The 125,548-nt window shown below is 48.4% G+C and overlaps 5 protein-coding genes across 8 annotated transcripts; 4 read left to right on the forward strand and 1 right to left on the reverse strand.

Moving 5' to 3' along the window:
• Positions 1-2,656: 2,656 nt before the first annotated feature.
• Positions 2,657-16,021, forward strand: FOXRED1 (FAD dependent oxidoreductase domain containing 1). Its single transcript, XM_061561549.1, is given in 11 exon segments — positions 2,657-3,296; positions 3,298-3,417; positions 4,891-5,001; positions 5,694-5,812; positions 6,325-6,419; positions 7,555-7,656; positions 8,775-8,833; positions 9,921-10,135; positions 10,935-11,064; positions 13,015-13,119; positions 15,084-16,021. Coding segments are annotated over 11 exon segments (1,617 nt in total). The 5' UTR covers positions 2,657-2,990; the 3' UTR covers positions 15,339-16,021.
• Positions 16,022-18,463: 2,442 nt separating this feature from the next.
• On the forward strand, positions 18,464-38,681 carry LOC133348627 (fucolectin-3-like). Of its 2 annotated transcripts, none has more exons than XM_061561551.1 (6): positions 18,464-18,587; positions 21,539-21,618; positions 25,679-25,979; positions 29,472-29,626; positions 32,063-32,336; positions 33,022-38,681. In XM_061561551.1, the coding sequence occupies exons 2-6, from the start codon at positions 21,543-21,545 to the stop codon at positions 33,191-33,193; spliced, it is 978 nt and encodes a 325-aa protein (XP_061417535.1). In that variant the 5' UTR covers positions 18,464-18,587; positions 21,539-21,542; the 3' UTR covers positions 33,194-38,681. The 2 variants fall into 2 exon arrangements, with proteins under 2 accessions (XP_061417535.1, XP_061417534.1); XM_061561550.1 differs by lacking the exon at positions 18,464-18,587 and adding an exon at positions 20,298-20,325.
• Positions 38,682-59,651: 20,970 nt separating this feature from the next.
• Positions 59,652-76,831, forward strand: LOC133348628 (uncharacterized). Its single transcript, XM_061561552.1, has 6 exons — positions 59,652-59,791; positions 63,066-63,145; positions 65,830-66,091; positions 70,901-71,055; positions 72,647-72,920; positions 76,389-76,831. The coding sequence occupies exons 2-6, from the start codon at positions 63,070-63,072 to the stop codon at positions 76,408-76,410; spliced, it is 789 nt and encodes a 262-aa protein (XP_061417536.1). The 5' UTR covers positions 59,652-59,791; positions 63,066-63,069; the 3' UTR covers positions 76,411-76,831.
• A 7,329-nt stretch (positions 76,832-84,160) lies between these two features.
• Positions 84,161-106,287, forward strand: LETMD1 (LETM1 domain containing 1). The gene is made up of 9 exons (XM_061561556.1): positions 84,161-84,299; positions 87,127-87,284; positions 89,547-89,662; positions 91,095-91,177; positions 92,196-92,382; positions 93,552-93,653; positions 94,521-94,673; positions 95,307-95,403; positions 96,148-106,287. The coding sequence occupies exons 1-9, from the start codon at positions 84,172-84,174 to the stop codon at positions 96,264-96,266; spliced, it is 1,143 nt and encodes a 380-aa protein (XP_061417540.1). The 5' UTR covers positions 84,161-84,171; the 3' UTR covers positions 96,267-106,287.
• A 2,165-nt stretch (positions 106,288-108,452) lies between these two features.
• LOC133348629 (uncharacterized) lies at positions 108,453-120,714 on the reverse strand. Of its 3 annotated transcripts, XM_061561554.1 has the most exons (9): positions 119,609-120,714; positions 118,522-118,689; positions 116,898-117,284; positions 114,752-114,873; positions 112,018-112,241; positions 111,247-111,319; positions 110,645-110,770; positions 109,419-109,658; positions 108,453-108,523 (listed from the first exon to the last, which is right to left on the reverse strand). In XM_061561554.1, exons 1-9 carry the CDS (start codon positions 120,033-120,035, stop codon positions 108,488-108,490), a joined length of 1,803 nt encoding a protein of 600 aa, XP_061417538.1. In that variant the 5' UTR covers positions 120,036-120,714; the 3' UTR covers positions 108,453-108,487. The 3 variants fall into 3 exon arrangements, with proteins under 3 accessions (XP_061417538.1, XP_061417539.1, XP_061417537.1); XM_061561555.1 differs by lacking the exon at positions 108,453-108,523 and having other exon boundaries at positions 109,261-109,658; positions 118,540-118,689; XM_061561553.1 differs by lacking the exon at positions 108,453-108,523 and having other exon boundaries at positions 109,261-109,658.
• Positions 120,715-125,548: the final 4,834 nt, after the last annotated feature.

Here is a 125,548-nt window from a genome sequence, read left to right on the forward strand (position 1 = left end):
AGCATCCACATACTCTAAACGCGTGTTGATTCTAAACGTGGAGCGAAAAACCGGAAGACCCGGAGATAAATCCACGCGACCATGGGGAGAGAGATCACGCAAACTACAAATATATAGTGACTTTGATTGTCACTGTGTGGTGCCGGGCTTACGAAGCCACGGCGGGTAATGTGTTGCCATTATGTGTAGTCCGCTTACTGGGCGTAGTACCAGCCCTAGCGGGGCTTGCGTGAGCGCTGGTCATCGCGGAAGCACCACGTAGAGTGTGCGGTGCGGGCTCCCGGTGAGGGAGCAAGAGGGAATGTCAGCCAGCCAGGGTTACGTTGGGGCATGATACGCTGGTTGACCTGCCGACAAGTGACCGAATGATATTGGAGGGGGGCCACCGGTGGACGGGGGCCGCTGGGCGGTCACGTGGTCTAAAAGAGCTCTCGGGAGCCTTCGGGAAAAAGCTCGAGAGATCTAGAAGGTGGGCGGGGCGAGGGACGGAGCCAGCCCCAGCCCAGGCCGATATAACAGGGGCCCCGTGTGGGGCTCCGGGGGTTCTTCTTCGTGTTGCTGAAGATCCACGTCGGGTAAAAGAAGCCTCTAGCCACGTGGTCCGGGACCCAGCTTGTGGTCCGGGCCGGGATAGCGAACCGTGTCTAGTTTGGCTAGATGAGCATTCAACACCCAAATGTAGGTTGTGTTATGTTATGTTGATTTATTGAATAGTGTTGCTCCCAAGACAAAGTCTACGACTCAGTTGGACTCACTATAGATATAACAGATCGAAACCAGGACCTCCTGTAAAGCAGGCGAGGTAGTTAAAACCTCGAAGCCCATAGATAAAGGAATTTCACAACATGTATGCGATCCACCAACAAACCCTCTTCACAACACATAGAGAGGTTGAGCTTTGGGGGGGAAGGACGGGGTGGGGGGGCATTGTGAGCTAAGGCTCTGCACAAGAGGGCTCTACTCTACTTTATAAATGACAGCAGCTAAACTTCCCTCTACAGGAAACCCCCCTTGCCCCCCTACAAATGATTTGGGGGTCGGTGAGAGCTTCAAGGAATAAAACAAAAGCCACGTGACAGTGAGGAGGCAGCTGCTGTGCCACGTGGTGGCCAACCAGATGGCCGTGCTGCAGCAACATCCATTGTTGTACCTATGTTGGATTTTAAAATGTTGCAGGTTTACTCTGGAACACACCGGTGTGCCGAAGTATTAACTAATTGGCACGTTCTATTTACGTCACAAACCTTACTAATTGTCCGTGTCGGATGGTGGCGGGTTTAACGAGACATTTATATTTACGTGATCTAACCCCAAAAACAACTTTATTATGGATGACCTGTGTTCTACTGCAGTGGCATTATCCCACGTTCTTTCTGCATATCCAACACCTTTAACGAACCCGCGTGGCGAAGTGAAGCATGGTTAAATTAAAGCCTCGACGACCCGCAACGGCGTGGGAAGGTGCTCATCCAGCAGTGGATAATCCGGTACATTCAATCATTCGGCGATGTTGCTGCTGCGTTGGCAGTGGTGCGCATATAACAAAGACAAAGACCCCCCGTGTAGCCTTAACATGCTGTTGGGGCAAGTGCCGTTTGCGAGTAGCACCTATGCGGCGGTGGGTGGCCAGAGCCACACCCGGCCGTCTTTGTCTCCCTATAGTGGTGATGTTTACACACCGCACTAGGTACTCGTTTGAGGCTGAGTCGACATAGGGGAGGCCCAGGACCGGTTCAGATAATCGTCACACCTCAACACATTAGTCAACAACACTGTGGCCTTAAAAGGGACAAAAACATGTGGTGACGTTTCAGGCAATGGCCCTTATATTTTTTGTTCCTTTTGAGGTCACTGTTATTTACAAATGTGTTGAGTCCAGCTCAGTGTAATCGGGAGATTTCGGTAGTGACCCTAACCCTACCACTGGGTGGGTTGGGGCGGGGGGTCAATACATTTAACATGGTAAGATTAAAACATAGTTTCGCTTTATTTGTATAGTTTTTAAAGCGATTTGTTTACCCTTTCCTATACTTTGCACTGCTATTGTGATTTTGTATTTTTTGTTGTTGTTGTAACGTTCTGACCCCGTTCCCCTACTGGACATCTGTGAACAAAGAGCTTTATAGTTCATCGGATTCCTCCAGGATAAATATTCTGATTCTGGGTGGGTGGGAGGTTCAATAGCTTTCCATTGTAAAATACAAACAAAAATGTGTATCGATTTTTTAAAAAGTAATTTGTTTACATTTTCTATATTTTGCACTGCTATTGCGCTTTTGTATTTGTTGTTGCTGTGACGTTCTGACCCCGTGCTCAACTGGACGTGTGTGAATAAAGAGCTTTATAGCTCATCGGATTCCTCCTACAGTCTAAACATTCAGACCCAATGAGGTCAATGGGCCACGACCACGCCTCCCGCTCCGTGTGAAATCGTCGCATTGTGATCATCGATCCAGGCAGCGATTTCCTCTTACATCAATCGCAAATCCTATCCGGTGGTCAACATTGCAATTGTTATTTGATGTAAAGCTGGCTTAAACGATGCTAACTACTGTGTGTTTGCGCGGAAGCGTGTTCAAATTGTATGATAAAAAATGTGTAAGAAAAAAAAGCAATCGAATCCGAATCGCGCTGTGCAAATGAGATTCGATTAACGATTCCCAGGCATTAAATGTCCTGTACAGTAACACACATGGCCGTGCACACACGTGTTGTGTTGTACTGTCAGTAAAACACACGTGTTGGTGTAGTGCTGTCAGTGAAACACACGTGTTGGTGTAGTGCTGTCAGGAGTAGTGTACAACTAAATCACATCACGGCTGCAACAAACACACAAACAACTACAAGCGGCCAGCAGCAACGATCACCAACTTCACAAGTTGCAACAACACAACCAGTTGCACCCAATACGTCAATAGTTGACATCGATACTTTAATGCGTAACGCGTTGTAACACGCATAATTGCGATATCAACATCCACGGCACCGCCATGAGCTGGGCCATCGCGAGCGCGGTGCGCGGCACCGCCCGACCCGCCACCCCCTTCGGCCTCCTCCTGCCGCCGGGTAGGGTGGCCCCGAAGCCTGCGGGGCGGCTAGGCAAGCCCGTGTTCTCCTCCCCTCCTCCTCCGCTCGCGGGTCGCGTGTCCCGCCTCAGCTCGTGGCGACGCTTCCCCGCCGGCGTTGGCGATGCCTTGGACAGCGTCCGCACCAAGGTGGGCGCCCTGCTGCCCGAGGGCGACGTGCCGACCCTGTGCAGCGACGGCAACCTGCCCGAGCTGCCCCCCGAGGAGACAGGACGTGGTGGTGGTGGGCGGCGGCGTCATGGGCTGGTCCACGGCCTACTGGCTGGCGCGCAAGGGCGCCACCGCGCTGCGCAAGCGCCAACGCGTGCTGCTCGTGGAGAAAGACCCCCAGGTTGGAAGCGAAGCCCAGGGGGGGGGGGGGCAGGGGGGGCAGGGGGTCGAGGCTGATAAGGAGGGGGGGTCACGCAGGGGTCAAGATCCCCGGCCGGACCCGGAGGGGTTGACCCCCCCGTGACCCCCCCGGCCGGACCCGGAGGGGTCAACCCCCCCGTGACCCTTCCGTGACCCCCCCGTGACCCTCCCGTGACCCTCCCGTGACTCCCCCGGCCGGACCCGAGGGGTTGACCCTGCCGGCCAGACCCTGGAGGGGTCAACCCCCCCGTGACCCCCCCGTGACCCCCCCGTGACTCCCCCGGCCGGACCCGAGGGGTTGACCCTGCCGGCCAGACCCGGAGGGGTCAACCCCCCCGTGACCCCCCCGTGACCCCCCGTGACCCCCCCGTGACTCCCCCGGCCGGACCCGAGGGGTTGACCCTGCCGGCCAGACCCGGAGGGGTCAACCCCCCTGTGACCCCCCCGTGACCCCCCCGTGACTCCCCCGTCCGGACCCGAGGGGTTGACCCTCCCGGCCAGACCCGGAGGGGTCAACCCCCCCGTGACCCTCCCGTGACCCCCCCGTGACTCCCCCGGCCGGACCCGAGGGGTTGACCCTCCCGGCCAGACCCGGAGGGGTCAACCCCCCCGTGACCCTCTCGTAACCCCCCTGGCCGGACCCGAGGGGTTGACCCTTCCGGCCAGACCCGGAGGGGTCAACCCCCCCGTGACCCCCCCGTGACCCCCCCGGCCGGACCCGAGGGGTCAACCCCCCCGGCTGAACAGGCAGCGCAACTCAATTCCATTCTGTGTTCCCTCGTCTATGCTTCCATGCCTTCACAAACCCGCACTGAATCATTATGATCAAATCTTTAGAAAGGGCACCCCCAGTGGCAGCTGTGCCTATGGACATTGCTGGCGGGGGATGATGATTCATCCTCTGTTATTATCGCACTTGAGTGATATGTGGACGTCCAGAATAGACGCCTCATTCGAGATGGTTGCCGATGTAGCCACCAACTGCATCGGAGCATCAACAGACCGATGCACTCAGCTCCTTCATGATCGTAAAATTGAGGACAAGCCACGGTGGGATTGTGGCCGTACAACCATCAACTATGGGCCGTATCGTAGACCCATAGAGACGTAGAGATAAATAGACTCGTAGAAATGCATAGAGACACAGAGATACATAGAGACCCGTAGAAATACATAGAGACCCATATATTAGCGTATTTGCCTCTGATTAGCACGGTTGGCTATGTATGGTGTGAGAGAAGTTCAACATTTAGATCGAGATATGTTGAAGATGACCTTGTATAACATCACTATAGGCCACGCACCGTCAACAGAGGAATAGAAAAACTACACAAACTCCTGAAGCCCTCTCGTCGTGGCTATAAGACCTCAACATTGGCATTTATATCTTGAACATATTGCTGCCATGCAAAAGAATATCCTGAATGCTCTGTCTCCACGCTTTTGCCTCCAGTACAAGCGTGCGTCGTCCGTGCTTGCTGCGGGTGGCATCCGGCAGCAGTTCAGCCTGCCCGAGAACATCCACATGTCCATGTACGGGGCTTTCTTTCTGCGCAACATCAAGGTACACAGCTGCCCAATAAAGATACGTCAAACTTAAAGCGAATTTGCGAAAATGTAAGTTTTTTTCCGCTCGACCTTCTGCGTGAGTGTAAAAATCCACCCGCTCATGAATATTAATCACGGGGGTTGCGGCATGTGGAGTGAGCGACCTTCTTGTGCGTTAGTGTAAATTTTCACGAGGGCATGAATATTAATGAAGAGGGGGGGGGGGGGCTCTTTTGCAGTGACGTCACATACGGATATAGCACTGTGCTGCGTATATTTATTTATTACCGTCACTTTCTATAAAGAAACGTCATATTTCAGGCGATTTTGAGTAAAAAAATATTTAATTCAGCTTGACCTTCCTCTGCGTTAGTGTAAAAATCCACCCACTCATGAATATTAATGAGAGGGGTGGGCCTCATGTGGAGTGACGTCACGTGGGGGGGTGGGCCTCATGTGGAGTGACATCACGCACGGGACACACATCCTTGGCTTATTATAGTAGTAATGTTTGTGTCAGACCGTTGACTTGTTCCATAAATAAGGCATATTTTCGAAAACTATAATGACCTCCAAATGACACCGTGTACGTACGGTTAGAATGATTTTCACATTTTCCCCCGCGAGGTTGCCCAATTTGTGGAACTGTCCCTTCCGTCGCTTTCCACTGCTGCTGCCATCGAGTCCTGTGTCTGTCAACTGCTGCAGGACCACCTGACCATTCCGGGTGAGGACCCCCCCGAGGTGTTCTTCAACCCATCCGGATACCTCATGCTGGCCGGCGAAAAGGAGGCAGCGAACATGGAGGAGAAACACCGCAATCTGCTGTGAGAGAAATTGTGGCCTGCAGAGACAGGCAGTGGCCACGTGGCCCAGCACAGGGCCTCTCCCGTGCGTGGCTGTGGCTGCTGCAGGGGACTTGTGTGTGTGCTGCGTTGCCCCCTCGAGTTAACAGTCTTGTTTCTGCGCTGCCGTTGATGCAGAAATGCCTGTATAGTGGTCCGTAGAACGTTACTTCATGATGGTTTAGATGAGTTTTTAAAAAAGACAGGACGAGTTAAATTGCCTCCCTGCCCAAATGGGCATTGAACAGTGCTTGCCTTACTGAGCTAATAGTAGAACAGTTTACATTCCAGTGGCAGATGCCAGTTTGTTGATTTGGTGATTCACTGTTGATTTCTCATAAATTACATAATCACTTATCACCGTGAACCCCATGAGATGACTGATAGGCTGAGTAGACTTCTGTAAAATATTTGTTATTATTAGTTTATTGCGGCACCGAGGAAACTACGGGGCTGGTATGCGTCGCCTTATCATGCTGTGTCGGTGCTCGCAGGAGAGAGAACTGCAAGGTGGATCTTCTCTCACCTACCCAGCTCAAGACAAAGTTCCCCTGGATCAACACAGAGGGAATCGCCTTGGCTACATATGGTAATGCACTGCCTGCTTCGCTTATAACAAGTTCATCAGTCCACTGATTAACATTGATCCTGGAACATGTGGTATGGTCACCAATAATCTATAATTCATGCAAATTGTATGTCAAATATTTGACATTTTGACCTTTCGACTCATGGAATGGCTGAAAAAAAAACGATTCAAATGATTTCGATTTAAAGCTTTCGTGACTGCAGGGATTCATCTTCTTGTTTCTTTCGGTAAAGTCACGTAGAAGGGAAGTAATAAAATAATAAAAATAAAACATAATAAAACAATTCTCACGACGTTTCGGCTACAACGCAAGCAGCCGTCTTCAGGTGAAGACGGCTGCTTGCGTTGTAGCCGAAACGTCGTGAGAATTGTTTTATTATGTTTTATTTTTATTATTTTATTACTTCCCTTCTACGTGACTTTACCGAAAGAAACAAGAAGATTCAAATGATGATGTAAATATGCAACTTTTTTTATTCATACTCTGCATCATGACCCCCAAGTGCCAATAGCTGCCCCACCGGTGACCCTCAAACGTAACAGTCAAATGGCGTGCAAGGGCTGGATCGTTACGCATGCCAATCAGCAGTCCAACTGTCCCTCCCTCTCCGCAGCCCACTCAACTTGGTAACTTAGCAGTCAGCCAACTGGCTGCTGGGCGAGTTTGTTAAACAGTAATATGTTGCAGAATTAATTTAAATCGACAAATGTATCCAGGAAAGCCTCACAGAGTCTCACGACCCTTTTTTTAGGAGGGTTGTCTTCTCCTGATTAAATTTTTAATGACAGTTTGCATATGCATGCCGGTGTCAGGGTCCAAATTTGCCAAATGTAATTAATTACAAATTACATGGGAAACGCCACAGAGCTACAACAACGCCTGCTCCTGGCAGACTAATTCCATAATTCAGGCTGGCGGTGCGTTCACCGTGTGCCGCACAGGGTCAGCTGCCACCAGGAGTTCTCTCGGCTAGATGACTGCAGGGCATCGGCGTGGTTGCGATGAGACATTGATGCAAGGCGCTTTGAGTTGTTGAGGCATTTAATCAACGCGCCCTAGGAATGCAAAGGTCATCCCCAACGGGAATTCGCTGATGGTGATATGGCTGTCACTACGGTGCGGTGCCTCGGCCAGGGCTGGAGAACGAGGGCTGGTTCGACCCCTGGGCTCTGCTGCAGGCGCTGCGCAGGAAAGCGCTTTCCATGGGCGTCTACTACTACAACGGCGAGGTCACCGGTACGTCCCCACATCGCCGAGTAACTCTTCATTGGATTACACGAAGCTCTAATAATCATAATCGTGCAATTTGTAATGCGCGCAATATTTCACGGACACAAATGACCGTGACTCTTGAGGCGCACAGTCAAGCTCAGGCAAGAGCCAGTGGGGCCTTTTAAGTATCTAAGATATTGGCACTCGAAATATATTTCTACAGAAGGATGTCGACCCAAAGTGACCAATGTAGAAGTAATAAAAAGGTTGCACATAGAAGAAGACTTGATGCAGGCAGTGATGAGAAGGAAATTGGCACTAATTTGGACAGATATGTAGGATGGACAACAACAAGAAAATTTAAAGTGTGTTGTTTGGAAAAATGGAAGGAACGGGAAAAAGAGGAAGATCTAACAGCGAATGGCTTGATGACGACATAACAGATTGGTGCTAGAAAGATGTGGCACTACCTGAGGATTTTGGTACAAGAAGTGGAAATAGATGACAAAATGTGCAGTGGGCACCTGCCCATGGATCATGACGATGATGATAAATGTTAGTGTAGATTGAACGCTGCTGGGAATGTGCAGCGGATGATGGCCGTGTTGCAGACAGCGAGGACTGCCACAGAGAAACGACGCCCGGCAGTGCGGGTCCTGGTCCTTGGTGTGGCGAGAAGGAAGGGTGCGAGTCCACGCTCCTGCACAGAGTTCCACCTTGAGCTGTATCGCAGGGTGACAGGAGCGAGCAAACACACGGTGGATGACCTAGAGTCGAGGCGCGGTGGTGGCACAGGCAGCAGGTGATCTTGTAGCCGATTCTGCTGGGGCGGACAGAAAACCAGTGGAGGAGGGACTGGATGCAGGACATCTTGTAGATGACCCTGCTGGCGATGGTCATTGGTGATCTCCTACAACATTATCCTCTTGCAGGAGATCACCAATGAACAGAATATTTCACAAGGTGCCCACACATGCCTGTTGTAGTGATATTTCTCCTCTGTTCACATGCCCCGGTTGGCTGCTTGCCTTAGTTTGGCGTTTAGAGCCTTCGTCAGTCTCACATGAAACCCGACTAATGGTGAACGCAGTGAGTCTCATGCGTAATTTTAGAAATTGTTCATCTCTATCCCCATGTCATAGGGTTTAAGTTCTCCAATTGGATGGGAAACAGCAGCACTCCGATCATTCACAAGGTCTATGTAAGTCTATTGCCTATCCATTCACCAGCTTACCTACCCACTCACCTGCCTATCTATTTACCTACCTACACACCTACTGATAAGTCAGCGTACCCACCTACCAACCTACTCATCTGCCTACCCATCTACCTACCTACCTGCGCTAGCACCCACCTATCTGTCCACCTATACGCCTAGCTATATGCATACCCACACACTACCTACCCCCACTACCTACCTACCCACCCATCAATAATACCACCAACCTGCCTACTCCTCTACATACTTACAAACGTATTCACCTGCCTGCCCACCTACCTATCCACCTACACATCTACTTATCTGCCTGCTCACCTTCATGAGTGTATGCTTACCATGGTACCTTCAGATGCAATTCCCTACCTAGCTATCAGTACTAAACTAAGCACCTCTAAACACACATTTGCATTATGTCCATACTATCTACAATTTTACAAAACCAATGCATTGGTACATACCGAATACCAACCTACCTAATTGTATATCTAGCTTCCTGCCTATCTGACAGTCACCAGTTTACCTATTTCTACATCAATCTACCTTGCCATCCACCGATCTAGCTTTTTACCCACCAACACACATACTTCCCTACCTGCATACACACCTACCGATCTACCTGGCTATCTACCAGTATCTATCCACCTGTGTTTGCATGTGTGCATGTGGGGAGTGGTAGTGTAGCGGTTAGTGCGCTGCACTACGAACCTGGCTACCCGGGTTCGATTCCCGCTTATGGAAAACACCAGTGACGATTATCTGAACCGGTCCTGGGCCTCCCCTAGGTCGACTCATCCTCAAATGAGTACCTGGTGCAATGTGTAAACATCGCTGCTAGGGAGACAAAGGGGGCCGGGCGTGGTGTTGGCCACCCACCCCCTCATGTGCCGTGCCGGCATTTATAGGTGCTCGCTAACAGCACTTGCCCCTACAGTCTGTTAAGGCTATACGGTGGATTTTAGTCTTTGTATATACAAGTGTTTTTGTTATGCGAGTGTGTGTAAGTGCGTCTGTGTGCATGTGTATACGTGTGTGTTGCGTTGTGTGTGTGCGTACGTGCACGTGGGTGCAGGTGATGGCGCCCCACAGCCGCGTGTACCAGCCCGTGGACTGCTCGATGGTGGTGAACGCCACGGGCGCTTGGATGGGCCAGGTGGCGCGCATGGCCGCCCTGGGCTCGGACGCGCAGGGCCTGGGCGCGTACGGCCGTGTGACCCACACCCTGCCAGACACGCGGCCCGAGTTCGGGCCCCTGCTCCCGCAGCTGCCCATCGGGCCTAGGAAAAGGTGACAGTGGTGAGGGGGCGGTGGCAGGGGGGTTTTGATCGTAGCTACAAGGTGGCGTGAGCGGCTGTGAATGTGAGGACATCTTCAAATAGTTTTGAGCACATTGGAAGCCGTGGTATTTAATGAGCACATCTCCATAGTCAAAAAATGTGAACATATCAATTCTTTCCGAATTGCAGTGTTGATTGGTTGACATACTCTGTCCGATCGCTGGGGGCAGTAGGAGCACTAGAGGCACTTAGCAGTCCTGGGGTGCGGCTCATGAATCTGCGGAGGCCAATTGAGGCTGGTGGAGCGCTTCACGCTTTAGTGTTTCCTCAAGAGTAAAAAAAACAATTTGAGAGACAATGGTTTGAAATGTATTTACGGGTTCTCTTTGCCCTTGTGAAGTTACGCAACTTTGTGTGTATAAATGTACAAATCACAAATAAAAAACTATAATGGCATTGGCAGCGGTACACAAGCACGAAACATTCAACGGCATTTGTCATTAAAGGCAAAATGGTGAGTTAGCGACACGACTTCCAGAAGCCACCGGTTCAGTCTCCTGGCGCTGCAGGAAAAAAGGAAAAAAAAATTCCCACTCCAGCCTCTCTCCACCGACTCGCAGCATAATTGATACACGTAATGTTTGGCCAGCGTGGAAAATTAGGCCAAAATAATCTTCTGGAGGTGGCAAACTTCTGCAAGCGTTGGTGGGATGAAGTATTTGCAGGGCGTTGCTTTTATCTTGACCTGACGGTGGTGTAACTGCGGCGTGGTGATGCCGTGGTGGTGGTGCCGCCCGCCGCGTGCCCAGGTACGTGTTCGTTTTCCACTGCCCCGACGGGCCGGGCTTGGACTGTCCCCTCGTTGTGGACCCAAGCGGGGCCTACTTCAGGAGGGAGGGCATCACAGGCAACTACATCGGGGGCATGTCTCCTCCACCGGTACGCGCACATGTTTTAACTAACACCCGTGCATTCATCCTCATCGAGCTCGTGACCATAATTCAATAGAAGATGAATGAAACAAAATAAATGTTTAGTTCGGTGCAGACGCAATACTGTTACAAATGTGAGGAGAAATCGGTCATTGCAATCGCTTTGTTCCGTTCTCCGACCATCTGACATTTCTCCGCGTCACTCTCGATCTCACTCTCTTCTTTGACATCCATATCAACCTCATTTTTGCAATTACCATCTCAGGGCCCTCCGCTATTTACGTCCGCTCTTCACCTCCAACATCGCGAATACTCTTGCCTGCAGCATCGTTGGGTTGCCGCTCGACTACTGTAACTCAGTCCTCATCTGGTCCACTCTAAGCAACAAAAATAAGCTGCAACGCCTCCAAAATCACATTGCCCGAGTTGTCCACGGCCCCTGCAACCCTCGCCCTGACTCCCTGTCCATCCTTCGTGCCCTTCATTGGCTGCTCATTTCAACCAGATTTATCCGGGGACCCGCCATACCTAAGTTCTCTGCTGACGCCTTACGCTTGAATTGTTAAAATCTTCGCGGTGCGACACAGAACCTCCTTGAAACTCCCAGGGCAAGGACTGTAATTGCTTGTTGTCGTTTCTTCGTTGTTAGCCCCCGTCATCTGGAATGCCATCCCTATTCTCATCCGTAAAAGAATCTTCGTTCAAAAAGCATCTAAAATGTATCTCTTCAGCTCAACATTTAATGGAGTCTCCCTGGAACCGCGCGATGCAATCTGACACTGAGCTCGGCTCCGAATTGCGTCTTCGATCCACAACATTGCGTGCGTTATGAATTGTATTATTCTTTTTAGAGTTGGCTATTTGGAACGTCGCATCAACGTTTTAAATTGCCTCTCAAATGACGAGGGTTTCCTGTCTGTTCAGCTGCTGTGAGAATGTGGGGCGGTTTTAGGCTTGAAAAACGATCCACCAGTTAAAATTTCTTAATGTCAGATCTTTGAAGCTTATCATGGTTGAGCTTGGATTGTGCTTGAATGGGTGACCATTGCACCTACAATTAGCACGGTTGGCTACGTACGGTGCAAAAGAAGTTCAACATACATAAAAAACTAGCTGAAGGCTGGTGTGGTGGCTGCGTTGTCAACAAAAGGCAGTGTAGCAATATCCATTTGCTATAATCGACTTCGATGCTTTTACGTGTATGCTCCCCGCTTTCACCAACCCGCCCTGACCAGCGCGGTGAATTATAATCGTACAACTCCCACAATGTTGTGCGACGTGGGGAGGCCCTCATCCAGCAGTGGATTAACAAAAAGACTTGCACGTGTTGATGTACGATTTCCATCCTATTGGTGAAGGAAACACTGGCCTGAAAGAAATATATACGAGGTGACATTGTGATAAATGGCCCTGCTTTATTTATGTGCAATGAAAAATAACCATTGCTCGAAACAGCACCTATTACATATATTAAAGCAGTGTTATTGACGAACGTGTTAATTTTTTTGTGATGGACAAAGCAATGTTTTGGCAGTGGTGGCTATGCACGTGACCTGTAATCCAGTACTGTGGAAACTCCCTTCCCATGGGCGTCAAGGAGGAGCCATACCTTGGCTCACCAGAAGAATGCCATACAACAAGTGGACTAATCTCCATCTGTTTCCATCTGGACAACGATAGAGTGTTGCCCCCCCCCCCTCCACCTCTTGCACGCTTGGGTTTCCTACGGGTGCTTCAGTTTCCTCCCACGTCAAAACACTCATCAATAATTGGCTTTAAAGATCTTCCAATAAAAACCCAACACAGGGCCCTCTTTAAAAAAAAGAACTTAGTGTGGCTCTCCAGGGTATATAAATTAATATATTTTAGATCATAAGGTTGGCGATGCGGAATAGAGCGTAGAGAGCTTGCGCCGGGCGAATCCGTGATTGGGGCCGGGCTGCGTGGGGTTGTCTAGGACGAGGAGCCGAGCGTGGACAACCTGGACGTGGACTACGACTACTTCCAGGAGAAGGTGTGGCCACTACTGGCACACCGTGTGCCGGCATTCCAGTCGCTCAAGGTGAGGCTAGCACGCGCGACAAAGGCAAATATCTCCCCCCCCCGTTTAACCTTTAACAGACTGCTGTTAGTGAGCATCTTATATATGTCATTTTTCGTCTGTCTGTCTGTGTGTGTTCACGCGCTTGCAATAGATTTGGCTCTCAAACGGTGGGGTTTCCGAAAAAAAAAATTTGCCAGGTACCACGCCGTAAGCCCGGCGGTTGGCAAGCGCAATTCTTTTTTTCACGTCCGTCGCCTTTAAATTAGTTAAATTAGCGATTTAGTGAGATTTTTCTTTATTCGATTATTTAATACGCGCGCTCGACCACACCAACTCATGCATTTTTGGTGGCGGGGACGGACCATGCCAAGTCACACGCGTTCGGTGGGGGTGAGGGGAAAATTTTGTTTCGCGTTAAAAATGCTACAAAAAAACACAACGTTGAGGTACATTCTTCACTGTGTGATGTCCTCTTCTCCCCCCCCACCCCAATGCGTACAGTTACTACTATGAAGTCCGTACATATTAATATAGCGCTTAGATCATATTTTTGTTGCGCGGCCGGGGGGATGGTGGTGGGGGGGGTAGCGGCCCAGCCCCCAGCCTATTGGCTGGGCAATCTAGGCAAGGCCGGGGGCTCTGCACGGGACTAAGCCTCACCACGCCACTCTGTCAGGTTCGTGGTTTGTGGTTTGTGCTTTCCAGTCGATATATACTGCTATAGAGTCAGCATGTACTACTGTTGTGATAGCACGTACCACCACAGTCAGTATGCACTGCTGTAGTGATAGCAGTGCATAACGTCGATCTGTGTGTTAGTCAATGTGTGTGCGTGGTGTGTGTGTGTAGACAACTACTAATGAAAAATTAACTTACTTATTTTAACAATAATAATGCGTGTGTCTACGTCCATGTGTGCGTGTGAGTTGATGTGCGTGTCTGCGGTGATGTGTGTGTGTGTAAGTCGATGTGCGTGTGTCAGTCCATGTGTGTGTGGCTCTATGTGCGTGTGTCAGTCCATGTGTGTGCTTGTGTGTGTCTGTGTGTCAGTCGATGTGTCTACGGCAATGTGTGTATGTCTGTGTCCATGTGTGTGTGTGCGTCGATATGTGTGTGTGTAAGTCCATATGTGTGTGTGTAGGTCCATGTGTGTGTAAGTCTATGTATGTGTCTGTGTCTGTGTGCATCGATATGTGTGTGCATGGGTCCATGTGTGTGTGTAAGTCCATGTGTGTGTGTAAGTCCATGTGTGTGTGTCTTAGTCGATATGTGTGTCTTTGTAAGTCCATATGTGTGTGTAGGTCAATTTGTGTGTGTGTGAGTGGATATGTGTGTGTAAGTCTATGTGTGTGTGTTAGTCGATATGTGTGTGTAACTCCATGTCTGTGTCTCAAGTCGATGTCTGTGTGTGTCAGTCCATATTTGTGTGTAAGTCGATGTGTTTCTATGTGTGTGGGTCGATGTCTGTGTCGCCCGGGCAACGCCAGGTGCTTACCGCTAGTCACCTATAAAGGCTGGCATAAAACACGGGGAGGGTAACACCATGCCTGCCTGCCTTTGTTTCTCCGGTGCTCATTTGTTGCCACACAAGGTACCCATTTAAGGTCGAGTTGATCTAAGGGAGGCCTAGGACAGGTTCAAATATCCACCGCCAATGTTAGCTGCGAGCAGGAATTACATTCATGTCGCCGGGTTAGTAGCACAATGTGCTAACCACAGCACTACTTTCAGAATTGATGTGTACGTTTTAAAATCGTACCAGTGTCACAGCCCACATACTCATGCTGCATTTCCCATGACCACTGAATTCAAGCTGGTCTGGCTCATGAACCATGCAGGTTGGCGTGGTCCAGATTCCCAAGGCAGCTTTACCACAAACCACAAGCGGCAAACGTGTTACCGCTGCGTCGTTTTACTACCACCCCTCGTGGCTCACGTCCCATTGCGCCTACACATCCCTTCCCTCGCATTCCCACTGCCAGGTGCACAGCGCGTGGGCCGGATATTACGAGCACAACGAGTTTGACTCAAATGGGGTGATCGGCTTCCTGCCCGAGGTGCCCAACCTGTTGCACGTGGGCGGCTTCAGCGGGCACGGGCTGCAGCACGCGGCTGCCGCGGGGCGAGCTGCCGCCGAGATCCTCGCCGACGGGGAGCTCACCACGCTCGATCTGCGCCGCCTCACGCCCACGCGCATCCTAGACGGCGAGCCGCTGCTCGAGGACTATATCGTGTAACGCTCGCAGAGGGAGTTGGGTGCAGCGGTAAGGCTTGAGTGGGGTCTTTCTCAGGGCTTGGATAGGAATCGCCACACGTGAACTCGCACCTTAACCACTTGTATCATGGAAAGATGGATGGGGGGGCAGCCTTTCCCTTATGGCCGAATAGGGCTTCCAGGGAAGCGTGATGACAAGTACCTTGCCCACTCTTACATGCCGTTTGATCATTGCTTGAGCATTGACGTGGCCCTGGGTTAATATAAATAGATTTGGAATGTTATTAAAAGTGCATTCACCCATGGTAGATCTTGCCTTTACATTGTTTTGATGCCCCGAACTGTACTTAAATTGCATTTGATTTGTGTTGTTCAAATCCAGGTTACTGTGTTGATATCAATTCATTTCATATACGACTATGGGAGATTGATTCTAGCCTTGCCTTGTTCTCATGGCCCGTGTCATTTATGTTGCCTAGTTACCCTCTGAGAGCTTTGATTACAACGATGTGTTTCTTGTGCAAACTCGTTGGTACTTGTCTTCCCTGGCCTTGGACATTTGCCCTGTAATTTGGTGTTATCCTGACAGGTCTGCTGCTATACACACACCGGGACAAGATTTTCCTCCAAAATTCGTATTTATTTAATTGATTTTACATTGTGAGAGAGAGTGTTGAAGGATAAATAAATGGAAAATACAAGGTATGTGACTGGGCTCCTCCTCGATGTGACTTGTTGCCTGCTGTTTGAGATCGAGGGTCCTTCGGATACATTTTGATCGAGGCCTCTTGGTGGTTCTCTACATATTCTGTACCGGAGGCGTGAGCCGAGATCGACCCTCACACTCTGTAAGCCATACCTCCCAAGCACAAGGCTACAGATGCCCACGGTGCCCAACTAAAACCACACTTGGCACTGTAAGAGCACGTAGCGTGTACTCACTGGCAGCAGAGTCGCCCAGTGAGTATAGTTGGCCGCCGACAGCCAGAGTTGTCCGGATGGCTCTCCACATAGTTCGGCTCCTCCAGCTGTTGCACCAAGGTTTGGCAAAGGTGGCAATGGTGCACTTCCGGTCCAGGCCAGGCTTGACCCTACAGCCCCGTGCGTCGAGGATCAGCCCGAGGGTGGCATGGGCGGGCGTGTTGTTTGGTCGTCTCCTGTGACGGAGCGAGTTTCAAATAGCCCCTCTAGACATACGGGGTGTGAGTGATATAGGAAAGAAAATATTTCTACAGGGGGCATGGGTTAACCACGCTAATTCTACAACTTCACAGAAAGAGGAAACTGGGTGAAAATTTAGCGTGAGGCACGAGAGAGGCAACGTGGGGAGAAAGGATAAAACCACCACCATGCAGGTGGTGTCTGAAAACGAGGGCTCCTCCGATGGCTGAGATCTTTTGCAAGCTGAGATGTCATCTCATCGTATATTATCAAGTTCCATCAATATGCTAATGATACACAATTGTACACTGCAGTGAAGTCAAAGTTAGATATGGAGAGCTTCGGTAACCCTGAAGATTGCACGCGAGCAGTGCTCGTTTGGTTTGCATCGAACTAAATGCTGCTTAATCCAGGAAAATTGGAGGTCCAAACCAGTTTTCTTTCAATTCATCTATGGGACCCTTTTTCCAGTATTAAGATGGTAAAAAGAAATAAGTATAACCCGTAAAAACAAAGTTTTTCACTCTAAATCCTTTATATGCGTGGCGGCTAGAGTCCTCTCGTCCTCTGGCTTGAGATGGCTGCCACCTATGGGTCAGATGATTGTCTGCAGTATTAAACAATTGGTAATTAAATATAATATTTTTGTCCTATAAAGTGTAACATTTTGGAAAAAAATTTTCACGAACATTAATTGTCACGCACAACGAGTCTGTGTGGAAAATGTCAACTCGATTGGATCATGGGAAGTGGGTTAAAAAACGACCGAAAGATTTACACGGTCGTAAGCAAGCAAGCACGCAAGCAAGCAAGCGAACTTAATATAAAGGATTTAAAAAGAAAATACAGGTGTTAAGATGTTCTTTATGATTGCAACTCATTGGCAAATAGTCATTGTCAACCCACCAATACCAAAATCTCTTCAGCAGTTTTTATTCACCATCAACCAGGCTTATCCACTGCTTGATGTCTATCCACAGCAGTTTTTATAACCCAAGAAATGCACTTTACATACATGATGTAAACAAATAATTTTACTTAAACGGTTGGTAATTGCCAAATAATTGGTAATTACTGTACATTGGAAAACTAAATTAAAACGATTATCACACATTAATTGGGTTTTAAAATAAAAGATTACATCGGAAAATATGTTCCTTACATTGTTAAACGTTGACAATTGTAAGCAGCTGTGAGCATGTTATCAAACACCCGGCAAAGATTGTTGTCTCACTTTTCATGAAGGAAACGAAGACGCATTTAATTACTGTATTATCTGGCTATCTCGCTGCCGCCCTGTGACATTTTGCTGGTCACTGTTTTCTCCCCGCTCGTGTTCGCATTGTGGTGGTGCTCTGAGCAAGAGACAAACATATCACATTGCTACAGCTGAGGCGAGTAGCCTCATATAGACAGTCATCGACTTACGAACTCCCGACTTACGAACATCCACACTTATGAACCAGCTTCCATTAAAACATTTTAAACACAAACTCGCACTTGCGAACTGAACCGCAGAAATATTTTGTTCAGTGGAGAGATCCTCTGCGATATGTAATGAGTCAACCTCGTTTCTGGAGTGAGTGTTTGTCTTTGTGCGCGCACACTTGTGCCTGTGTGTAAGTGTGTGAAAGTGATTGGAAAGCATAGGCCAGATCAGCTCAATAACATCACTTAGTGGCGAATGACAGTTGTTGTTGTTGAAAGTGAATGTGTGGGGAACGGTTGTGTAGCGGTTAGCACGCATCGTTACCAAAGTGGCGACACGGCCAACACCAGTTACGATTTTCTGAACTTGTCCTGGGCCTCCCGTAGGTCGACTCAGCCTCAAATTAGTACCTGGTGCGGTGTGTAAACATGCCACTGGGGAGAAAAAGGTGGCCGTGTGTGGTGCTGGCCACTAGCCCCCTCATGTGCCATATCGGTCTTCATAGGCGCTGCTCGCTAACAGCACTTGCCCCAATAGTATATGTTAAGGTTATATTGTATACGGGGGATGTTTGTCATTAGTGTGTGTCTCTTTGTGTGCACGTGCACATGTTCTGTGTGTGTGAAATTCTGGCTACTCATTGCACCCCTTCCAACAAGCAAGCCAGCATCAGGACTTAAGGTAAGTGACAATAAAACAAATTTTTGTTTTCCCTATTTGTTTATTTTATACTTTATATACTCTATTTTTACAGTGTTACATGGAAATGTGCAATATTTCTTCTTGTGAGTTTAACAATGCTCGTAACATTTTATAACACTGACTGTATGGTCATTTGAATAGAGTGCATGATTTTCTTCCGACTTAGGAACCGATTGACTTACAAACGGTTCTCGGGAACGAATTGTGTTCGTAAGTCGATGACTGTTCGTACTTCACACTTACGCTATGCGTTTCACAGTTACGCGCTAAATAAGTAAGAAAAACATTTTCAATGATCAAATTTTTAAGTTAAAACTATGCATTTCCCAGGTTAAGCTACTAAAATATAAATGTGATAGAGTCACCACGTTATGGCAGCGCTCAGTGTTGCCACGGGCTGGGCGTAGCCACCTTATTAAGTCATCTTTAGAAATATAAGTATTTTAAAAGCCTTATTAAGTAATTATTGTAATGTTCATATTATTAAGCATTACAGTTATACGTACAGGAGCGTCTCGCTTAACGAGCGAGATACGTTCCGCAAAACATTGCTCGGAAAACGAAAACTCATTTAAGCGGACATCGTTTTTCCATTGACTCTCGTGTTAAACGCTGAGTTACGTTTCAGCACCGACATTTTCCACTCTTAACGTTTTTAACGTGAGAAATACAAATAATAATAAAAAAAAAAGTAAAAAAATAAATATAGCCTTAACAGACTTGAGTCAAGTGCTGTGGACAAGCACCTATGAAGGCCGGCACGGCAATCAAGGGGGTGGGTGGCCAGCACCACACCTGGCCGCCTTTGTCTCCCTAATAGCGATGTTTACACACCACACCACGGACTAATTTGAGGCTGAGTCGACCTAGGAAAGGTCCAGGAGCGGTTGAGATAATCTTCACTGGTGTTGGCCGTGATCAGGAATCGGATTCGGGTCGCCGGGTTCGTAGTGCAGCGCGCTGACCATCACACCACCTACCTATTACAGTGCCACCACGAGGCCCCCCGTCTCCCACACCACAAAAAACGCGGGGCATTCAGCACAGCACAGCTGGTAAACAGCTGCGGGCCACCGTGCACACCCTGCCGCCACCGGACACAGATTTATTGATCGGTCTCTGCTCAATAAGCGAGCATTTTGCTCGTTTTGCGAACCAATTGGTCTAATTTCAAATTGCTCGTTATTGCGAATTCTCGTAGTAGGAATGCTCGTAACGCGAGATACGCCTGTATTTTGGAAATCCAGGGCTACAATTATGAAATGATTCCTAATTTTCTTCGGCAACATGTATGTTTATGGGAGAATAGGCTTTAGACAGTGCGATTCGACTTGTGTGCTGTTTTTCAGGAACACATCACGCGTTATGCGAGGGACGGCCGTACATTGTAAAACATGAAATGTAACGGTGATCACACAGGCAGCTGTATTTAAATGAAAGGTTATATTCAGTGAATATTTACCTTGTACTATTACACATTCATGTGCACGCGCAGCTGTGAGCATGTTACCAAACACCCAGCAAATGTCTTTATGAAGGACGTAATTACGTAACGTTTTTCCGTGAGAGAACAATGGCAGAATAATGAGAAAAGATATCCTATTGTCCAAAAACAAACACCGTTTGAAAGCGTTATTTGATTGAGGGTAAGAATAAAAAGGTTGGAACAAACCCACAGACACTCAGTCAGCAGACTGCATGATTGACGGACCACCAAGTAAGTGTACTCCAATTTTGTACTATAACACAACAACACAGGTAAATGTAATGCTCAGGTCTTCGCGATCGATATGCTTCATGTAAGATTTCTGGTAACTGCCGAACGATGCCGTGTGTAACTTACTCGTGACACGTCTGTACCCAATAGTTCAATGTCTGTGTGGATTTCTCTCCAACATTACTGGTCGTGCTGAATCAGCAATACATTGACGCATTTTTTTCACGTGACAACTTCAGGTGGAGGAGAGTTTAGGACACACGTTTCAGTTATGCGATCTTAGCCAACAATCAATAATGAAACTAAACGGGTATTCGTATTTTAGTCATAAGGCTGAAGATAAATTCAAATGCTGACGTCGCCATCTGTAGATCGTGACATATGCCCAAGCAGCAGTAGCAAGGTTTGTATATCTGAAACAGGAAATGTGGCGTCTCTCGTCGGGTGCTCAACGTTTAAATACCCGAGTGCCGCCTTGCTTGAACTCACAATAGGATGGTGGCACTTACGTCGTCTTCCCTGAGCCAGCAGTGGAAATTCCACATTCACGTGGCACAGGGCTAAAGTCTGTATTAGGACATCCGCCATTGACTTCCCACAAAGTGGAACTCGTTTTATCGACCGAGGAAGGATGATGGGCAGTGTCACACACCGACCTGGATTTGAACTCGTAACCTTTTGATTGTAGTTGAACATTCTTGATATAAAAGTGCGTTGTTTTTTGCAAGGTAACGAAAATACCTTGCGTTTGTATGCTATTATCTGAGAGTTCAATCAGTAACTACTTGGACTGAGAATTGACAGCGACTTCGTGAGCAACGGTTTATGCATTTCATACTGAACGCTCCTCCAGTTATTACTTGCAGTTATTGTGTCAGAGAATTTGGGTGAATTGGATCTGTGAGACTAATGCCACATCGATCTCACCTTATTCCGTGGGGCCATGCACCTGTTTATAAACCTGTTCATAGGATTATAAGAATATATGGTAGTATTGCATAGAAATCGTATTATGATGAGGGATATACTTTATTGTACTGTCGCGGTAGTGCTTTACACCGATAATGCATAGTACAAGCCAGCCAGCCTCACAGCGATCAAGGATATATCGAGTGGGAAATGTTGCCCTGCCTACAGGTCGAGTGCCCCCTTGCTCCAGGTCAAAGCTGCCTGTGCCCGTCACGCAGGCTGATGGTGCCGTTTTGTGTTTCAGGACAATGAAGCTCGTGCTCGTGTTGGCGGCGCTGGTGCAGCTTGGGGAATGTGAGGACACATCCACATACCCCACGATACGTGAGTATTGAACACAATTCTGTACTTCATCCAGCCCGCCTCTTTTCCATACACGTGTATTACCTGGCCTACAGCAGGCAATGCACTTTTGTAAACCAATGACTTGGAGGTGGGAAGGTTTGGTGGATCATGAATGAGCGTCTTGATAAGAGCAGCTTTCTGTGCGGGGTGATGGTGTTGACTGCATTCAGACACGCATCAGTATGCATTTTCTGTTTATTAACACGGCCTGACAGTAACACTTACTGACTAAAGTTCCCAGTCAAGGCAGCTGGTAGACTGCCTGACTGGCGACGCCGAGATGGTGAAGACGGAGACAGCGGCGAAGACTCCAGCAGCACGACGGGATTCCACTCGAAACGACAGCCACGAGGTCCCCCCCCCCCCCCCCCCCCCCGGGGCCTCTCTTATACTGTCAGCGTGGCCCGGCTCTCCGGCTACTAACTATGGATTTTAATGGGACATCAGGTTTGTGAATTTCTAGCAGCCCATAAAGTCTTGGTGGTTTTGATGCCCTTGATTTGATCAGGTATTGCTCTTCCTTGGAAATTGATGACTTGGCATGATTGCCACTGATGAAACTATCAACGGCATTAGAACATCAACAGGCCAATGCACAAACATTTTCATGAATGGGAAATGAAAGGCAAGCCATAGTAGTGTGACTCCGAGACAAACTATGGACTATACAGTAAACCACTGTGGCATGCACTCCTTCAACAGAGGAAACAGGATAACTACCCAAACTCTCTCCTGAAGTCGTCTTGTGGTGAATATAAGACCTCGACATTTGGTACGTGTAGTGACGTAATTGATGTTACTTCTCTGTGTTAGCGCCAGCCACTATCATAGGAGTGCTGCTGAGCGCCGAGAACTTCCCTAGGAGGCTCGAGGGACACGTGACAAGGAGCCGGGAGCTCCTGACTTGATCCTGGAAGGGGCGTGGCCGAGGGCGGGGGCGAGGCCGTGGCCAGGGAAATAAAGGGGGAGCCCCGACAGGGAATGGGGATCGTTTGTGGGGATCGTCCTGGAGTCTCTTCGCTCTTCGGTTCGTCGGGTTGAGTCTTAGCTCGGCATCGTGGGTCAGGCAGCGTGTGTGCTGACTGGCCCGTTCGTTATAGTTGACTCCCACACACATAGCGGACGGTATAGCCACACCTAGCTATAGAACCTGAAGTGGTTAGAGAAGTTGTTAATTGATGTGTTGCCTCCAACTCTAGTGTGTGCATCTCTGTAACTCACACTTCACATGGCTTTTGAACATTTTTCTGCCATATGCAATAGAAAATAATTTTCCACACACGACTGGACGAAGACCAACTTATGATATTGGCATCCTTCCAGTGATGGTATAACATTAGAATTTATAATTATTCTTCATCCAATAACAATTATAATTGTTCTTGTCGGTCACTGTGTGTCGACTGTGCAGCAGTTGCAGTGTCTGGCAGAGGGTGCAAAGTGTTGGCAATGAGGCGTGGTGGCATCAACGGCTTTGGCTGTGATGGTTGAACTTGTCCAGAAAAGCTTCACTGAATCATTGTTTTGAAGGGATGGTTGTCAGCAGAGGTCCTAAACGGGTTTTGATTTCTTACCCGTACCTGTACCCGGCCGCACCAGGGTCGCAAACGGGTACCCGTACCCGGCCGTACCCGTACCCTACCCGTACCCGGCCAGGTACGGGTAGGGTACGGGTATCGGGTACCTGATTGCGACCTCTGGGATGAAGCCATGTTGCAGGCGCGGGTGGGTTGATTCTAGGAACTTGAATTGTGAGAACAGACAAGACGTTGAGAAATGAGTGACAAACAGTTACTCACCAGTGACTCACGGCCTACCCGTACCCGGCCGCACCAGGGTCGCAAACGGGTACCCGTACCCGGCCGGGTACGGGTAGCCGGGTATCGGGTAGGGTACGGGTATCGGGTACCCGGTTGCAACCTCTGGTTGTCAGGTTCACAGAAACCATTGCGTTCGTGGGACACAAAACCGACAGGGTTACGAGGTGCCTGAAGGTGGCAGTACCGAGACTAGGCTGCTGATCTACCCACATGAAATGTTTCGGTTTTTCTGCGGTTTATTCCCACGAGCATGAATGTTCAGTAACGAGTTGGTAAATTATTTCAAGCAGGGTCCTCCCAGCAAAGGGTCTTATAGACTAAGAGACGCTTTCTTGGGTAAAAAAACACACGTCTAAAGTCCCTTCACGTTGAAACAAACATCAACATCTGTCAATGCAAATGTATATATACACACACACCTCATTTTTACCCGAAAAGCACCTGCCACACTATTGTGTACAGCGTCTAAAGAGGCAGTTGTATTTAGGCGTCCTGTAATCCAAAGTGAGCAGTCACATGTGCTGAGCTTTCATTGTGGTCGTTCATCAGACCATCATAAATCGGAGACCGCCTGTACTCGTCTACGCCTCAGATAATTAAAGAAAGGCGGCAGTAATGAGGCTCCGAAAAAGGAGACAGGGAGAGGCAGGGAACCTGAAGGGGATATATTTGGCAGTAAACGAGAAATGAGAGCTGAGAGGAATGTCGGGAGAGTTCCTAAAATATTCGGAGAGAGAGTAAGGGGTGTGTGTCATGGGCTTGTGGCTCCCAAGGACGATATATAAGGAACAAATCAGGAGGACCTCTCCACAAATATGGCTGTCGCCTGATGAAGCTAGTTCTAATTACTGGCGAAACGTCGTACTCAGATTGTAAATGTTGTGGCTTGGCTCTCCAACACACCGGTTAGTGCTGTACTAGTATACTACACTATACACTACACTACTATACACTATACACTACTATACACTACACTACTATACACTACACTATACACGACTATACACTACACTATACACTACTATACACTACACTATACACTACACTATACACGACTATACACTACACTATACACTACACTATACACTACACTATACACCAGGGGCGGTTTCTTCATTAGGGCGATTGGGCGACGCACCACCGATGTTATTCAACCACAGAGTCACGCTAGCCGTCACTGTGCCTCTGGATATAGTCCAATCAGCGTCATGTCACGTTCTGTGGAGTACCGCCTCTTTTTGGGCGATTTCACTCCGGCTGAGAATCGCCCCGAGTAGCCCCATAGACTTACATTCAAAGATGTTTTTTTTCGACCGGGAGGGCTCGCCCTAACGTGCTTACGTCATCATACGTAAGCACGTTTCATCCAACAATATAATTTTGTCGCCACCTAGTAGAATCTTTAATAAAAGAAACTTGAGTGGATTGCATTAATAGTGAGTATAGAAACAAACAAGATGTATTGTAAGAGTCACTTTATTTTTCATTAATATTAAAGAAGTGAAGTTGCCTTTACATGCTTAAGCTGTTAATTTATCCATTGCATGGGTAGACCTTATCCTTATCAATCATCCAGACATTTGCCCCCCCTGAGAGATTTTGCAGGAGCCGCCACTGCTATACACTACACTACTATACACTTCACTATACACTACACTACTATATACTACACTATACACTAGTGCTATACTAGTGACGAATTGGCACGTTGGCTGTGTCGGGTGGTGGCGGGTTTAACGACACATTTATATATTTACGCGATCCAAAAACCCTCTATTATAGACGAGGCTTGCTGTGGGTGTGTCGTGGTGTAAATGGTGTGAAGAAGAGAATAAAGACTTACGGGAAGACTTCGGTCGTGTGGACTCCAGTTCAATTGGATAAATAAAAGACTTAAGTTGTTTATGTGCGATATAATTTAGAAACCCTGATTAAACATACTTCACCCTGGTCGTCGCTATAATAGACAGCACAACATCACGTATCCGACTCGCTGAGGAGGCATAGGCCAACGTTGTAATAAGATCGCATAAGTTAATATTTATTGAAAACGATAGTGATACAGAACTGTGTTTGGTTACACTGCATTGGGTGTGGCCTGTGTATTGGTTAAATTGGTGAGTGATATGTAGAGCGGTAGGGCACCGCTCCACATATCACTCACTCTCCTACAAACTGCAAATAATACACAAGTGCTCTCTCTCTTCTTCACCTTCTAGGCACAAACGTGGCCATACACGGTATAGCGACGCAGTTCAGCACCTTTTGTGACCAGAGTAACTTTTGCGCAGAAGCTTCTCTCGCCATTGACGGGAACACGGACATGAACTACACCAACAGCAAGTCATGCGCGAGCTCGAAGGGTGGTTCTTATCAAAGTTGGTGGAAACTGGACATGAAGGAGGAGGTCCCTGTCCACGCTGTGACCATAACGTTCCGGAGTGACTATTGGGAAAATGCCATCACATCACATACAATCTACATTGGACAATCTTCGGACACCACAACCAATAATACGATGCAAGTATATCACATTTGGAATATGAACATTGCCTGCTGTTCCTCGCATTCAACATTATCGGCATTCATAACAGTCTACACAAACCTCGCCACCATCATTATGACTTGATTATTGAACCAAAAAAATAGAGTATGCTAACCGTTTGAGCAGTGGTCCATGTTCAGTGGCCAGAAAAAGGCCCTTACCAAAAACATTAGCTGACCACCTGCTACTGAACCCTTAACAAATCTACTAGAAAAAGGCGTCTGGCCTTAGAGTACAGTTGCATATAGAAGATGCAAGGATGTTTATGGCAGGATGAGATAAACAACATGTAAGTTCCAAATAGAACATGGAAGGAGAGTGTAATAGTTGTAATCAGGAAGAGGTGGTTGTGATGGAGCATATGTGCAAGATCGGGAAGGACAGGTAACTGAAACAAGCCCTGGAGACACCCAGAGCGTGGGAACTATTTGGGAAGACGTAACGCCAGATGGTGGTGATGGAGATTGTAAGAGCAGTCCTCAGAGGTTGGGTGCTGACTGCGCAATTGTTTTGGGGTGTTACAGAAGGAAGCAATGGAGAGCTATAGTGGCATCAACGACATGTCCTTGATGACCTCTTGATCTGAATATTGCGACTGAAGATTGGCTGATTTCCTGAGAAACACAGGAGGCTAATACAATTCCTAGCGAGAATTCTGAGCCAAAAACCTGGAAATTTTGGGTTAGAATAGCATACTGTAGTGATGTCACGAGCCGATTATGATAATACAATTAAAGATTTATTAGAGGAAAGTACCTACATTAAAATTAAACGAGATCCAACTAATACATTGGAACGTAAGACTACTGCAATCATTGCAAATTCATTAATCCCAAAAAATGAGCAATTCCTAATTAAGCCAAGGGCTTCAAAACCACCTAGACTGTATGGGCTACCAAAGATCCATAAAATCGGCATCCCATTACGACCCATAGTCAGTACAATTGGCTCTGCCACATATAAATTAGCCAAATATGTAACTAAACAAATACAGCCCTACATCGGTAGGACATCTTCATTCATAAGAAATTCAGAACATCTTGTGAATGTGATCAAAGATATTAAACTTAACCCTAATGATATTTTGGCGAGTTTTGATGTGATTTCGCTATTCACTAAGGTTCCAGTGAGCGAGTCGCTTAAATTACTTGATACACTGGTAAAGAATACAGGTTTACCAAAAGATATTCCGAAACTCGCTGACCATTCTTTAAATAACACTTACTTCTTATGGAGAGGCGAATTCTTTAAACAAAGGGAGGAAGCAGCAATGGCCTCTCCTTTATCTCCTGCTATAGCAAATTTGTACATGGAAAACTTTGAAACCAGAGCACTTGCCTCGAGCACATTAAAACCATCCTTTTGGTTTAGATATGTAGATGACACTTTGGTTGTCTGGCCACATGGTAAAGATACACTTAACGATTTTCTAAATCATCTCAATACACAAAACCCGGCCATTCAGTTCACTATGGAAATGGAGGTGAATAATACACTCCCGTTCCTCGATATTTTACTTGGGCATGGCCTAAATGGTAAAATAACACACAGCGTTTACAGAAAGCAAACGCACACTGATGCCTATCTGAATGCAGATTCGCATCATCACCCAGCTCAGAAATCCTCTCTTATCAAGACGCTCATACATCGGGCTAAAACAGTGTCAGATGGTGAAAGTCTAGTGAGAGAGATTAAACATGTTAAAGAAGCACGAAGACAGAATGGCTACAATAATGCTCAAATTAACAGAGCACTAAATGCCAAATCACGATCGCAAAGCAACACTGCTGAAAGCGATCAGATTGTTAAAACAATAAAACTACCATTTATCTCAGGAGTAACTGACAAATTAGCCCGTGTTTTACAAAAGCAAAACATTACAGTAAGATTTGGTACAGTACACAAAATTCAACAACTAGTAACTTGCACTAAAGACGAATTACCTAAATTATCAACAGAAGGTGTATATATCGGATTAATTGTTTATGTGGCAGATGCTATATTGGACAGACGGGGCGTAACATTAGTGTAAGACTAAAAGAACACCAGAGAAATATTAAACTATCGCAAACACAACTGTCGGCAGTGGCAGAACATGCATGCCAACAAGGACACTCAATTAATTTTGACAACGTTGAAGTGTTGTGTAAAACTAGTTACTACTGGCAAAGACTAATTAGAGAATCCATTGAAATTGAGAGAAACAAAAATAACTTTAATCGCTCAGACAGCTACAGGCTTAGTGCGGCCTGGAAGCGTATTATTAAATAAGATACATTACAATTCCTTATAAGGGAAACAAACACTAACTGATTACTAACGTAGCATAATTACAATAAAACATATTCCAACTGATTATTATCTACAACTCGCATCGTAACAACTGCCTGATTACTAATCTAGTATATAATTACAATAACCCCTCCCCCCCCGCCTCAAATCTTTGCACCTGATGAGTTAATGAGTTAATGATGACGTCACCCTGCTGCTACTCTATATAAGAACGGGAGACAGAGCAGAGCCTCACCATTCTGGCGAATTGCCCGATGATGCTGGATGCAATTACCAGCGAAACGTCGTACTCAAGAATTGTAAATGTTGTGGTTTCACGCTTCAACACACCGGTGAGCTAAAGCAGTGAACTATTTTTATTTTGTCAACGTGACACTTTTTTACTGATTGGCCCTGTCGGGTGGTGGAGGGTTACGACACGATTATAAATAATGCGATCTAAACCCAAAAACGCTGATTATAAATAATATTGGTCGCGAAAGCCTACGTGTTAAACTAGAATAGCAGCCTTTCAACGAACACACACAATCTTACGTGGAGTGCATATTATGGTCTCTCGTCTGACTGCGCGAAAAACCCATCACAAATATTTCGTCATGCCCTGAACCGAGGCAAGGTCACGTGTGGGTGGACACGTGGGGGCCTCATAGGAGCCTCACGACAGCGCGTGCGGAACACAGTTCTCCTCTGTGGGGATGTAAAAAAGATGTGCTGTCTGCAATAATCACCATCAGTGACTCTGTGACAAGAGTAGGGCACTGTGTTCCTGTAATCGTACCACAAATCATATGGCTGAAATCTCAGATAGAAATGTATTCAGGGCCACAACTGGAGTGGCACTCATCATCAGTGGTGCCAATTCTACATTCCCAATGTAGGGGTCAATATTCCTATAGGATAAACACTGTTAGATTCTTAAAAAGTGGAGCCTATTTTATTGGCTCCAGAGGGATAATGGATCAAATTGACTCCTGATCAGGATTTGAACTTTTCATGTTTCGACTGTGGATCGCATATTTTTTCCAGTATCTTCCCGCTGAATTTTACCAGAAAAAAGATGACACTGGAACAACATAAATACTAAATGTCTAAGTAAGCATCGAACTGCTGTGTGGATATGAAGTGCATAGCCAGAGTTGATGTTAGTAATCGCAACGGTTCTATATTTGTTGCAGGTGTAAAACTCTGGAGGAGGCTGCCCAATCCACCGTGGTGACATTTAACTGTTCAGGAAAGAAGGGACGCTACATCTTCATCAACTCCTCGCGCTATGCGTGGTTGAGTTTATGTGAGGTGCAAGTCTCCACTGCTCCTCTCTTGAAAAATGAAAGTACGTGACGCAATTCTTTGGAGTTTATTCCTCCATACCAACCTGAACAGGCGGTTGTTGGCCGTAACCTTTTATCATTCTTGTATTAACTGTGTTAAATTACACAGCTTTGCATTAAGCACTTAACACTGAGCCAGCACTGATGAAATCCCAAGTCCACAGATAAAGCCAAGGTGTTGAGTGAAGTCTTAGCAATCGAGCGATTCTTAACGGGCAGGTCATAGCAATGAGCTGCTGAGATACTGGGTTCGAATTTTAAGCTTTAATAAGATTAAACCAAGATCAGACGTGTGGTGAGTTGTTGTTCTCAACCTGATCACCAATGACTGCACCAAAAGTCTTATTTTAAATTTAGATTGCGGATAACTATACGTATACCAGATCCGTGAACTGTAGATGTGAGTTTTGTCATGCAATGGACACTTTTCAGGGCATAGTGGTGACTTCAGAAGTCATTCAGGAACATCATCTATCGGGGCCACTCTCGCAATCAATCGCGATGTTGCACTGCTCACCGCGAGCTCTACAAATAAAGATGTTTTTTTCCCCGTAAAGACTTGTTTCACACAATTAAAATCTAATTAAGATCTTTATAAATCATCTTCTTGATTGGAAGCTTTCGTGACTGCAGGAATCCATACTCTTTGGTTCTTTCGGTAAAGTCACGTAGGTAGACAAAATAATAGATCACGACGTTACGATCGCAACGCAAGCGACCGTCTTCAGGTGAGAAAGCCGGCTGCTAGACACGGCACTATATATATAGACCCGGGAGGGGGGGGGGCTGGATCGGCAAGAGGGCGGGGCCAGAGAACTGACTCTGGTCGTGAACCGAATTGGTCGTGAACCGAGGCACATCTTCCCATAGGGTTCAATGTAAATCCGGTTAATCCGTTCTGACCTTTTTTTTTGGTTTTTGAAGCACAAAAATATGAAACAAATGACAATAGACATTACTGTAGTACTGTACAGTATAGTAATGTATAAAGAGAGAACACTAACCTTGCTTGAGATGACTTCTGGCATGGAGGAAGGCAGGTGGGAGGCGGGTGGGAGACAGTAAGCACTCAAACAGGTGAACTGTACAATACAGTAAGTACAGTATTGTACAGTACAGTAGTATAGTACAGTACAGTAGTATAGTACAGTACTGTATGTGCTAAAAAGCACACCAAAAATCAAAAAGTCACTGAAAGTGTCTTCACAGTACCCACAGTACTTCCTTCTGTGTCTCTGCTTCTCTCCACGATCTTCCTACAGGAAGTCACGACCATGTGACAGCCTGGAATTAGCATAAAAATCGCCGCGGCTCCTGTTCGTGAACCGAAGCGGAGTTCGTGAACCGGAGCATATTTTTATGAAATTTTCTGTTCGTGAACCGAGTTGTTCGTGAACCGAAGTGTTCGTGAACCGAGGTATCACTGTACTGCACAGTCCCTGGAGGGGTAGAGGGGGGAAGGGGGAGCGGCCGCCGCACCTGGCAAAAGGGTGGGGGCCAGAAACCCGCACAGACGCGCGGAAGAGAGAGAAGTGCACCGACCGCAACACAGGTGACCGTGAGAGACACACAGAAACACCACAGCCAGTCACAGTCCGCCACAACACGAGCGTCACAGCCACATCAAGGGAAAGGAGCAGCGGCGGCCGTGCCGGTGAGACATCCAACCTGGCAATGCAACTCAGAGAGTCGGAAATAACTGCTAAAACTCGGCAGGTAGGAAGGAAACATCACGGCCAGTTAAGACTTTACCTACTTAATAACGTCCTTCCAATGATTGCTCAGTCTGTACCCGTCTTCTCGGTTGAAATTGTGTCTGTGTTTATATATCTGGATGGCTTCATGGACAAATCTTTGATCGTAACCCGAAAGTTTGCAGAGTACCTTGGTCTCGGAAAAAACAATATCGCGTGGGCCTACCGCGTTAAAACAGTGATCAGCTACAGCAGATGTATATTGGTTCTGCCGTGTTTCAAAATTGCCTTGTGTTCGCGAACACGGTCCGAGACATGTCGTTTCCTTTACCCAATGTAACTGCTGCCGCAGACACAACTTAGTTTGTAGACACCAGGGTATTGGAGTTCCCACTGTTGAGGATGCAACAAAGTCCCGCGTAACCTTTCCCAGTCTCAGGCAAAGCATGCAGGTTGCTTTATTTAAACCAAAACGTGTGAAAATGTGAAATCATGATGAATCAATGAATGCCGCCTTCCCACCAGAACGGTTCTGCTGGGTAAGCTGCACGGGCTGCCGCGTGTCCATCCAGTGGAGAAAGCTCTGACGAGGCCACCTCAGCCATTGCATTCCAGTCACTAAACAAATCTACCTGCATACGTGAGGCCTGAGATTTCGACAACCTGAGACAGAATTTGTAGCCGCCTCAACATGGAGTCATGAGCCGTCGCTGACTCCTTGTCATGAACATTTTCTTTGACCAGTGAGCGTGGCGTACGGGGAGGCGATGCAGTCGAGCACAGCCGGGCCCGACCACAAAGCGTCCAAAGCCATCGACGGTACAAACGGCACCAACTTCTGCAGTGGGATGTGCAGTGCCACCAGCTACGAGTGGGAGCCCTGGTTCTGCATCGCGCTTGACCGCGTGTACACGGTGGACGCCGTCAGGATCACCAATCGAGACGACGCACAGGGCATTCGTCTCTTTGGAGCGCACATTAAAGTGGGAAATTCGTCCAATCACAGCAAGAATGCATTGTAAGTAACACCAATACCGATTATTTACCCAGCAAAGCCTCGCCTGGTCACCCAAATATTTCAGAAGCGTCCTACATTGGGACAGTTTATCCATTTCCATGAATGAGTGTTTTGGTATTTGGGTAGTACCTGGAGAAAACCCACACATTCGAGGTGATACTCAACATTATCATCTCCTGGTCACCTCACGATCCAACATCTGCATAAACTGGCCATGTGTGGTGATCTTATCCATTCCAAGTACGAACCAAACTTAAACCTGCTTGATTTCTGAGGGCTGGCAACTCGTAGTGAGTCACCTGCGGGATCTAGCAGAAGTAAGGAAGCGATGGTGAGTCATGGTGGTATTGGTCATAGTTACCTCTTTCACGTGAACGTAATTGTTACTTCAGCCATTACGAGGTGGGGGTGGGGGAGGGGGTACAAGCCCCATAGGTTAATTTATAGAATTGTCACTGCTGAATGTGCCACCTACACTGTTTTAATTTAAAGGGTTTTTTTTGTATGAGAGTGGCCACAAAAACAATACTTCAGATTTTTACGATTCAAATGCTTTCGGAGTGGAGACATAACTGCGGCTTTTGGCGAATTCTGAAGCGTCTTGCTGCCACGTGTCCACTCGTGCTGTGTGCTCCTGGGTCGTGCGTTGCTCTGATCGCTGTCGCACCGCTGCGCTGTCTTGCAGGTGCGCAGAAGACATCTTTGTGACTCCGGGCCAATCGGCGCGCTTCCTGTGTCATTCACAGCAGGGCCGATACGTCTTCATCGTCATCCCTGGGAGGAAGGACTCGCTGAGTCTGTGTCAGGTTAAGCTCGACGTGAAAGCCTATAACTTTAATGTGAAAATGGTTTACTAGCCTCAACTTTAATATAAAAGTGCTTTCTGGGCGACATCGGTACATCAGGTAAGGGGCGCCATGGTGGCGAGATGTTAACTACCTCGCCTGGTATACAGGAGGTTGTGGGTTTGATCCCGACCCGATGCCTGTATATTTGGAGTTTGCATGTTATCCCTGTAGTCACGTGGATTTTTCTCCGGGCTCTCCTGTTTTTCCCTCCAAATTTAGAAACATTATTTTCAGAGCGTAAAGAAGAGCCGACACCAGGTTGCAGGGGGTTCGTCTTTTATTGCTTCCCCCAGTTCACACTCGTCCCCAGCCTTCTCTTTCCATTTCCCACCAGTTCTTCCCCTTTCCCACTAATTCTCTCTCATATCTCCTCACCCTCACCTGCTCCTCCCCCTTCCACTGTCCCTGCTCCACTGTCCCCCTCCTTTTGGCGGGAATCCTTCCCCTGAAATCCCTTACATCACCACCCCCCCCCTGGAATAAAAAAAACGTCCTCGGTTTTGCCAACCCCATCGACCATTTCAGTCTCCCCATGAGCCCCCCCCCCCCCCCCCCCCACTTACAGTGACAACAGCCCTTAACCCCCCCGCAATCATACAATTCAATGTAACACAACAACAACATCAATTGAACGGTCTGCCTGGGTCTCCAGCCAAAGCCCCGTCTCTATAGCCCCTGCGACCTCTGGTCGTGCCGCCTCTCCATCAAGCCTCACATGGGGTGCTGTAGGTGACAAGGGAACACAGGTCAACGAGTGGTGGCCGGCGACCTCGGCCTGGGTAGGGGTGATGATGATGGCGGTGACAATGGCGGTGACAATGGCGGTGATGATGGCGATGATGGAGGTGGAGAGATATATGGCTTAAGGTGGGTGGGGTGCACAAACCATCATCGCTTACCCAGTTGGACCTGGACGCACTGAGGTTGGAGTGCTTAAGGAACCAGGGTCGGTGCAATTTCGGTGAGAGGCCAACCGGCACCTGAGGACAGTGTCGCCATGCCTGGTCCCCGACTTTAAAGGGCTTGGCTGTCACTGTTCTCTCACGTATCCGTACATTGCTCCATTGGCTGGTGGCCGATGTGGCCTCAGCTGCTTGGCGGGCTTCCCTCAAGTAAATGAGGGAGGCCTTTAGTGCCTTTGGCCATGCAACGGCTCTCGCGGGAATGTCCGTCAGCTGCATCTCAATAGGCGGGACGGGATCTCGTCGAGAACCCCATCGCTGCGTGTGGGGCCACCCTGTATGCCGCTAAGACCGACGGGATGTGGAGGTCCCAATCGGAGTGGTTCTCGTCCACCACTTTGGACAGCATGGCCGCTATGGTGCGGTTAAGCCGCTCGACCATCCCATCGGTCTGGGGATGATAAGGAGGTGTTCAGACCTTTTTAGTGCCCAGGATAGAGCAGACATCCAACGCGACCAATTCGTTGACCCTGGTCACCATGATGGGCTGCAGGGGCGTCCGGGTTACCTGGGGTGGTGGCTTCCGCCGCGCGCATTCGACGCAGGTTGTGACCCATCGGTGCACGTCAGCGGTCATGCCTGGCCAGAAGTACCAACCCTGTAATGTGGACAGTGGCTTCCACCCAGCCAGGTGTAGCAGCTGGCAGCAGTGCACGTCCATGACCAATTGTCGACGCAGCGACTCCGGAACCACCCGGCATCACTGGCGTTCCGCCGGGTCTAATCGCATGAGGAGGTCCTCCCAAATGACATACTCCACTCCCCCTACCTCCTCCTGCTGTAGACATCTCCAACCGGCAAGGTAGACCTCAGGTCGTGGTCGAGATGATTGTGGCCGATGCCCCCAGTTCAACCAGGATGTGTGCCGACACTTCCGCGATTGCACCGACCAGGACCGAGATTCCCGACACGGCCGCTACCACCCACCTTGCCAGCTTCTTCCATTGTGTGGCTGAGTCTGGCCACTGACCAGGCGGCGGCTCGCTATCCTGCGGTGTATGGCGAGGTGACGGGGATGTATGTGAACAGGCCGAACATGTGGTTTCCTCTTTTGGAGTGTGTCACAGCAGGGTGAATGCACCCTTGTTACGTGGGGTGGGCTCCCCACTGGGGTGCGGGCTGGGCTCACTGTGTAGTGTGAAGTGCCCCCCCTTGTGGTGTGGGGTAGCCCCCCCATTGTATTGGGAGGTGGGAATTGGGGGGTGAGCCTTCCCGTGAGCTCTTCCCCACCCCCTCCCCTTCCTTTGTTGCGGGGCGTGGGCCCCCTTTATGATGTGGCCCTCCCGGTCCTGTCTCGCTTCGCCGCATTGCGAGGGCGAGGCGGTGCGCGAGACGGCTCCATGGCACACCGGCGATTGCGTGTGCTGTCTCAGCCCCGGGGGGGGTGCCCCTAGAAACTCGCCGGCATTGCAGGTAAACAGCGACGTCACCGCGCGCGGCGATGTCACTTTCGACCATGACGTCACTTCGGGCCGCGACGCCACTTCCGGCCGCGACGTCACTTACGACCGTAACGCCACATCCGGCCGTGACGCCATGTCCGTCCGTGACCCGATTCCCGCTCGCGACTCGATTGTCGACGTGATCCCCAGCCCCGTCGCAATCCCCGGCCCCGTCGCAATCCCCGGCCCCATCGCAATCCCCATCCCCCAACCAGGACGGTGGTGCCCGGGGCCCGACACCGATGGTGCCCACCCCGAGCAGGCCACCGGTGAGGTCACGGTGTCGGGAGTGTGGATTGCCGGCCCGGCCAACCAGGCCGACGCTCTCGTGTGCCAAGTGATCAGGATGGCGTCACTCGCCTGGTTCCTGTCGGTGTTTAGCCCCAGTGGGTTCCAGGTGGAGTTGGCTGCCTCCGGCTCCGTGCGGCTCCCCCTTGCCACATGCCCCTCTCGACCGCAATGGTGGCAGACCCATGGGGCGTTTTGTCGGGGCGGCTCGGCGCGGTGTTCTAGAGGCAGCTGTCAGTGGCGCGGCGGCTGGTTGCGCCCCTGGTCTCTCTGCTCCGCTAGCCCCCGGATCGCTGCGTAGATCTCTCGCAGCGATGGCTCCATTCCCAGCTGCCACGTAGACAGCATGTGGCTACGGTGCAGGTTCGGCGATTGGCGTCGCTGGCCCTGGTAGCGCCAAGTTAACGGCCCAGCTGCTCCCCCCCGCTACGTTAGCCACCTGGCCCACGGTTAGCGCCCGGCCCATGACCTGTTCATGGGCTTGTAGGATCTGGGCGGCCTACAGCGAGGTACATTCATCCAGCATCACCACTGGCTTTATGACGCTGGCACGGCAAGCATAGGCAACGAGGTGCTCGACCACGAGGTTTTCCAGCGCCTCGTTGGCCAGGCGAGGGAAAGCCCTACTCGCCAACATGAGCAGCGCACCCCTGTAGACTACAGGGGACTCTCTAGCCCCCCGCTGGTGGTCTTGGAACCGTCTAAAGGCGCCCTCAGCTAGGGAATAGATCTCCCCCAAAACCTCGTAGGCCGCCTGTAGCGTTGTCTTGCTGCGAGCGCATCGTCGTCCAGAACAAATGGCAGCGCTCGTAGCGCCTCTTCGTCCGACCATTCGAGAGCATGGAAGGCAGCCTCGAATCTGTGGACAAACGCCTCCCAATGACCCCCCTCGGCCTCAAAATTTTCGACAGGCCCCAGCCGGTGCACCCGTCCTGCCACCTGCTCCTCTCATTGGGTGTTTAGCCCTGGCGGCTTCGGCTGGAGCGGCGGTGGCGGCTGGCGTGACGGGGCTGGTTGCGGCTCATGCCTGGCTGGCTGATCGGCCGCCGGGTCCCGTGGCGCCTCCTCCCGTTGTACGAATGGGAGAGAGGGTCCCGGCGCCAGCGGGCCCCCCATAGGGAGCCAACGCAGTAGCTCCTGGAGTGCCCTCTCCACGCGGGCCATGCGGTCCTCCATGGGGTCCTCCATGGGGTCATCCATGGGGTCTGGGGCCCCTGCTGCTGCTCCTGGAAGCAGACCCCCTTGTTGCCCTGGACATGGGAGATCCCCAGACCCTGCTTACTCTTCTGTCGGCTCTTTTCTGCGGAGGTTCTTCCTTGTAGCCATTGTTGATCCCACCACTGCCACCAGATGTAAAGGAAAGCCGACATCAGGTTGCAGGGGGTTCGTCTCTCTCTTATATCTCCTCGCCTGCTCCTCCCCCTTCCACTGTCCCAGCCCCACTGTCCCCCTTCTTTTGGGGGAATCCTTCCCCTGTCATCCCTTACAAGAGTATTTGGCTGCTATAGATTTCCACATAAGCCACTTCGTTGAGCTATCATTTTTGTCCAGCTCACTTCTGAAAAAGAGCTATAGCTCAGGTGGGCCTTATTTAGTAAGATTAAATATCGATTTAAAGCTTTCGTGACTGCAGGGACTCATATTCTAGGTTGTTTCGGTAAAGTAACGTAGAAGGGAAATAATAAAAGAATAAAAATAAAACAATAAAATTCTCACGACGTTTCGATTGCACACAAGCAATCACCATCAGGTGTGAAAACCACGGCAATAAAAAAAATACATTTTGAAAAAAAAAAAATTCTTGCTGTGGTTTTCACACCTGATGATGATTGCTTGTGTTGCAATCGAAACGTCGTGAGAATTTTATTGTTTTATATTTTGTTATTTCCCTTCTACGGGACTTTAACGAAAGAACCAATAATATAAGATTAAATCGTTTAGTTTAAAATAAATAGTTGATAGTTTTAGTATACAATTGTAGTTGACATTGCCGGTCTCAGTGATGCTGAAGAATACGCAAAAAATCATGTCCAGTCGATTATAAACTATTATAATGGATTTCTAAATTATTTTTGGGTCAGATTGCATAAATAAAATGTATGTTGTACACCGTCCACCCGACAGAGACAATTGTCATGTGAACAAGCGTGCCAATGTATTACTGCTTCAGCACAACGGAGAGCGTTCAACACAAATTTTACTCTCGCGGTCTGACCCAAAAATGTATTACGAATCATAATAATGGTCTCGACAGGCCACGTGTTAAATCATTTAATCATGTACTTTATTTCATAATTTACAGTCCCTTGTCAATTCACTGCTGGATGGAGGCCTCCCCACGTGTGGTCATACTCACGTTATTGGTTGATATGGGTCGTGAGAAGGTAACTCCCAGGACCGGTTCAGATATCAATCGCAGCTGGTTGTTTGTCATGTCCGGGAATCAAACTCGTGTAACTTTGATTGCTAGTGCAGTTCGCTCACCACTGCACCACTATACCACCCGTTTGTACTATTTATTTGCATTGTCATAGAATGAGGAGTCATTTGCGCACTGCGCGCTGAACCCATCTCCTAGGTTTGAGTCCCAGCAATGGCTAACGTCAGTGGTGAATGAGAGAGATCTGCACCAATCTTCGGCCTCTCCCCTTCTCAAAGAATCCCCACAACCAACGTGGAAGTGGATTGTCAAAGGGATGTAAATTACATTGCATGCATGTATTCAAAATATATTATGGAAATAAATAACGATGTTGTATTCAACCAATAAAATGTCACTCCTTTTGAGGAGAGTCGTACGTATGACCAGTTTTGTGTTGACGGCGTGTTGTTATTCATTGGACGTGACCATCCATCCTTTAAAATCATGAAGAAATTACTCCCTTATAAAAGCATAAAAAAATTGGCTTTTTTTGGGTGGGACAAACGCAAACACGTAGTAACTTAAAACGTATAACGGTAATAGTTCACACTCAACTGTGGTATCGACGGACACAGAAATAGATTGTTCATCCTAACATGAACCCTGACACACTATACAGTGCATTTCGGCTCGATACAGGGCTGACAACATATCGTGTGGGTGATTTCAGGGTAGTCCATGTTCTGACATAGCCTGACCAATGGGAAACTGTTTTGTATGCGGTCCCCTTCAACATGCATAGCACCAGGTCCAAGACTTTCACCCCCACCTTTGAGAACTGTTAGAGCTAGATTCCCATCTATATACTGTACATCAATCAGCCAAAACCTCCCGTAAATCATGTGACTTCTGTGTGGCCACTCCCACTCTAAATCCCTCCCCTCTCCCCGCAGCCCCCTGTGAAAACAGACGCTACTCCGTGCAGCAGCGTTGAGGCTCATATGTAGTCTCTTCCTCGCTAACCTCATCTCTCCTGACCCCTTTTACCCTATTTCTCTGTTCCCTTTCCATCCCTTTTTCTTATTTCTTACCTCTTTATTCTCTATTCCCATTCCTATTTCTTTTTTTCCAATATGCGTTCCATGGGTAAAATGTGGCCGAAACACATTGTTTGGACGATTTTCGCCATTCTTATTCAAGGAGACATCTGCTCTATTCACATGCACAGCAAAGAAGGCACATGTCACAACGCACCACTCACGCCCTCTACCAAACAACACTTCGTGTCACTCCCCTCTTACTCTGTGCTTTCAATTTGCTACATGCTTTACGCTCATTCTGCTGCTACCTTTTATCTGCGATGCATACGACGATGAATGATAATGATTCTGGTGATGATTGTCGCTGCTGATAATGATGGTTGTTGCAAATAATAATTGCTGCTGTTGGTGATAATGATAATTGGTACTGCTACTGATCATTTCTGATTTTGGTGATTGTTTCTGCTATTATGATCGTTGTTGATGGTGATTGTTGCTGCAAATGATAGCTGCTGCTGATGATGATTGTTGATGATGATGCTTGCTGCTAATGATGATGATTACTGCTGTTGATGATGATGGTCGCTACAAATTATCATTGATGGTGCTGACGATCATGATTGCTGCGAATTATGGTGTTGCTGGTACTGATTATTTTGATTTCTGCTGAAGCTGCTCTCCAACAAACCATATGATTATGATGCTCCGACTCAGCTGGTAATACATCAAGGATATAATTATGATGATGATGACGGTGATGATGATGAGGAAAATCCTATTGTAATAAGATTTAACAGCACTTAAATTTGCAAATACAGTAAGCCACGTTCCTGAACGGCATGATATTAAATCCGCGTATATTTATATTTAAATCTTATTAGATAAACAGGTTAGAGGACGTAAACATTTTACATCTAAAAAAGAAAAGGGATATATTAATGAATACATATGTAGTGACACAGCGCTGCCTGCTGTGCAGCAGCTGCAACTGTAGGTGGACACTTAACACACGCCATTGAGCCACACACACGGGTGTGCCGGCAGGGCAGAGGAACTGGGACAAGGGTCACGGTAGACCTCATAGGGAGGCCCCTGGAACCTTCTGGTGCGTTGGAGAAGGGAGGCGCTGCTTGGGCGGAGCCAAACTGCACCGAGGGGAATAAAAGCAGCGGAGAGCAAGAGCTCCAGGCTGCCGGTTCTGGGAGTGGACTCGTCTCGTCGTCGTTGTCGCCGCATCCGTCGCTCCCGCCTTCGCCCAATCATTGCGCGGCCAGACAGTAGTAGGCTGATTAGGTCGACACCGTGGGTGCAACGCGGACAGGGTCGTTTTTGGGCCAGGCCGTACAGCATCGTGGTCGTGAGAGTCGGGGCGTCTAAGTTGGTGGTGTGAACCTAATAAACGACGGTGCCTCCTGCGACTACCTCGTCTCCGACTCAGTGTGTGCGCCGCACGCCACCCGCACAAATACGCCTCGAGAAGGGGGAAGACGAAGAGACCTATCTTGATTTGAAGCTTTCGTGACTGCAGGAATCCATACTCTTTGATTATTTCGGTAAAGTCACGTAGCAACACAAGCCATCGTCTTCAGGTGAAAATCACGATAGCCGCGATGTCTGCTGCGAGCAGCGCGATGTCTGCTGCCTTGTGAAGAAAGCTGTTACCAGCAAGAGTTTATATAAGTTTTGAGAACAAAGGTAGCCGAAGTAGTGTTAATGGGGTATATTATAGTGTCAAGGTAATAAATAGCGTGGCATGTTAAAGGAAATGAACTTAGATTAGCATGTTGGATTATAGTGCAAAGTTAATGAGCTTCCGTAGCGCATAAGAGCTCAGATTAGCATGTAGGATTAACATATGTATATTGATGAGAGAAGCATATAAAAGTTAATGAAAAAATTAGCAAGTTAATGTCAGTCTATGTGTAACAAAGAGTAGCATGATAATTCGTTTTTTACCCTTCTATCTGGCAACAAAACTGACACCTTTTTACAAGGAGTCATGTTTGCATAGACCGCAATACCTGCAGTCATAATGCAAACAAAAAACACAACTTTGATAATGTGCACTGTCCTTGAAGTTGATTGGTCCATACCAGAGACAGCTTTCCTTAGAGCCTAGTCTCACATGGGTTGGACCATATGACGCCAAATGGCGCACAACTCAAAGACAATGCACCATCAGAGTATGAGAGCTCGGGGTAAGCATTTACACCATTGGAACCTCATTTTCCAGTAAAAATACGATAATTGTTTTTTTACCCTTCTATCTGGCAACAAAACTGACACCTTTTTACAAGGAGTCATGTTTGCATAGACCACAATACCTGCAGTCATAATGCAAAAAAAAACACAACTCTGATAATGTGCACGGTCCTTGAAGTTGATTGGTCCACACCCGAGACAGCTTTCCTTAGAGCCTAGTCTCACATGGTTTGGACCAGATGATGCCAAAAGGCACACAACTCAAAGACAATGCACCATCAGAGTGAAGTACCGGTGAGGACGCTTGACGCCGAGGTTGAGGCACACGTATATTTATTTTCACAATACGACAGTGGGCATATACACACTCGAGGGGGTATCGGCCCCCTCACCCGTATAACTCGGGATACACCCCTAGCTAACTCTGTCCTAGCCCCGAATCCTCCACTAATGGGCTAGGGGAGGCTAACTGGCCCGACACTGGTAAGTCGGGCCCGGTACCCGGAGTTCCAGACCAGCTCTTACAAGAGCACCGGCTCTGGCTTTCGGGACCACGCCGCTGGCTCAGTCCTGTCCGGCCCTGAAAAGGACATCGAACTAGGGGAGTCCAGGGCTCTATCTAAGACGTCTTCAGTCTTCTTCCCTTAGCTTAAACATAACTGACTCGAGCCCTTTGAACATCCCCTTTTATACCCAACCCCTCCCTGAGGGGTGGGGCCCCGGGGGATCATAACGTTCGAACCAGCCCCCCCCAGGGTGTCTGGCTCGGACGTCGTAGAGGGCACCTCCTCGTGCACTTACGTAGCCCCGCCCACTGTGTTTGTTTTCCATAGGCTGCCATGCATAACGGGCCCTCTCTTTAACACCCCTACATCACCCCCCCCCCCCCCCCCCCCGCATAGCTTGCAGCCGTCCCGGCTGCCAACATACAAAAATGACAATAAAAGTGCATTTACACCTTGACCGCGCGTGTGCCTCACTATTTTTCAACAATAACAAGAACAGCAACAAGAACACAACAAAATGCAACAGCAAGAAGAGAAAACAACCCGACGCACCCCCCCTTGAATAAATACGAATTCCGTAAAAAAAATAACCTATATACAATTTGCAGGGAACCCACCATACACACAACACCAGGTGAACCCAACGTATGTACATTTCAATGGGCAGGGAACACACCACCCACACAACACACAATGAACCCAACATATGTACATTCAATGGGCAGGGAACACACCACCCACACAACACACGATGAACACAACCTATGTACACATCTTCCGGCCTCATAACAGTCTGCGCATTTTTGCGCGCGTCCTTGCAGCGGGCCCCTCACACGGGGTAACCCCGGGTGGCGGACCGTCAGGTGGCAATTGTCCGTCCCGGAGTGAGTCCTCATCCGATGCCGCGCGACCGTCGGTATCCCCAGGAGGGGTGGTCGGGCGTGAGCCCGTCAGTCCTGATGCACCTGGAGGTGGCCCGGCCGGCAAGGCATTAGGTGAGAACGACGGAGACGGACCCAATGAGTTGGTCGACCCCCCACACGTTTGGCCACGCATGTGTGAAGTGGGTTTGTGTACCGCAACGAAGGGTTTTAACCTAGAGGGGTGCACGAACCATCGCCGCTTCCCCCATTTAATGCGCACGCACTGTGGTCGCAAAACTTCGACCACCTCCACAGGGCCCCGCCACGGCCGCACCAGCTTAGAGGAGGTAGCCAGTGGCACTTGGGGACAGTGCAGCCATGCCTTGTCCCCCGGCTTCCACTGTATCATGTGCGCCCGACCCAGCCTGAGGCGCTCATTCGCCTTTTGACGGAGTTCCGAGTTTAGCATTGCAGCATCCCGCGCCTCTGTTAATTTGGCCAGATTAAATTTGACGTGGTCAGCCAATTTAGTTTTCCCTTGCGGCTCGGGGATCTGCAGCTGGGCGCGAACAGGCGGGTCGGGTTCGCGACCGTACATGAGGTAAAAGGGGGAAAATCCCGTAGCTGCATGGGGTGCCATCCGGTATGCCGCCAAGACCCCTTGAATATGCAGGTCCCAGTCAGTCTGTGAGTCCGAGACCTGCTGTGACATCATTGACGTAATGGTGCGATGCAGGCGCTCGACCATCCCGTCAGTTTGCGGGTGATACGGGGAGGTACGAATTTTCTTCGTGCCTAGGAGGTCACAGACTTGTTTGAGTAATTTACCGGAAAAATTTCTGCCCTGGTCGGTCAGCAGCCGCTCCGGAGCACCTTTGTCCAGGACATATCCCTGAACAAAGGCCTCCACGATGGCTGCTGCCGACTGGTTGGCAAGGGGCCAGGCCATAGGCCAGCGTGTAAAATACTCGACACCAGTCAACAAATACCTATTGCCCCTGGGGGTGGCGGGAAATGGGCCCAAAATGTCCAGCGCGACAAGCTCATTTATTCTGGACACTTTGATCGATTGCAAGGGCGGGTTAGACTCCCGCGCCGGCGGTTTCCGTTGCGCACATCGAGGGCATGATCCCAATAGATCCCCAACATCCCTCGTCATGCCAGGCCAAAAAAAATCAAGTTGTAGCAGTGCAAGAGTCTTTTGGGTCCCCAGGTGTAATAGGCGCTCATGCGCGGCCCACACCACCTTGCCTCGCAACCCAGAAGGGACCACCAGCCGATGTCGCTGGGATTTGCCGTCCCAATGCATCAGCAGACCTTGCACCATTTCCCATGCATCCGAATCACCCTTCACACGCCCAGCACCCCCGACGCGACGACGCCACCCGAGGAGGGAGGTATCCTCCATCTGGAGGCGCCCCCATTCAGTGACGGGCAACCCCAACAGGGAATCTCTTCCCTGTTGTTCGATCGAATTAGTAATTAATGTTTCGTCGTCGTCGGTGGCTGCCAAGACCGGAACCGATGCGTCCCCTGAAGGCCTGCAACGTCCCGACCCCAGGAGGCATGCACATTCGGAGGTGGTTGGCATGCGCGACAGAGCGTCCGCATTCGTATGGCGAACGCCCTTACGGTAGGTGGTTTCAAAATCAAAGTCCTGGAGAACCTCCAACCATCGAGACAACTGTCCCGATGGTTGTTGAACTCGCAGGGCATACTGTAGTGCCGCATGATCTGTGCGGACGGTGAAATGCCGACCGTACAGATATAGGCGATACTGTTGGATGAAATAGACAATTGCCAACAGTTCCCTACGGGTGACACAATATCTTTTCTCCGCAGGAGACAACACCCGACTACCGTACGCGACCACCCGTTCCACGCCATCAACCACCTGGGAAAGCACACCCCCAATACCCGTGTTGCTCGCATCGGTGTCGAGCAAAAAGGGCTTAGAAAAATCGGGGTAAACCAAGGGAGGGGCTTTTACCAGGGCGTCCCGAAGGGAGCAGAAAGCAGCCTCCTCCTCTTGACCCCAGTGGAACCGAACCCCTTTAGATGTTAAAGCGTGCAGGGGTTTGGCAATTGTCGCAAAATCAGCGACGAACCGTCGGTAATACGACGCGAAACCAATGAAACTCCTGACCTCTCCCACCGAGGTGGGAGTCGGCCAGGAGCTGACACACTGCGTTTTGGCGGGATCGGTAGCAATACCTGAGCGTCCCACGATGTGCCCCAAATAACGCACCGAATCGCGCAACAAATGGCATTTTTGGGGTTTGAATTTCAAATTAGCAGCCCGCATCTTTAGGAATACCGCCCGCAACCTCTGGAGATGTTCATCAAAAGTTTTACCAAAGACGATAACGTCATCCAAATAAATGAGGCACGACTCCCATTGCAATCCAGCCAAAACCAATTCCATCAAACGCTGGAAAGTTGCCGGCGCTGAGTGTAAGCCCATCGGCAACCGGTTGAATTGGAACAGGCCGTGCGGTGTACGGAAAGCAGTTTTAGGCTTTGAATCATCGTCCAGAGGAAGCTGCCAGAATCCCGAAAGTAAATCGAGTGTGGAAAAGAATCGCGCTCCCGCCAAGGCGTCCAGCGATTCATCCATCCGAGGGAGCGGGTATGCGTCGGCAACCGAAATTTTGTTAAGGCGCCGAAAATCAACGCAAAACCGCAACGATCCGTCCTGCTTTTTAACCAGGACAATCGGCGCTCCCCAAGGGCTGGTGGAAGGAGAAATGATGTCGGCGGCCAACATGTCATCAATAGCCGATTTGACATGGTCCTTTTCGGCGGGACTCAACCGAAACGGATTTTGGCGAATTGGCGCGCTGTCACCCGTGTCAATATGGTGACGCAGCAGGTGAGTACAACCCAAATCGTATTTATTCCGACTAAAAACGTCGGAAAATTCCCGCAGTAGTGTTTTAAGTTGTTGACGCTCTGAATCTGACAGGTCCGTCGATCCCGCACAAAGCGCCTCGAGCCACCCTTCATCGCTGTCCAAATGCGGTCGCGGCGCAGGGACAATGCTGACGTGATTTGCGACGGTTTCCTCACATGGCACCGGCGTTGCGTGAGCAAGCACGGTTCCCTGTGGGACCACCACCGTCTGCGAGCCCACATTGAGGACCGCGATGAAGGGTTCACCGTCCCCTCTTACTATGGTCTGGGCCGGAAGTAAATGAGGTCCACTAACCCCGGCCCTAGACGGCCCCAGCAGAACCCCTTGGGCCGCAATACCCTTAGCGGAGGGTCGCCGAAGTTTCAAGGGAATCAACATTTGTGCCCCTGGAGGGACGCGCACCGTTCTCTCTACGAATGCCGGCACCGTCGCGAACGCCGTCCGAGTCGTAACGGGTGATGGCAAAAACGCCATGCGTCTGCCCGACGGGAGCTCAATGCATCCCTGGTCGATTAATATCCTAATCGGCATTTTGGCCAGGAAGTCCGTCCCCAGCAGGCACGGAACCGCCAGCGAGGAGGAAACAAAAATCGGCCCAGACAATTTAATTTCCCCAACACAAATTTGGGCCCGAATTTGTCCGATGATGCCAAGTGAGCCCCCGTTAGCCGCATAGAATGGTACGTTAACAGGCATCAAAGGACGGCTCTGGACAGGGAGAATATTGTAAATTAACTCCGAAATAATGGTCGCCGATGCCCCCGTATCGACCAGGATGCGCACCTCAACCCCGTCGATGTGCCCCACAACGGCCGACGACCCCGACGATGCGGCTACCACACGATCGGCCAGCACGGACCACTGGCCGGGTTCGATATGAGTACCCAGAGTGGTGCGTGATGGTGCGATGGTGCGCGATATCGGCCCCCCTCTCGTTGCGGTGTTTGAGTGCGTGACGGGCGTGTGCGTGGGCCAAACATGTGGGGTGCCGCGACTCGCCGGGTTATGATGGTGGAGCTTGTGATGAGGCCCGTCGTCCCGTTGAGGTGTCGTCCCACGCTGACGAGGAGAGCGGCACCCCGAGGCGACGTGGCCCCGGACGCCGCAGTTAAAACACCGCGGGAGCGCCGTCGGAGGTGACGGATGGTCGGAACGGCCCGACCCGTCCCGGCCCGACCGTGCTCCCGTCGCCTGTTGCCGTCGGTGGTCGACGGCGTAGAGCTCCTCCATCGGAAGGGTGGCTGCAGCCACCGCACGCCCCGCCGATGCCCTGCTGGCTTTCCGCCGGAGCGACAGGAGGTTGGCGTGGAGGAGCCTTGCCGCCTGGAGCGATGTCATCTCCGCGTTCTCCTGCGCGACGACAGCGATGTCAAGGTCGTCTGCCAGGAGGAGGATTTTCTCCGTGACCATAGCGTCCACGCCGTCGTCGTCCATACGAGGGAAGGCCGACTTAGCCATCGCCAGGAGGCTCGTCCGGTATGCTAGGGGCGACTCCTTCTCACCCCGCTTGCGGTCGTAAAATTGCTGTCGGCATTCAGCTGATGGTCCATAGACCCCGCCCAGCAGCTGTAGCGCCATCGGTAACGTAGACCGCTTCTCTCTCGGCGCCGATGTGAGGGCGGCGAGCGCGTCGCCGTCGAGGAGCGCCGGCAGCGCGCAGAGAGCCTCCTCATCGGACCATTTCGCCATCTCCTGATGGGCGAGGAAACGTCGGCGAAAACCGGCCCAGTCTCCCTCCGCGCCGATGAACTCCTTCAGCGGGGGCAGTCTCTGATGAAGCGCAGCGGTTGTTGTAGACTCCCGCAGGCTGATGTCACCACCACTCGGCTGTGCGTCGGTGCGAACGGCCGATGGGATCGCCTGTCGCGGTTGTGATGACGCACCCTCCGGCGGTGATGACGCTGCAGCTCCAGCGACGGCGATGTTCAGGCTGGCCACGCCCTGAACAGCTGTAGCGTCGATGGCGGGAATTTCAAATTCGGACTGCTCCGAAATGGCGGGAAGGCGCCCTGGTCGTTGGCTCGCCTCGCCCCGTGTTGGATCACCGGCCCCCAATCGCGTGATGGTCTCCAGCGTGGCGGCAGCGGCATACAGCAGCTCCGCCAGCCTCCCGTGAGCCAGCCGTAACGCGTCTGGCTGCGGCCCCTCTTCATTTCGATGCCCCGGTAAGGAGGCGTCAGGCCCCGGCTGCACCATGTCTTGTGGAGCCGTCTCGGGCTCGACGATCTCGGCAGTGTCTTCCTCCTGCGGTACTTTGGCCCGCGCTGTTTTCCGCGTGTCCATGTTCGAATTACTTCTGACACCAGTTGAAGTACCGGTGAGGACGCTTGACGCCGAGGTTGAGGCACACGTATATTTATTTTCACAATACGACAGTGGGCATATACACACTCGAGGGGGTATCGGCCCCCTCACCCGTATAACTCGGGATACACCCCTAGCTAACTCTGTCCTAGCCCCGAATCCTCCACTAATGGGCTAGGGGAGGCTAACTGGCCCGACACTGGTAAGTCGGGCCCGGTACCCGGAGTTCCAGACCAGCTCTTACAAGAGCACCGGCTCTGGCTTTCGGGACCACGCCGCTGGCTCAGTCCTGTCCGGCCCTGAAAAGGACATCGAACTAGGGGAGTCCAGGGCTCTATCTAAGACGTCTTCAGTCTTCTTCTCTTAGCTTAAACATAACTGACTCGAGCCCTTTGAACATCCCCTTTTATACCCAACCCCTCCCTGAGGGGTGGGGCCCCGGGGGATCATAACGTTCGAACCAGCCCCCCCCAGGGTGTCTGGCTCGGACGTCGTAGAGGGCACCTCCTCGTGCACTTACGTAGCCCCGCCCACTGTGTTTGTTTTCCATAGGCTGCCATGCATAACGGGCCCTCTCTTTAACACCCCTACAAGAGTATGAGAGCTCGGGGTAAGCATTTACACCATTGGAACCTCATTTGCCAGTAAAAATACGATAATTGTTTTTTTACCCTTCTATCTGGCAACAAAACTGACACCTTTTTACAAGGAGTCATGTTTGCATAGACCACAATACCTGCAGTCATAATGCAAAAAAAACACAACTCTGATAATGTGCACTGTCCTTGAAGTTGATTGGTCCACACCCGAGACAGCTTTCCTTAGAGCCTAGTATCACATGGGTTAATTAAATATACTTTTTAATAAATGTTTTCTCCTACAACATCAGAGTGCAGCGCCACTTTAAATACGCACTAAAATGACAATAGTTTAAAGCGATTTGAAGCATGTTTTTTTTTGGGGGGGGGGGCAGAGCTTTGTGACGTCATATTTGAGGGGGGGTCTGACTTTTTGTGACGCCGTGTGACTAGGGGGGGTAAGAAATCGTCCAAAATCGCGTGACGTCATTTATGGACGGCCCCAAAGGACAGTACGTGGCCTAGTGGCCGCAAATAATGATTGCAGCGATGAGGACAGGCAGGTTCAAGTGAGGTAACTGGGTGAGGAGTCACCACGTGGGAAATGGGTGGAACCCACGAGGCGTTAGTGAGGCTCGGAAAATCTCTGACAGAAGAGAGTTCCGGAAAAGGGGCGTGGCGGAGCCAAAGTGAGAAAAAGGCAGCGGGGAAGGGGGTTCGAGGCTGCCGTGGGGATTCGGGGTTCGGACCGTCGTCGCTGGCATCGCTGTGGATCGCCCTCATCATCTCGGAAGGCTGGGAAGGGAGTTATATATCTTCGCCGTGGCTACTACATCGATGGCTACTATATAGTCAGCTATATGATGAATGTCGTGTAGCAGCTAGTCACCCAGTTGTATATAGTCAACCTGCGTCGGGTGGACTGTGATATATAATAAATATATGTATATAACTCAAGCAAGACAGCGTCTCTGAGTGCTACATTACACTTGGATGGGTGACCACCATGCACTACCAGGCTGTCATAGGGGCTTGCAGAGCAATGCAGAGGGCAGGGCAGTTAAATTCATTTTCTGCACTGTACAGTAATACCTCGCTGAACACGGGGGTTACGTTCCTGGATAATGCCATTTTGGGCAAAACTGCATTTGACAATTAATAGACCTTATGGGAAAAATAGGGTGGCATTTCTGGGTCCAAAATGATCACCCCCTCGCTCTTGTTTCACTAAGTATGTATGTTGAACTTATTTTGCACCATATGTGCGCCAACTGTGCTAATCCGTGGTACGGGGGAAGGAAAACTAATTAAACACAAAAAAGCAGTTCGAGCGAAATTAGTTTTCCATTGAGGTGATTTAAAAGTGCATAGCTCCAGTGGCTTCCTAATATCGGAAGAGGGTTCCAGACGGCCGCAGAAACGTATTTGTACGCACGTGATAAAGTGACCATCTTAGTTCGATGGCTATCCAAAAGCCGGTGTGAGGATGACCAGATTTCGCGCGATGGTTTATGCTCCTGGATGAGATCAGCAAGGTTTTGTGGTTAATTTGTGGCAAGCACTTTGTGTGTAATGAGTGCGACATTATGTATTCGTTCAGCGACCGGAAACCAATGCAGCACAGCGAGCACTGGACGAACATGGTCGGATCTTGCAGTACCCTTCATGACGCGTGCCAAATAATTTGCACACACCGCAGCTTGGTAATGTTTTTGGCAGACGTCCTGTAGAGTAGTGAGCTTCAATCAATAAGATTCAGAGCGCTTGTTTGCATCTAGATGTCACAGCTGAGATTTTTTTTCTTCTTCTTCTTCCTAGCGTTGTTCCCGCTGTGGCGCAGGGTCCGCTTTTCGGCATTGTCTTCTCCATTTGGCTCGGTCCAGGGCATCTTCAGGGGATGCGTTGACCGTCTTCATGTCTTCCTTTATTCGGTCCATCCATCGCTTCTTCGGACGTCCGCGTGGACGGCGGCCCTCTGACTCAATACGCACGGCAGTCTTGGCCACTGATGACTCTTCAATATATGTCACAGCTGAGATTATATGTGCAATATCAACCACACCGCCAGATTTTGATTAGCTGTGTCGCATGCCACAAGCCCATGTGTCTCACTACACCTGGTGAGTCCATCTGTAACGACTCCGGACTCGAACTCTAGAGGTCTCTTTTATTGCACGTAATGTAGCTTAGGACCAAGTCGTCATGAGATAATGCCGACGTGGAGATCGTATGACCGAGCAGACAGCGACGCCGTGAAGAAAGCAACGACGGCCCGAGTCCTTCTCCGCAGACCCCGAACATCCCTTCTTGCCCTGCTTTTATCCTCGTGGATTCTCTGGGGGAATTTCCCCAGATCTTTTGGACTCTATGGGGAATTTCCAATCCAAGATCCTCCAGATCTGCTGGCGCCTTGTCTTTGCATCCAGCCTCACTGACACCCTGTCTTCCCATCGAGACTTGCTGACACAGTCTTTACACATCAAATCAGCCTACACATCTACCAGCCTACCTACCAACTCACTTACCAGCCTACCCATCTGCTTACCTATATATTGGTCAACAAATAGATATGGTCAAGTAATTTGTCAACAACCCCTTCATTTAATTTAAAATCTACACATGGCTGAGCTGCTTTTGGTATATCACAGCCCGACACCCATTCGTACGAACCAACCACTATGCCGCTGTCATTGTCTGATGACTCACCACCTAATCCTGCTGCCACAAACTAATTCTAAGTTGGACGGTACATTTTCCGGGGCAGAAGTAACATGTGATGTGTCATCAGTGAGACGACCGTATTTTCGCACCTGGCCGGGACGGACGATGTTTGTGTAATAAAGGTTGTTGCGACAACGTCTTGAATTCAGTATTCTTTATTAAGTTCTGTCACAGCTGTCCCTATACTCGTTCCTCTTACTCTATGGCTCCTTCACGCTGTTGGCAGACAGCGTGAGAGGGAGAGAGAGAGACTGCCGCGGCCCGCCACGTGGCAGGCTCCGGACCACAGCACCAGCGTGGTTTCGCCTTCGTTCCTCCAAGCTCTGACCACGTGCTGTCCGTCTCCACCCCTTTTAATCCCTGGCCCACGTGGTGCCTCGCAGCCAATCCTCGGCCACCTCCCTGGAACCTTCCAGAGCCCAACCTATGGCCCCAGGGCCACGCCCCTAACTCGCCTCCCCTTTGGTTGCGGCTGAAGCCAGCAGAGCCAATCATCCTCTTCCAGGTGTAACCTTCGCATTACATCAGGGCCACGCCCCTGGCTCGACTCCCCATTGGTTGTGGGCTGAGGCCGTCAGAGTCAATCATTATCATCCAGGTGTAATCAATTAATCATCCAGGTGTAACCCATTTATCATCCAGGTGTAACCCATTTATCATCCAGGTGTAACCTCACGTTACATCTGTGTTGGTGTACTCCTTGCAAGACAGTTACAAAGGCAGAATGGTATTCTTTTTGACAAACGTGCCCAGCCACTCCCCCAACAGCTTTAGTTTGAACTCTCGGCTCGCCCCCCAGCCCACGCCCCACCCCCACACTCACCTTGGCTCCTCCCCCGCAGCGATATAACACCTCGTCACAGCCATCTCTTAGGCATATTTCAGCGATTGTTTTTTTGCTGTGTTTGTCCCCCACCTGAGGACGGATGCTTGTGTTGCGCCCGAAACGTCGTGATTTAATTTAGTTGTTTTCATTTTTATTTTATTTTCACCTACGTGACTTTACCGAAAAAAAAAAACAAGGAGTATTTGCCCAGCCAGTTATCCAATCTACCCTCACTATGGCTTGCATTCTTGTTTTTGCAAAGATTTGCAACCCAAACATGCATCCCCACAGTTAGTATTATTTTCTGACCCGCGGCTGAAAGACAGCTGAGCACAAGTTGTTTGCAGCAATGCACACGATGCCTCGCCAGTAGACTCCATGTGCTTTGCCACGTCATAAATGTACATGTGTTCAAGCAGCTTTGACTCATCAATTGTGGGTAATCCAGTGTTAATTGTACCTGCGGGAAAATGGTGCATGATCTTAATCGGGAGAAATTTCAAAGACATTATTCATTGCAGATGACGCACACTTTAGGTAATCTTCGTTATTCTACTCCCTCAAACTTCCTCAGCAGCAACTTCATGGTTTTGTTTGTATTCTCCACTTGCCCGTGATTCAAATATCACAATTCGTAGTCATGATTACATTACAGGTGAGAATTCACGAGACCACGATAGAGTCTCAGGCTCCAACTAAAAGAAACCTCGCTACAGAAATTCAGACTGAGGGCATCACGAAGGCAGTGGCGGCTCCTGCAAAATATCTCAAGGGGGGGTAAATGTCTGGATGATTGATAAGGATAAGGTCCACCCATGCAATGGATAAATTAACAGCTTAAGCATGTAAAGGCAACTTCACTTCTTTAATATTAATGAAAAATAAAGTGACTCTTACAATACATCTTGTTTGTTTCTATACTCACTATTAATACAATTCACTCAAGTTTCTTTTATTAAAGATTCCACTAGGTGGCGACAAATTATATTGTTGGATGAAACGTGCTTACGTATGATGACGTAAGCACGTTAGGGCGAGCCCTCCCGGAAGCCATAGAGAATGCATTGGAGCGCCCGCCGTTCGAAAAAAAACATCTTTGAATGTAAGTCTATGAGGCCACTCGGGGCGATTCTCAGCCGGAGTGAAATCGCCCAAAAAGAGGCGGTACTCCATAGAACGTGACATGACGCTGATTGGACTATATCCAGAGGCACAGTGACGGCTAGCGTGACTCTGTGGTTGAATGACATTGGTGGTGCGTCGCCCAATCGCCCTAATGAAGAAACCGCCCCTGCACGAAGGTCATGGAAGTCCTGGAGTATTTATCTCAGAATGGCCTAGATTGGGAGGGCCTCACTTCTCTCACCGCTGCCTTGTAGGAGTACCGTAGAAGGCACCCGTGAGTACAGTACATACAGTAATACTGTTATTATAATACATCATTATTTTTATTCTTAATGAAGTGCTTAGCATCAGTACTATAATTAATTAGCGATATTACTGATTTCACAATGAAGCCGTCATATATTTCTCACATGAAATATATAAAATTGTGCAAACCAAATAGATCACAACACAAATACTACAACAAAATAGTTTAAATTAAAAACAAATCTAAATTAAACTAAATTTGGAAGTTGTATTTACCTCGGATGATGATGGGGGTGTGAAGATAATTGTCAGCAGATGCACTATTACCACCAGCATATCCCACATCTCTACATTTTGAGCTAAAAATAACGTTTTTGTGCCTTTTACTCATGCTCTCACTTCCTCCACTCACTTGACGCTTAGACTCCATGATCGAAATGAAAAAAAAACCTGGCACTGGACTGCGCAATTACCCCTCCCCAACCGTGCGATGTTGACAAATCGTGAATAGTCAAAGGAACGAAAGTTGAATCGGTATACAAATATAAAATCGCAAAAAAAATTATTTCACAAAAGTAAAATCCGCAAATGAAGAGGTTTGACATTGGCTAACAATAATAAAAATAATCACACCTTCAGTGGATTTATTAATGAAATATTTCGTTGGTAAATATTTAACTTGTATTGTTTGACCTTGACGCACGTAAGCAGCTGTTACCAAACACTCCACAAAGAATGGTAATTAGCTACTCGTGAAGGAAACTATGACGCATTTTTTTACCGATTGTCTTCTGGCTATCTCACTGCAGCCAATTTGCTGCTCACCATATTCTCCACACTTGTGTAAGCATTGTGGTGGTGCTCTGAGCAAGAGGCAAACATCCCACATTGCCACAGCTGAGGCGAGTAGCCTCATTTTATTTCACCGTAGAAAGTCTCGTGTCAGTCAATTGAACACTTATCAAAAAGGTCCTGCCAGGATGCTTTGCCAAATACAGGAAAACCATGCCCAACGCGGTTTCCCTGAACGCATGTTTTGGCTTTAAAGGGTTTACCTAATGAGGTCTGTTTTTCACAGCACGGGAGTGATGTATTGGCTATACGCGGTTTTACGTTGCCAAGATTTTTATCTCCGCGTAAAAAAGTTGTTCCGTGAGAGTGCTATAATCTGTTAGAAGTTGTGAATAAATCGAGTATGGAAACGATGTACCGTATTTTCTCGCATATAACCCACGGGGTATATCACTTTTTACAAACAAAACAAGACCCTGCGGGGTTTATGGAGGTGCGGGCTATCCCACATTTTTTTTTTACACGTGTGACATGTCATAACTCGTTTCATTTTTCATGGTAGGACTATCCACTATGCAACACTTACCTTTGACTAAAGCACTGCTGAATAAACCACTCGCACTAAAATTGCACATGTTATCACGTTTTAAATGATTCGAATTGTTTCTACAAATAAACGACAATGTTTGAAGTGGGCGCACTTTGTTTACCAGTGACGGGAGAGCTGGGGCGAGGGAGAAGTGGGGGGGGCAGAGCAATGTCTGTGGTGGTGACGGGGGGGCTGGGGCGAGGGAGAGGTGGGGGGTTGGGGGGTGGGGCAGAGCAAGGTCTGTGGTGGTGACGGGGGGCTGGGGGGAGGGAGAGGTGGGGGGTTGGGGGGTGGGGCAGAGCAAGGTCTGTGGTGGTGACGGGGGGGGGGCTGGGGGGAGGGAGAGGTGGGGGGTTGGGGGGGTGGGGCAGAGCAAGGTCTGTGGTGGTGACGGGGGGGGGGGAGGTGGGGGGTTGGGGGTGGGGCAGAGCAAGGTCTGTGGTGGTGACGGGGGGGCTGGAGGGAGGGAGAGGTGGGGGGTTGGGGGGTGGGGCAGAGCAAGGTTTGTGGTGGTGACGGGGGGGGGGCTGGGGGGAGGGAGAGGTGGGGGGTTGGGGGGTGGGGCAGAGCAAGGTCTGTGGTGGTGACGGGGGGGGGGCTGGAGGGAGGGAGAGGTGGGGGGTTGGGAGGTGGGGCAGAGCAAGGTCTGTGGTGGTGACGGGGGGGGGGGGGCTGGAGGGAGGGAGAGGTGGGGGGTTGGGGGGTGGGGCAGAGCAAGGTCTGTGGTGGTGACGGGGGGGGGGGGCTGGAGGGAGGGAGAGGTGGGGGGTTGGGAGGTGGGGCAGAGCAAGGTCTGTGGTGGTGACGGGGGGGCTGGGGGGAGGGAGAGGTGGGGGGTTGGGGGGTGGGGCAGAGCAAGGTCTGTGGTAGTGACGGGGGGCTGGGGGGAGGGAGAGGTGGGGGGTTGGGGGGTGGGGCAGAGCAAGGTCTGTGGTGGTGACGGGGGGGCTGGGGGGAGGGAGAGGTGGGGGGTTGGGGGGTGGGGCAGAGCAAGGTCTGTGGTGGTGACGGGGGGGCTGGGGGGAGGGAGAGGTGGGGGGTTGGGAGGTGGGGCAGAGCAAGGTCTGTGGTGGTGACGGGGGGGCTGGGGCGAGGGAGAGGTGGGGGGTTGGGGGGTGGGGCAGAGCAAGGTCTGTGGTAGTGACGGGGGGGCTGGGGCGAGGGAGAGGTGGGGGGTTGGGGGGTGGGGCAGAGCAAGGTCTGTGGTGGTGACGGGGGCTGGGGGGTGGGGGTTGGGGGGTGGGGCAGAGCAAGGTCTGTGGTGGTGACGGGGGGGCTGGGGGGAGGGAGAGGTGGGGGGTTGGGGGGTGGGGCAGAGCAAGGTCTGTGGTGGTGACGGGGGGGCTGGGTTCGCGTTCTACTACCGTCGCTTCGTTCCACATTTTTCTACCATCGCTAGGCCCCTGCACGTATGAACGGGTAAAAATCAGAAGTTCAGATGGGGACCCGAGGAAGGGTTGGCGTTTCAAACCCTCCGGGATCGGTTACCATTCACACAGCCTCACCATCCACACAGCCTCATCATCCACACAGCCTCATCATCGGATGTGTTGGGACCATTCCCCGTGACACCTCGTGGGAATAAATGTTTTCTAGATTTGAAGTTTTCGTGACTGCGAGGATCCATACTCTTTGGTTCTTACCGAAAGAACCAAAGAGTAATAAATGTATTCTCGTTGGCGTCGAATATTTTTCCCGTTGGCCAGTGGCATGGCCCCTGCCAGATCAATCCGCTTTGTCCATCGTGGACGCCGTCGTGAATGGCTATGTGATGGATAAGGGGGCTCCGGAAAAGTTGCTTACCGATCAGGGTAGAAATTTCACTTCTAAATTGTTGGATGACGTCTGCACTATGCTGGGTACCAAGAAAATGTCGACGTCTCCCTACCACCCTCAGACGGATGGTATGGTCGAGCGTCTAAATCGTACCTTGTCCGCCACGTTGTGCCAGACCGTTAATGAGCGATAGGTCAACTGGGATCTGCAGATACCCAGGGTCCTCTTTGCCTACCGGATGGCGCTTCACGCTTCTACAGGATATTCGCCGTTCTTCCTCATGTATGGGCGAGAAAACGTGCCACCTGTTGATGTCCAATTGAGTTCCCCTGTGCTGTCTCCTAAGCCGACTCTTCCGGATCACATCCGCGAGTCCCTTTGACGTGTTTCCGAGGCTTGGGAGGCTGCCAGGGTGAATACTTCTAAGACCCAGGCCCGGAACGAGTGTTGTGCACGGAGGTCTAAGTCGGACATGCCATGGTCAGTGGGTGGCTTCATTGCCCACAGGTGTCTATTGGCACCTCTCCTAAGCTCCACAAACCCTGACAGGGGCCCGTTACGATCGTTGAGGTGTTTCGCCCTCAGTGTGTCCGGGTTCGTCATGCTCGCCGGCGTTGGTACGTTCACCCGTCATGATTGAAACCGTTCGTTGCTCCCGTGGGGCCATCGTCATCCCCAAATCCTGGAATCCCGGTGCCTGACGTGGCCAACAGGGCCTGCTGCTCCTGTGCATGGTGATCTTCCGGAGTCTGTTTCTTTTCCGCCCACAGCGCCCCTGATGGACACGTCGAGAGGGAAGGAGACCACTGTTCCGTCTGGTCCACCTGTGCTGAATCCGGCGGTGTTGCCCCCTGCTGGACATCTGCTTCCACGGGCCAGAGTTCCTGTTCTTCTTCCGCCCTTGGCGGATGGGCCGGCTATGCACACACGCTCTAAAACGTCTCGTTTTTCCTGAAGCAGTTTGGACCCCTTATTGCGTGCTGCTAGTTCTATTGCATTGTTCTGTTCATGTTCCGTTCCTCTCTCTAGTCTAATTGTGTTGCACTTCATGATTGATATTTTATCACGAGGGGGGGGGGGGGTGATGTAATGAGAGCACTATCTCCATCGGCCACGTGGCGGCTCGACCTCCAGCCGCTCCACCGCTCCCTAGCACGCCGCAGAGGTCGCAACCGGGTACCCGATACCCGTACCCTACCCGATACCCGGCTACCCGTACCCGGCCAGGTACGGGTACCCATTTGCGACCCTGGTGCGGCCGGGTACGGGTACGGGTAAGGAATCAAAAGCCGTTTGCGACCTCTGGCACGCCGTCAGCCAGCGGCGCGGGGCAGTGAACCCGCTTGGGCGGCAATCATTCCATAGTGAGAGAGACAGACGAGAGACAACCAAGCTGTACCGAAGATTTATTAATAAACGACTTAAGTTCTTATGGTGTCGGAGCCACTTATTACAGACCTATTGCAGTGGCTCTGATATGTAGCAGTGCTAAAGGGAAAGTCGAACATTGTGCCTTGTTTGCACTGAGGAGGAGTTTCAAGCCTATGGTGTTATTTTGAAGTCATCTTGTAGGTTTAGTCGCTACATTATTAGATGAGTTGATGCTCTGGAGACGGAGAGATCATTGACTGATGTTTATTCACCAGGTCGATGATGGCATGACTCGTGATTTTTCACTTAAAAGAGTGGACCCCGTGAAGGCTGCCATCTTTCACTCATGTTATCGAACGCATGTCCTATAAATCTGGCTACTTGAGTTCGATTCCTATACATAGCCATGACGAACATTAGCGGAGAAGTGATAAATCTAAACCATGAATAGTACTGCAAAGATGTAACACGCAAACTGCTTGCAACTCGTTGCCACATCAACGTCAACCCACCAATATCGAAATCTGGTAAGGATTTGTCCTGATCATCATTTGCAGCAGCCAGCTTTATCCACTGCTGGATGTCTATCCACAGCAGTTTTTATTAACCAAATAATACATGTTACATAATACATCGTTGGAACAAGTTATGTTACGAAAAAAATAGTAAATCGAAATAGCTAAATAATTGGCAATTGCTAATCTATATATGTAAAATCGCGAATCTGTCTGTCTGTCTGTGGGTCGCCGAACCATACGCAGTTTCATTGGACGGCGGTTGCCCCTGGCAACGGGTAGCGACGCCTTCGCCGCTTTCATTGGACGGCGGTTGCCCCTGGCAACGGGTAGCGACGCCTTCGCCGCGGGGTGGACGCCATTTTTAATTCCCGTTAAAAATAAGCGCACGCATTAACACGCGACTCTGAGGTAAATTCATCAAAGTTTCACGTCCTCTTCACCCCCCCCCCCCCCCACCACAATGTGTGCAATTACTATTATAGGGTCGGTAGATTATAAAATTATAGCGATTAGACAGTATTATTGTAGCGCGGGGGGGGGGGGGGGGGACGGCACCCGTACCCAGCCTCAGCCGGGTGGGCAATTTATGCGAGGCCGGTGGCTCTGCACGGTGCTAGGCCTCGACAGCCACCACGCGACTCTGAGGTAAATTCATCAAAGTTTCACGTCCTCTACAGAGTGGTGAGGGAGGGAGAGTGGTGAGGGAGGGAGAGTGCTGAGGGAGGGAGAGTGGTGAGGGAGGGAGAGTGGTGTGGCGTATTAACATCGCCACTGGGGAGACAAAGGCGGCCGGGCGTGGTGGATACAAGTCCCGGGCTGAAGCTGGGTAGTACAGCTAGTACCGTACATTTTAGCACATTCAATGCAATGATGAATACGGCTTCAGCTGCATTTTGAAATGAAAGGTTACGTTTGGTCAATATTTACCTTGTACTTTGATGCACAGAAGCAGCTGTGAGCATGTTACCAAACACCCAGCAAATATTGTTCTTGAATCGAGAAGTGAATTGTGTCATTGTTTAGCTTTTTGTGAGAAAACAATGGCACGTTGTATTCAAGACGTACTCTATGTCCAAACACAAACACCATTTTAAAGCGTTATTTGGTTGAGGTTAAGAATAAAAAGGATGCAACACCCATTCGACATACCGTCAGCAGACTGCAGGATTGACGGACTACCAAGTAAGTGTACTACAATGTTGTACTATGACACAACAACACAGGTAAATGTAATGAGAATATGTTGGTCCCCTTTTATCTGGCAACAAACAGGTGTTTAAGACGTTAAAACACCAAACTGAAACCTTTTATAAAGAATCATGTCTGCATTAACCACAATACTTGTGGTCAGAATGCAAAAAAAAAAAAAAAAATACTCTTATAATATATGCATGTGTGTCTCTCTGCATGTGTATCTGCTTATGTTGTTTCCATGTCTGTGTTTTTTTGGTGTGTCTCGTTTGGTGTGTCGTGTGTGTCTCTCTCTGCATGTGTGTCTGCCTATGTTGTTTCCGTGTCTTGTGTTTTATCATTCATTCTTACCTGATGATGGTTGCTTGTGTTGCAACCAAAACGTCGTATTATATTATTATTATTTTATTTCTACGCGACTTTACCGAAAGAATCAACGAGTAATTCCTGCAGTCACGAAAGCTTCAAATCTAATATATGCGTTGTCCTTGAAACTGATTGGTCGACACCAGAGACAGCTTTTTTTAGAGCCTCGTCTCAAAACGGTGTTAGACCAGAGGATGCCTTTTGGCGACTTTTGGCGTCCTCTGGTCTAACACCGTTTTGAGATTATGCTTCAAAAGAAAGCTGTCTCTGGTGTGGACCCATCAGTTTCAAAGACAATAGATATATTATCAGAGTATGTTTTTTGTTTGAATTCTGACCACAAGTATTGTGGTTAATGCAGACATGATTCCTTGTAAAAGGTTTCAGTTCGGTGTTTTAACATCTTAAACACCTGGTTTTTGCCAGAAAAAAGTGGAAAAACCTGTAATACTTAGGTTTTTACGACCGATATTATTCTGAATGTGAGATTTCTGGTAACTGTCTGACGATGCCGGTTATAACCACGTCTGTACCCAATAGTAAAATGTTTGTTTGGATTGCTTTCCAACATTACCGGTGGTGCTGAATCAGTAATACATTGACGCGTTTTTTTCACGTGACAACTTCAGGTGGAGAGTTTAGGACACACGTTTCAGTTATGCGATCTGAGCCACAAATCAATGGTGAAACTAAAATGGTATTCGGATTTTATTCATAAGGATGCAGATACGTTCACATGCTGATGTCTCCATCTGTAGATCGTGACATGTGCCCAAGCAGCAGCAGCAGCAGGGCTTGTATATATGAAACACAAATGTGGCGTCTCTCGTAGCGTGTTCTATGTTTAAATACCCAAGTGCCACCTTGTTTTAACTCACAATAGGATGGTGGCACTTATGTCGTCTGCCCTGAGCCAGCGGTGGAGATTACACATTCACATGGTACAGCGCTAACGTCTGTATTAGGACATCCGCCATTGACTTCCCATAAAGTGGCACTCATTTTATCGATCGAGGAAGGATGATGGGCTGTCAAACCCCGGCCAGGAGTTGAACTTGTAATTTTGTGATTGTAGTACAACATTCTTGATATAAAAGTGCGTTGTTGTTTTTTGCAAAGTAATAAAAATATCTCAGTGTTTGCATGCTATTATCTGAGAGTTCAATGACCACAATGTGTAATGGACTGATGATTCACCGTGGCTTCATGAGCAACGGTTTATACATTGGTTTGATACTGAATGCTCCTTCATAGGGGCTAATTACATAGGAATATTATTATTGTGGATAGGCGTATCTTGTACAGGCACACCTCGTTGAATGTTGGGGTTACGTTCCTGGAAAATTCTGTGTTGGACATAACCGTGTTCGACAAATAATAGACCTTATGAGAAAATAGGCTTCCGTTCCGGGGTCCAAAATGATCACCCCTCCCTCTTTATATAGAACTAATTCTATTTTATTTCTGCCACTGTTATTGTACTCAAGGATGCTGAGTCGCTCTCTATTTATGGTCTGTGTACTCTATTTTTTATTATTACAGTACACGCTTTTATTTAACTCACTCTGTCTGTTGTCGTTGTTGTTGTCTTTGTTGCATCCTCAAATCTTGTAACTCAATTTTAACCCACTTCCCAATGTGGTATCGACTGCAAACTTGGTATACTTATGTCATACTGATGACAAGACTATATTCTATCATAAAAAAAATGTTTTAACAATATTTTTTATATGTTATGTTTCGGCTTGGGTCTAATTGTCCACGTTCAACTGACGTTGGCTGTAATTGCCCACGACCCCTTACGTTATGGCAAGCTTCGGGGCCACTTCCCGGAGTCGTGGAGTTCTTCCATTACTAGTACGGCACATTTAATTAAAATGTACCGTACTAGTGTTTTAAAAAAAAGTTGTTTTTAATATTACTTGTTAAATTTCACCTCGGCAAAAAACCGCCGTCTCTATTACTCTGCCCGCATCGCTTCACTTACGCCCAATCCTCGCCCCAGGCTCGTCGCTAACATTGTAACTTGAAAATTAATTATTCGCCAGCTAGGCGTCTGTGTGACTAACGTCAATGGCTTGATGGCTAGATGCAAGTGGCGATGCGCGTAAAGTCGCGTAGTGCCATTGTGCACGTTGAGCGCCGCATTGGTCACACGAAAACGTAACAAAATCGTACTCGCAAGAGAGTGCTGCATCCGCGGCACCACTCGTCAATGCAAAGATGAGAATCTTAGCCGCGTCCAACCGCACAGAGCAAATCCCTCGTCAACCCACGGGGCCGAACATCCTGGGAAATGCCGCGGTAGGCAAAGTACCTGCGGCGGTCAGACTCGTCATAGCTGAACTGAGTTGCCCGTCTACGAACTCAACGTCAAAGCACAGTACATTGCACAATAGCACGACAAAACATAAACATTGCATTGACTATACATCTGTAATATTAACGATGAGATGATGGGGGGAGGGCTGGTTGGTAGGTAGGAGTGGCTCAGCCCACCGTCCCCCCTCTTCCTCCGGGCGACAGACGCAACAACCTCTCTCACACTATGAGATCTCTTTTACCAGTGGCAAAATATAGTAGTAGGTTTTTACCCTTTTAAACTGGTACAAAACTGACACCTTTAATGTTTAATAAAGGTGTCAGGTTTGTACCAGTTTAAAAGGGTAATAACCTACTACTAAACCTCTCTCACCTTCACCACTCGCTTGCACGCTTGTACTCGAGTGGTCGTGCCTTACACGACAATTATCAGTATTCCAAGCCAGCCAGCCTCGCAGGGATCCAGGATATATCTAGTGGGAAATGTTGCCCTGCCTACAGGTCGAGTGCCCCCTTGCTCCAGGTCAAAGCTGCCTGTGCCCGTCACGCAGGCTGATGGTGCCGTTTTGTGTTTCAGGACAATGAAGCTCGTGCTCGTGCTGGCGGCGCTGGTGCAGCTTGGGGAATGTGGGAAAACACAAACAAACCCCACGATAGGTAACTATTTAACACAATTCCTCACTTCATCGAGCCTGCCTCTTTTCCATACACATGTGTTATTACCTGGCGTGCAAGCCATGCACACTTGTAAACCAGCGACTTGGAGGTGTGTAGCGTTGGTAAATCATGCAAGGATGAGAGCGGTGATGATGATGTGCGTGAGACACTCTACCTGCAGGGCTATGAGAGGTATCCAGTCGAAGGCAGTACACAAAATAAGTGTTTGACCCTCCTGGGTTTTTGTTTTGTTCTATCCCCATGCCTGCTTGGGTTTTCTGCGAGTACGGCAAACATTTTTCCGCCCACATGCAAAATACTGAAGACATTTTCTGAGAGATGCTTTAAGAGAACCCTCATAAAAATGTACGCATCAACATTAGCTTCCTGGCTTTGACATTCTTCCTTGAAGATACAGGTGAAACACTTATCCACCCACTCATTCACACACCCACTTCCCCACTCACCACTGATGAAACTATCAAGGGCATCAGAACATCTACAGGCCAATGTGAATGAATATCCTTCATAAATGGGAAGTTAAAGACAAGGCATAGGCATGTGACTGCAACCCAAACTATGGCCCATGCAGTGACCATCAAACAAAGACAGTCACTGCATCATGCACTTTCAGAGGCGCTTCTGTGGCCGTCTGGAACGTTCTTCCTTCCGATATTAGTAAGCCACTCGAGCTATGCACTTTTAAATCTAAACTTAAAACAATATTCTTTAGAACTGCTTTTTGTGTTCAGTTTGTTGTCCATCCCTTGCATCTCCGATTAGCACGGTTGGCTACGTACGGTGTGAAAGAAGTTCAGCATACATATGTAGTGTCAGTGATTTGGAGACGAGGTTTGTAGGAGGCTCGCCTGCACACTCTCTACAGTCGCTTAGCCGAGCCTATACACAACACTAGCCGTCTAACATTGATGGTGCTGACTGAGACAGCCAATAACTATCTGGCAGTGCAATATCGAGCGAGGACGGCAGTGACAACGACGACGAGACGATAGCAACGACGAGACGAGTCCAATCCCAGAACCGGCAGCCTCAAGCTCCCGCTCTTGGCTCCTGTTATCCTATCAGCGTGGCCTAGCTCCACCCTGGCCACGCCTCCCTTCTCGAACCCACTAGCAGTTCCCAGGGGCTTCCAGACGGGGTCCTCCTTGACCCTTGTCCCAGTTCCTCCGCCCTGCCAACACACCGTGCACACGCTCACCGGCGTGTGTACTGTCTGTCCAGCACAGTTACTGCTGCTGTCCACCATTACACACACATACAGTAAACAGCTCTCTCCTGATGCCCTCCCGTTGTGACTAGTAGACCTCGGCATTGGCACATAGCTCCGAAACATATTGCTGCCATAAGAAAGTCATATAATACAATTGTCCACACAATACTGGAGGAAGGCCAACTCATAATATTGCCATTCTTCCTGTGATGGTATAAGATTAGAATACTAACTTTTTATCCAATAATCATTCTTCTTCTTGATCACTGTGTCTACTGTGTAGCAGCTATGTAATTTTGGACAAATCATTGGCAATGAGACATGGTTGCATCAACAGCTTTGGCTGTGACGATTGAACTTGGGATGCCACCATGGCAATATATTAACTCCCTCACCTGGTGTACAGGAGGTCGTGGGTTTGATCTCGACTCTGACACCTGTATATTTGGAGTTTGCATGTCTCACTCCCCGTCGTTGTGTGGATTCTTCTCTGGGTGCTTCGGTTTTTCCCTCCACATTTAGAAACATGCATTTAGAATTCTTGGCTGCTATATATTTCCACATGATAAGCCACTTCGTTGAGCTATCATTTGTGGCCAGGTCGCTTCTGAAAAAGAGCTATATTGCACAATGGGCCTTACCTGTTCAAAGAAAAAATTGTTGAAAAGTCTAGTTTAGTTCTTTATAGTCCATGCTGCCTTTGCAACCTAGAGACTCGGTCGTTGATCTAACCATACGAGTGTTCCAGTTTTTCTCCGCTTTCCTTTCACTTGCAGTATGTATGCCACCTCAAATTCCAGTAACTAAATCGCAAGCATACTCGTTGCAAAGGTCGTGCGGGGACAAGCTGATGTTAAGAACACGGGACCAACACCCACGGTAAAGTGAGGGTCACGCGAAGATGCGGGACCACACCTCAGAGAAGTAAAGGCAGGTGACGGAATCAAGGCGTGAAACAAAAGACAGGAGTTTGGAGGAAACCTGAAGGGGGATATATATGGCGGGAAATAAGGAGAGAGGAGAGCCGAGCGGAACTTCGGAAGAGTTCCAGAAAGTTTGGGGAGAGAGAAAGAATATAATACATCCATACCAAAAAGACTTCCATCGTGTGGACTCATAATCGTTTTTTCACGATATAATGTAAAACCCTGCTTTAACATACTTCACCCTTGTCATTGCTATAATATATGGCACATCGCATATCCGACTCACTGAGGAATGAGGTATAGGCCAACATGTGATAAGGTTGCATAAGTGAATATTTATCGAAAGTGGCAGTTACACTGTGTTTAGTCAGACTGCATTGGGTGTGGCCGATTTATTTGCTTATTGGTTAAATTGGTGAGGGCGGATATGTGACTGCCCTATACCCGACTTAAGCACCGCTCTATGTATCAATCCCCTACAAACTGCAGATTATACACAAGTGCTCTCTTTCTCCTTCACCTTCTAGGCAATAACGGAGCCAGCACCAATTGTGAAGACAGTTCGCTTTCCCTCAACATTGACGGGAACCCGGAGATGAACTACAACCTGAAGAAATGCACGAGCTCGAAGGGTGGTCTTGATCAAAGTTGGTGGAAACTGGACATGCATCAGGAGGTTCAAGTCTACGCTGTGAATATAATGTTCCAGAGCGATAATATATACAAACACACATTTTCTACTAAAGTCCACATTGGAATAAATTCCGACTTCGTGACCGGATATGCGAAGCAAGTATATCCCAATTGAAATATGTGCATTATGTCTGCTGTTCCTCGCATTTAACATTCTCAGCCTTCATAGAAATCTACACCATCATTAGTACTGGCTTATTACAGGAAATTATAGAGTAGACTAACCGTTTGGGCAGTGGTCCGTGTTCAGTGGCCAGAAAAAAGGCCAACACTAAAAATGTTAGCTGACCACCTGCCACTGGACCCTGAATAAATCTGCTAGAAAAAGACTTCTGGCCGAGGAGTATAGTTACATATAGAAGATGCAATGATGTTCATGGCAGGATGGGATAAACAAGATGTAATTTCCAAATAAACCATGGGAGGAGAGTGTAATAGTTGTAATCAGGATGAGGAGGTTGTGATAGAGCATATGCACAAAATTGGGAAGGGCAGGTTACTTAAACAAGCACTGGGGACACCCAGAGTTTGGGAATTATTTGGGAAGACGTAAAGTCAGGTGTTGATGATATTGAGACGATAAGAGCAGTCCTCGGAGGTTGGGTATTGACTGCACAATCGTTTTGGCGTGTGACAGAAGGAAGAAATGGTGAGCTGCAGTGGCATCAACGACTAGTCCATGATGACTTCTTGATATGAGTATTGCTCCAAAAAATAGGCTGATCTCCTGTGAAACACAGGAGGCCAATGCAATTTGCAGTGGGAATTCAAAGCCAGAAACCTGGACATTTAGGTTAGAATACCAGCCTTTGGCCCAAAACACAAAATCTTCCGTGGAGTGAATATGATGGTCTCTGTCTGGTCACCAATGACTGCACAAAAGAGCCATTTACTCCTATAATGAGCCGAGAATGTCTATGTGTCCCACGCGTGACGTCAATCCACGTCGACTAGCCACTCTCATTAATAATTATAAATACTTGTATTTGGTCCTTTCGGTAAAGTCACGTAGATAGAAAAAAGAAAATAACAGAAAAACACGCATGCAGACTGTAGCCTGGTTTTTAATCGGAGTGAGTGTACTGGCAGTCTATAATGTAGACTGTAGCCTGTTTTTCAAGGTGGTGAGCGTATTGGCAGTCTATGGTGTAGACTGTAGTAATGGTTATTAAACTAAATGAGCGTATTGGCATTCTATAATGTAGACTGTAGCCTGATTCTTAACCTGAGTGAGCATACTGGCAGTCTATAATCTAGACTTATTCTTGGTTCTTTCAGTAATAAAAATTTAATGAAAATAAAAATAAACATGAAAAATTAAAACCACGACGTTTCGATCCCAACACAAGGGGTCGTCATCATGAGAAGGGGGGTTAGCCTCTAAAGGCAAACTGTTCATAAAGGTGTAAAGATGGGCGTATCCCAAGTGTGTCAACAGCATGGGCGGGGCAGCTAATATTAATGTAGGAGAAAGCAACGCCAACACAGTGGGTCTACACCAATCAAATGGCCGCCAGGCAATCATTGCACCTAGCTCCACATACCCACACTGCTGACGGTGGAAGTTGACAAGAAAACACAAATCAAGTCATGACCCAAAGTGGTTGATGTTATATTTACAATGATTGCTGAGTTTATAACCATCCTCTCGATTGAAATTGTGTTTGTGTCTATATATATGGATGGCATCATGAACGAATCTTTGTTGATAGCCAGTAAGCTTGCAAAGTACCATCGTCTTAGAGAAATCAATGTCGTGTGAACCAGCCGCATTAAAATAATGATCAGCCACGGCAGAAGTATTGGTCCTACTGTGTTTCAAATCTGCTCACGAACACGGACCGAGACATGTCACTTTGTTTCCCCAATGTAACTGCTGCCCCAGATACAGCTTAGTTTGTTTGTAGATGCCGGGATATTGCATGTCAGGAATCCTGTCCTTCACAGATGGGATCAGATCACGAATTGTATGTACTTTGTTAAATCGGACGTGGATCTTGTGTTTGTTCATGAGTTTGGAAATCTTTTTAGTTACCCCTGCTATGTATGGCAAGGTGATGGTTTTGATTGGATCCTCAGATGGCTCCTTCTTCACGATTGGGGTGTAGGCTTTGCGGATTGTGTAGTCAGAATATACATTCGCCTTGAGAGCTTGGTGTACGTGTTTGAGTTCACTGGTTAGGTGTTCATGGTCGGAGATACATTGAGCTCCATGGTGTAGCGTTTAGATGAGGGAATTCTTCTGGGATGGATGGTGGTGGGAATCAGGTTTTAGATAGGCGTCTGTATGGGTTACTTTCATGTAGACAGAATGTCGCATTGAACCATCAAGTCACTTTGTGATTCAGACATCCAAGAGAGGTAGCTTGCCATCCTTTTCTACCTCCATGGTGAATTTGATGGCTGGGTGTATGGAATTGATGTGGGTGAGGAATTGGTTCAGAGCCGGTCAGCCATGTGACCAGATGACAAACGTGTCATCCACGTACCTCTTCCACAAGAACAGGTGTAGAGTGGATGCCTTGACGCGTCCATCTCAAATTTTTCCATTAAAATATTGGCTACAACCGGATAATAAGGGAGAATCCATTGGGGTGCCTTCAGTTTATTTGTAGAATGTTCCATTCCAGGTGAAGTATGTATTGATGAGGCAGTGTCTCCCCAGGGCCAGTACATCAGCATTCAATCCTTATTGGACCAAATCTTGAATGATTGCAATGGTACCGGGCACAGGAACTTTGGTGAACAAAGAAACTAACTAACACCGAACCAGTGCGGCAGCAGTTACATTGGGGAAACTAAGCGACATGTCTCGGACCATGTTCATGAGCATAAGGCATATTTGAAACACGATAGGACCAATATTTCTTCCGTGGCTGATCATTATTTCAATGTGGCCGGCTCACACGAAATTGATTTCTCTAAGACTATAATACCTTGCAAGCCTACTGGCTATCAACAAATATTCGTTCATGAAGCCATTCACATATACAGACACAGACACAATTTCAACCGAGAGGATGGTTATAAACTCAGCAATCATTGGAAAGATGTCAACAACCACTTTGGGTCTTGACATGATTTGTGTTTTCTTGTCAACCTCCACCGTCAGTAGTGTAGGTATTTGGAGCTCGGTGCAATGATTGCCTGGTGGCCCTTTGATTGGTGTAGACCCACTGTGTTGGCGTTGCTTTCTCCTACATTAACATTAGCTGCCCTGCGCATGCTGCTGACACACTTGGGATACGCCCATCTTTAAACCTTTATAAACAGTTTGCCTTTAGAGGCTAACCCCCCTTTTCCTGATGACGATCGCTTGTGTTGGGATCGAAACGTCGTGGTTTTTTGTTTTTATTTGTATTTTTTATATTTATTTGTATTTTATTTGTATTACTGAAAGAACCAAGAATAAGTCTACATTATAGACTGCCAGAACGCTCACCGAGGTTAAGAACCAGGCTACAGTCTACATTATAGACTGCCAGTACACTCACTCAGCTTAATAACATTGTTACAGTCTAAATTATAGACTGGCCGTACATTCACCAAATCTTAATGACCAGGCCACAGTCTACATTATAGACTGCCAGTACACTCACTCCGATTAAGAACCCAGGCTACAGTCTACATTAGTGTTTTTTTTCTTCTATTTTAATTGTATTATTACATTTTTTATTCACTTTATTTACTATTATAATTATTATTCTTTCTATCTACGTGACTTTACCGAAAGAACCAAAGAATATGATTTCCTGCAGACACGAAAGTTTTATGTCAAAATTGAATCATGAACAGGTGATGTCCTCTAAATGGACCCCCTCCCCTCATTAATAATCATGCGTGGGTGACGTCACTCCACATGGAGTACGCGCCCTCCTCATTAATAATCATGAGCATGTGCCGTCACAGCGCCCCTCATTAATAATTATGAACAGATGACGTCCTCCAAATGGACACCCCACCCCCATTCATAATAATTAGCGGGTGACGTCACTCCACATGGGGGGGCGAGGTGCCTCCTCCCCCCTCCTCGGCGTCAACTTACAACCCTCACTACAAAGGCAGAACCCTCGCGTCACGCGGTCTCCGTAACGCTGTTGAGACATCAAAGTAAAAAGGACGTCGTGATGAACAAGGGATTATAACCTTTAAATGAAATAAGTCTGTGTCACCGCGGCCTTACAAATTGCACACGAATTGATGTAATGAATATCACGTCGCGGTCTGATTTCCGCTTGCAAGTTTCAGATTCACTGCAATACACCCGTCCTTGGACTGGCAAAAGGCTAGTCACAAATATTTGGTCATGCGCTGAACTGAGTTAAGGTCACATGCGGGTGGATTTGTGGGGGCCTCATAGGAGCATCACGATAGTGTGTTCAGAACACAGTTCTTCTCTGCGGGGATGTACAAAAGTGGTGCTGTCTGCACTGATCACCATCAGTGACTCTGTGACAAGAGTAGGTCATGGTGTTCCCGAATCGTACCACAAGTCCTATGGCTGACATTTCAGATATTTTCTGGCTCAAATTAGAAATTTACTCAGGGCCACGACTGGAGTGGCACTCATTATTGTCAGTGGTGCAAATTATACGTTGCCAATGTAGGGGCCAATCTCCCAATAATATAAACACTGTTGAATTCTCACCAAGTGGTGCTTATTTTATTGGCTCCAGAGGGATGATGGATTTAACTGAATCCTGACCACGATTTGAAATTTCAGTCTTTCGACTGTGAATCGAATGTTTTTTTCCCAGTACCTTCCAGCTGAATTTGACCAGGACATGGTGACACCGGAACAACACAATGACTAAACGTCTAAGTAAGCATCTGGCTGCTGTGTGCAGATGAAGGGCATAAACAAAGTTGATGTTCGTAATTGCAACGGTTCTATATTTTTTGCAGGTGCAAAACTCTCAAGAAGACTGCCCAAAGCACTGTGGTGACATTTAACTGTAAAGGAGTGAAGGGATGCTACATCTCCATCAACTCCACATCCTATGCTCCGTTGAGTTTAAGCGAGGTTAAAGTCTCCACTACTCCCCTCTTGCAAAATGAAAGTATGTGAATCAATTCTCCTTATTTCACATTTAGATTGTGGATGGCTATACATACACCAGGTCTGTGAACTGAGGTTGTGAGTCTTCTTGGTTCTTTCGGTAAAGTCACGTAGAAGGGAAATAATACAATGATAAAACATAATAAAATACAATCCTCACGACGTTTCGGCCACAACGCAAGCAGCCGTGCTCAGGTGAAGACAGCGTCTTTCCGGCAGCCCTGTTCTTCACCTGAGGACGGCTGCTTGCGTTGTGGCCGAAACGTCGTGAGAAGTGTATTTTATTATGTTTTATTCGTTTATTATTTCCCTTCTACGTGACTTTACCGAAAGAACCAAGAAGATGAATCCCTGCAGTCACGAAAGCTTTAAATCGAAATTTGAGGTTGTGAGTGTTGTCATGCAATTAACACTTTGCAGGGCATAGTGGTGACTTCAGAAGTCATTCAGGAACAGCATCTCCCGGGGCCAATCTCGCAATCGATCGCGAGACTTGTTTCACTCAATTGGAATATAATTAGGATCTTTGTCAATAATAATTTTCTTGTTTCGTATGGTGTTTGTGGGGGGGGGGGGGAGAAAGGATATACAGTAACAACAACAACAAATCTGTTATCCAGAATCCATGGGGAATTAAGGGTGCTGGTTAATTAAATATGCCGGTTATCTAAGAGTTATACTTATGGTTCACCACATTTTCCAAGTTACATAAAACTTTTCAAGAAAAAAACCTAAGCCCTACATTTTAATGATGGCATAAGAAGTAATATGCTCTTTGACAGAGGTACTCACCGGTGAGTTGTAGAACATTCTAAGTTAATTGTAGAGAAGCAGTGGGGCCCGTTTAGAGTACACAATACAGCGGTAGAGTATTATTTGTATAGACTGCCGCTAGTGCCATCACTCGGCAACGTCCTGAAGCTCCCGTAAACAACAAGTAATAATTATTACATTTTATAGAGCGTCATGCAATTTCCATCCCACAACACTGCACATCAATTGATGATGCAAGCACAAAACCCCCACTTTTTAGCAAATCCAAAACTGAAAGATTAATACATGAATAACGAGAACAAAAATGTGCACGGATGCGCAAAGGAAGACTCATATTGCCGTCTATGACAGATGCCCGTTAATAAGAGCATTCCGGATGGTAAAGTGCCGAATAACAGAGCTTTTGCTGTTTTTGTATATTTAATTTATAAACCATTACACATCATCCGGGGTAGCTGAGCGGATTCCGCTCGTTACACCAGAATACGCGTATTGTTTTGGGCGGTCATCAGTGATGTGCGGACGATGGTTTGCACCTCACTACATTCCCGGTTTTTCATTTACGGAGGAAATATTGCACACCTTCCATGTGTTGTTCAGACAGTTCAGAGTAGTCCTCAATTGTCGGGGCAGAGATAAACCAGGGATGTTCCTTCCTCAGGTCTTCAATAAGGTTCTTGTTTATTAACCGGTGTAATTATTTAGCGAGAGTAATACGGTTTGACTAACAATGTTTTTTTTTTGTATTCGGAGATTGTTATTACCCTATCAAGCGATGGCATAACACACTCTAACTTGAGGACATTTTCTTTCACCAGTGAGCGTGGCGTACGGGGAGGCGATGCAGTCGAGCACAGTCGGGCCCGACCACAAAGCGTCCAAAGCCATCGACGCTACCAACGGCACCAACTTCTGCAGTGGGATGTGCAGCGCCACCAGCTACGAGTGGGAGCCCTGGTTCTGCATCGAGCTTGACGACGTGTACACGGTGGACGCCGTCAGGATCACCAATCGAGACGACGCGGAGGGCATTCGTCTCTTTGGAGCGCACATTAAAGTGGGAGAATCGTCCAATCACAACGATAATGCCCTGTAAGTAACAACACCAATACCGATTATTTCCCCAGCAAAGCCTCGCCTGGTCACACAAAGAGAAGCGTCCTGCATTGGGGATCTTCCATTGATGAGCATTTGTCATTCTAGATTTGAAGCTTTCGTGACTGCAAGGATTCATGCTCTTAGGCTTTTTCGGTAAAGTCACGTAGGTAAAATTTTTAAATAAAATTAATACAAGTAATAATAGAAATAAAATAATAAATCACGACGTTTCGGAGGCAACACAAGTCTCCGTCATCAGGTGGGACCGTCACAGCTAAAATTACTGCATCAGGTAATAAATCACGACGTTTCGGAGGCAACACAAGTCTCCGTCATCAGGTGGGACCGTCACAGCTAAAATTACTCACCTGATGCAGTAATTTTAGCTGTGACGGTCCCACCTGATGACGGAGACTTGTGTTGCCTCCGAACCGTCGTGATTTATTATTTTATTTCTATTATTACTTATATTAATTTTATTTTTAACCTACGTGACTTTACCGAAAAAGCCTAAGAGTATGAAGCATTTGGCATGTTGAACTTCTTTCGCACCTGCATGTCGCCAACCGTGATAATCGAAGGCATGTGGGTAGTAATGCAGGCAAGTGGGTAGTACCTGGAGAAGAGCCACATACGAGGGGGTGACACTGAACAGTTAGTTTAACACGTAGGCTTTCGCGACCAATATCATCCATACTCAGATTCTAAATGTTGTGGCTTGGCTCTCCAACACACCGGTTAGTGCTGTACTAGTGACGAATTGACCACGTTCTGTTTACGTAACAACCCTTACTAGTTGGCTGTGTCGGGTGGTGGCGGGTTTTAACGACACATTTTTTCTATGCAATCTAACCCAAAAACCTCTATTATGAACTCCTAGTCACATCACGACCCCACATCTGTATTACCTGGGCACGTGTTAGTGATCATCCATTCCAAGTAGTAACCAGGCTTGGTTTCTGGGGTCTGACAACTCGTAGTTGATGACTCACTACATTGTGCAGGTTTCCCCGATACAAGCCCCTAACCAGTGGAGATCCCACGACACAGGAAACAGGGGGCCGCAAGTATTGGAGGGATGGTTCCCACATCCACAACCAGTGTAACACTTCCAGCAGTGGGATGAGATCTTGGAGGTCAGCTGACCCCCAGGCTAGAGATATACACAACTACAGGCGGGCATTGGAATGTTTGAGATGTAAAGTGATGATAATTGGTTTTTTACCCTTCTATCTGGCAACAAAACTGACACCTTTTTACAAGGAGTCATGTTTGCATAGACCGCAATACCTGCAGTCATAATACAAACAAAAGACATAACTCTGACAATGTGCACTGTCCTTGAAGTTGATTGGTCCACACCCGAGACAGCTTTCCTTAGAGCCTAGTCCAGGGGCGGTTTCTTCATTAGGGCAATTGGGCGACGCACCACCAATGTCATTGAACCACAGAGTCACGCTAGCCGTCACTGTCAGCCTCTGGATATAGTCCAATCAGCGTCATGTCACGTTCTGTGGAGTACCGCCTCTTTTTGGGCGATTTCACTCCGGCTGAGAATCGCCCCGAGTGGCCCCATAGACTTACATTGAAAGATGTTTTTTTCGAACGGGGGCGCTGCAATGCATTCTCTATGGCTTCCGGGAGGGCTCGCCCTAACGTGCTTACGTCATCATACGTGCTAACGTCATCATACGTAAGCACGTTTCATCCAACAATATCATTTATCGCCACCTAGTGGAATCTTCTTCTTGGTTCTTTCGGTAAAGTCACGTAGAAGGGAAGTAATAAAATAATAAAAATAAAACATAATAAAATTATTCTCACGACGTTTCGGCCACAACGCAAGTTATTCTCACGACGTTTCGGCCACAACGTTCCACTCACTGGCATGGTGCAGTGTGCAGAGTAATGTATGGTGTCGTAATTGTATAGTAAATATATAGCAGTGTGATACACATTAGGGTGGGTAGAATAATACATAGTGTTATATTAAAATGGATAAGGCAGCAACTGCAGCAGCAGCAGCAACTGCAGCAGCAGCAACTGCAGCAGCAGCAGCAACTGCAGCAGCAGCAGCAACTGCAGCTCCCTTTGATGCTGTTAATCCTGCATAATGCACATGCATATGTAGTACTAATCACATTCCTGCATTTCCCATAAATATGCTAAATTCCTCTTGATATGCAAATTCCTTTGTCAAGGCGCCCAGCTTATATATATGCTCCAAGCTCGTGTGCTGTTTCATTCAGACTCTGTCGCCTCGACGGACCTGGTTTTCACCTGAGGACGGCTGCTTGCGTTGTGGCCGAAACGTCGTGAGAATAATTTTATTATGTTTTATTTTTATTATTTTATTACTTCCCTTCTACGTGACTTTACCGAAAGAACCAAGAAGATGAATCCCTGCAGTCACGAAAGTTTTAAATCAAAATCTAGTGGAATCTTTAATAAAATAAACTTGAGTGGTTTGTTTTAATAGTGAGTATAGAAACAAACAAGATGTATTGTAAGAGTCACTTTATTTTTCATTAATATTAAAGAAGTGAAGTTGCCTTTACATGCTTAAGCTGTTAATTTATCCATTGCATGGGTGGACCTTATCCTTATCAATCATCCAGACATTTGCCCCCCCTGAGAGATTTTGCAGGAGCCGCCACTGGCCTAGTCTCACATGGGTTGGACCAGATGACGCCTTTTGGCTAGGCTCTAAGGAAAGCTGTCTCGGGTGTGGACCAATCAACTCCAAGGACAGTGCACATTGTCAGAGTTATATCTTTTGTTTGTATTATGACTGCAGGTATTGCGGTCTATGCAAACATGACTCCTTGTAAAAAGGTGTCAGTTTTGTTGCCAGATAGAAGGGTAAAAAAAACAATTATCATATTTTTACTGGCAAATGAGGTTCCCATAATGTAAAGTGATGTGAGGCATTATATGTTTATTATTTATTTTTATTAATTATTTTTACCTACGTGACTTTACCAGAAAAAAACCTAAGAGTATGATGTGAGGCACTTTTGAAATACTGGGGCACTAAACACCCAATAAGTGCGAACCCTTATCCTCAGCTGTCACTTGTCACCACCTGCGGGATCTGGAAGAAGTAAGGAAGCGATGGTGAGTCATGGTGGTATTGGTCATAATTAGCTTTCACGTGAACGTAATTGTTACTTCAGCCATTACGAGGTGGGGGTGGGGGTACAAGCCCCATAGGTTAATTTATAGAATTGTCACTGCTGAATGCGCCACCTACACTGTTTAAACTTAAGGGTTTTTTTGTATGAGAGTGGCCACAAAAACAATGCTTCTGATTTTTAAGATTCAAATGCTTTTCGGAGTGGAGACAAAACTGCGGCTTTTGGCGAATTCTGAAGCGTCTTGCTGCCACGTGTCCACTCGTGCTGTGTGCTCCTGGGTCGTGCGTTGCTCTGATCGCTGTCGCACCGCCGCGCTGTCTTCCAGATGCGCAAAAGACATTTTGTGACTCCGGGCCAATCGGCGCGCTTCCCGTGTGAATCACAGCGGGGCCAATACGTCTTCATCGTCATCCCTGGGAGGAAGGACTCGCTGAGTCTGTGTCAGGTTAAGCTCGACGTGTGGGATGATGGCTCTCACGTGAACGTGGTATACTAGCCCGAATATTCATACAAAAGTGATTACTGGGCGACATTACTGGTACATCAGGTGTATACAATCATGGTTGGCATTGCCCGTCCCAGTGATGTCAAAGAATAAACTAAAGTCGTGTCCAGTTGATTATAAACTATAACAATAAGGTACTTCGTAATACATTTTGGGTCAGATTGCGGAAATAAAATGTATGTCTTACACCATCCTCCACCCTTACCCCGCATCTCGGATTAGCGCGGTTGGCCATGTACGGTGCAAAAGAAGTTCAACACACATACATACACTCGACATAGGGGCCGTCCATAAATGACGTCACGCACCTAGGGGGAGGGGGGTCAGATATTTGTGACGATGTGTGACGAGGGGGGGGGGGGGGTGAGAAATGTGACGTCACATCAAAATGCACAACTTTAAATAAACATAGACAACACGTTCTACTTAATTAAATAGAAGTTTTAATAAATGTTTTATCCTACAACATCAGAGTGCAGCGCCACATTAAATACGCACTACAATGACAATAGCTTAAAGCGATTTGAAGCATGTTTTATTGGGGAGGGGGGGGGCAGAGCTTTGTGACATCATATTTGAGGGGGGGGTCTGACTTTTTGTGACGCCGTGTGACGATGGGGGGGGGGGGGGGGGTCAAAATCGTCCAAAATCGCGTGACGTCATTTATGGACGGCCCCATAGCCAATTAATAAAGTTGACAGGTGCACAAGCATCCCTGTGTATTCTTTAGCACCACTGGCTGGTATGTCGGAGGGCGATCCACAATCCAGAGTGTACAACGCACATTTTAATCACGCAAACTGATTGATTGAAACATATATTATGAATCGTATTGGTCTTGAAAGGTCACGTGTTAAATAATCATGTACTTTGTCGTAATTTACAGCCCCTTGTCAATCCACTGCTGGATGGAGGCCTCCCCACGCCATGTCAGTCAATGTGAGTTGTGGGATTACACTCACGTGAGAAGGTAACTCCAAGGATCGGTTCAGATATCAATCGCAGCCGGTTGTTTGTCGCGTAACTTGGATTGCTAGTGCAGTTTGCTAAACCCTGCACTACCGCACCGCCCATTTGTACTATTTAGTTGCATTGTCATAGAATGGGGAGTCATTTTCGCACTGCGCTCTGAACCCATCACCTAGGTTTGAGTCCCAGCCATGGCTAACGTCAGTGGTGAATGAGGTCTGCACCAATCATTGGCCTCTTCCCCTTCTCAAATAACCCCCACAACCAATGCGGAACGGGAAGGTGCCTTCACTCAGCAGTGGATTGACAAAGAGCTCTAAATTATATTGCATGTATGACTTAAAAATATCTAATGGAGATAAATAATTACGTTGTATTCAACCATTTAAGTTTCACTCGTTTTTACGATGGCCCTGCGTCGAGATGTGTGACCAATTATGTGTTAAGGGTGTTTTGCGATGTGAGAATGAAACTCGAGCAACTGGAGAAAATTAACACAAACAAATGGACGAGTAGCCTGCAAGTCCTTTGGACGTGACCATCCTGCCCTCCAGCCACCCAGCCAGAATTTTTTCTCCGAATTTACTATGATTGGGTTATTATCCTATGATTAGTTGTCACAAAATCATGAGAGAAGAAATATCTTAGTCGTAAAATCATGAACAAAATGTTTTGGGTGGGACACGTCAGACATACACATAGAAACTGGACAGAAATGGAATGTTCATCCTAACAAAAACCTTGACACGCTATAGTGCAAATCGGCTCGATACAGGGCTGACAACATATCGTGTGGGTGATTTCAGGATAGTCCATGTCCTGACATAGCCTGACCAATGGGAAGCTGTTTTGTATGCGGTCCCCTCAACGTGCATAGCACCAGGTCCAAGACTCTCATCCCCACCTGTAAGAACTGTTAGAGCCAGATTCCCATGTATATACTGCATCTCAATCAGCTAAAACCTCCCTAAATCACGTCACTTGTGTGTGGACACTCTCCTTGAAAATCAGACGCGACTCCGTGCAGCAGCGTTGAGGCTCATATGGAGCCTCTTCCCCGTTAACCTCATCTCTTCTGACCCCTTTTATTAAATCCTTTATATTAAGTTCGCATGCTTGCTTGCTTGCTTGCGTGCTTGCTTGCTTGCGTGCTTGCTTGCTTACGACCGTGCAAATCTTTCGGTCGTTTTTGAACCCACTTCCCGTGATCCAATCGAGCTGACATTTTCCACACAGACTCGTTGTGCCAGACAATTAATGTTCGTGAAAAAAAATTCCCAAAATTTTACACTTTTTAGGCAAAAAAAAAATATTTTACATATATTGGCTGAACGTCACAGTATAAGAGCCCAGAGCGTAACCCATCCACAGGCCGTGGCGGAGTAGCGCAGTTGGTAGTGCCCTCGCTTCCCATGCCAAAGGTCGCGGGATCGATCCCTGCGTCCTCCACAGGCGAATATATTTTTTAAATCCTTTATATTAAGTTCGCTGCCACGCATATAAAGGATTTATAATGAAAAACTTAGTTTTTACGGGTTATACTTATACATTTTCTCTGTCCCTTTTCCATCTCTTTTCTCCTATTTCCCACCTTTCTCTTCTCTCTTCCCCTTCTCGTTCCAATTTCTGTTTCCATACATTACCTCCTTGACTTGCTTTTGCGGCCGTCTGGACCTCTCTTCTGATTAGAAAGTCACGAGCTATGCAATTTAAAATCTAGATTTAAAACGCATTTCTTTACAATTGCTTTTTGTGTTTAGTTTGTTGTCCTTCCCGCACCTCCGATTAGCACGGTTGGCTACGTACGGTGCCAAAGAAGTTCAACGTACATACGAGTCTACTCCCCTTCCCATGGTATTCCACGGGTAAAAATGTTTTATACCGATCAGTTATCTTAACGCAGTGGCCGAAACACATTGTCTTGACGATTTGTTCCATTCTTATTGACGATGGGCAACTATACATCCACAACTTAGTTCATCACGGTGTCTCTCAGGGATCAGTATTAGGCCCCATCATGTTCTCTGTCTATTTGGCCCCACTTGGCTCTTTATTACCACACCAAGGGCTCAGCTATCACAGTTACGCAGATGATGCTCAGATCTACCTACAGGTGGGATTTGATGGTGCATCTACAGGTTCATTTTTAGCACAGTCAATTTCTCATGTCAAAGCCTGGATGTCTCAAAGCTTGCTTAAAATTAATGATAAAACACAAGTTTTTATTTTTTATTTTAATCGGTTTGCTCCATCAGGTATCCAAATAAATCCCTTTTAACTTGGTTATTGATGGTTGTAAATTCGATCAAACACATGAGGTCAACAATTTTGGTGTCCTTCTAGATCAAACTTTATCCTTTTAGCCCCATGTCAACAGAACCGTAAGAACCTTTTTTCCACCTGAGAAACACATCCCGGCTCCATCACATCTTTAACACTGCACACTGAAGGACTGATCCACTGACTACTGTAATGCCCTGCTTTTTGGAACCCCGAGCAAGCTCCTAAACAGGCTACAGTAGTTAGCTAAGGATCACATCACACCTGTGCTCCTGTCCTTATCACTGACTCCCTGCCCGTACCCGTATTGGTTTTAAGATTATCTTGCTGGTGTAATGAGATAGTGACATCTACTGGTTGGAAAAGGGAAGCACGGGTACAGGCACCATTATAAACATTATCCAATCTCCAAAGGGAGAGGTATCTGAGCCAAAGGTGAAGGGCGGGGCCGGCCGAGAAACTCCGAGAACCAGATAGAAAGTTCCACGAGAGGGCGTGGCCGGAGGCGGAGCCTAGCCGCGACTGCGGCAATATAAGCGGACGCGGAGGAGGACTCGTGGTCGGTGTGTGGAGTCTTGGGTCCGGAATGCGTTGCTGCTCGCCGTCATCTTTCTCCGTCGTTCGGCCACGGTGCAGATCTTCTGTGCAGTTCCACCGCCCTCCCCGGCACGCCGTCAGCCAGCGGCGAGACTGGGAGCGGACGGGCAGAACCTGCCGTGTGATCAACCGTGTGTGTAGTCTGTAGAACATTAATATCTAAGTATGTGCATGGAGAGGAAGCCGATAACGTTGGCCTGTGCTGTGCCCATACGTAGAATAAAGTAGAGTACCCTCTACACGACGTGTCGCAGAAGTCGCTCATTACACTGGTATTCATGGCCTTAAATTGACTTGCTCCTCCCTACATTCATGACCTTCATCCACGTATATTCCAACAAGATCCTTAAGATCCTCAGATTACGCATTGCTCACTGTACCATGGTCTCGGCTACACACTTGGGGTGACGGTGCCTTTGCAATTGTGGCACCTAAACTCTGGAACTCCTTTCCCTTCGAGGTCAGGACTTCTAAGACACTACAAATCTTGACTAAAACATATCTGTTAAAAATGGAATTTCTCTTTAGTTATTTTCAAACATCTTTCTCACTTCCACCTTTTCATGCAGAGTGCCCTGAGAACAATTATATAAGGGCGCTTTATACATTTAAATTCTTATACAGTGGTACCCCGGAGATCGAACTTAAGTCGTTCCAGAATGCCATTCGAACACCGATTTGTTCAAACACCGAATTCAATTCCCCCATATGAATTAATGTAAATGACATTAATTGGTTCCAGACAGAAGTAATCTCTCATTATAAAGCATTTTTACACGAAGTTTACAGTAACTACATGCATAAAATCATTAAAAAAAGAAACACATCTTCTTGGTTCTTTCGGTAAAGTCACGTAGAAGGGAACTATTACTTCCCTTCTACGTGACTTTACCGAAAGAACCAAGAAGATGAATCCCTGCAGTCACGAAAGCTTTAAATCGAAAAGAAACACAGTAAATAAATGGAATAAATTAATAAATAAATGGAATAAATTAAATAAATGAACATTCAGCTTCACTTTACCTGTAGTAAGGAGAGTTGGTGGCTTCAGTGGAAGGTGGTGCGGAGGAGGTGGTAAAACCTTTGTCTGTGCAAGCGTCATGCACGTTGGCCATACGCATCTCAGCCGTACAGATTCTTTCAAGTCGCGATTGCCCGTTTGACCTCCGAATTTCGTTCGGTTTCCGGGGCAAAAAATGTTCCGAAATATCGTTCGAACACCGATTTGTTCGACTTCTGGTGCGTTCGATCTCCGAGGTTCTACTGTATTATTCAAGAAGACAACCGCCCTATTAGTGTCCTCCTCGGTGTGTGTGTGTAGCACACAGTCGGAGACGAGGTAGTTGCAGGAGGCACCTTTTCTTTTATTCCATTACACCACTCCGGCCGTCCACACTCACAGGATCGCCTCCTCTCTCAAGCACATTGCCGTACAGCCCGGCCTAGACACAACCCTGACCGCGTTGCACCGATGGCATCAACCAAGACAGCCAACAACTGTCCGGCCGTGCAATGATCGGGAGTAGGACGGTGGTCACTACCTTATGCGTAGGGTGTGTTGCAGTTGTGTTGCAGTTGTGTTAAATAAAGTGTTGCCTCCACACGAGTGTGTGCGCCTCGATCGAACCATTACACTTGTACAGGGACATTTAGTTTTCAGGTCCTTACGGTGTACAGCCGTCTCAATAAGGGCAACATTTTTTGTCAATCTGTGTTTCAAAGTTGGTATGCACTGCTGTAGTGATAGCAGAATCCACCACAGTCGGTATGCAACGCTCTAATCATAGCAGGTACCACCACAAGCGGTATGCACTGCTGTAGTGATAGCAGGAACCATCACAGTCGGTATGCAATGCTGTAGTTAAAGCAGGTACCAGCAAATTTGGTATGCACTGCTGTAGTCATAGCAGGTGCCACCACAGTCAGTATGCACTGCTGTAGTGATAGCAAGTACCACCACAGTCAGTAGGCACTGCTGTAGTGATAGCAGGAACCATCACAGTCGGTATGCACTGCTGAAGTTAAAGCAGGTACCACCAGAGTCGGTATGCACTGCCGTAGTGATAGTAGATACTGCTATTGAGTTGCTAGATACTGCTATATAGAGTTAGTAGATACTACTACAGTCAGTAGTTACTAGAGTCAGTAGATACTGCTATAGAGTTAGTAGTTACTACTATAGTCAGTGGATACTACTATAGTCAGCAGATACTACTATAAAGTTAGTAGTGGATATCTTGATTTGAAGCTTTCGTGACTGCAGGAATCCATACCCTTTGGTTCTTTCGGTAAAGTCACGTAGATATAAAATTCTACTTTAGAGTCGGTAAATACTACTGTAGGGCCAGTAAATACTACTACTACTACTACGGTCATTCGTTACTGCTGTCAGTAAATACTACTAAACAGTCAGTAGCTACTACTGGCTCAGTAGATACTACTGTACAGTCAGTAGATACAACTACAAAGTCAATATGTACTACTTACTCTGTTGTATGTAGGGTGTGTAGGTATATATACATACGCGGGGGTAAATGTATGTTTTGAGGGGGGGGGGGGGTCGACAATTTTCGGAAACCTTTTAGATCAACTATTTACCCCCCACTTTCTATATCTTTTTGGACTTGTGCAAGCCTCTTATAATTTTGTTGGTGGAGAAATAGACAAACGGCCCACCGGGCTTTCACAATAGCTTAGTATCTGTGTATGTATATGTAAGGTTTTTAAGAGAAGTTTTGAAATATATTTTCGCCCGGGCAACGCCGGGTACTTCCCGCTATAACATATACAATGTACATATAAACCTTGTTAATATATATTGCGATGCAATGAACAATTAACTTTGGCGAATTAACCCCCCATGAACCGCATAGCCGTGGGGGCATGGGTTTTAGGGCATGAGGGGGTATGGGGGGGGGAGCATGGCGGGGGCATGGGGGTGGGACGTGGGGGGGGGGCATGGGGAGGGCATGAAGGGGGGCATGGGTTGTGGGGCATGGGGGGTATGGGGTGGGGCATGGCGGGGGCATGGGGGTGGGGCATGGGGGTGGGGCATGAGGGGGGGCATGGTGGGGGGGGGGCATGGGGGTGGGGCATGGGGGTGGGGGGTGGAGCATGGGGGGGGCATGAGGGGGGGCATGGGGGTGGGGCATGGGGGTGGGGCATGGGGGTGGGGCATGGGGGTGGGGCATGGGGCATGGGGGGGGGGGCATGAGGGGGGGCATGGTGGGGGGGGGCATGGGGGTGGGGCATGGGGGGGGGCATGAAGGGGGGCATGGTGGGGGGGGCATGGGGGTGTGGGGGATGGGGGTAAGGCATGGGGGTGGGGCATGGGGGGGGGCATGAAGGGGGGCATGGGGGTGGGGCATGGGGGTGGGGCATGGGGGGGGCATGAAGGGGGGCATGGGTTGTGGGGCATGGCGGGGGCATGGGGGTGGGGCACGGTGGGTTGGGTGGGGGCACGGTGGGTGGGGGGGGGGCACGGCGGGTGGGTGGGGGGGGCACGGCGGGTGGGTGGGGGGGGCACGGCGGGTGGGTGGGGGGGGGCACGGCGGGTGGGTGGGTGGGGGGGGCACGGCGGGTGGGTGGGTGGGGGGGGGCACGGTGGGTGGGGGGGGGGGCACGGTGGGTGGGTGGGGCGGCACGGCGGGTGGGGGGGGCAGCGGACACCCGAGCGAGCAATTGCAGGGCTGCGCCTTTGTCTGGCCACGCGCGTCGTGACGTCATCGCCCACACGGAAGCGACCCCCGGGAAGGCGATGGCGGCGCACGCCGCCCGCTCCGCGCTGCGCCGCGGCGGCTGCTGCTGCTGCCGCTGCTCTCCCCGCCGTCTCCTCCCTCTCCTCCTCGTCTCCTCGCCCGGGTCGCGCTGCCCTCGTCTGCCCAGGTACCTGGCTGTGTCCCTCCCCCCCCCCCCGACTCCCTCGGGGCAGCGACAACCGCCTCGAGGAGGGGTTCCGTGCGAGGCGACGCGCGGTGACCACGAGTTCAATGTGCCATTGGAGACGTCCACGTGCGCGCGCGTGTGTAGTGTGTGTGTGTACGCACACACACTACACACGTACACACGTGTGGTGTGTGTGCAGTGTGTACGGTACACACACACCACACACACACGTGTGTGCAGTATGCAGTGTGTACGGTACACACACATACCACACACACACCACACACACATGTGTATGTGTACAGTGTGTACGGTACACACACCACACACACACGTGTGTGCAGTATGCAGTGTGTACGGTACACACACATACCACACACACACCACACACACATGTGTATGTGTACAGTGTGTACGGTACACACACCACACACACACGTGTGTGCAGTATGCAGTGTGTACGGTACACACACATACCACACACACACCACACACACATGTGTATGTGTACAGTGTGTACGGTACACACACCACACACACACACCACACACACATGTGTGTGTGTGTACAGTGTGTACGGTACACACACACACCACACACACGTGTGTATGGTAATCACCACACACACACACGTGGTGTGTACACCACGTGTGTGTGTGTGTGGTGGTGTGTACGGTACAAATCGCACACACACACACACGTGGCTGCCTGTAATCCAGCGCTGTGAAGGTAGCAGCGAGGGTTGGTGGGTCACACGAATGTTGCGAAACTCCCTCCCCGTCGCCTTTCAGCCCCCCCATCTCCCCCCCCCCTGTCTCTGCCCCCTCCCCCCATTGTCTAACGCACTCGCTTTACTTGTACGACATAAAGTACATTATTATTTAACACGTGGCATTTCAAGACCAATACGATTCATAATAGATTTTTCAATCAAAGTTTGCGTGATGAAGATGTGTGTTGTACACTCTGGATTGTGGATCGCCCTCCGACAGACCAGCCAGTGGTCCTGAAGAATACACTGGGATGCTTGTTCACGTGTCAACTTTATTAATTGGCTATGGGGCCGTCCATAAATGACGTCACGCGATTTTGGACGATTTTTGACCCCCCCTCCCGTCGTCACACTGCGTCACAAAAAGTCAGACCCCCCCCCTCAAATATGACGTCACAAAGCTCTGCCCCCCCTCCCTCCAAAAAATGAAACATGCTTCAAATCGCTTTAAACTATTGTCATTGTAGTGCGTATTTAATGTGGCGCTGCACTCTGATGCTGTAGGAGAAAACATTTATTAAAAAGTCTTTAATTAAGTAGATATTTATTTATATTTGATTAAGTCTATATCTAAAGTTGCGCATTTTATGTGACGTCACATTTCTCAACCCCCCCCCCCCCCCCATCGTCACATCGTCACAAATGTCTGCCCCCCCCCCCAGGTGCGTGACGTCATTTATGGAGGGCCCCTTTGCTCACAACCACAGCAACAACAAACTGCGCCTGTGGTTGTCCCACCTGATGACGATTGCTTGTGTCGCGATCGAAACGTCGTGTTCTATTCTTTTTCTACCCACGTGACTTTACCGAAAGAACCAAAGAGAATGGATTCCTGTAGTCACGAAAGCTTAAAATCAGCTTTGCCCACTTTGAAAGCCCTTGTTAGCAGTCGCATTTGGAGGCTTGCCCCTCTCTTCTTTCTCCGCCTGATGAAGACCGTTTGTGTTGCGATCGAAACGTCGTGGGTTTTTTGCTTTTATTATTTTCAAATAAAAAATTTTATTATAACTTTTTCTATCTACGTCACTTTCCCGAAAGAACCAATAATATGAATTCCTGCAGTCGCGAAAGTTTAAAGTCAGAATGCAATGTCTATTGTTTGTGCACCCTATACCGCGTACAGTTGAGCCATTGTGCTGTCGGTGGATCTCAGAGCGAAATGTGTACTGGATATAGATCGTGTACAGTTGTCACTGCACGGCAGCCCTTTTGATACTCAAATAAAAAGGTCTCAAACTAAAACGGTCGTAAAGGTAATCAGGTCATCAACCTACTTGTTGTGCTGTCATCAACAGGCGCCCTCGCTGACCTGGACTCTTTAAATAGCGAGGAAGGGCAACTCTGAGTAACCCAAGAAATCCTACGCGCGTACTGGGGAACGACGCACAAACAACAATCAATACACGTAGATCAGCATCCTACTTGCTGTACCGCCATCTGCTTGCCACCTTACGGCCCAGTCGGTTGGGCTTCTTACGTAATTGATCTCGGGGTGATCCAAGAACCCCACCTCCCAAGGTGCCGGTGTGCAGGTGTGTGCGGATGCTAGGCTTGCAACCCCAAGGTGTCAACTACGGATGGAACTGCGTTTAAATGTATTGGCTTGAGTGGTGGATTACTGCACAAGTAGGTCAGGTGGCAACCATCTCCATCACACCTGGGCAGATGTTGGATTGCATCTGGAGATTGTGTCTCATCGTGTGACTTGTTTAGAGCTGGACTCTCCTGTAATTCAAGTAATCAATGGCCAATTATCAGTTCGATTACTCGACTAATCAGACAACTTGAAAGTAGTCTGAGAAAACAAATCTCTGCTCCCACGTGTTCTGCTGGACAAGGAGGTGATGGGCAGGGCTTTGTGACATCGTCAGCCACGTCACTCTGGTCTTGGCTTGTAGGGATTTCCCTGCTTTCAATGCAGGGAAGCCCACTATTTAAAAAAAGTGTCCAAATAATTCACGAAAAAAATGAGTAAATTTTTACTCGGTTAATTGACTGAATGAACCAGTCTTCCCAGCTCCAGATTAATTTACAATTATGTTGATGTTTAAGCAGACCGGGCTTCTCGGTGCCTTCGAGGAGCATCACATCAGCTGACAAGGACCTCGCCAGTGCCGTCATGTCCAAGACCAAGAAAGCGAACACCAGATATGAGGATTTCCTGCTCCGCAATTTCCCCAACTTCTACAAACTCTATTCCACCTTCATGAGAGGTAAGTGCCATCGCATAATTTTTTATATCTACCATTTGATAAAACTAAAGGAAAAGGATTTCTGCGCTGCTGCTCCACGTTTATGAAATACCCTTGCCACCCCATATCCAGCTTGGTTACCTCCCTTCACTTTTTATTTCCTTATCAGACCAAAACACAGAGATTACTAACTAATCATGGACAAAACCGCATATTTAATTGTTTAATTTGTATTATTTTTCTTCTATGTGACTTTACCGAAAGAACCAAGAATATAAAAACCACATACAATAAAATTCAGGACCTACTTAATGATGGTAGCTATACACATTTTTTAAGAGATCCCACCAACAGCCTCGTTATGAAAACCAACATCATCACCGATTCGACATCTTTAATCGAACCAACCAAGCGGTTCTCCTTAAAACCCTCTGCTGCTAGACCACCCAGATTTTTATGGCTTACCAAAAATCCATAAAGAGGGTACATCCCTTCGTCCTATCGTCTCCACCATTGACTCACCCACCTACAAACTGGCCCGATTTCTGTCTTGAGACCTTACAACCATTCACTGGTAAGACCACCTCAGCTGTACTTATCGTTAATTAAGGACATCTCACTATCTCCAGGTGATTTGCTCGTTAGTTCCGATGTGGTCTCTTTGTTTACCTAAGTTGCTGTGCTTGACACCGTCGCGATCATTGAAGAATTCGTCCAACAAGAACAATGCTGATGTACCGGCCCTGGTGAGACATTGCTTCACCAACACTTACTTCACCTGGAATGGAACATTCTACAAACAAGCTGAAGGTACCCCAATGGGTTATCCCTTATCCAGTTGCAGCCAATGTTTTCATGGAAAATTTTGAGACAGATGCCATCCAGGCATCTACTCTACGTCCGTCCTTGTGGAAGAGGTACGTAGATGACACGTCATCTGGCCACATGGCCGACCAGCTCTGAACCAATTCCTCAACCACATCAATTCCATACACCCAGCCATCAAATTCGCCATGGAGGTGGAAAATGATGGCAAGCTACCATTCTTGGATGTTTTAATCGAAAGGAGACCAGATGGCTCAATGGGACACTGTCTACAGGAAAGCCACCTATACGGATGCATATCTAAAACCTGACTCCCACCACCATCCATCCCAGAAGAATTCCCTCATCAAAACTCGACACCATCGAGCTCGATGTATTGCTGACCGTCATCACCTAGCCAGTGAACTGGAATACGTACACCAAGCTTTCAAGATGAATGGATATTCAGACTACACAATCCATAAAGCTATCACCTCAACCGTTGGGAAAGAACCATCTGAGGACCCAATCAAAACCATCACATTTCCATACATAGCAGGGGTCACCAAAAATATCTCCAAAATCATGAGCAAACACAAGATCCAGGTTCGATTTAACACAGTACATAAAATTTGTGATCTGATCCCATCTGTGAAAGATGTGATCCCTAACATGTGATTCCCCGGCGTCTACAAACTAAGCTGTGTCTGCAGCAGTGGTTACATTGGGGAAACTAAGCGACATGTCTCGGACCGTGTCCATGAACACAAGGCAGATCTGAAACACGGTAGGACCAATACCTCGGCCGTGGCTGATCATTGTTTTAATGCGGTGGGCTCACACGAAAATGATTTCTCTAAGACGAAGGTACTTTGCAAACCCACTGGCTATCAACAAAGAGTTGTTCATGAAGCCATCCACATATACAGACACAGACACAATTTCAATCGAGAAGATGGGTATAAACTGAGAAATCATTGGAAAGACATTATCAATAAATTTAAGTCATAACCTGCTGTGATGTTCCCATCCTACCACCTTCCGATGTTAGTTGTTATTTTCGGCTCTCTGATTTTACATTAACAAGTACAATTTCCAACACTAACACAGCCACCTCGCTCGCCGAGCTCGATGTTGCTGCTCTGTGATCTTCCATTAACATGCTAATCTCTCACATTAACATCACTAGCCCCGCCCACTTCGTTTATGACCCTTGGGCTACACCCATTTTAAACCTTTAAAACAGTCTGCCTCGGCAACTTTCCTCTTCTCTTTTTTCCTCCTAATGACGATCGCTTGTGTTGTGATCGAAATGTCGTAGTTTTTAGTTATTTTAGTTATTTTCTTTGAATTTGTCTACGTGACTTTACCGAAATACCCAAAGAATATTACTAACACATGTACCTAACTTTTTCTGGCACCTCGAATTTGTTCTAAGTGTTGTCTGCTTATGTTTTGTTCTGGTTGAAATCATTCAAGGTTTCCGTTTGCTGATGGTGGATGCAAAAGAAGTGTTTTTAATCAAGAGGAAGTTGATTTCCCAAGGATTTGGTTATGAAAACCTCACCTACAGAGATATGGACAAACTCAGAGAGGTATGGAACAAATAATTGTACAACAATAACAGAACAGTGTAGTTCTTCATCTGGAAGAGCCTCAGTCCCAAGACTCAGGCTTCTGCATCCCAGTACCTAGAAAAAACCCGCGGGTACAAAGGCAGAGCATGAGGATCGCTACTTTTGAATTCAAGAATGTATGGATAGAGATCGTGTACAATTGTTGCTGTGCTTCAAGGTCGAATATATGTCCTGGCAAGCAGGTGTTTGGAACAATAGTCTCAAATCACAAAATCTATTTAAAGAGACAGCTGAGGAGACCCAGCTGACATGCGTGCTCTCCATACTATTTATGGATGGGGGGGCAAACCTATATTCAATAACCAACACTTTACTGCTCCATAATATATAGAGCCACCATATATTCCATGATAAAGTACTGTGAGGAACAATGCCACTGAAAGATAGGTACTGATAGGTCAGTATCCTACTTGCTGTACTGCCTCGGCAAGCCCAATTGTCTGAACCCGACATCAATCTCTGTGTGATCCACTAACTCCCACCACCAAAGCACTTGATTACAGTTACGCATCGGCTATATTTTTAACAAGTGTGTGTTTCGATGTCAGAATACATTGTTTTATTTATTCGTCCTTATCTAGGAAAGCCACACAGAGTTGTAGAACTCTTTTTTAACATTGGGTTTTTATTGTAAGATGTTTTCAGCCTATCCTAGCGCACCCGGAGAAAACCCCACGCTTTACACGAGGGAGCAACACTATCCCCGTGCAGATGGAAACAGGTGGCGATTAGTCTACTTTCTGTACCGCCACCTTTAGGCGAGCCAGTGTATGGCACCTCGACGCCCACATAAAGGGAGTTTCACAACATCTGTCTGCGATCTACCAGCCCTCAATGCCTCCTGGATCACAGGCCATGTGCATAGCCACCATCGCCCAGAAAGTAGAGTACCTTGATAAAACTCACACATGACAGAAAATACTCAGGCACACACCAGGAAAAATGCAAGCTCATTTACAAATGTTTATACCAACCTGCACCATCCTGTCTGGCGTGGCGTCATACCTTTTTTCAGCCACCGCTGGTCGCCATTGACTCCGATCAGCAGCACTCGGTGGTGACCTAAATGCCTCGCGCTGCAAGGCATTGAGATACAAGCCCTGCAGTGTTGCGGTGTCCCGCCCATCTACTCACGGTAGCTAAGCACAGGCCCAAAGGCCCCGCAGCGCCAAGCAACCAGCAACAAATAGCACTGAAACTGAGCAATGTTCTAACAATGTGGGGTCATGCCAAAGTGGGGCAGTGTAATGAAAGATGCTTAAAGAAAAGTGTTTTGACCTGCAGTTTACGGCGGTTGAACACAGTATGGATGAGACAAAGCGATCAGTGTAATAGACCGAATCCTCAACACGGGCATGTTTTGTGTCTCCTCTGTGTCACCGTCTGACAGTTCCGCAGGGACATCATCAAGGCGATTCCTCTCGTGCTGCTGTCCATTCCTCCGTTCGCCAATTACGCGGTGTTTGCGCTCATGTGAGTTCCCGTGCGACGACACCCCGCTCTTTAACATCATGTACACAAACAGCCCTTTTGTCAATCCACTGTCGGATGAGGGCCGCCCGAAAAGCTTTCTGGGTTTTTTAAAATCATAATTCGCCACGCTGGTCAGTACGAGTTGGTGAAGACAGGGAGCATAGACATTGGACCATGGTACAGTACAACAGTGAATTTTCCTGCACTGCCCTCCACCAATAATTTATCTTGGCAGCAGCACCTGTTACGTGCATGGTGATCACCCATTTCAAACACTGTCCAGGCTCAGCCCGGTTTAGCTTCCATGTTATGATGCATTCCTCGGCGATTTCATCATGGGCTCTTGTAACATCTTGCGTTGTCGTAAATTAACTTGTTAGAGGCCTTGCTTTAATCACCGAATTGAAAAAAAAAGGGTTTCCTTTGCAAGTAGCAGTTTGGTCTCTCAGATCAATGTAGCCCATGAGCATTGTTAAAACCAGGGCTGTGCAACCTTTTTCGGAGCACTGCGTCACCTTGGGAATCTCCTAGTTCCTCGTCGATCGAGAGAATCACGTGAAAACTGTTGTCGTGACGTCACATACGCGAATTTGACGGGCAAGACTGGCAACAAAAAGGTCTTCTTATGTGTTTTTAAATGTGACGGCATGCCAGACGCTGCCAGAGTGAGCATCGTCGCGTTCGAAGGTGTGTTAGAGCGTGAACACGTGGGTGTAACCTTGGGCCGCTAGCAGAGTGAAGGCTGCCTTGATGCAGTGGCATAGCTATCGAGTGAAATTGGGGCCCACTTGCCAGAGGGGCCCAGACGCCGGGCTACGAATTAAACAGGGAGCAGCATTTCCTTCATTGCAGTGGGGCCTGTCCCAACCACGCTGCGCCACTGCCTTGATGGGCCGACTTGGTAGCTTTTTTTTTACCGTCATTCCTGCTCGTGATGCCCTCCCGGCCTTGAGGCTCAATGCTTCCGTCATTGGGCATCCCCACCAGTAACTCGTGAGCCGTGCCGCGTGCTTCGCAGGTACATCTACCCGAGGCAGTTCCTGATCCGCCAGTTCTGGAGCGAGCAGCAGGAGCGGGAGTTCCTGCAGGTTTACCACGGCCTCCGTGCTGCTTCGTACGCGCACGTCATCCCGTTACTGCTCACCCAGGCCCAGGAGCTGCCCGACACCTACAAGCAGAGGACGCTGCTCGAGATCTGCCACAAGGTGCGCACACGCGTCAGACGCACGTTGGGACGTCGTCACATGGTGCGGCATCATCTAGCCACATTACCGCGTTACATGTTTGTGTGTGCGCGTGCGCGCTAGCATATCGGTTAGCGCACTCTGCTACGAGCCGAGCGACCTACGTTCGATGACCGCTCGTGACCAAACATATTGCCGAATATTTCATCCAGTCCTGGGCTTTCTCTAGATTGACTCGCCACTGTGGTGAGATGTTAACTACCTCGCCTGGTATACAGGAGGTCGTGGGTTCGATCTCGACCCTGACGCCTGCTATATATTTGAAGTTTACAAGTCTCTCGCCCCGTGGTTGCGTTGATTTCTCTCCGGGTCCTTCGGTTTTTTCCCTCCACATTTAAAATCAACATGCAGTTTAGACTGTTTGGCTGCTATAAATTTCCACGTGATAAGCCACTTCGTTGAGCTATCATTTGTGGCCAGGTTGCTTCTGAAAAAGAGATTTATAGATCAGTGGGATTAACCTGGTTAATATAAAAATAGTAAATCGTTAAAAATGTAATAGTAAATGGTGCATTGTGCCATGTGTAAACCTCAGCACTGGGGAGACAAAGGCGGTTGATTGGGTGTGGTGCTGGTCACCTACACCTTCGTGTGTCATTGCCGGTCGTCATAGTTGTTTACTTACAGCACTTGCCCCAACAGTTTGTTTAAGCTATATGGGGGATCTTTGTTTTGTTGTTGTTGCGGTAGCACAGCTTTTTGAGCTTCTGAACTACAAACTCGGCAACCCAAATTCGATTCCCAGTCACGGCTGACATCGGTGGCGATTATCTGAACATGTCCTGGGCCTTCCCTAGGTCGACTGTAATTTGTTGCTGTACTTTATTTCATTATTTTGTTTTTCTAATTTATTGACCCAGGTCACTCTTGCAAAAGAGACCACTTTGCTCCCGTGAGTTCTCACATTGTTGACTAAATCAACCTTTAACTTATCGTGCCTCATGACGTCACCTTCGTCGTGCGGCTCGAAGTGGAACGTTGTCGACGGATTAAAATACTTCTGAGGACCAAAGCGGACGTTGGGGAGCGGTTCCGAATCCGCTCACATGCGAGGTTTGTCTACCTTGTTTTGGTCTCGCAGCGAACTGTTCCTTCACGTTAATTGACTCGGCTGTGCTCTTGCTCTGCAGGTGCAGACCAACGGGCAGCCCAGCGTGAACGAACTCCGGTCGGTGCAGGCCCTCTTCTCTGAGCCTCCCCTAGACATTTGGAGTTTAAAGGCAAATCAGCTGGTAAGCTACTGTGTATGTGTGTGTGTAGCCACCGGCTGTGTTTGTGTGTGTGTAGTGACCGGTTGTGTGTGTGTGTAGTGAACAGCTGTGTGTGTGTGTGTAGCGACCGGCTGTGTTTGTGTGTGTGTAGTGACCGGTTGTGTGTGTGTGTAGTGAACAGCTGTGTGTGTGTAGTGATTGGCTCTGTGTGTGTGTCTAGTGATTTTCTGTGTGTGTGTGTGTGTAGTGACTGTGTGTGTGTGTGTGTAGTGACCGGCTGTGTGTGTGTGTTAGTGACTGACTGGCTGTGTGTGTGTGTAGTGACTGGCTGTGTGTGTGTGTGTAGTGACCAGCTGTGTGTGTGTGTGTAGTGACTGTGTGTGTGTGTAGTGACCGGCTGTGTGTGTGTGTGTAGTGACTGACTGGCTGTGTGTGTGTGTAGTGACTGGCTGTGTGTGTGTGTGTAGTGACTGGCTGTGTGTGTAGTGACCGGCTGTGTGTGTGTGTGTAGTGACTGACTGGCTGTGTGTGTGTGTGTAGTGACTGGCTGTGTGTGTGTAGTGACCAGCTGTGTGTGTGTGTGTAGTGACTGTGTGTGTGTGTAGTGACCGGCTGTGTGTGTGTGTGTAGTGACTGACTGGTTGTGTGTGTGTGTGTAGTGACTGGCTGTGTGTGTAGTGACTGGCTGTGTGTGTGTGTGTGCAGTGACTGGCTGTGTGTGTGTGCAGTGACTGGCTGTGTGTGTGTAGTGACTGGCTGTGTGTGTGTGTAGTGACCAGCTGTGTGTGTGTCTAGTGATTAGCTCTGTGTGTGTGTCTAGTGATTAGCTCTGTGTGTGTGTCTAGTGATTAGCTCTGTGTGTGTGTGTGCTCACCGTGCCGGGTTTAGAGGACCCTGAGCCGCGTCATGGCGCTCACCGCGCGCGTGCCGGCGCCGTGGCTCCGCCGCCGCCTTCTCTCTCATGCCACGGAAATCGGCCACCTGGACCGCGCACTCCTTCGGATGGGGCCGCAGCAGCTGACGGACGACGAGGTCAGGAAGGTGAGAGCATAGGTGACGAGGAGGAGGTGTAGGAGGAGGAGTTGGCCGCTCTCGCTGCAGCCGAGCAAGGAGTGGCGGGGACTGCACGGCTTCCCTCCCGGCGACATTGCTCGTGAACCCGTGGGGTCGCACACCACTCTAGACCGCGCCAGCCAGCGCTCGCATGCGGTAGACGGTGTTTGCAGTTGGCTGGGCGTGGCTAATTGACTGTACCACTACAAAGTTGTCCACACCACACATCGCGACCTCACCACAAGTTGGCTCAGAGCTGTACACGTGGTAAGTGGAGATCGTTTCTGCGGTGTGTGGTGTGTGCATAGTTTATTGCGTTGACACAGTTTGTATTGCAAACAGGACAAGTCGTGTTGTAAAAATTGCGAGGTGTAAGTTTGGTGTGACGGACATGGCTCGTGCAATACGTCACGATTGGATGTGATGTGCTGTGGGTGCGACGTGCCGCGAGTGATGCAGTGCAGCGGTGCTGTACGTTGGGAATGCATAGCAAACTGCGGCTGCCACCACGTCGCACGTGTGACACGCCGTGCCCACAGAGTGCGCGGTGGTCTCATGCCGCGTTGGTACGTCTCCCCCCTCTAACCCCCCACCCATCCCCGCCCCCCGCGTGTGTATCAGGCCTGCTACGTTAGGGGCCTCAACCCGTACACCCTGGGGATCCAGGCGTGCAGGCAGTGGCTTCAGGAGTGGCTGCTGCTGTCGGCGTCGCTGTCAGGTACCTTCCCCCCCATCTCCAGTTAGCAAGGTTGGCTACGTATGGTCGGAAAAAAAGTGCAGCATACATACATACATACAACGCGTTAATGATCATTTACAGTCCTATATTAAACCACTACTGAATTAAGCCCTCCCGATCACATATGATTAATGGGGTTGGTTTGACCATACTTCATTACACTGTTCGGTGTCTGTTGGTGCTAGGGAAGGCACAGCTGGTTTGAACTTATCTACTTTTATTTATTTAAGGGGGGACCCGGTGTTGTGATGTTATTGTGCTCGCCTGGTATGCAGGAGGCGCGTGGATTTTTTTCTCCGGAGTTTTTTCCTCCACATTTCAAAACATGCATTTAGATTGTTTCGATTATTTCCACATGACAAGCGACATTGTTGAGCTATAACTTGTGGCCAGGCCACTTCTGAAAAATAAGTTAATAGCTCAGTGGGCTTGATCTGGTAAGATAAAAATAGATTCGTTTTATTTGTATTTTTTTAAAGTGATTTGTTTACTTTTCCCATACTTTGGACTCTTATAGTGTCTTTGTATTTTTAGTTGTTGTTGTAATGTCCTGACCCGCCCCCTACTGGACATCTGTGAAGAAGAGCTTTATAGCTCATCGAATTCCTCCAGTATAAATACATCTTCTGGTACTTCCAACGCGTTTACGGGATCCATGCGCATGTAACTCTCCGCCGAGCTCATTGTCTTAACGCCACAACTCTTCCCGTTCTGCTTTGACAGATTCTGAAGTATCCTTGCGTATTTTCGCCACGGTGCTGCTTTCGGAGAACTATCGACGGCACAGCATCAGCTACTGGAGCATTCCGGTGGACCCACCAGCACGGAGAGGGCAGGCATAAACGCCGTGACTGACGCTTCTTCTCACAGCATTTCATCAACTCCATCGCGGTAACTCCCTCGCACCCCGAAGACTCAGGAGTTGACGCTCAGGTTTGCCTCGCCTGAAGATTTCGTGAAGGAAGGGGCGGTGTAAGACAACACACCTGCATTGTCGCGAATTAGCCGCAAAAACAATTCTTTATGAAGAGATCTTTATAGAAATGTGACATTTCTGCTGCCTGCTTAAACATTGCAGGAGCAAATAACCTGCGCTTTATTAAAGAAGGATATATTCCAGATGCAAATTAAACTGTGATTCATAATGAAATAACTTCAACATATGTACATGAGTACAATTCAATTTCATTTAGTCAAACGAAACTAAAACTATGTTTTTTATTTTACCAGGTAAGACCTGGCTATCACAAATGATAGCCCAACGAAGCGGCTTATCACGTGGACATTTATAGCGGCCAATTACTCTTAAACGCATGTTTACAAATGTGGAGGGAAAAACCGGAGGACCCGGAGAAAAATCCATGTAACTACGGGGAGAACATGCAAATTCCAAATATGCAGGCATCATGGTCGGGATCAAACCCAAGACCCCCTGTATACTAGGTGAGGCAGTTAACATCTCGCCAATGCGGTGCCCTTGTAAGGGCACTGTGGTGGCTCCCGGTATTTAACTGGGTGGTGGTGGCTATGCACGTGGCTGCCTGTAATCCAGCACTGTGGAGGCAGCAGCCAGGGTCGGTGGATCACCACACAGATTTTGTGAAACCCCCTTCCCATGGGTGTCGAGGTGGAACCATACTGTGGCTCGCCAGGAGAACGCGGTACAGCAAAGTGTGGACTAAATCTCCATCTGTTCACATTTGTACGGGGGATAGAGCGTTGCCCTTCCCCTCGCAGGTATCACGACACAAACACATAGAGGTCACCACACACACACACACCGCTGATCACCACACACACAGAGCTTTCTCCGGGTGGTTTGGTTTTCTCTCACATGTAAACACTCATTAAACGGCTGAAAACATCTTAAAATAAAAATCCAATGGAGGCAGATCCTCCTGAAAATAATTAAAGATTATGGTTAATGGTTCACAGTTTTATTTGAATCATGATGGATGATGCTTTAATTAGTTAATTTGACTCAAAAGGTTGAGAGTTCATATTCCGTTTGCTAGGAGGGATCTACATCGTTCATAATCACTGCGCTAGATTCAAACAAATGAAGTGAATTGTGGTTGTCTTGTGGATATACCTGGGTCTGCCATGGAATTTGCACTAAAGGGTCAATGATGGTCATCACTAAATGAGTGCAGCCCCATTGCTTGTTAGAGCGGGGAGACAATTTGACTCTTGACACTTCGTGTACAAATGGAAACCGCCTGTTATTAGTGGGTTGTTTTAGTTCTACTTCTTCCAGGGGAACAAAACACAATGGCAATATTCCCATCATTTGACAAACATGGAGATTACAGTTGTGGACACAAGTGGATCGCCAAGGCTAACATGCCTGTCATTAGCCAGACAAATAAAGTTAAATAGTTCACCTGCTGAAAAGCAAGAAATGTAATGGCACTCATATCTCTTACTGCTAGTACCCCCTGAGCCAGTAGTGGAATTTCCACATTCATATGGCAGGGACCTGTTTGTCCACAAGGTCGACTAACGTTAAGACGGAGGAGATTTGCACACAAGCAGAAGTGCACACTCTGCACGCTGCCTAGAGCGTGGAGTTTGCAGACGGAGTCCAGTGTCGCGCAGCAGCGAGCGCTCATTTCCCACAATGCCCAATGGCGGCGGCTGCTGCGCCGCTCTGAAGCCGGCAGATCCGTTCACCCGTTCGCCTGAGCGCTCGTGCAACCTCCGCAATTTAACGGCTCGCATTTCTCTGTCGTGGAAAATCCATTTATAATGCGAGCACGCGTGTGACGGTGATCGTAAACACGGATAAAGCTGTACGTGGGGGTGTGTGTATGCGTGCATAGGGGATCGTTCAATACAGCTGGAAGCTCTCTGTCGTGTTTACAGGTTTGGAGGCCTGTACGGCACAACCGTGAAAACCTACGCAGTCGTTGCGTAGCTGATTATCAGCTCTGTGCGATAGATACCACACTGCCTGTAGCGTTGTAATGTGGCCAGTCGGCGATGGTTTTTGTGATGGTTTTGTCGTACAGCCACTGACAGGGTGATGCGTTGTTGCTCAAACCGTACACCATTTCCCAAGTGTTCGTTTCACCTTTGACCTTTCACCACTTGCGTCTGGTGAGATTCACCACTGATCCCTCTTAAATAGCGATTTTTGCTCGAATTTGGGGCAAAACCTCAACTTTTTCAAGAGCTGCAATGAAATGTGAATACTACATGGTGGTCCTTAATAAAATAAGCCTCGGACAGGACGCTTTGTGCTGGCGGCTGCTACCCTGTGCCAGCAGAGGAAATCCCACACACACCTATGGTGGGGACCAGTGTCTGCGTGTGCTGACCACTGTGGAACGGTTAGCGCGCTGCACTGCAAACCGGCGAACTCGAGTTTCATTCTCGCTCATGGTCAACACCAGTGACGATTGTCTGAACCGGTCCTGGGCCTTCCCTAGGTCGACGCAGTCTCAAATGAGTACCTGGCGCGGTGTGTAAATGTATCCACTCGGGAGACAAAGGCGGCCGGGTGTGGTGCCTGCCACCCACCCCCTTGTGTGCTGTGCTGGCCTTCATAGGTGCTCGCTAACAGCATTTGCCCCAACAGTCTGTTCAGGCTATATGGGTGATCTTTGTCTTTGCGCTTCCCACAAAGTGGTATTCATTTTACAAGCCCCAAGGGATGATGGGCAAAATTGACTGAACCATGACCGGGATTTGAATTTGCAACTCTTCACGATTGCGAGTCATGTGCTCTAACCGGACGCGCATTCAGCAGACGCAGTAAATTAGAGTGGAAATAACAAAAAATACATGTAAAGAGTTAATTTGCAAGACAAATGCATATTTAAAATTATACTGCTAAAATATTTTGTAACGAATCGCATCGGTAACATTGTATTTAAGAAAATACTTAATGTAGTAGCAAAGGCCTTTGAATGACTTTCATCCGAGTCATGAATGCTTGACTTTTCATGCAAATTCCTTTAATAGTCGCTTTGCCGTGCGTTGACAGGGAGCCTTGCGCTCCCAACGCCTTTCTCTGTCTGACCCTACAGCCATAATACTTCCTCACGTATCATTCCATCAGCAGCCATGGCCAGCAGCCAGGCTTATGATGCTGCGCTTTAGAAACGGACCTGATGGTGCAATCCTACCGATTACACCATCACTTGCTCAGTAATATACTGAGAAAGTGATGGTGCAATCCTACCGATTACACCATCACTTGCTCAGTAATATACTGAGAAAGTGATGGTGCAATCGGTAATGTACTGAGCGACCGTTTAAGCTGTTGGCACGCACGCCTCGTGTGCTTGTACGAATCGAACGGCCTTGTTTAGGGCATTGCCAGACATGGAAGGTTGCTGCTACCTGTAAAAACTAGGCTGTGTGGACACATTCAGCCTATTAAAGGAAAACGCAACCTGCCAAGAGGTTAATTGGGTGCCGTTTTATTTTTATTCCGAATTTATTTTTTACAAAGCATGGCAATGTGGCATTTTAACTCTGCGTCTGCAAAAACACAACCACTGGTAATTCACCTGTGGCACACGGGCTCCTGGCTACAGGGCAACGTATCACAATTACAGGTTTCAGATTCCCCTTCCTTGTGTTGGGTTCCGTTTATTTGGGGCGGCTCGCAAGCGTGCACCCACGGCGTCGTGTATTGTAACCGGGGTCCACGGGGCTGTCTGCTTGTGAGTGGAAGTGCGGGGACTCGAGCAGTGTGGCTGCGGATTAGCATTGAGGCTGCCACGGATGCTTCACTGTGCAGCTATGCGGTGCAGCTATTGTGCACAAATGAGTCTAGGGCAGGGGTCGGCTACCACATTTAGAGAAGAGCTATTTTTGTTCGAATTCGGTAAAAAAAACTATTTCAAGAGCCGCAATGCATGTGAATATTAGACGGTGGTCCTTAATAAACAACGTCACAAAGCGGTCCTTTAAAGAGCCGCATGCGGCTCTGGAGCTGCAAATTGCCGACCCCTGGTCTCGGGCAAGCGTGGCGCTCTCACTGATTTGCCTATGACTACTAAATCGCCATGAATATGCCTAACCTCGTCTGATATCAGGATCTTAAGCACAGTGGAGCCTGCTTGATACCTGGATGGGAGACGTACCTTGCAATACAAAGTTGGTATCATAAGCTCGGGCTGTGCGGTGGCTAGGAGATGGCAGTACAGCGGCAGATTCTTGAATCGGTCGGTGCGGAGACTTTGAGTGTTACCCCCTTGTATGCATAGTTCTGCAGTTTCCTCCCACACAAAGTCAAACAGAATTAGCCAAACATCTTCATGCATCACTCTGCAGAAGAGGAATAATCTTGAGACTCACCCAAGTCTTTCCTGGGTAAGTAAAACTTTATACCTAAACTGCGAAATGGACTTTTGACTGAAAGTTGCAATTTCACACAAGACAATATCTTCTCTCACTGGTGAATAATATAATAACGGGAGCTTGTAATGCGCCCATTATTCGCTCGCTCTCGTAGAGAGTGGATGACTCAGGGATTCGAGGAGGAACCACGGGGAAGGCAGCCAACCTCTGCGGTCCTCTACATATTAAGATGTTATTGGCCAAACAATGCGCAGTTACATGTGGGAGGAAACCGGAGCAACGGGGAAACAACCCACGCGTGCAAGGCGGCAACACTAAGACAGAACAGGTGGGAGTCCACATTTTCGCTGTACCTTTACTTCTCCTGGCGAGCCAGGGTATTGCACCTCGACGCCTATGGGTAGAGAGGTTCCCAACATCTGTGTGCGATCCACCAACCCTCGCTGCCTCCACAGTGTTGGATTACAGGCCACGTGCGTAGCCACTATCGCCCGGCTACTGCTGAACTAATGTTGAACGGCCATTGAAGCACAACGTAGATCAGGGCTAAAGAATGAAATATGTGGCCCGCGGGCTGTATCAGGCACATGACTTTACTTCATGCAGCCCGGGGCCACATGGGAACTGCCTTTTATAAACAACCCGCTAATTAGCTTCAAAGGTCGCTGCAAGCGTCGCACGAGATGGGAATGCTTTTGACTTGCCAACGCTGTGTTTTTAATTCTAGTGCGCTCACGTCCCCCCTACGAATGCAAGAGGTCCTTGCAGTGGTGGGTGAGGGAGGGCGGTGCGGCAGTGATTACGGAAATGCGCCATGACCCCGGCAACCCGAGTTGGACTCACGCTCAAGATCAATAACAGTGGCTAATGTTTGAACCGCTTCTAGGCCTTGCTTAGGTTGACACGACCTTAAAATGAGTACATGGTGTGGTGTGTAAACATCACCACTGGGGAGAGAAAGGCGGCCGCGTGTGCTTTTGGCCACCAACCCCATCACATCATGTGCCGTGCCGACCTTTATCGGTGCTCCGCTAACAGCACTCGCCCCATCAGTTTGTTGAAGGCTATACGGGGGAGCTTTATCTTTGTAATTTGAAGTTGCAGTTCAGCCCCCAGGAACTAATAGGTTCCTCCACCAATGGTGCTGGCCTAGCTGTTGAGCTGCTACATCGCACCTGCTTGTTTTTGTTTGTTGAAGTTCCTTCCTGGAATAGGATAAAGGTGCAACGTTACGGTCAGTGCTGTGTGCTTACAGGGCATCGGGTTGCTTGCACATTTTGGGTAGTTTCTTAAACGTGCAAGAGTATGCGATGTTGGGTTAAGTTGATGAGCGTTTGCTTGAGTTGAAATCATCTCGTTTTATTTATCACCACTCACATCACAGACCACACCCGCACTTTTACCTATTTCCCTGCAGCACAGTTGTGTTTCTCTAAGGTTATAGACAATGTTCATTGCATCACAAGCTATACTAACAAAGTTTATCTATATGTTAGTGATATATACTCATTGGTTCTTTCGGTAAAGTCATGTAGGTGAAAAAAATTGAAAAAGAATAAAAAAATAGAAATAACAAAATTATTCTTATTTTTTATTTTTTTCACCTACGTGACTTTACCGAAAGAACCAAAGAGTATGGATCCTTGCAGTCACGAAAACTTCAAATCTAGAATAGTGATTTCTAGTTTCACAGCGACATTTCAGAGGCATCGATTTTTTACTTTCATTTAAATTGCAACATTTTAGGTGTTTTTGCCTGAATTTTTTTTTATCAAAGTGTTTTGTTTCCGAATTGTAACGCTGGACATCGATTCATTGTTCCCGAGTTTTTTTGTGCCTGATAATTGCACCTTTTGAGCATATCTAGATTCCAATTCACGACGTCCATGTCACCCAGATGACGGTGTCAGTTGTATGTACTTATGTTGAAGTTATTTCGCACCGTACGTAGCCAACCATGCTAATAGGAGGTGCGGGGGGAAGGACAACAAACTAAACACAAAAAGTAGTTCTAAAGAAACGAGTTTTCAATCTATATTTAAAAGTGCATAGCTCCAGTGGCTTCCTAATATAGGAAGGAAAGAGCGTTCCAGACGGCCGCAGAATTGCATCTGAAAGTGCGCGATGCAGTGACCATCTTTGTTCGATGGCTAGCCAAAAGCCGCTGCTGTGAGGATGACCGGAGTTTTGCGTAATGCTTTATGCTCATTGACGATATCAGCAAGGTATTGTGGTTCATTTGTGTTTTTACTGTGAAACAAAAACAGGTGACGGGTCACGCCACCGCGAGGTTACCGTCTCCTGCCCAACTTCAACATATAGGCACTTGTCTCCCGATCATGTTGCTGTACGATAGAATACAATTGCACCTTCTGAAGGGGGGAGCACATGTGTAACTTGAGATCCTATTGTGCTCACAATCATTTGAGATCCCCCCCCCCCGTTCGTGATATTTGATCGCTCCATTCACAGAAACCGACAGCTTGGTGGTACCATGCTCGGCGCTCCGCAACCTCGGATCCCGGTCGCTAAACGATTCGGCCTATCATCAGTCGTCCTCTTGTGTACGAGTGATAAAAATGAGTCGTGCTTTGTGGGAAGCCAACAGTCGTTTGCTCGCAGAGCAGTTAACCGCTTTTCAGTTGTGCGCCTTTTGGCGTCATCTGGTCCAACAACACCATGTGAGACTAGGCTCTAAGAAAAGCTGTCTCGGGTGTGGACCAAACAATTTCAAGGACAGTGCATACATTTTCAGAGTTGTCTTTTTGTTTGCATTTTGACCGCAAGTGTTGTGGTTAATGCAAACATGATCCCTTGTATAAAGGTGTCAGTTTTTCTGCCAGATAAAAGGGTAAAAACCTATTACTACAGTTAACCGCTGTCATGTGAATGTGGAATTTCCACTGCCAGCTTAAGTCTGATGCTCGTTCGAGCGTGGAGATGTGCGGTACATAAAGGGGGATGGGGGGGGGCACCACACACCATGCACGCATGGCCCCATTTGTCTTCCCAGTGGGGTTCGTTGAGCAACGAGACACCACATTCTAATTTCAGGCCGAGTCTACCTAGGAGAAAGCCAAGCCATATTTATATGCTACTGGTGCAAATGTCCACAAATTGAACCCAAGTTTTTGGGTTCCGAGGACAAACCTCTCCACCACCACTCCCCTGCAGTTATGTGTGAACGCGTGTAATCCCTTGGATCATCGTGGCAAAAGTGTTGCTTGCGAGCCCCTACTAAGAAGGCCTTCAGTGCACACGAGGTAGTGGGGTAGCCAGAACTATTGCTGCCCGCCTTTGTCTTCCCGTTCCTGATCTTAGCACAATGTGGGTTGTACCCGTTTAAGGCTCGGTTGATCTATAGAAGGCTCACAGAGGGTCAGATATCACGTGCAATTGATGCGTATCATGCCTGGTAATTGAACGCCGGTTTGCCACGATCGTAGCACAGTGCACCAACTACTGTGCTATTGAGTTTGATTCCCGGCTACAACCACCATCATTGGCGAATGGAAGCTGAACTGCTCCTGGACTTCCCCTAGGAGACAAAGACGGCCAGGCATAGTACTGGCTACACCAACTTATTGTGCTCCGTGACAGCTTTAATAGGTGCTCCCAAAGCAGCACTTGTATGGGGAGATCTTTGACCGTACGTCGGTATCTTTGTATGTATTGGTCAGCCATTTCAGTAAGCCTGGGCCTTCCACAAAGTGAACCTAACCTGGCACAAGTCCTGCGGTGACTTCACCACTTGGTGGTGAATGACAGCTGTTGTGTGTTTTTAATTGTTATTGGTGTCTATGTGCGTGTGCCCTGTTAAGGCCGGAGCAGCACAGGAGGAGGGGTGTAGTACGGCCAACACCATGACCAGATGCACAAACACACCCGTATGGGGGTGTGGGGAGGTTATAGTGCCCTTTCTGCCAAAAGATCATGGATTTCTATCTTGGTGCTGTTATGTTTTATTCCTGCAGTGCATTATGAGAGTTTATCCTAGTTTAAAATACCCGTAATTTGGTTGACAATGTCTTGACTAAGGAATGTAAGCACTTGGAGTGGCATAACAAAAAATATATGTGCTGTGTGTGCCTGTCGAATAACCCAAACGTGCGTTGTCGTTGCTGCATTGTAATTTATGTGTCCGATACTTGACCTGAATTTTGCATTGTTTTATATAATGTACTGCGAAAGCCTACTGAACATGTGTCGTGGATTATTTGAACAAATCTCCGTCGAAATTCGGTGCCCATTTGCTCAATCGCATGTTGGGCGGCCTTCACTTGGATTGACGGTCCTGAGCCAAGTGGTGGTAATTCCATATTGTCATGGCAAGGACCAGTCTCGCCGTTGAAAGGCAAGTGCTCTAACCACGGTGACACTAGGGCGGCTTGTTGTTGTACAGGGTTACCCTGGTTGACGTCATTCTACTGGGGTTGTACGACATCGTGATTTGCTGGTTTATCCCATGAAATTATATTTTAAAGAAAAACATTTCTGACAATACGAAAGAATCATTAAATGCTTAAAAAATCTAAAGCTGTTACCCATGAAATTAGTTGCTTGCAAAACTTTTGTAGAGTAATTGACAGCGCAGTGTTATACTTTCCCTACGTAATTTCATTCTTAATGTTTTGCATAACTTTACAGTTTTAAGCATTTTATTTTTAAACTTACAATGATTCAAAAGCGTATGGGCAGGGCTTATGTTGAGCAAGCTGCAGCTCAAGAACTTCATAAGGAATCTTTATTCGGACCGGAGGTACAGCAAAGCACAAGAACGCTAAACAGTAACAATGAGAAATACAATTTTCAGAGTAATAGGAAACCGATAATCGTTATAGTTGCAAAAATTTCGATCGTTTCGTGAAAGTGATATCGTGACAACCCTAGCTTTTTGGTGTATTGAGCACTCGTTTTTATTATTTCCCCGAGTCGGTCATTTCGTAGCAACTCGTTTTAACCATGTGTTTAATTCACGCCAGGGGGTGTTAAACGCGGGCCACACATGGTCCCCCAAGCCCCTTCCTCCAGGCTGCCACGTGTTAAAATTTGTATGACTTATCCATATATACATATATTTTTAATCATTCAACCTAAATTCAACCCGAATTCAAACCAGACATTGAAACGGGGGGATTTGGCGTGGCCCTGCTGCCAATAACATACATCAACTCCCCTTTTCCCACGCTTGAAAGCAGTAAATAAATACCGTATAATTATGCTATTAATTTTCATAGGCCCAGCTGTGTGGCCCGCGGGAGGTGCGCTTGAATCCAATTCGTGTTTGACACCCCCTGGCTTACGCCTTGACGCCAGCTAAGCGTAACGAAGGCAGCTCTCGTTCCACTTGGCTCTCGACGGACGTTCCCGCGCATCGCGTCGGCAAATTTCACGCACGCGACCGACTTGTACGAAACCTCCCTCATGCACACTTTTTGTCAATGGAACGCATGCCACTTATAATTTATTAATCTTCCGCGTGATCATTATATTATATTGTAAGTAGGCAGAAATTATATTAGAAATAAAGGTGCCTGGCGGAAAATGGAACTTGTGTGATGGTAAGGGTTGCTTTCTTGCCGTGTGAATGTTTGTGCTGCATTCTTGCGCTCGTGAGCATGGGATGGCCGCCCGTCTGCTGGATACAGTTTTGAGCCAGTCCTGGAAGTTCCATATTCCTATGACAGGGGCGGGTCTATCTTCAGGACGACCTATATTGACCTCCAACAAATCAGTATAAATTTCATCGATCGCAAAGTGACAAAAGGGCTACATGGAACCCCGACTGGACTTTTGGGCTTATGACCTTCCTATTCGCGCGGTGGGAGGGGTCGCTTATTTAACTTCTGCTGCTCCCGATGTCTGGAACTTCCTCCCCCCAGCCATCTGTACTATAGACTCTGTGGCTTTGGTCAAGTCAAGGACTCAAGGCCTTGCAGTTTTTCTCTGCCTGCCTCTTTGTCTCTGTAACATAAACACGATATGCCGTGCGGAGATGTAGTCGCATATATATATACGCCCGCAGTAAATAAATCCACGTGCTGTGTCAAAACGCACTGCCCACACAGCACCATCGGTCTAGACTTAATATATAATGGACAGTATTTTTTTGTATCTGGTTTTTTTTGACCGGGTAAGGCCCACTGAGCTATGTAGCTCTTTTTCAGAATCGAGCTGACAACAAATGATAGCTCAACGAAGTGGCTTCATCATCACGTGGTAATTTATAGTGGCCAAATACTCTAAATGTGGAGCGAAAACTGGAGGACCCGGAGAAAAATTCCTCGCGACTACGGGGAGAAGATGGAAACTCCAAATATTCAGGTGTCGGGGTTGGGATCGGACCCACGACCTCCTGTACACCAGGTGAGGTAGCTAATATCTCACCACCGTGGTGCCCCTATTTCCTCCCCATGTTTACAGTGCGACAGCCCCACCAGGGGAATGTGGAATATCCACCACTTGCTCGAGGCCACTAATGTTGAGTGTTTTAGATCAGCTCTCACTACTGTATGTGGATTGGGCCTGTAAGAATTCACGTATCATTTGATTCGGTATGTAATTTTTTTGTCTTGTTTTCAACATTTTATTCATATTGTTTCTCATTTTCACGTTACATTTGTACGGTTTTGTATGCTACATATGCTTCAATGTTCTATGAGTACATCATTTGCATACACATGGCGTGACTTATTCATAATTCTAGGACACGAGAGAGAATGCATACATCATGAGCATAAGAATTTTGATATGGATGCTTTGTTGCACGTGTAATATGAACACAAACTCGGATCCATTTACATTCGCTGTTAGCCATAATGTTCGGCAACAACGCAAAATCAGTTTTTATACAATATTGCTTTCAGCTTTGGGACAGTACCCCATCGTTTAGAATCAGGGGTGGGGAACCTTTTTTTTATCAAGGGCCATTTGGATATTAAATAACATAATTCGTGGGCAATACAAAATTAAATATATGTTGCTATGAAAAAAGCGCCTAGATTTATTGAATTTCGAGTCATGCGGTTGCCTTGGCAGGGCCAGACCAAATGATTTCGCGGGCCTTACACGGCCCGCGGGCCGGACGTTCCCCACCCCTGATAGATGGAGTACTCTGGCCAATAAGATATAATAACCCAGCAGCATTTGCTTAAAAAGCCAGACTGAACTGATGAAACCAAAAATTACAAAACCGCTGCGGAATTAAATTCCTTAAATGATGCTGGATTATGTTGGTCTGCAAAACCCTTTCCCATTCCGATGACGTACGTGTACATCAAAGCTAAACCGGAAGGAAAAAATTTAATAACTTTATCGTTATCGAGGCTCCTACGAGCTATTATTTGAGTACGGTCATGTCGCGACTGTTCTCTGCGGCGAATAACAATGTCTTTAAAACAACGGCGCTATGCCTCTCTAAATAAAATTAACACTTAACCGCTTGCACGTTACGAGATTCAGAGGTGAAAGGTCCCCACCCTGCAACTTACAGATGTCTCAGAACGGGAAAGGGTTAATATGAATACAACTCATTGCTGCTGCTGTCGGTATTGGCAATGCCCCCAGCAGGCAGATCGTAACCTGTGCACGCTTCTCCGCACCGGCACACACACACACATCTCACGGCCCTCCTTCAGCCGCGGTGTTGCCTGCGGCCACGCGTCTGGCCGTGGGTGGGGGGTCGGGCCCCACCTGGCCTCCCCGTGAAGCGGTGAGGCGCTGGAGCTGCCGGTAAATGCGGCGAGCATCATCACTCCGTTCCACAGAGTCGTCCAGGGACAGGTAGCTGTTAGGGCAACAACAGAGCCAGGATGGGAGGGTGGCACGAAGCCTTGGGGCTGGGTGTATCTCACGGGGGTTTTACAATGTTCTGATGTACAGACGCTGAGCAGAACGTTGAGGAAATAGATGCCGGGGTTCAAGCCCTGGAAATAAGTGGCCTTTCAGGGCCCTCACTGGCCATGGTGGCGTCATGTTAACTATCTCGCCGAGTATACAGGAGGTCGTGGGTTCGATCCCGACCCTGATCCCTGCTGTATATTTGGAGTTTGCATGTTCTCCCCGTGGCCGCGTGGATTTTTCGCCAGTTTTTTGCTCCGCATTTAGAAACATACATTTAGAGCGGTGTTCTTCAGTGCAAGGCTAGCAGGCCACTGGCGGTCCCTGGTGGCCTTTAGTGAGGCCCCTTAACATGCAGTCCCCGACAATACACCAATGTGAAAACACCCCTTGCAGGCGGTGTGGTGGCCTTCACACTGATTTATTATCGGTGAAAGTGGCCCCCCTCTGAAGATTATTGAAGAATGCTGCTTTAGATGATTTGGTTGCTATAAATTTCCATATCATAAGCCACTTTGTTGAGCTATCATTTGTGGCCAGGTCGCTCAATGGGCCTTGCCTGGTAAAGTAAAAATAGTTTAGTTTTTAATTTAGGTCCTAAGGGGGGGAAATAACCTCTAGAGCAGTGTCAAGGGATCAACATGGGCTATGCGGCTAATGTCACAGCACGCCATTGTTTTCTCGCACACTGAGTAAGCGACTGAAGCTGTGCACTTTTGAATCTAGATAGAAAACTCATTTCTTCAAAATATCTTTTTGTGTTTAAGTTTGTTGTTTTTCTCCCTCACCTCCGATTAGCACAGTTGGCTACGTACGGTGCGAAAGAAGTTCAATGTACATACCCGAGCCGGCTGCCCGTGTTGGCCTGCAGAGCCAACAGCACCTCGGTGAGGGCAGCCAGGCTGCCGAGGCCGCTCTCCTCGGCCTCCAACGCCCGCAGGCTGCAGGTTCGACGCGAGGGCGCGGGCGGCCAGAGACGCGCCCCGCTCGCCGAGCCGGTTCTCCTCCAGCGCCAGGCGCGCCAGCCCGCAACCCGGCAACGCCAGCACCTCGAATAGCGGAGCCCAGTCCTCTGGAAGAGCCTTTAGCGACAGTGGCGGAAGCAGTAGCAACAAGTACATTGACCACTCCTGCAGTTCGTCCATTGTAGAACCGAGCCACGCCTGGGTCATGCCGAGACTGCCTGCCCGGTGCGGTTCACGTGGCACGAGGTTGTTTTTCCACCACAAGCCGAGCCATGCTCGGCGATGAGCGAGTCGAGACGCGCGTAGATGACGCAGTGACCGCCGTGTCCTCCCTGTGCAATGACTGACGACCACATGAGGCCTATAACACTTCGCAACGGCCCACAAATCATGTTTGTCCGACACTGAGCATCTTAGCTCCACTAATCGCATTCAAGAGGCAAATAATTTTGACTGGGGCAACACTACATTTTTTTATTCTAGCATCCTGTCACCTGTAAAGTGTGAGCTTTAATTAATTGTTTTTCGCTATTTGATAACGCTAAGATATGCCCTACTGTGTTGCCTCTCCAAAGGTATTTGAAAGTCCTATGCCTTCAGTTTACACAATGCTGACAAAGAGGGGTTACCTGGGGCACCGTGTTCTCTGTAAGGAAGGTTCTCTACTTCCGGTCTACTCCCCCAAAATGTAGCAGAGAGAAGGAAGCAACGGCGTGTTCTGACGACATCGGCGGCATAGCCCATGTTGACCCCTTGACCCTGCTAGAGAGATTCTCCCCCCCCCCCCCCCCCCAGTACCTCAACTAAAAACTTTTTGTTATTTTACCAGGTAGGGCACGCTGAGCTGTATAGCTCAACGAGGTGGCTTAGCACGTGTACATTCATAGCAGCCAAATACTCGAAACGAATGTTGACTAAATATGCAGGTAAAAACCTAGGGACCCGGGGAAAAATCCGCACGACCACAGGGCAAGAGACATGCAAACTTCAGGGTCGGGCTTCAGGGTCTGGATCGAAGCCACGACCTCCTGTATACCAGGCGAGGTAGCTAACATCTCCTAGCCACCGTGAACCTGGCGGCGTGGTGCGTGCGCGTCACCCACGTCTGGGTTTCTGGACAGGCCCAGCTCGGTGAGGGCGGTGTTGGCGCGGAGGTACGAGGCGATGTCCCTCAGCGCGACGCCCGTCAGGCAGTTCCCTCCAACGTCGAGCTCCAGCAGGCGGCCGCCCTGACGTGCGGAAACACAACCCCGCCGCAATGATGCGTGGCGCGTAACGGCGACGCGGTGATTCACAGACGAAGGCTGTGTCGGAGCGACGACATGGCACCACTCGTATTCTGGGTTAGAGTCCCAGGACTGGGTGTTTTTCTTTCTTGGGGGCTCATGATGGCCTTGTCAGACCACCTGAAGTTTGCCGAGGGCTCTGGTTCACATGAGACCAGGGTTCTGCTGCATTGGATTAGACAAGAGAGCTGTATTGGATAAACCAGGGCTTCTGCATCGGATGGGTCAGCGTGATGCGGCAGATAGGATTTGGACGACATCACAACAACATTTCTCAGTTGCAAGTTAAATTAATGGAATCTACCATTCGTCTTGTTGGCATTAATGTCACTATTATGTCCTCGACACAGCAGGCAAAGAGCCTTAGCAGGCCAACGCTTTCTGCCAGGCAGGTGAGATGTAACCAGGCATCCGCTCACCAACGCGATCGCCGATGTCAGAGATTTCAGCACAGCACAGACGCCGTCATCGCACATCTGGTTCCCAAACAACCTGCAGAACAAAACGTCGTCGTCATCTTCATGATCACGACCACCAGGTGTTACGCAATAGCAATTTAATGCACAGAGCCCTTTACCAATCCACTTTCTGCATGGAGGCCTCCCCACACCGCACGCTGAGTCCTGGGAGTTGTGTGACCGTAGGTTGGGGAGCGGTAGATTAGCGGTTAGCGCTACGAACCCGGCGACCCGAGTTCGATTCCCGCTCATGACAATTATCTGAACAGGTCCTAGGCCTCCCGTAGGTCGGCTCAGCCTAAAATGAGTACCTGGTGCGATGTGTAAACATCGCCACTGGGGAGACAAAGGCGGTTGGGCATGGCCACGGCTAACATCAGTGGCGAGTGATACCTCAACCGATTCAGGCACCGCCGTCCCTACTTCACCAAGCCATACTGGCCGGTGTGGTCACTTACGTTCACAAACAAACAAAGACAAAGAGTCCCCGTGTAGCCTTCAACAAGCTGTTGGGGCAAGTACTGTTCGCGAGCACTTATGAAGGCCGGCACGGCACACGAGGGGGGTGGGTGGCCAACACCACGCCCGACCGCCTTTGTCTCCCTAGTGGCGATATTTACACGCCGCACACCAGGTACTCATTTGAGGCTGAGTCCACCTAGGGGAGGCCCGGGACCGGTTCAGATATTCGTCGCCGCACACGCTCGCGACGCGCACGACTCCGCCACGCACAGCAGGGTCTTCAGGCGGCTCTGCGTGGGGAGCGCCGTGGCGAGCATCCGAGCGCCGTTTGCCCTCAGGACGTTGAGGTTCAGGTTGAGGGTGGAGAGGAACGAGGGCGTGCGCGCGATGGCCACCGACAGCGGGGAGAAGAGCTCTCCGTCCAGACCACTCCTCCTCAGCACCAGCTCCTCCGCCTGCCCCGACACCTCCAGGAACGCGCACAGATGCTGCACCTGGTGTGCCAGACAGGTAAATATAGAACACGTGTAACTGCAGTAAACCCTCCCTGTGCGCAAGTTCTGGATTCGCGAGTTTCGCATGTTCGCGAGCTACTCAATTCACACTAATTCCCGACTCGCGACTCGCCGGACTCGCGAGTGTAAGTGCCAGACCACCGACATTCGAAGCTGTCTGACGAAGATTGGGCACGACCTCTCGGCTGCCCGCTGCGTTCTGGAACAAGGTTCCCTGCTGCATTCGCGAATTCTGCATTCGCGAGCGTTTTCTAGAACGTCACCCTCGTGGACAGAGAGAGAGTTTACTGTATTTTTTTTATTTACCAGGTAAGGCTATGTCGGTATTGTTTCAGAAGCGACCAGGCTCTCACACATGATAGCGCAACGAAGTGTCTTATCACGTGGAAATGTATGGCAGCCAAATATAAACGCGTGATGTGTGATACTAAATGTGGAGAGGAAAAAAACCAGAGGACCCGGAGAAAAATCCATGCGACCACGGAGAAAATGTACAAACTCCAAATATACAGCAGGTGTCAAGGTCTGGATCGAATCCACAACCTCCTGCATACCAGGCGAGGGAGATGACAGCTGGCCAACGTGGGGGTGGTGGGGGGGGGGGTCAGGAAGGAGATAGAGATGGGGGGCTGCATCTCTCTCTAGGCAAATAATGGCCATGTCACAGACACTACGTCACGTAATACTGGCAATTCCACAACATTTAACAATACTATATAGGCCTTTTCCATAATAAAAACTTGCATTCCACAATTCCTCCCATGATTTAACAATGATATTTAGCGATAATAAAACTATGAATCTGCTGGGTACCACAGTCTCATCAGCGCTGTCGCGGAAAGGCTGTATCACCAATCTGGTAAAGGAGGCATCGGAGGAGCTTGCTTTTCCTTTCCGTGCAACATCCTTCGTCTTCAACTCCGAACACTTACGACTGCTTCATGGGACCTCCTTTGCCAGGACCAAAATATGAGAATAGGTTTTCCCCCTTTTTTCTGGCAACAAAACAGCTGTGTTAAGATGTTACAACACCAAACTGAAACCTCTTACAAGGAATCATGTCTGCATTAACCACGATACTTGTGGTCAGAATGCAAACAAAAAACACTGATAATATATGGCATTGTCTTTGAAACGGATTGGTCCACACCAGAGACAGCTTTCTTTTGAGCCTAGTCTCAAAACGGCACTGGCAAAGGAGGTCCCATGATGTAGCTGCTCAGCCCGAGCTTTCATTACTCTGATAGTTAAATTTCGATTTAAAGCTTTCGTGACTGCAGGGATTCATCTTCTTGGTTCTTTCGGTAAAGTCACGTAGAAGGGACATAATAAAATAATAAAAATAAAACATAATAAAATAATACTCTGATAGTGTTTGTTGCCAGAAAAAAGGGGGAAACCTATTCTCACTTACTACTGCTGCTGAGCAAACCACTAATTGGGCCGAAGTTGGGGCACTAGTCGTATATCTGACTGTTCGTATCATCCGTACCGTGTTCATCCAACACACCTCAGGTCACAACACTCTCTCTTTCTGGGGTCCTTTTCTCCCTCGCTGCTCCGCTTTGGAATTCCTGCCCATCGTCTCTTTCCCCAAGTTCGTATACTTGCTGAGGTTCAGGGTCCAAGCTGTTAGTAATGTGCCACGTCAGGGCACTGAGGTGGCACTGCTGAGTCCCAAGGTACAAGCCCTGTGGCTGTGCGTTTCACGTTTCATGAGGCCCACGAGGACCTCATTGAGGCTGTTCTGGAGCCGTTGGGCCAGCACCAATGAGATCTTTAACTCGCGTTCCATGGCCGGGGGGTCTCTCTATTACCCAATTAGCACGGTGGGCTACGTACGGTGCGAAAGAAGGTTGACATACACACATACATAATAATGGCAGTCTCACTGCTGAGTGCGAGTTTGGATTCAAGCCACCCAAGGCTCATTCAGGTTCTCAAGGCGAGTGAGTCAATGGTCTCAACCTGCACATACACAAAACGTCAATTAGTTTTTTGGCCTGGCAGATGTCAGCTCTGATGTAAAATATTTGGTTTGTTGTAGAACAAACTATAGATCAAACTGTACAAGGGTGCACTGTATAGTGTGGTGATTAGATTCCCCGAAACACTCAATTACAAATTGTCCAAGCGACCCTGAGGAAAGTCCAGAAACTCAGTGGAGGCTTTCCCTCGTTTAGTCCTATCTTGTTTTTTTTATTATTTCGTTCAACTACGTAGAATATGATGTCTATCGTCATTGTTTCTGAGAGCAAACCGATTCGCTTGCCGACGCGACCGCAAGCGCGTGCGCTGCCGAGTCGGTGACCCACCGATGGGTGAGGAGTGGCCAACGATCGGACCAGATCACCCGCAGAGGCCACACGTGAGCACGTTCAATCCTCAACCCCTGGGAGATCCACGCATGGATAACCGTGGGTTCGGTGGTAGCCGTTTTGCACGCACCTCACTCCCCAGTCTCCTCACCCCCCGGTCTCCTCACGTACCTGTCTCCTCAAGCGGTCCCTCGTGGATCCGGCTCCGCCATCCTCGCCGCTCACGGTTTGCACCTGGAACCCGTTGCTCGCGGTGGCCAGGTCACGAGAGTCGGACCGCGCCGGTGAGGGCCCTGTGAAGCAGCGGAGCAACACGGTCGGAGGGAAGAGGGAGCCAAGAGGCCACGGTTGGCAGGGGGGGGAAGGAAGGGCACAACCGTTAGGGGGCGAAACAATCCCAGCCGACCAAATACTAGCGCAAGCTCTACTCCTAGTCGTAAGGCATGGAATAACACTGGTCAAAAAAAATAATTCTGGCCTGGACTTTTGCAGCTGTTTTAGACTAATTTCAGGGTGCTGATTCCAAATATGATCTCAGATTTGCCCTATCACTTTTCATTTTTATGCTATCGGCATACCCCATTTTCATTTATTTTACCCGAAATTAACTGTTACTTATGATTGCAAGTTGTTGCGATTCAGTGACTGCTTTAGTGTTAAAATATGGTGCTGTATTTTTAGGATAGTGTGTTTATAATATCATTTTATGTAGATATCCACATTTATTTAATATTTTTCTTCTGCAGTTTTTATTGAAAATGCAATATTTGATTTCTCAAAAACCTGATGTGATAGACAGAAACTGATGCCAGATTTGGAATCAGCACCCCGAAATTACCTTAAAAACCGTTGGAATACCTTATGCCAGAAAAGTGTGTTGACCAGCGTAATGTATCTATTCGTCAGTATATGTTCTATCGAACTGTACACAATTTATTATTTGACGTGTATGGGAAATATGCGCAATTTTGCCTTGTCAACTGATGGTCTGACAGAATAATTGTGTATGTACGTTGAACTTTCACACCATACGTAAGCCAACCATGCTAATCATGTGTATGTATGTTGCACTTAGTTCGCACTGTACTTAGCCAACCGTGCTAATCGGCGGTGTGGGAAACACAGGCGGAACAAACAAGGCAGCTGGAAGAGATTATTTAATCGTGACCACAAAAACTGATAAATCTGTGAATTTGACGAGTGAGGAGGGTCAGATGACCTGATGCATGTCCACTAGGACGAGAGCGACGCGTTGACGCATCCACGAAAATCAACTCTTGCAGCAAATGATTCACGCATCAAATTTCTCCCCAAGGAATCAATCAGATTTAATTATACTATTTATATCTGAATCAGAATCACAATATTTATTTATACTTGAGGAATTCGATGAGTTATAAAGCTCATGTGTACATGTTATGTATGTTGCATTTTTTTTACACCGGAGGTACGGGGAAGGAAAACAAACTAAAGACAAAAGCAGTTATGCCATTTATATCATTACATGTTAATGTACAGACCAATATGGAACATGGCAAATGGGCAAGGTGACATAGACAAAAACATTAAGTAGAAAAATCATCAATCGAATCTTTGTGACCCTGATGCCTACTTACCTCACGACTCTATCCGTAACTCTAGCCCCTTAACCCTAATCCTGACAAGTTAGCTAACCAAACCATAGCCTTGCTCATAACTGTTGTCTGCTCGCCAAATTGCCCTTGGAAAAGAGATGCAGAGCTCAATGGGCTTCACGAGGTAACTAAACTCACTTCTACTGGTAGGAACCACCTGGTTCCAGCAGCCCACAGGGGATTATTGTGTCCGTCCGTCGTTCATCCAAAAATGGGAGGGGTGGGGCTGGGTGGAGAGGGGAGGGTGGGGAGGGACTGGGTGGGGAGGGTGAGGAGGGGCAGGGTGGGGAGGGGAGGGGCTGGGAGGGGCTGGGTGGGGAGGGGCTGGGTGGGGAGGGTGGGGAGGGGCTGGGTGGGGAGGGTGGGGAGGGGCTGGTCACCCCGTGGTGCCCTTATAAAACTCAATGTTTAACCTACTCACGCCGGCTTGTGCCCGCCTTCACAGTCGGCCATATGTGCGGAATACACCACGCCGCCGTTGACCCTGGCCATTGACCGAGCAACCCAACGTTCCTACCAGCTCCCTCCGCAGGAATGTGTTTAACTTTACCCATAGCCCTCACTAATACGAGCGCCGACCCCTGACATTCACCCAACCGTGGCACTATCTCCTGCATCTCACTTAGCTGCCATTTACGTTTTGTGTACTTTCTTATTCAGTCATCCGCTCGCCACGAACCCACCTTGAAGTCCAACCAACGTCAGGATGGAGTCTTCGGCAGCGCTTGCCGCTGGGCCCACATCGTGTCGTCTCCGAGCACCCCCCCCACCTCTGCCGTAGCTCGACATTCCAGTAATTGACTGCTCTGTCGATGGAGCCCCGTGGATCTCGACCGACGTCGGGGTCGCTCCACCATTGACGTCGCCGAACGGAGCCTCTGCTCGCCCCGAGGTGGTGTCCGCGAGTGCGAGCACTGCTCGTGCCACGTCTGGGACGTGGCCCCTGCTCGTAGATGGGAACTCCGGTACTTCAGGGGAAGCCGGTGGGAATCGTGAGACCCCCACGGCGGCGCCGGCTTTAAAAACGAACCCCGGCCCAAACTCTTGTGATCGGGCAGATGGCCAAGTTCCTACAGAAGGAATTAAAACACGAACACGTGTAGCAAACGACTATAACCAAATCACCTGGCATGCTCCTGCTTTTATCAGATCTTGCAGGTGAACCAGGGTTGAGCCTGGATAGTGATTTGACCACCAAGCACTGTGCATAAAACATGGATTGTGGCCTATTGCGGGACTTAATTGCGTGCGGCAACAGCAGTGCAGTAAAATTAGTTGTCGTCCGATGCTCCTGTGGTCCCACGTCTACGCTCCCAATCTTCACCAAGCCGCACTGACCGGCGTGGTGACGTATTGGTCAAATGACCCCCACGACCTGAACTTTTTTTCGGGAGGCCTTCATCCATTGCAGGGCTGTGCCTTGACAGAGGTCAGAGGCAAAGGTGCAGCCCTGCAATTGCTTGGCCACACCACTTCTAGCGGAAGGGTCTCTACTAGAAGAAGCGCTGGACATATGTTTTGAAAGAGCTGGAACGTAGCCAAACTTAACTCAACCACACACAACCGGCCCATCGACTAACTATGATGTATCCATTCGTACTGTTGGGTGAACAGAGGCAGAATGATTTCAGACAAATACACACTGTTTCAACTGCCACGCTGGGAGATTGAACTGGTGAGCTGTGGATTGCAACCATTACATCACAGCAGTATGGGTTAACATATGGGTATAAGAAATTACTCGTTGATGACAGTCGTGCCAGCATAGCCTTTCGAAAGCAGGACAGAGTTTCCCCCATCCAAACAGAATTAGAATATACTGGGGGGAATCAAATGAGATTTCAAGCTCTTTTTCACATATGTCCAGTAGAGGCGAGATAAGTCGAGCCACGGGACAACCACTGCTGACTGCCCACAAAGTGGTACTGATTTTCAATAGAATCCAGAGAGGTATAGGCTGAGCAGAGCCTCATTTGGAATTTTAATCATGAACTAAGTGCTGTGTTATGACCACAGAGCCAGCTGGCCTGATGAGGAGACATTACCACAATGGCAACAAGTCCATGTCTCCCTGCTTATGGCCACCTCCAGCGATAACTCAGCCAGCATTGTCTCTTGTAGTAAGACGTTGTTGGTCGACGATAAAATGTGGAATTTTTCTCAAGTGTAAATCTGTGTATTTTTATAGTCATTCTCTCAGTCTTAGTGGACTAAACATGTGGTCAACCATCGCAGAACTAACTTGACACATTTTCAGTGGCAGTGAATCGTCCATTGGATAATTTCCAGTGAAATCAGACGTCGTACTTTTCCCGGTGCTTTTACTTTTGTGCAGATATCTCGCGTGCCTGGCACGCGTCCCGTCGTCTTCAGAACTCGAGTCGCTCGGCTCCGGGTCCGGGGAAGGGGAGCACACGGTTCGCGAAATCCCCGAGAGGCCAGACAGGAGGGCGCGTGCCGGAGACAACGCGTGCACTGCGCGGAGGGTTTAGTGGAGATGTTGAGGGATAAATGCGATTGACAGAGGGGGTTAGTGAACACATAGCAAGACAATGACAAAGTTATATTCTTGGTTCTGTCGGTAAAGTCACATAGAAGGGAAATAATAAAATAATAAAAATAAAACATCATATAATAAAATTCTCACGACGTTTCGGCCACAACGGCTGCTTGCGTTGTGGCCGAAACGTCGTGAGAATTTTATTATATTATGTTTTATTTATTTTATTTTATTATTTCCCTTCTATGTGACTTTACCGAAAGAACCAAGAATATGAATCCCTGCAGTCACGAAAGCTTTAAATCGAAAAATGACAAAGTTCCCCGGTAATAGCGGTGACAGACAATGGGGCAAGTGCTGTTAGCGAGTAGCTACTATGAGGGCCGGCACAGCGCACGAGGGGGTGGGTGGCCAGAACCGCGCCCGGCCGCCTTTGTCTCCCCAGTGGCGAGGTTTACACACCACACAAGGTACTCATTTGAGGCTGAGTCGACCTTGGGGAGGCCCAGGACCGGTTCAGATAATCGTCACAAAATTGCGCATAACAGTCGGTCAGATTACTTCAGGTAAGGCCCATTGAGCTTGTCAGCTCAATGTTTTAATGATGGGTCGGTCACGCAGTATACTTAATACAGAATTGCATCCTCTGTAAAGGAGTCGAGACTCAGTTGAAGTTCTTTTGAGTAAATAAAGGATTATTTGGAATAATTTTCATGGACATAATAAAACATTATTCGTATAATTGTCAAAAGTAACATTTTATAAAATCCAATCGACTAAACATCCAAAAATCTATTGAAAATTCTCCAAAGAAATAAAACACCGAACGTGAATTCAATTGTGCGTTTGAGTTATACACGGTGGAATTTTCGTGTAACATTATGAATTACTCACCCTGCGCAGGAAACCTGCACTCCGAGTGAAGTTGATGATCACGTGCAGAGACGGATTGCACAGTCGTATCGCCACCATCTCCATCTTTGCCCATTCTCACCGCATCACCATCGCCACTGTAACCACGGTCACGGCCACGACCAGCTGCGTCTCGATCCGCATCATCGCCGTTTTTAAAGTCCTCACTGTCCCCATCGAAAAACCCCACGCCTCCCTTGACCTCTCCACACCGTCCACTAAACTTGCCGTCTCTACTCACATCACTGGCATCTTCACTGCCACCACCATCAGTGGCATCATCATCGCTGAAATCAGCAGCAGTGGCAGCAGCAGCACCACCTGTATTACCACCCGCAGCCCTCCTCCACCTTCTGCCGAGAACTTTGCCGCTCGAGTCATCGACGTGGCCACGAGCGCTCCTCGCCATCTTCTCGCGTCTCCTGCATTTCGGTTCAAAGCCGGCGTCCGGTTCAAAGCCGGCGTCCAGGTCAACGCCGCTCTTGCCTCCGGGTCTCGCGCGCTCCCTGCGACTCGACTCCACGCCCCTGGATGACACGGGCACCTCCTCGACGCTCCTGTCCTCCTCGAAGCTTCCGTGGGGCCTCACGCGCCCCACCGCCGTGCGTCCACTGTCCGTCACGGTCCTGCCCGCGTACAAGCAACGCCTGCCGTCGCGTCCCAGCGAGTATCGGTCGGTCCACGAGGCCAGCTCGAAGCGGCTTCTGCTGTCGGCGGTGGACGCTTTGGCGAGGCCGTCGGGCCTCCTGGAGGCGGCGCGCCTGAGGAAGGGCCGGACCCCGTGGAGGTAGGGGGACCCGTCCCTGGTGAGCGCCGGGGGGAGGTGATGAGGGAGGGGGCACGAGGCCACGGAGTTCGTCTGGAAGGTGCAGCTCGGTTTGCCCAGACCCAGTACTGCACTGCACCTGTTTCGCAAAGAAAGATAAACTAAACCCAGATTCTCCCATCCCGTACGACAGGGACCTGTATTCCCAGAAGGCTATCGCTGTTGATAAATAAGGATCAAAATCAAAACAGAGAACGAGTGTTCCTCATGAACTGACGATGGGCACTGGTTCTGAGCAGGTGGAATTGTTTTGCAAGAACGAGGATTCGTCTAACCAGGAGAAAACAACCACTGTTATATTTCGATTTAAAGCTTTTGTGACTGCAGCGATTCATCTTCTTGGTTCTTTCGGTAAAGTCACGTAGAAGGGAAATAATAAAATAATAAAATACAACTAAAACATAATAAAATACAATTATAAGGGAAATAATAAAAATACAACGAAAACATAATAAAATACAATAGTATTTTATAATAAAATACAATAGTATTTTATTATGTTTTATTTTTTATTCTTTCCCTTCCACGTGACTTTACCGAGAGAACCAAGAAGATGAACCACTGTTATCTTTAAACACCAACACTGACAAAGATCTCTTCAATACATTGTTGGGGCAAGTGCTTTCCGCGAGCACCTATGAAGGCTGGCACGGCACACGAGGGGGTGGGGGGAGGGTGGCCAACCCCATGCCCGGGCCGCCTTTGTCCCCCTAGTGGCGATGATTACTACACCGCATTTGAGGCCGAGTCAACAGACCACAGGCAAGGATACCCCGTGCAGCCTTTACAGACTGTTGGGGAAATTGCTGTTAGCGAGTAGCACCTATGAAGACCAGAACGGCACACGAGGGGGTGGGTGGCCACCACCTCGCTCGGCCGCCTTTGTATCCCCACCGGCGATGTATATACGCACCGCACCAGGTTCCTCATTTGAGGCTGAGTCGACCTAGGTGAAGCCCAGGAACCGGTTCAGAATATCGTCACTGGGTGTTGGTGGCCGTGAGTGGGAATCGAACTCGGGTTGCCAGGTTCGTAGCGCAGCGTAGCGCTAACCGCCACACCACCGCTCCAACACCACACGCACACAGACAGACAGACAGACACACAGAGTGCAACCCCCCCCACCCACCACGCACACACGGAAACAGCGAGGGGGTGGCCCGGCAGTGGGCGCGCACCGAGCGCACGGAGTTCCTCCCTCGATGCCGGCGATGTGGAAGCGCCCCCCGGGCACGGCGGCCCCACCGCGCAGGGGCAACTCGCAGCAGCAGGAGACGCGGCCCGCGGGGAGCCCCCCAATGTGGAAGCTCAGACTCAGGGGCCGGTGGCAGCGGCGGCGGGAGCAGAACGCAAATGAGTCTGGGGAAGGTAATGGGGGGGGGGGGGGGGCAACGCGATGAGAGCATCAGACTCGGAGCTTTTTCTAACCGCCGTTGGCCAAGAGAGTTCATTCTCCATGGCAGTGGTTTCTCAAAGTTGGTTTGGCGACTGTTAACCCCCCCCCCCCCCCCCCCCGGTTGAATTTTTGAATTGTATTTCAACCTCATAGCTGCCAACCCATGCGGTTTACTCCATATTCTTGTACAGGGACATTTAATTTGGAGGTCCATACGGCGTACAGCCGTTTCAATATGGACACTATTTTTTTGTCTATTTGTTTGTGTTTCTCCCTTACGATGGAACTTTGTAGGATGAACATTGAGATTTATAAGGGCACGCGGTGACCAATAAGGTTTGAATTGGTCTGCAATAAGGTAGGCACTGATAAGGGGTTGACAACGAAGTGGAGTGAACAAGTGATTGTAGGGCTGCAGCTTTACCTCTTAATTTTGTTTGTACCATGGCACTGTCGCATGCTTGACTTGACCTCTCACTTAGACTCGACACCTATCGATCTGACCTGATGACCCTTCTCGTGCTACCCTCCAATCTGTCCGGTTATCCTTCAGATGCACACACACCACTTGGGTACTGCACTCAAATGCGCGTACACCTGTCACAACTCCTGCCTTGCCCCTGGGGACATTCCAATTCGCATGCAAGTCTGTTGACCGTTGACCAGAATGCAAGTGGACCCTTCAATTAGGTTGAACCGTACAAAAACAACAATAATAATACATGTACAGACCTTTATCAATTAGCGGGGCGGTGATGGCTGTGCACGTGGACGACAATCGAATTCAGCACTGTGGAGGCAGTGAAGATTGGGCGGTTCACACAAATGTTGTGAAATTTCCCTTCCAATGGGCGTCGAGGAGTTGCCGTAACCCTGGATCGCGAGAAGCCAATACAGGCGTGTCTCGCTTAACGAGTGAAATACGTTCCGGGATAACGTGTTAGAGGATCATCGTTTCCCCATCGACTCCGAATGTTAAAAGCTGAGCGACATTTCAGCCACAAAATGTTGCACTCTTTAAAAACTTTTTTTACCGTGAGAAATGCAAATTATGATTTTAAAATAAAGCAATAAAACATCAAATATTCCACCACACATGAAGAACCACGATGCTCGCTCTTCCTTCCGATATTAGGAAGCCGCTGTCGCTATCCACTTTTGAATATTAATTGAAAACGTATTTCTTTAGAACTGCATTTTGTGTTTAGTTTGTTGTCCTTCCCCCACACCTCCGATAAGCACGGCTGGCTACGTATGGTGCGAAAGAAGTTCAACAACATACATGCAAGGTGCCTGTTCTCAGTGTCTGCAATTAATTAGCCCCCCCCCCTCACCCATTATCGTGCCACCATGAGGCCCCCCTCTCCCACACGTGGCCACACAGGAAATCTGGTGAACAGCTGCGGGCCGCAGGACGAATTTCATTGGTCGGTCTCCGCTCACTAAACGAACACTTAGCTCGTTTTTGCGAAACACATTTCGTCTCAATTAAAATTGCTCGTTGTGGCGAATTCTCGGAAAAAGAACACTCGTTGAGCGAGACACGCCTGTACAGCAAAAATGTGGACTCCCAACTACCCCGTCTGATTGGGATACAGTGTTTCCCCCTCGCGCGCGTGGGTTTAATCTGGGTTCTCTGGTTTCCTCCCACTTGTGTCGACACTCATTAATTGGTCGATAACACCTCAATATAAAGAGGATCTCAGAGCTTGGGCAATTATTGGTGCCGGTTTACTGCGTGGCTGCCTTCCTTTACACGATCTAACCCAAAAACCTATCTTATGAACAATATTGGTCGTGAAAGCTTACGTGTTAAACTGCCTTCCTGCTTGTCTGTGGTTCCGCATGCCTCTCTCTATGATAGTGAGCGACTACTGTGTGCGCGAGAAGCTGAAATTGTTACATAATATCATTCCACTGCTGGATGATGGACTCCCACTCTGAATCCTGTATGTAAATATTCACCTTGGCCTCCCCACTGCCTCAAAGGGGTTCTGTGCCTCACAGCCTGCTCCATTTTCACCTTTCAATCCCTCGCCCGCGAGATTCTTTCAAACGCCACCTGCAACATCGCCACGTTAACCTAATGGCCCAACGACCCCCTAAGTAACACTCCACTCACCCCCAGCGCGGAGCATTCCCCGGTAGGCGCACACCACGCTGCCGCCCCACGGCTGCTGGTGAACGCGCACGTCCTGCACCTGTGAGCCCCGTGCCAGTGCGGACGGCCCCATCGCGGAGCTGGGCCCCATCGCGGAGCTGGGCCCCATCGCGGAGCTGGGCCCTGTCACGGAGCCGGGCCCCACAGCGGAGCCGAGCCCCATCGTGGGCCTGTGTCGCACGGTTAGTGGGGGCAGCCCGGAGCCCAGGAACACGGCCCTCACCTGGACCGTTAATTGTTCTTCGTTAATAATAGACGACAGGGGAGAGGCAACACAATAAACACGGAACGTTGGGCCAACGTTGGGGTAACGTTGGTCCAACAGTTCCAACCACATGCCAACATTCCATGTTAACGTGGGTGTCATTGCTACCTAGTACACATGCATTGTTACGTCAACGTGTATGGAGAGAACACACATATGTAGCACGTCGATACGCATCTATAAATACATTCTTCCACCTGCGTTAGTTGCGTTGGTGAAATAAAGAGACCGGCAAAATAATGAGACTTCAGACTGATCAGAAAGACGACGTTAGAAGCGGCAAAGGGAGGCAACAGAGCGGCGAAGAGACAGAGAGGAAACTCAGGCAGATACCCACACGACTCACACACACACAGATCAATAGACTCTTACAGAGACCCAGAGACTCACACGGAGACCAACAGACTCTTACAGAGACCCAGAGACTCACACACACGGAGACCAACATACTCTTACAGAGACCCATAGACTCACACACACGGAGACCTATAGACTCATTGGAGACCACAGACGCACACCCATGGACACCAATCGACTCTATAGAGACCCACAGACTCACACAGATGGAGACCCATAGACTTACACGCACAGACACTCACACGCCACGTGAATATCTTAATCACAGCCGTCATCACTATCACCATGCTCATCAGCAAATATAGATCACGTGACACTGGTCATGTGCTATGCATTTAAGTCCGTCAGTATCTGTAAGAGTATGTGGGCATCCGTGTGAGTGAGTCCCATGAGTATGTGTGAGAGTCTATACGTCTGTGTAAGGGGCCGTCCATAAATGACGTCACGCGATTTTGGACGATTTTTGACCCCCCCCCCCTTCGTCACACGGCGTCACAAAAAGTCTGACACGCCCTCAAATATGACGTCACAAAACTCTGCCCCTACCCCCCAAAAAAATAAAACATGCTTCAAATCGCTTTAAACTATTGTCATTGTAGTGCATATTTAATGTGGCTCTGCACTCTGATGTTGTAGGAGAAAACATTTATTAAAAAGTCTATTTAATTAAGTAGAACGTGTTGCCTATATTTATTTAAAGTTGTGCATTTTGACGTGATGTCACATTTCTCAACCCCCCCCCCCTCGTCACACATAGTCACAAATGTCTGACCCCCCCCCCTCCTAGATGCGTGACGTCATTTATGGACGGCCCCAATGTGCATCATCGCGAGGGAGAACCGATTTTTATTGGACTTGGTCAAGAAATGTTTGGTGTCAACTTTAGAATCGACACCATCCAGACAGAGTGTGGCAGG

Source organism: Lethenteron reissneri, chromosome 27 (genome assembly GCF_015708825.2).
Source record: "Lethenteron reissneri isolate LAM-NWPU_2019-01 chromosome 27, ASM1570882v1, whole genome shotgun sequence".
NCBI lineage: Eukaryota > Metazoa > Chordata > Hyperoartia > Petromyzontiformes > Petromyzontidae > Lethenteron > Lethenteron reissneri.

Coding starts and splice junctions, on each gene's coding strand:
- LOC133348627 (XM_061561551.1), top strand. CDS start 21,543: ATGAAGCTCGTGCTCGTGTTGGCGGCGCTGGTGCAGCTTGGGGAATGT. Junction 25,980..29,471: donor ACCACAACCAATAATACGAT/GCAAGTATATCA, acceptor TATTTGTTGCAG/GTGTAAAACTCTGGAGGAGG. Junction 29,627..32,062: donor TCCTCTCTTGAAAAATGAAA/GTACGTGACGCA, acceptor TTCTTTGACCAG/TGAGCGTGGCGTACGGGGAG.
- LOC133348628 (XM_061561552.1), top strand. CDS start 63,070: ATGAAGCTCGTGCTCGTGCTGGCGGCGCTGGTGCAGCTTGGGGAATGT. Junction 63,146..65,829: donor ACAAACAAACCCCACGATAG/GTAACTATTTAA, acceptor TTCACCTTCTAG/GCAATAACGGAGCCAGCACC. Junction 66,092..70,900: donor TTCGTGACCGGATATGCGAA/GCAAGTATATCC, acceptor TATTTTTTGCAG/GTGCAAAACTCTCAAGAAGA.
- LETMD1 (XM_061561556.1), top strand. CDS start 84,172: ATGGCGGCGCACGCCGCCCGCTCCGCGCTGCGCCGCGGCGGCTGCTGC. Junction 92,383..93,551: donor TGCTCGAGATCTGCCACAAG/GTGCGCACACGC, acceptor CTTGCTCTGCAG/GTGCAGACCAACGGGCAGCC. Junction 93,654..94,520: donor GTTTAAAGGCAAATCAGCTG/GTAAGCTACTGT, acceptor TGCCGGGTTTAG/AGGACCCTGAGCCGCGTCAT.
- LOC133348629 (XM_061561553.1), bottom strand. CDS start 120,035: ATGGCGAGGAGCGCTCGTGGCCACGTCGATGACTCGAGCGGCAAAGTT. Junction 118,690..119,608: donor GTGCAGGTTTCCTGCGCAGG/GTGAGTAATTCA, acceptor CCCTCCGCGCAG/TGCACGCGTTGTCTCCGGCA. Junction 112,242..114,751: donor GGGACCGCTTGAGGAGACAG/GTACGTGAGGAG, acceptor CTGGCACACCAG/GTGCAGCATCTGTGCGCGTT.